The sequence below is a fragment of the Lepidochelys kempii genome, chromosome 8 (assembly GCF_965140265.1).
Source record: "Lepidochelys kempii isolate rLepKem1 chromosome 8, rLepKem1.hap2, whole genome shotgun sequence".
Taxonomy (NCBI): domain Eukaryota; kingdom Metazoa; phylum Chordata; order Testudines; family Cheloniidae; genus Lepidochelys; species Lepidochelys kempii.
The window spans coordinates 19,362,501-19,506,679 of record NC_133263.1 but is presented as its reverse complement, the minus strand read 5'-3'; the positions used below and the strand labels follow the sequence as shown (position 1 = coordinate 19,506,679).

The 144,179-nt window shown below is 40.7% G+C and overlaps 1 long non-coding RNA gene across 1 annotated transcript; it reads right to left on the bottom strand.

The window, feature by feature from the left end:
• Nucleotides 1-30,419: 30,419 nt before the first annotated feature.
• Nucleotides 30,420-128,690, bottom strand: LOC140916499 (uncharacterized). Its single transcript, XR_012160530.1, has 7 exons — nucleotides 128,614-128,690; nucleotides 128,368-128,424; nucleotides 118,260-118,347; nucleotides 114,069-114,178; nucleotides 112,619-112,704; nucleotides 32,888-33,042; nucleotides 30,420-31,689 (listed from the first exon to the last, which is right to left on the bottom strand). It is a non-coding gene; the product is annotated as an uncharacterized lncRNA (long non-coding RNA).
• Between the last annotated feature and the right edge of the window lie 15,489 nt (nucleotides 128,691-144,179).

Sequence of the window (144,179 nt, the reverse complement as noted above, 5' to 3'; positions counted from 1 at the left end):
GTTGGTTTTAAAATCCTTTTTCTCTTATGTTATATTTTGTTCCTACTGGTTACTGTATTCCACCACTGGTCACAGACTCCCTAAGGGAAGAACATCAGGTGCTGAACTCAGACGGACCTGCTGGGGGAAAACAGTTGATACACATGGTACTGTAGCCCAGGGCTTGGCCTAGGAATGGCAGAATCATGTGATTTCACCTTAGGAGAGGTAAAGGCATGTGATCTGACACCTGAGGGGATTCAGTCAGAGAGACCAGGAAGGGGACAGAGGTGCAGCTAGCCCTATCACTGTGACATTCAATGAACTTTTTTTCTCAGTGTTTTATGACTCACTATTAAACTCAGTTAGCTTGACTGTCTGGGTGGCCATAAGAGATTTATTAGGGAAAATCAACAGGGAGTATTTTGATTTAAGGGAGTGATAAGCACTGCGGTCAGCAGATAAATCACAAACAGTGATCAGAGGGACCATCCAATTAATCACAGGCACTTTATGGGATTTTACTAAGACTGGTTGTGGAAAGAACAGTGTGTGCTTAGTTCTACTTTCTGAGTTACTCACACAAGGGCAAAGCTAAGGTGTAGGGGTTTGCTTCTTTTTCTCACAGATCCCAGGGATAGAGAGTGTCTCCTGACTTTCTAAAGAGGCTGTTTCTAGATGACCAAAGGGACTCCAAAGGGTTGAGTTCTCTTTGGTGAGAAATATGAGCCATTCAGTCTAGAGCTGGTCAGGAATTTTTTGATAAAAAGTTTTTTGTCACTGATTCATAGAAACGGACACTATTTGTGAGAAGGGGCCGGTTTCAGTGAATTTTCTGACACAAAATCCAGTTGAAAAAAAAGATTTTAAATTGTTGAAATGTCCTGTTTCAACATTTTTGAAACAAAGTTTCATTTTTTTCATTTCAAATTGACTTTTTGTTTAGAAATGTAATTTACATGAAAAAGGATTTAAAAAGAGAAAAAAGGTCAAAATCAGAACAAAATATTTCAAAATTAAAACAACAATAAAGTTTGATGCAACAATTGATGCAAACAAATTTTTTTTTTTTTTTGGTTCATCAGTTTTCAAAAATTCTCAAAATTTTTGACTTTTTGTCCCAATTTGGGATGGGAAAGTTTTTCAGAAATTTTCACAAAACAGAAAAAACTTTTCCCGTTCAGTCCTAATCCCAATATTGAGCCTTTGGAAAAGGGGCAAATCATCCTTTAGATACTATTCCATTCCTTGTAAATGGCTCCACTAAACAAATTAATTTCTTTAACAAGTTTCCAGAAACTTTCAGAACATTGTCTTTATAAAAGACCCACTGCAGGATTCCATGTTTTTCCTGCGGAATAGATTTTTAGTAACTTACATGTTACAGCACAAACTCTTGAGGAAAAACATACAGTAAATCCAAGCCTGAACAAACCTGGCGTTATCAATATTTTGCCATTCAGTCGCCAGTTTTGTTCAGGGCTGTGGTATTTGCCCAGCTCACATGGTTTCACTTGTGAGTGCTAGTGCGCTGACTTTACGAACAAGAGGGTTCCGTTGTGCAAATGTAATAAGTCTGAGCACAGCAATGGAATGTTAATGACTTTCAGAGAAGATGAGAATATTGAAACCATAGCAACTTACAAAATTCCAAATCTAGGTATATTTAAATGTCCAAGAAGCACTGTGGTACTCACTAAACAGAGGCCTCATGAGTTTTTTAAATTTCAAGAACCTCCACATCTGATAAAAGTGGTTACCTACCTAGGCTCACAGGTATTTACTAGCTATGGTTTGCATCAGTTGAAATGTTGTTGGTTTTTATATAATTTTGAAATATTTTGTTCTGATTTTGACCTTTTTTTCCCCTCTTTTTAAACCCTTTTTTAGTGTAAATTTACATTATATTTCTAAACAAAAAGTCAATTTGAAATGAAAAAAATGAAACCTGGTGCCACAAGTTGATAGGGTTACTTAAACTGCTCACTGAAGTTACTAATCAGAAAAAAGCTCATTGAACTGAAGGGGTCATCCATTTTACTAGACCTAAGAAAGATATAGAAAGAAAGCTTGCTCCCACAACTCCTTTTACACAGCAAAAAACTCCGTGAGGCCAAGGTTTGAAAGGCCTTGTTTGTCATCTCTGTTGTTGCTGAAGTGGGTCCCCATAGTCCCTTGTGTGATGATGCTTAGCCCTACCTGATTGATCAAATGGTGAGTCTAAAGCAGGGATCGGCAACCTTTGGCACGTGGCACGCCAGGGTAAGCCCCCTTGCAGGCCGGGCTGGTTTGTTTACCTGCCGCGTCTGCAGGTTCGGCCGATAGCAGCTCCCACTTGCCACAGTTCGCTGCTCCAGGCCAGTGGGGGCTGCAGGAAGCAGTGGCCAGCACATCCCTCAGCCTGCGCCGCTTCCCACAGCCCCCATTGGCCTGGAGCAGCAAACCGCAGCCAGTGGGAGCTGCGATCGGCTGAACCTGTGGACGTGGCAGATAAACAAACCGGCCCAGCCTGCCAGGGGGCTTACCCTGGCGGGCCATGGGCCAAAGGTTGCTGATCCCTGGTCTAAAGGTACGTGTACACTGCAATTAGACACCTGCAGCTGACCTGTGCCAGTTGACTCAGGCTCGCGGGACTTAGCATAAGGGGCTGTTTGAATGCAGTGTAGACATTTGGGCTTGGGCTTGAGCCCAGGCTTTAGGACACTGCAAGGTGTCCCAGAACTCAGGCTGCAGCACAAGCCTGAATATCTACACTGCATTCAAACAGCCCCTTATGCTAAGTCCCGTGAGCCTGAGTCAACTGGCACAGGTCAGCTGCAGGTGTCTAATTGCAGTGTAGACATACCCTGAGGGTGAGTGGACTGGTTCAGATGATATAAAAACTAGACCACACTTTTGCCTGTCTCCCAAACTGACTCTGAATCATTTCAGATCTAGACACGTTCTCTTCACCTTCACTGCTTCTCTTCCCCACTTCAAACATAGCCATAGCGCCTTTACTTTCTATTAAGCTCCAACAGGTTCTATGTTGGTTCAGGTTTTGGTTAGCTTTGAATTCTGTTCAGAGAACTAATTTTGAGAGAGAAAATATAACTGAGCTGCAAATAGGTTCAGAGCAAATGTGGAATGAAGCCAAGTGATTGAGGTTGGTATTATGTTGCTTATGAGAACATCCATTCAACAAGAGAGAAGTCTGTATCAGAAACCTCAGATTGTAAATATATTTTAAAGTGTTGTATGATTCTAAGATGTTGCATGGACTTCCATTCAGTCTGTCAGAGCAAAGCTGGAGCTTCTTTTCCTCCCCTCAGTGTTAAATGACCCAAAGACATTCTCTGAGCACAGTAAATCACAGCTCACATTGGTGTCAATTCATTGTCAGAGTTAGGCTGGAGGAATAATTGCTACCGAATTAACTGCATTAAACTTTTCACCTCCAGAGATGTATATTGATGGTCTTCTTCACAGCATCAGCAAGAGTTTGGCATTGGCAAGCATACACACAAAATCAGTATGGGATTTATGAAACTTCACCACTGTTTCTCCTGCTTTTATTGGTTTATTTAATCAGCACATTCAAAATTACAAATGTATCTTTGTACGGAATTTATCTGCAAAACTGCTGTTCAGATTCACATAGGAAACAAACCTTGTCTTGAAGTTTATGCACTATGCAGCTGGTAATTTAAAAGGAATGGCTCCTGCAAGATTTTTGCATGCTGGGACTTGACGAAACTTTCATGGGACACTTAATGATAATGTGTCAGATTCCTGGCTCCTCCGATGTCCCCTTTGCACCTATTTTGGACTTATCATTGTCTTCAGGCAGTGAAATGATCCTTAAACGGTACTGGGTGCAACAGCTACTCTTCCTCTCCTCTCCTACCATCCCCTTACATGCATGCAATAGAGGATATTTCCAAGGTGGGCTGGGGATGGGGAAGCAGTGAGTCTGAGGTGGCAGGGCAGGATCATAGTCCCAGCTCTCCAAGATTGGTGGGATGGAAAGGTAGTAGAAAGCCACCTATGGGCCCCCACGAGGTACACGGAGCACTGCTCAGGGGAATTGGCCTAATGTGTTGAATTGTGATGCTGAGGATCGAGTTTTCAGTCGCCATGTATAAAGCTTTATTATACCTATGTATTAAATATTCATTTCAAAATTCTATAAGTGTGTGTGCATATATAGATATAGGAGAGACAAGATGGGTGAGGTGATATCTTTTATTGCACCAACTTCAGGTTGGACCTGAAGAAGAGCTCTATGTAAACTCAAAAGCTTATCTCTCTCACCAGCTTAAATTGGCCCAATAAAATGTATGACCTCATCCACCCTCTCTCTCTAATATCCTGAGACCAACATGGCAACAACAACACTGCATACATAGATATACATGTACACACAGAGATTTGGTGGTTCTGACTTGGTGGATCCTAAGGAACAAGTGCACAATTCTTCAGTTTGACCCATAGGTCTGTCACATAATAACAACACTGTATCTCTGGTTTGGTCAGGTCTACATCAGCTCTGGCAGAAATCAGTTTATCAGGCAGTGGTGTTTACTGGATAGTGCCCCAAAGACAAGTAGGTATTTGTTGAACTGTTGCCAAGTGACATGTCAGGAGGTGTTTTTTGTTGAAAAATGCCTCAATAGCAATTCTGGGTGAATGTTGAACTGGACAGTTCCTCAGCAATAAGCGGCATAGGAGCAAATTATAAGAAATTTGCACCCACACAATGTATATGTGCAGTGTGATACAGCGTGGCCAGAAGGCAGCAGGAGAGTGATATAGGAGAGAAATGTAAGTCCCAGGATGAGGAGAAGCCTTATTCCCTGTAGAGGGAAGAAAGGTTTCTATAGATTAATTAAAAGCATCTGATGCCAATTCGAGTACCTGAAGCTAGTCACCTGATAAAAAACCCCTGCTTCAATCAGCCAGGGGAAGGAGTTGAAGTAGAGGAGAGTTTGGAGAAGTGTCATGGCTGGCTAGAAGACCAAGATCCTAGGTAAAGAGACACCCAGCTTGTGCAGAGAGAGAGAGGGGGCAGGAAGCCCCACAAGCTGAAGAGCAGGAGAGGGAAGTAGCCCGGGGGAAGGAAGCACTAGTTCAAGTGGTTTACCACTATCCCTAGGGCCCCTGGGCTGGGACCCGGCGTAGAGGGCGGGCCTGGGTCCCTCCCTCTCAACTACCCTTCTCTGGGTTACTAGTGGGACAGTAGATACCCTAGTTCAGGGGCAGGAAACTGCACCCTGAAACCCCGCCCCCCCAGAGGAGGAAGCGCGGGACCCATCATAATCGTACCGGCAATTTGCCACAACAGTTTGCACCAATAACTCAACTGTGGTCACAAATGAGTTAATTAAAGGTGCAAGTAATCAAATTTGTGTCCATTATTCATTATTTTCAGGTGCAAATATGGCTAGTGCAGTTGGTGTCTGGAAAGAGCGGCTTAAGGTTAAATTCTGGTTCCATAGAGCCAGTGTCTCACCGTTGGAATCAGTTATAATCTACTCATTCAAGCAGTCCCATTAGCTTCAAAGGGTTCTGCCTGTGAATAAAGGCTACAGGTCTGAGTTCAATGGGATTAGATTTATGAGCAACAATTATTCCTGTGAGTGAGCGTTGCAGAAGAGTAGTAGCATTTTCCTCAATACAGATTTGCTGGAGATGAGTTGATAAACTTTGTTCTAGACTCATTTCAAAGAATTTCTCTCTCTTCACTCTATAGTTGGTTTCATATATTACGTTAATCTGAAAGATAAGAAGAAAGAAACCTCCCCCTTTCTGAATCAGTCACTCAGCTACAAATGTACTTAAAGCACATGGCCTAAATATTCACAGTGGGTAGTGATTTAGAGTGTTTCGAGTTATGAATGCCCAACCTGAGACATTTTAAAGGGGACTGACTTATAAAAAGTGCTTGAGCACCCAACTTCTGAAAATCAAACACCTTCAAGGGGGCCTCCAGCTGAGGAGCCAAACACCAAGGCACCCAAAATCACTAACCATTTGGAAAATGACTGAAAATTTTGGGAATTGCATCTGATTTACTCCCCTAGAATCCATTTCATCCTTGGTGAATTTTCAGTTACTTCAAACAAGTTAAACCAGGGATGAACTTGTCCTTTAGGGCCAGAGTTTCAAAAGAGCTGAAGGCCTGGTTTTCAAAGGCTCAGCAAGAGCAATGGAAACAAAATATCAAGAGTTGCACTCTCATTTAGAAGACAGAAACAGCAAGATGATCAAAAGTGCTCAGCGCCCAGCAGTCTATTGTGACACTTATGGGCAACACATGGTGCTCGTTTCCAGAACTGGCCCCAGCTGTGGGTGCCATCAGCTCTTTTGAGATTCTGATCCATATATCCAGGAACAGTGTTAATGACATTAGATATTACTTTAATTAAAGTTCATTTCTTTTTTTTAGAAGATGCTTGGGAGAAAAATAGGGGGGAATAGTGCTGGAAGAAAGATAACTCAATATTTTAAGCAGTTGCATTGATCTTTATTTATCCCTTCTGTCTTTAGAAAGATTAAATAGATATTATGGGTTGATATATGATTGACCATTATTCATCTTCAATTAATTATTAAACAATGTTATTCAGTGCTCTGTAATTTTTAAAACAACACACAATCTGTATTATCTTTATAAAACATTCATTTCCCAAGACAGGACAGCTAATGTCTCTCTCCATGAAATCAAATAAAATGTAATGTCTACTAGAGTTTAAGCAAAAAGAAAAGGAGTACTTGTACAAGTACTCCTTTTCTTTTTGCGAATACAGACTAACATGGCTGTTACTCTGAAACCTAGAGTTTAAGCAGTAACTTACGTTTAGACAATTCACTTTAAATTTTGCTTGAGGATAAGTTATTTAGTAAATATAATGTTACTATTCACATACAATTGATTCCGTTACAATTGAATATTATGCTGTGACTGACAAATATATTATTTGAATTTTTACCATCATTTGGGCCAAATTCTGATTTCTTTTGCACCAGGATAAATCCACTTAAGTCAATGGAGTTGTTCTGAATTTATTTCAGTGCAAATGAAATCAAAATGTGGCCCTTCATGTTTTGTTTTAATAAAGGAAACCATAAAAGAACTCCAGTGATCTCAATAGTACTGATGCAATCTGGATTTCTTTACTAATGAGCTGAAATGACTTTGTCAGCATGTTCGTGGGCAATGAAACTAAATAACTCATGCAGAGAGAAGTTTACAGAGAAACACCCTTTATATATTACAATTAGTTTTATTGTTTCAGCAAGGTTTGATGAAGCGTTATGAGAGCACCACAGTAAGGAACAAGTAATTTATGTTGCAGTAAAACACTGCCAATAAAACAAAAGAAAATGTAGAGAGCTTATTATGGGGTTCTGAGCTTTGTGATGGAGATTTGGTTGTGGCAAGAACGTATGGTTCATATTCAAATTAGGTAAACGCATTAAAGAATAACGTTAATGTATGGGAAACAAACAGCAAGTAAGTCTATCAACACTTGTCATGGTAGCTTTGAAAACACTTATCTTGTATTTAAATATAAGCTGCCACACATCTAAATAATAGCTTCTGGTGCTAGACAAACATATGATAAGAGAAAATTCCCAGGATCAAATATGAACAGACATACTTAGAGAATCAGTATTGCCAAAAAAATACTGGTTCTTCTATCTAGTTATGCTCTCTGTATATACAAGAGTAGCGAAAAAAAGTGGTCCTATTCTATTTTATGCAAAAGTAAAATAAAAACTGACATTTTTTTAACTGCACTAAATTTTATTAACAGTTCCATATATTTCCCCATGTTGTCTAGGTTTACATAATGTGAATAAAGGAAGCTGTGTGGATAAAGCCCCAGTTCAGCAACGCACGTAAGCACATGTTAACTTTAAGGGGTTTTACTTCCATGGGATGTAGGCATGTGCCTATATGCTTCGCTGAATAGGGATGGACTCAGCCATGCAGTTAAAGTGGAGCATATGCATAAGTACTTTGCTGGGTCCTTACTGATGTAGTTTCTGTTGTTTTAAGGCAACTGTACCATTTTTTTTTCTGGGAAAATGTGTTAGGTTCCCATCTTTAAGGCAACTAAATGAGGTTGTAACAATGGCTAAGAACCATTGGTATCAGCCAATGCCAACCAGCTAGCACCGGTTCTGCTCAGTTTTGCCTGCCATGGATCTTGGGCGGGTTCTGATTGCAAGATAGGTTTGGAGCAGTTCCTGAGGACATGGCCTTGATTACTATCAAACATACAACTAAATGGCAACAGTCTTGTACTGGGGTCAGCACAGAGACTTGTCATTAGAGACAAGGAGCCCAGATTACAAGTCACAGAAACTGCTGAATTGGAATTCATTTGCAAATTGGATACTATTAATTTAGGCTTAAATAGAGACTGGGAGTGGCTAAGTCATTATGCAAGGTAGCCTATTTCCTCTTGTTTCCCCCCCCCCCCCCGATGTTCTGGTTTAACTTGGATTTAAACTTGGAGAGTGGTCAGTTTGGATGAGCTATTACCAGCAGGAGAGTGAGTTTGTGTGTGTATGGGGGTGGGGGGGATGTGAGAAAACCTGGATTTGTGCTGGAAATGACCCACCTTAATTATGCACATTGTAGGGAGAATGGTCACTTCGGATGAGCTATTACCAGCAGGATAGTGAGTTTGTGTGTGTGGTTTTTGTGAGGGGGTGAGAGAACCTGGATTTGTGCAGGAAATGGCCCAACTTTATTATCATGCACATTGTGTAAAGAGTTGTCACTTTGGATGGGCTATCACCAGCAGGAGAGTGAATTTGTGTGGGGGGGTGGAGGGTGAGAAAACCTGGATTTGTGCTGGAAATGGCCCACCTGATGATCACTTTAGATAAGCTATTACCAGCAGGACAGTGGGGTGGGAGGAGGTATTTTTTCATATTCTCTGTGTATAAATAAAGTCTGCTGCAGTTTCCACGGCATGCATCCGATGAAGTGAGCTGTAGCTCACGAAAGCTCATGCTCAAATAAATTGGTTAGTCTCAAAGGTGCCACAAGTACTCCTTTTCTTTTTGCGAGAACCAGCATTGCAATTCACGTCAGTGTGTGTTAACCACTGAGTGAAAGAAGTAGTTGAAGTAAAGCAATGGAGTTATGAGGCCCGTAATCTCTGACTCCAAGCTGACTCACTGCCCTGACTTTGTGCAAATTCTCCTGCTCATAGATCCTCATAGATCATCAGGGTTGGAAGGGACCTCAGGAGATCATCTAGTCCAACCACCTGCTCAAAGCAGGACCAATCCCCAATTTTTGCTCCAGATCCCTAAATGGCCCCCTCAAGGATTGAACTCACAACCCTGGGTTTAGCAGGCCCATGCTCAAACCACTGAGCTATCCCTCCCCCCACTGCTCTTCTCAGCTGTGTCAGACAATCCCACTGCAAAAGTGGATTTAGAAAATCAGAACTGGGGCAAAGAAGAGTCCTGTTTAATAAATGATGGCATAATACGAGTCCAGATGCTGCAACTTAGCTGAGCTTTCCTACGTAAATGAATTACCATAAGTGAAATTGCATTGTAACTGTGGAGCTAAAATATAATACAAAATTATAGTGCAAATTACTATCAGATAATCAAGAATAAATGAATAATAATAAAAAGGAATGAAAGCTGAATATGAGCCTACAGTATCACCAAATGAATTGAGAATAATAAGTAAAAGTGTATTTTCCAGATGATAGTTTCTCTTAACATTTATAACAGTTACTTTGAAATATTTAGTTATTGTAGCAACATGATAGATAGCCTGCTTGTCAGTATACTGCTCTGCCATGACTCTTGTCACTAGTACCAGGTAAGTACCAAAATAAATTAACCACTTAGCTATTCAGCCTACAGTTTACAGGATGTTTATACTTGATGCTGCCACTAAAAAGAAATGTAGCTGAAGTACTCAGCCCTGCAAAATGCAATCAAGCAACTGAACACTGAAAACAATCTGATTAAATATAATGCATGTATGATATTGACAGAACAGCACTAAGTGGATAACATATTAACAAGAGACATAGTAATGGAATGTATTAATCTGTGTAGCATGCATTTAGGGCCTGATCCAAAGCCCATTAAAGGGACTTTAGTGGATTTTAGATCAGGCCCTTAATGATTTTATAATGAATGTAAGAAAATCATTTATTCTAAAACTTAAGGATGATGATCTCCCCCATGCATCATAGGGCCTTCAGAAGGACGAACTGTGACTTTTACCATTTTACTGAATAATTTTAAACAGAGATTTTAGGGCAAATTCAACCCTTATGTGATCAGACATAACTTCCTTGAAATCAATGGACCTGCAACTGAACTGAATACGGATTTGTCAGAAGAGTCAAAACGCAGTTCCATAGGTACGGGCTTTGGAGGACTTGTATAAAGAAATTGTACCCTTCTTCACTATGTAGTGGGGGCTTGTTTTATGCAGTATCTTAACATCAACCCATCCTAGTGAGCATGAATGGTGATTCTACATATAGTATTTGAAAAGCATCTAGCACGCAATTAAGTTATTGCTCTAATCTAAACAGTTCGTGGAATCAGTAAAAATAAATTTTCACACCAGTCAAGATGCACAGACACAGCATCACAAACTACTTCTCACTGAAGTTCTTTCTTAAAAATAGTTTTACTTTATTAAGATTACTGAACACTACAACGAATATATATATAACACTCCTGTTGATAGTAACACAGGCCTTGAGGTATGGAATCAAATAGCGCATCTAAAAATGAAAGATAGTCCTGTAGCAGAAAATACACAGTAGTCACCATTATTAAACCATCATTTGATACCACACAGTTATCACATTTATTTTCTGTTCTAACAGCTGGCTTTTGCCATCTCCTGTATCATTGTGTGGTAATTGTTATTTGATGCAAAATGTTAATGAAGTCCAGTATATAGGCAGCAGTTGCCAAGGAGAGAAAAATAAGCAGTGATAGAGAAATTTCATATACAGTTCTCTCTGTTACTAAGTTGTATTGCTCATCTGAACAAATTCCTTGTGTTAAGTTACAGTGGTAAGTAGGCTGCCTGTCACAGGACCAAAGTGCCATATTATAGTGATCAGTTCCTAGCTATAAATGAAAAAAAGAAAAACAGTAGTTGGGAAGAAAGAGATAAGAAAGACAGGTATTAAAAGTGCCAGCTAAGCAGGGATGTTTGGCCAACTGGGAAAGCCAGTTCCAACAGTGCTCCAGATAGCAGAGTAAGATTCTGAAGCAAGAAAAATGTACCTCATGTAAGTGTTTTCCTTCTTTTTAAAATTCTAAGAAAAAATAATGCCCCATTTCTATTGAAGCTATTTAGTTTGTCATTATTTGTGAGTATCATGGACTGGATGTTGAGATGCAGCCATCTTGAACAGGGCACTTGGTAGGGGCTGGTGTGCAACTGGCTTTTCAGCTCATGGTTGCACTCCCTCCCTTGTAGCGATGCTCTCTCTCTGGATCGCAGTTTCCTCTGCACCGTGTGGACTGCCTGCTCCCATCTATATTTGCATTACCTTAGTGCCCCGGAGCCCCAGTCATGAACCAGGAGCCCATTGTGCTAGTCGTGCAAACACAAAACAAAAAGATGGTCCCTGCCTCAAAGAGCTTATGGGCTAAGTAATGCTGGGTTACAATGGCTGGACAGTACAATGTACTGAGAGAGCATCTGAGGATCAATGTTTTCATAGAGTCTCCCCGGCCATAGTCCCTTCCCCTCAACCACTGCCTCTTTTCTCTGTATCACAGCAGAGAGTGCTTGGATCCTGATATCAGCTGTGTGCCATCAAAGGATCACCCAGACACTGGGATGGTGCTTCCTCAGCCAGTTAAAGCATCTTTATAGTCAGATTACACTAGCAGTACAGGGCAAATTGGTCAAGCATCCCACATGAGAAGATCTGGCCCAAAATATTCAAATCTGGAGACCTCGTGGAATGAATCAATGTCATTGTTTGCAATGGGCTTTATTTTGTATTTCCGTTGTACTAAAATCAGTTTTACAGTTGTTATAATGGCAGTAAATGGTAGACAATTGAGTTAGTTAGTATGTGTTGCCTATGTATGCAGTATTTAACTATGACTGTAGGATGTGATCTGAACTGTCTGGTTGAAAGAATCACTCCAGATTGGAACTCTAACCAAATAGGACCATAACTTATGTATTTAAAGATCATCCCCATTGCTGAATGTTCAGTACCTATCATTATCATCTATGTTTATTCTAAACCTTTTGGAGGGTGTCCACTATATGAGCAACTGTATTATTGTATTCATTATTCTGGTGTGATAGTCCTCGGAGCAGATGCTTCGGAGAACATTTCTCCGTTCCCTGAGGGTTATGGTATATCTTCCTTCCATACTAATTTCAATCCCAGGTTGTGATTCCAGATACTGTTTAGTAACAAGTAAATATTGGAACAGTGATATGGAGAGAATATTATTCTGGAAAGGCACATTCAATTCACTTCTTGTTGAAGGGCAACTTTGTACTTTTAATTATAGCAAAAAACCAATTTTGAATACACTTGCATATATTTCTAGATCTGGTAAGTGATAAAGAGAATCACTGTTGAAATAAACTGAAAAAGGTTTCATTTTCTCCTAATGATGATGTACTGAAGGACGTACATCTCATGTTCCAGCGGAGTACGCTGGAGAAAGAAAAGTTTCTGACTCCTCAAAAGAGGATGTAGACACAGCAAAGAGTTCATTATCCAGTAGGGACTTATTCCTAGTTAGCAAAATATTTTGGTTTCTAGTGAACTGGTGGTTGTCACTGCATTGGAGTCTGGCAAAGAAGAGGAAGAAGGAAGAAAAAAGTTTATTGATTTAGGTATGACTGTGATGTGTGATAAATCAATGCTGTGCCATATTCTGCTCTTGATGGGCTATTCCCATTAAAAGTTTGGTAAAGTGTGAGGCTTAGTGGTATATTCAGATGCTATGATATTCACTGGACCTATGTTTCAAATTACATGCAAAATAATACAAAGGAGAGATTTCCCTAGGTGAGCAGTTATTAAATTCAAGATTATAGATACACACACATACAATTTTTGAAGCTACATACAGTGTTCCCTAATGCCTATATATTATTCATATTCTACCCTTAATACAGGAAATTTGCCAAGAACATCTTTTGTCTCTTTCCATAGCAAGAAATGTAAACAAAGAACATTTATTTTTATTATCTAAAAGAAATATTCTCCATAACAATTAACTGCCATATGGACAATTAATTAAATCAGTTAACTCAAATCACTTTTGTTTGTTTGTTGATTTCAAAATCCGTAATGAACATACATTTTGACAGCTTTGTGAATTTCCACTGAGAAATTCATTATGCAATCTGTTTAGTCCCAAGGCTTGTGTTGCAGGAAGTGCTAGGCGTTTTAGAAATAGTATAAAAAGTGATTTTCATGGTACGACTTTAGGTTTGTTGCAGCGCCCTAAACATCCGGTCTTACAATTGATTTGTGGCATCATGCTATCTTCTATACAACTCCTCTTCCCACAGAGCTGTGCCAATAAGATCAAATGACCTGACAGAAATAGTGGTCATGAAGAATCCATTATCCGTTTGTACAAGTGAATCTGGAAAAGTAACTCATGAAAAATTTACATGGAGGAAAAGAAGCTCCTTCATTCCCTCTGAGTGCCATTGTGTTTTCATATACTGCAGGAATGCTTGATTGAATTCCTACAGGGCCAGAATGGGTCTAAGCCTTTGTGTGGGTGTGCCAGGGAAAGCGATGTCATAAGAAGCCTGTGGAGGGGTTGGCCAGGACTTCAGTCCCTGCATTCCCCTGACAGCAGGGGGTGAGATTGGGAGGAGGCTGGTCCATGAGCCCATACCCTCCACTCCGTTCAGCACAGCTGCCCAGCTGTGTTGGAAAAGCATGTGATGCATCCCCCTCCACTCCCATGAGGCTGTAACAGTGAAAGCGTCCCCCTGAGCACTGTGGCAGACATGCCACTTGTGTGATGCAGCTCCCACGCTCCCTAACACAGGTGGATTTGTTATAAGCCAGAGCAGAACCCTTAGTCCTTAAAACTGTTACAGCTCTCTCCATGTCCCACCTTCTTGTCCAAAGAAGACCACCCTTGTCATACAGAAGCTTTTGGAAGTAACATCATGCTTTCAGTTTTCAAGCACAACTGTTCAGAGTTATTAAGGATATCAGCAGGGACAGCAAAGAAGGCAATTGTACCTGACAGCTACCCACAGAGGGCCAGCTCTTTCAACCCTCATGATTCCCTCCCCAATAACTGAAGTGTGACACTGCATTTGTGAATACCACCAAAGGAGAGTAACCAGGAGAAGATGCATGTGCTGGGTACTGTGATTGTTCATTCTTAAAATCTTGGAGTGATTGTAATGCTATTAAGGAGGGGAGGCCAGTAGCTCTGGTGAGAGCCAGGCACAGTGTGAACAAGCACAATGCAAGCTTCCCCCATAGAGATTTGTGATTGCAAATCAATCATTATAATAGTTCTGGCTCCTACTGCCAGTGCCTCTTCACACACTATACTCCCATCATTCCAGTCCTGTATTTCCCTTGATCCAAGATTAGTGCACAGATTTATATCTTTAATGACTAGATAAGGGTGTAAATGGAAAAAAAAAAACAAAGCGAAAAAGGAGCCTAAATTGTTATCGCAGACGATGGGGCTGATCCTGCCAAACATCTGCCTGGTAGCTCATTCTCTCAATAGGCCAGCTCCTATTCCAGTTGAACCCAATGGGTTTTACCATAGATTTCAGTGGGAGCAGGATTTGGCTCTGTAGCAGGGTGGTTACCTGCTCCTGCCGTTCGGGGCTTAAAACAGCCCTGGAGAGGGCTGTGGCTGGGGCAAGAAGCCTGGGCTGATTGGGGAAGGTAGGCTCAGCTGTGGCCATGCCCCTATCAGGTCCAGCTGGTCCCTATAAGAAGCTGTGAGCCAGGAGCCCAGACAGTCTCTCTCTGCCTGTATAGGGAGAAGGGCACGACACGACACGACACGACACGACACCCAGATTGGAGTAGGTCTGGGAGCTCTGGCCTGGAAAGCCCCAGGCTGTTGGCCTGACTACAGGCTGAATAGGTGTAGGATTGCAGAGGGGCAGCCCATGGGTAGGCAGAGGCAGCAGGTCTGAACCCCCTGGCCTGTGATGAGTGGCTTATACTGCAGTCTGCCCCAGAGTCTGGCAGTAGCCCAGACTGAGGTGAGGTGGGGAGACCCAGAACCTGAGAGTGTGGGGGTACTGCCAGGGCAGGCAGCACCGCAGAGAAAGGGGCACCAGGTCCTGGGAGGGACACGGGGGCTGGCAATAAGGTGTATCACTGGCCTGCAGAGGGTGCTCTGGTGGCTGGATGAGCTAATACCCTATGACTACCAGCAGGAGGTGCCACAGGGGTGAGTCCACCCGCCTATGGGCTCAATTGTTAGCAGCATTTCCATTGGTACGCCTGTACCAAAGGGCTTGTCTTCACTGCAACGGTTAGCTCGAGTTTGTACACCCAAGTTATTCCACTCCAGCTAACCTAGCTCAAGTCAGAGTGGTCAAACTAGTAGAGTGCCTGGATTGGATTAGCAGGTGATGAGTTGTGCTAACTTGACCTGTAGCCTGCTGCTGCATCCTCACTACATTACTTGCTTTAGTGTCGGCAGCACTTGATGTTCAATGTCTCCTCCCCTCACCCGTTCTTCACACCAGCCCAGCCCACACTGCCCCAACCCATCTATCTTGAGTTTACAGCACCACTTAACTTGGGCTAGAGATTTTTGTGTGTGTAGGTGAGTTGAGTGAGGGGCAGCACTTGAGTTACATCTTAAGTTTACAGTAGTGAAGACAAGCCCTCGGAAGTTTCTGCTGCACTTCTGCTTTGCTCTTTGTAAATGCCTCTCACCTGAGAATCTAAAGCTTTTCCCCTATCATAGGCACATATTGGCACCCTATTTAGACAGGCAACACTGAAAGGTTAAAGGTGGGATTTTTCAAAAGCACCTAAGTGATTTAGGACCATATTGAATTTCAATGGAACGGATGTTGATAAGTCACTGAGACACTTTGGGCAAGTCACTCAGTGTGGAATTGTCAAAAGCAGAACTAGAAACAGAGCTCACATTTCCTAATTCTCCATTTGTACCATTTTAACCACAAGACATTGTTCCCCCACCTCAGAAATAAAGGTGGAATCTGCTGATGCATTCTCTATCACAGGTAGATACCAGAAAGAAGGATTCTTTTAAAATGGAAAAACCTTTGGTTCCTAGACTCTGTGTTCTCTGGTTGTTCATATTTGGTTGGCTCAACTCTTTCACTCAGTCCAACTTGTTGTGAGTCAAACAATTAAAAAATGGAAACAAAAAGTAAAGTTTTTCATTTTGTGGGTGTCCAGTGACTAGACGAGTGGGTGTCCAGACCATGATGTTTTGTTGTTTTAGATGTTCCTGGATGGGAGGGGGCTAGCTGATAGATTTCCCATATCTTTCCTTGAGCAACTGATATTTCATAATGCTGCAGACGAGTACATGAGCTGCCAGTCCCTTTTATAGTCAAAGATCCAGGAGCTCCACATCTTACAGCAGAGGCACAATGATGGCCTTTAATTCTTAGGAATTCTTCAGTTCAGTTTTTGAATTATATAATCATTGGACTTCATTATCTATAATAATTTATCTTCTACATTTTGTACCTGAATTTGCTATTACAGGAAGTGTGATCTGTAGCCAGATGTTTTGCAAGCTTCCTCCGGACTACTTTGTCAATACACCTAGTGTCTCACCTCCTGCTAGGGTGACCAGACAGCAAGTGTGAAAAATCAGGACAGGGGATGGGGGGTAATAGGCGCCTATATAAGACAAAGCCCCAAAGATTGGGACTGTCCCTATAAAATAGGGACATCTGGCCACCCTACCTCCTGCACTGCTCACTGGCCCTATGCTAGGTTTCAGAGGAACAGCCGTGTTAGTCTGTATTCGCAAAAAGAAAAGGAGTACTTGTGGCACCTTAGAGACTAACCAATTTATTTGAGCATGAGCTTTCGTGAGCTACAGCTCACTTCATCAGATGTTTACCGTGGAAACTGCAGCAGACTTTATATACACACAGAAATCATGAAACAATACCTCCTCCCACCCCACTGTCCTGCTGGTAATAGCTTATCTAAAGTGATCAACATTCTGCATTGTGTTTTGATGGTTTTGTGATAGGAACCAATTTCCACCAGGAATGAGGATGAAATCACCAAATACAGTTTTATGTCTGACCCAATTCAGCAAGGTACTTGCACATGCCTAACTGTAAGCATATGAGTCGTTCTACTGAGATCAATAGGATTAAACCTATGCTGAGGGAATGGCCTGAATTGAGGGTCTTAAACAGGATTTAAGTCCAGATTTCTAGATCGGATAGGCTAATTTATTAATCTACTGCAACTCTCGGATTAGGTCTCATCACAAAAAAGGATCAGGACCAGAATAGCAAGAAGTGCTACAGACTGTGACCTGGGTGCATTGGAAGATTTCCGAAGATGGGGAGAGCTCAGGAAAAAGATTGTTCTTTGTTTTGTTTTGGAGATGAGAAATCTGAAAATTAATTATAAAACTCAGTCTCTTGACTCATTAGAGAGATTGAGTATTTGAACATATGGTGCCAGGCATTATTGCAGCCAGAAACATAGAAAAAATCTCAAGAGAAGACAACCAAAATATCTGGAGTACTGGGAAAGAGCTCTTCAATTAAGTTTCTAAGATATTATCATCATTGGAATAAGAATCCCTTAGTCAACTCTTTGCCCAAGATGAAGCTACCAGTCTTCTCTGGATGATGCGGGAAATGCCCTGATCTGGATTTATGGAATACATGATTCTGCAGCTGGAAATACTGAAATGTGGGACATAAGCTGACATTATTATTTGAGTGCTTTGAACTATTCTAAATGAGATATCTACAAAAAACTGAGAATATGGAATAGAGAATCCTTCTTTATTCATATCTTCAATAAGGCTAGAACAATCTCGCTTTTAGGTAAAATTTTGTTTTCAGTGGGGATGAAAGGAGAAACTCCTCCTAAAACATAATTTAGTGCTATTAAGTGTTAAGAACTAAGAATATGCTTGGTACTGTACAACTCACAAATATGAAGTCAATCCCTGCCATGGCAATTTTACCATCCAATTATTTTGTCGTCTGTCTGTCTCTGTCTAAGGGGTTTTATAACAGTCACCTCCACAGTATCTTACTGATTTCCAAATAAATTAAATCAAGGTGAGGTACTTTTGCTTCTCTCCCTTTCCTGGTAGAGCAAGCTCTGCTTGGGATGTACATGTCTATTACTACTTAAATGGAAACAAGTCAAATGCACACAATGGGGAACGGGGGAGATTGGAAAATATACATCAGTCCAGTTTCTCTCTCTTTCATGATTATAGTTAAGATGCTGAAGGAGCATAGGCACAGCATATGGCACATTTAGCACCTCCTGAAAACTAGCTTTACTTCCTCGCTCAGGAAAGCATTTGGCTAGGTTGCCTTTATATTCCTCTTGACAGTCTATGGAAGGCAATGATTTTTAATGAGACCGGGCTGCTCAGGAATCACGATTAGCTTGCTAGTCTGGTCACTGCAAAGAATTCCAGTGTTATACTACGTCTGGCTAGCTATGCTGAATTCCTATTAAACATAAGGCACGAAGAGGAGAGATAGGAAAGAGAGAGAAGTATTAAGGCAGAGATGAAAATTGACACACTGTGATGGGTGCAGTGGAGTGGGAGAAGGGAAATAGCAGGAACCTTAGGTCTACACATCAGGAGTTGCTGAGATAAACCAACATGGCAAAACCAAACTTGTGGCAATGTCCTCTGCTAGGCCAAGCAAGTTACCAAGTGGGCTCTAGAAAAGTAAATGTCCCAAAGCATTAGCTGTCTTGTTCCCATCAAAAGTATCCAATCACACCACATTACTATTGGTCCATATATGGACACTTCCGCTGATTTCAAGACATTTCTGGTTTGTTGCTATGGCAACTGTGTAACCTCACTAGAAACCTTGAAAACCCTAATCTTTTAATCCAAACAATCCCAGCCCGCACAGTTTCTTTGATTTCATTCTGTGCTTTCTTTCAGTGACTTTTTTGTTTGTTTGTTTTTTACTTAACATGTTCCTAGGCTAAAATGACATCCTGCTACCTCTCACCCACTCTAGACAAGTTAAGGTTTCAACCATGGGCAGGGTTCAAAACAGCTGGTGACATTTACTAGACGAGGCCTACTGGGTGTCCAGACAATGTGCTTTTTGACTTGTACACATGTACTTACGTTGTTTTCTTTCCAGTGGGTTCGTGCACAGAAACAAACCTGCAGTATCTTCATCTAACCAAGTAGACTTTTCACAAATGATTTTGACAATGCCTTCTTGTAGCTTTTTCTCGTACTGTTTGGATAATTGCATTGTCAGAAATTACTTATCATACATTTAGCACTTAATACCTATTTATTATGAGTTCATGTAACTGCTATTTAAGGAATAATACATGCTAACTCCTTTCTACGCCACTTGATGCCACTTTGATTCTGTAATTGCTGGTTTCCTAGGATATTATGCCACAAAACCTGAAGAAATAATTGGTTGTTTCATTCCAGACAATACGTTCTGGAGATGCATAGAGTTTAACTGGCAGATTTGTAACAGTGCAGTAGAGTCATAAAGGGAAAGAATACTAACCACAGAACAAGATTGCACAATATAACTTGTGTAGCAACTGGTATCAGGCACCAGAAGTTAAGGAATCATTTTTCCTCTGGATTATTTTATGTAAATCCTGTAAATTTTATGCCTTAGAGGACGCAATTTGTAAGAGCATGTCAGCATTGCATACCAAGTCGAAAGATGGAACAAGTATCAAATGCTAGGACTACCTGAAAAACACAAATATTCCAGTGCTCAGCTATAATGATTTTTTGTTTGAAGAGAATACACTACAGAATACAGAAATGACAACAGCTTTTGTGGAGGACTGTTTTTATACATATATATAATAGGAAAATGAATGAATCCCTTGAACATACATTAAAAAAGTACTACCTTAATTGAACTTTTGTCAATCAATACCACTGACATTAGGTGGTATTAAAACGTTAAGATGTGGTCTCAATTTTCCCTAGTACTTTAATTGTCTAAGTGTTAGATTGTAAATTCTGTTTGTAGAAGAAAAGGTGTGTGTGTAAAAGGTGGCTGCTACCTTTTATTAAGGTGCTCAACATGCCCAATGGTAAGACCCTTTTTTCCACTGCTTGTAACTTTACCAAACTTTAATGGGTTGGGCTGAAATTGTCCATGTCTTCCTCAGGCTGAATTTTTCTGGAAAATCTCAATCAAAATAGTACAGGCATTTTCAAGAAAAAGGATGGGGGAAAGATATTGTTAGTCCATTTTAAAAAATTCTGGCAACCTTTGCTTTGAAAATCTCTGTCATCCTCATAGCTTGGAGCAGGATTTTCAAGTCCCTTGTCTTAATCTCTCTCTCTCTCTCTCTGGCCCAATGAATATTTAATGTTTTATACAAAATGAAACAGCTCCAACAGCAGAGACAGAGAGACCAACACTACAGCCTAACTCAGAACAGGGACACAAACCTAAGCTGGATTTTTCACATCCTAGGCAAAGTATCCTAACCACTGGGCTATTGACTATTTTCTGCTGGGGGAAGGTTTCTTTATTTGTTTGTTGTGAAAAATTTCAAAAGGTTTTGCTTTCATACCTATGGTGAATGAAAATAAATTTTGAACCCTCAGAATTTTTCACAAAATAGATTTCTCATTTTCTGCCCAGCCCTAATTATATGTAAATGAAGTAAACAAGAAAGCAGTTATCTTTAGCATAACTACACTATGTTCCTTATTCCTGATGGTTCCACATAACATTGTCCAGAGCTCTGCGGAAAGCAGTACCTCCTGTTGAGGGGAAAGAGAAGAGCAAGAAATGCCCTAGACACTGAAGGCAGGATCAGATATGAAGCCTATAGACACTTCCTGCTAAACATTAATATCAGCCATCAGGCACTGACTTCAAATACCCAAGTTTAGACATATTGTAGTAAATAACATAAAACAAAAGCACAGTCAATTAGGAGAGAATAAAACACTGACATTTCTGAATGAGAAGATGTGTGGTGAAGGGCTGTGCACAATAGCATTATAAAATATTAGAGGAGAAATCAGAAGTTTCAGACCTGCCAAAGCTGTGTTCAGGATTTTGTGTTTTACCTATAACGAGTAGTACCACTGAAATCAAATCAACAAATTCTTCCTCACATGAGCAGTCAAATTAAGACCAATCGGAATACCCACATGTATAAGGATTACCTGGGGTTTTAGGATCTGATTGATCATTATTATCTGAAATAGACAAAGGAGGTATCCTTTCATAAAAGCTGGCATGAGTGGGGAGAAGGGGCATTAGAGACATTCAGACATAGGTATTTTCTTATGTAGCACTGACTAAGCAAAGTATCAGTTATTACAACTGTCTTCAAGGAGTTGGGTCCCAAAAGCAGACAAGTATGGGATAAAATCCAAAAGCAGGCATTACTTGTTCCCATTTCTAACTGGTGTGTCAGAGGTCCATAGCGGGAAGTGGTGTATATAGCACTCTGCGTATTGAATTATTAATAATGTCTCCAGGTGGTCTGACCAAAAACTGACTCATCGGCAAATCAATTTTCAGATGACCGACGAATCAAAACAAGTTATGTGTATTATAATTCAAATTTGAGACCAGGCTATTGGGTTTTTATGGTCACCTAATTAAACACAGCAGGCTGGGCATCTTCTTAATTAAAGGAAATGTTCACACTGCATTGCACAAATAATAAGCTGCACATACAAATAATAAATTAGCTGCTTTAACACCGATAGTGACATGTGCATAATTTGATTACAGAAGAACTTTGCAGTCATGCCCCATTATATTGCACAGATCCCAGAATGTCACTACTAGGGACAGATGAACTAGTTCTGATCAAATAACAACTGCCCCAAATCTTCACTATGAACCCCAAACAATACTTTTGTTGCATTTCTCTGCCTCCTCCCATCCTTTTTACACACACCTCTCTCTCCATTTCCTGGTTTCATCAGGGAACAGAAGCAAAATGATCAAAATATCACAAGGCCATTTTCATGGTATTACTGACCTAGACAAACAAAGCAGTACTGGAAATCTAAGGAGATCTTCAGTTCAATTTCTAGATCTGGGAGGTTTGGATCAATTTCATCTGAGCTTTGTATGTGCATCCAAACTAAATAACTAACTCCTCTGAAATTTACTCCTCTTTAGTTACCCTGTGCATGGGCGGTGCATGAAGCGCTGGCTGGGGGAGGCTAGTCCAGAGCCCCCCGCACTGCAACTGCCGGCTCCCAGCCCAGACAAGCCCGCCCCCCAGCCCAGCCCAGGAGGGCGGGCAGCGTGACCCCAGCCCAAGCCAGGGCCATCGCACAGGGGACTGGAGCCGCACCAAGTAGGAAGCAGGATGAGGGGAGGGGCTGGGGGCAGAGTGTGGGCGGGGCCACACCTGGCTGTTTGGGGATGCACAGCCTATTATACCTGCCACCCATGACTAGGTGACTACATAGAAACAGGGTATCTGGAGAATTTGAAAGATCACTACTGCCACTCACTAGCATCCTTTGACTATAAAAAGATGGACCCAAACAAAACCCTTAATCAAAATCTCTCCCAGAATTTTTGGGATTTCAGCATCTGAACATGGGTCGCAATCTGTATTTCCCAACCAGACCCATCTCAATTACTGACTGAAACAAAAGCCTGGTTCTGTACACCTCCTAACTTTGGGATGTTCAGAATCTGAATCTGGCTCCCAAAATGGTGGGCTGAGTCCATTTCTAATTTATAGCATCTGTTGCTGTTCAGTGCCCACAGTTGAGATTATTGGTCTGTCTATAACTTTTTCAGTAGATGGGTTCTTTGCAAATAAAATATTGCTAATTAGGTTTTTCTCTCCTCTTTTCCCACTTTACTTTTTCTTTTGATCAAACTGTAGGTCTCCTAGATTAAGTCAGAGTGATTCCAAAGTCTTTCTCAGAAATAAACTAAAACAGAGGAAGATACCATCTATCACAAATTAACTCAGTCCATTAACCTGCAGTCCCCAGGCCCAGGCAATATAACCACAAGGATTTGGTTTCAGATCTTAAATTCTGCTCTGGCCCCTTTACAAAAAGCCAGAGTGTGACATAAAGGAGTCTTTAAAGTGTTGTGTCCAGCTGGAGGGAAAATCCCCTGGTGCAGGCATTGTGGAAGAATGCTGTAAAACTGATTCCCAAGGACTCCTTTGCAAGCCCTGGGGTAGAGAGCATGCTGGGGGGTGGGTGTGTTAGGGGCAGAACCATAGCATGCTGCATTGCAGCAATTCAAGGCAGTGCTGTGTATGTAGGGTAGCCCCAAGGCCAGCCATAATTTAGACAGGGGCTTCTCCCCACCCTCAAGCAGCCAAGGACAGGGAGGATACAGAGGTGGAGTAAAGCCACTTTAGTCCCCTTCCCCTGGGCTGAGTGTCCTGTACTGCTTCTCTTAGAAGGCCGATAGAATCTGAGCACAGCTATCCATTATGACAAGGCTCTGTGGAGGAGGGTTCAACTGGAGCCAGAGCCAGCACTATTTCCAGGTTTTAAAAGAACAGCGGTGCCAGCTTAAAACCAATCTGCTACTTCATGGCAGCCAAGGTAAAGAACTCAGAGCAGATGCAACATGATCACACCCCTGTCAGACAGCGGGCAAACAGGATGCTGTGTTTTGCATGAGCTTTCTGCTTATGAAGAATTTATCTCCAGGTTGTTAGAACTCACCTGCTGCCATGGTGAATGTTCCAGGCATGCCCCAATTATAAGCCATTGATTTTGATGGAATGTTAATGGATAACAGACCAATCAGGTCCAAGGGAGGATGATCAGGGAGAAGAATTCAGTTCTTGTAAGCATTTCCATTCAGCAGTGGACAAGGGGTAATAAAGGAAAACCAAGAGCCTGCTATTGTAAGTTGCTGAGGCCTGATGGGCCGTGAGTGTGCTCACCACCTCACTGGATTGGGTTCAGATATTTTAGGAACATGTTTCTGAACAGACTGAACACTCTGCGTATATTGAGGGGCCTCCGTAACCCGTTAAAATTGATGCAAACAAAGTGGAAAGCTGTGCTAGCACTTCAGGTGACTGAAGTGGACCTACGCAGCCTTCTTGCCGTCTGAATTTTAAAAGCATACGCTTGACCTGGCATCAGCTCATTTTCTGGAAGGCAGTTTGCTATATATATATATATATAAAACTTAGCAAAAAATATAGCTGATTCCCCCCCTTTTATAGCATGTATTGAGCAATTTGCTTTCAGATAAACTGCTGATGGTGGTAAGACTGCCTTTGCTGGCTGTCTGAGGTTTCAAATTGCAAGTGTGAAATTGGATCATTAGTGAATGTTCTTTCCACAGTAGCTTTTCCCTTTTTTTCTACAGGAGGCAGCAGACCATAAGAATCCAATAGGCTAGTGGTTTTAAAATTCAGTTATTTTTCTTCACCCCTGTGAGGGGATCTGTCATGGATCATAGGAAGGAATTGGCCTCTGAAGCAGTGGTGCTGGAACAATTTTTACAGTAGGGGGTGCTGAAGGGGGAAACCATGTATTTGGATTGTTCTTACTACTCCAAGCCAGGGGGTGCAGTAGCACCCCAGCACCTCTCATTCCAGCATCAATGCAGTCTGGAGAATAAAAACCTGGAGGATTGGGAAGAAGGAGAAGGGAAATGGATGTATTTGGGTTGGCTTGGGAAGAGGCGGGGACACAGCAAAGCTCAGAAGCTTTTACATGAGGATTCAGGCTTCTCCAGGTTTATTATAGCTCAGCCTCTGCAACTTTTTCACTTTGATTATCACAATCTTAAACACAAGAACTGAACCTTCAGAGTGAAAATATTGGTTACCAGTTAATTCTTTTATTCAAATGTATTAATTATAAATGTGAGACAAAAGGAGAGAACAAGCCACTGAACTTAGAGATAAAAAGCAATAGAAAATTGTCTCCCTGCAAGCAGCCTGATTTTTGTGTATGTTTTTAAAAATTGATAACATTTATTAGCTTGTTGAGGGTACAAACGGATCTGTAAGGGAGATTAAATTCTCCCTGTTCACAGCCTGTTTCCTCTCTTTTCACAGCCTGGCCTCCCGACAGTTTTCACTCCTGTGCAAATGAAATTAGAACTGGATTGGAAACTGCCAGTTTTTATGCATTTGTTTATTTATTTTGGACTGTGTAGTAAATCAGGGCCAGGTTTTCAAGAATAGGTATGCACAACTGTAGAGGTGTATTTGCACACACATAAAATTATGCATACAAATACCCAGTGTGCAAATTAGGGTACATACATGATTTGTACATACATGATTTGTGTATGTCAGGTAACAGGTCACTTCTGCTCAATCAGTGTGTGCATATCACATATCTGCAGCATGAATCAGGTGCAAATACATGCATACAATTGAATTTTTCTAACTTCAAATATCTAGGTCTTAATCTGTATGCTCATTTTTCAAGATGTGGTTAGAGCAAGCTGTACATCTATCCCAAACTACCATAGCCTATACTGTAGAATACAGTGTTGAGAGACAGCATGCTCCTTCAGTCACACTAAATTAAACATTAGGAGTTTCATAAGTAAAAGTTCTCCAAAAATACATCCACAGCATTTGTGGAAACTCTATTTTCATGCACAGAACCTTATATCTGGCATTTAACGTGTGTAGTTGAGCACATAAGCCTTCATTTTCCATGAGCAAATCTGGATATATACATTTACAACAGGTGCACCCACCGATATTTCCCAATTGCCCTAAAATAGAAAGATTGTCTGACTGTAGTCACAAAATGCTTAGCTAGAACTGTTTAATTTGCAATGGTTCCAAAACAGCAGCGCATGGGGACTGTGCTTTCTTGCCTCTAAAGCCCATATTTAAAATTAAAAGCATCTTGTTGTGGGAAATCAGCCCTTGCATAGTATTGTAATTTCACTGCTCTCTTCTTGAGAACCCATTATTAATGGCACTTTATCATTAGGCTAGCTGTGTAAGTAATAGTTATCTTAATAACAGGGGAAAAGGGGGTATTCAAAATCTTTTCAGTCTGGCCAGGCAACACTCATCCCACCTGCCTTCCCATTGTTAAAGATACTATGGTAACCACAACATATTCTTCACAACCATTTTTCCTTTGCGGAGAGATGTTCATGAATCTGCCAGTTACAGATGTTTGCATTGATGCTCCTCTTTGTCATGTTATGATGATTTCCACTGATTATATACACTGGGTATATTGACACTGGAAAAAAAATAACCCCATGGTAGCAAATCTCAGAGCCTGGGTCTACAGACTTGGGCCCTCCATGGTGCTAAAAATAGCAATGTAGACATTCCCGCTCAGGATCTGAAACCCACTCTCCCTCCCCAGGCTCCAGAACTTGAAGTCCAGCCTGGGCAGGTATGTGTACATGACTATTCTTTTAGCACCATAGCGCAAGCCCAAGTCTGTAGACCCAGGCTCTGAGACTCACTGCCAAAGCTGGGTTTTTTGTTTTGTTTTGTAGTGAAGACATATTCACTGAAACTTTATGGACATTGTGAATTCAGATGGATCCTGTTTTCATGCCCATCCTCTTAGAAATAAAGAACAGAAATAAAAAAGAAACCTTTGCCAATATACTATTCTTCTATGTTTTCTAGGTGGCATCGGCTGCCCTTTCAAACAAAAATTCTCAAGGCAGATGCACTGTCCCACCTCATTTTTCAGCAGAAAATTTTCCCTATTACATGTGAAAATGATTCATTTATGATTTTTTTTACTGTTGTTTATAATTAAATCCTTAGATGGATGCAACTGAAATTTCTCATCTCACCTAAAACTAAGGTTTCTAACCATCAGAGGAGTGAAGTTCTGGAACAGCCTTCCAAGGGAAGCAGTGGGGGCAAAAGACCTATCTGCCTTCAAGACTAAGCTTGATAAGTTTATGGAAGGGATGATATGATGGGATAGCCTAATATTGGCAATTAATTGATCTTCAACTATTAGCGGTAGATATGCCCAATGGCCTGTGATGGGATGTTAGATGGGGTGGGATCTCAGTTACAACAGAGAATTCTTTCCTGGGTGTCTGGCTGGTGAGTCTTGCCCACATGCTCAGGGTTTCGTGGATCGCCATATTTGGGGTCGGGAAGGAATTTTCCTCCAAGGCAGATTGGCAGAGGCCCTGGGGGTTTTTCACCTTCCTCTGCAGCGTGGGACACGGGTCACTTGCTGGAGGATTCTCTGCACCTCGAAGTCTTTAAACCATGATTTGAGGACTTCAATAGCTCAGACATAGGTTAGAGGTTTGTTACAGACATGGGTGGTTGAGATTCTGTGGCCTGCATTGTGCAGGAGGTCAGACTAGACGATCATAATGGTCCCTTCTGACCTTAAAGTCTATGATTCTATGCTAAAAATTGCCCTCAATGGGCCCTCTGCCAGGGAGGGTTTGATGTAATGCAGTAGAGCTCTTCCACATCCCTTCCTGGAGTTACAGGGACAGAGGTCCAGGGCCCATCTGTGGTACAGGGCCACCAGCAGGGAGTTCCTATGCACAAGGAATATTGTGCTGGTGATTTTGTTGATGCATTATACCCCTTTATGCCTCCTGAATGGTGCAAAGGTGCTGTAACCAAGATACAGAATCTGGCTCAAACTGTGATCCATTGTTTAATACATATATATATATATTCATTAGAGACGTTCCAGATTGTAGAATTGGTTCAAGTTGTCTTTGATGGTTTCAGTAAAATAATAATGATATCTGGCATTTGTATAATGGTTCACATTTTCAAATCACTTTACTAAGTCACTGGTGTTGCATTACAGGTAACAGATAAGCTTTTACTACAATAACCGAAAAAATTTAAACAAAAAGGGATATGGATGCTGCAGTTTGGTAAAGCATCCGAAGATAGGGATGAGTCATACACAGTAGTATGCAGCCAGAATGCACATTTATGTCATGGGAATAACAATACTGAAACATTCCTTTTTCTCCCTCGCTCTAGCTGAGTCAACAAGCGATGTACACAAGAAAAATGCAACAAGTGACAGTGGAAAGAGGAGTTTCTATTTTCTGTTTGCTTTTATCTGCTAGCTGATGCTATGCCGCTTTTTTTACCGTGGTGGCTGCCACCAGCTCTGGGCTCAGCAATGCCAAGTGTAATTCAAAGCTTTCTTTTCAAGCACATTGCATGGCTTTTCTGTCATACTGAAAAGAGCTCCTCATTCCATCAATTTCTCCACTCTCGGGGTGAACCAGAAAATGGTGGAATTACCTTTTGACAATAACAAGTGTTCTGAAGCACTATGCCTAAAAAATCTTTAACACTCAGGACATTTTACTGGCTCTCTCGTTCTATGTATATAGAACCTGTATGGTAATGAGTAATTAGATAATGCATTGAATTCAGAGTTGATATTCATACTTTAATTGGGTTTTTAACTTTTCTCTCTTTTTTTAAACAAGCTTTTTTCTTTTAGTTCTTTTGTGCTCTGGCAAAGGAGCCAATTAGTAAAAACTACCCTCTTAACATCATTATACCATGCTGTTAATTATAAGGATAAGAAATGCCCTTTTTTTGCTTCCAGTATGAAGACTGTGGGCAGGTGAAAAGTTCTGGAAATCAAAGACGTGCTGGGCAGCCATTATTTAAATAAGAAAAGTGCATACCTTTAGGGATTGAAATCAGAAAGGATCAGCAGGATCCTCCCACTTTGCACTTCTTAAGCACAATAAAATGGGAGGTGAGTTTAATTCAGAAGGCATTTGGAATGAAGAAAAAGTCCTTGGTGTTCAATCATTCTTAAAGCATCAATTTTATTTAACAGTTCGAAGAGTTAAATGCCATTTTCTGGCACATGGCAGAGTTGGATAATTTTGTTTGTTTTTTGTTTGTTTGTTGGTTTGTCGTGGCTAATAGCATCACTTGGCTGAGAATGAAGATGGGGAGAATGAACATGAAGAGTTGTTGTTGTTTTTGATCCCTCCTCCAATATGAGGGTGTGACTGGTCATCAGAAATGTGAGGAATTGCTATTTATTTACCCATTTAGCTCTCTAGATTATATTTGAGTTACAGATTTTTAAAATGAGCCCATCCATGGTGATGCAGTAGTATACTGCAGCCAATTCCTTGCCTTTCCACACTCTTCTCAGAGGCATCTACTGATCTTGTCAGATTCCTCCGTACTGTGTGATTTTGTGTTGAGCCTGAGAGGGACAAGGATGAAACCTTCCAAATTCAGTTTTACTTGTGACCTGACCTAGGACTTGACCCTACGCCTCCAGTGGTAAGAGATCAGTGTGAGGCCAGTCTCCCGTGCTCTGCTTCCTAAAACAATCATGATGCCAAGCTAGTAAAGAAAAAGTCTAATATTTGGTGTGAGAACTCAAGACTTCATTTTGGCAGATGTGGGTTTGACTCCCCTTTCTACTGAGGTCTCTTTCACCTGGTGGGCAGTACATTTAATTTAAACAAACATTTGAAGGCCCCTAGACAGTGCCAGAGCAATGTAAAGGAAATTTGATTTAACTGAGACACCAGGGCTCTGTGTCATTCATCCCATGGGCCCTGTTTTGGCCTCAGAGGCAAAGAAATGTGGTATTCAGACTTTTTAAAGAGAACAAATGCAGTGTCAGCTGATGAGTGTAAGCATGCAGTGGGAAAATCAATACATGTTGCGTAACAGTGTTTACAGGCTCTAAAATCTCTCGGTGGGATTCACTTACACAAGTATACAGAAAAGTGCTTCAGAGCACAATAAAACCTTTTTATTTTATTTTATGTTTTGCCCTTGTTGCTATGCCAGACTTTCAAGGACACATCAAAGACCGAATTGAAATGTCAGCGTCAAACGTGTTGGTGCTGACCCAGTTGTAAATATGGTGCACTATTGTACGGATATATTGAAGATGCTGCAATCTTGTACTTCCGTAAATTGTTTGAGATAGATGCAGAAGCTCTTTGATTTTGAGGCTAAAACCATCTCAGCTGAGATGGAGCTCGTCTGATAAAGTAGGACAAAAGACATATAATACAAAGGAGACATTACAGAAGACACAAAGCTCAGACTTTCAGGATTGGGCCAGGGGGAGAAGGAAAAATGTTATTTGGGAATTGAAATCACTGAATGAGGTAATCAGAGGTGGACAAGAAATAGTATTCCTATCCTTTAACTATTTTCAAGAGGTTCAAAATTTTTCTGATCTCAAAAAGTTGAAATCTCCAAACTTTTTGTGAACCATAAAACCGAAACAATTTTCAGTTTGGGTCCATCAAAACCTCTCATTTAAATTTTTTTGAAACATTTTGTTTTGATTTTTGACCTTGTTTATTTTTAACCCACTTTCTTTTCTTTTCTTATTTTGATCAGATTAGAATAAAATAAATGTAGGGCTGGAAGGGACCTCAAGAGGGCATGTAATTCAGCCCCCTGCACTGAGGCAGGACCAAGTAAACCACCAGACTATCCTTTACAGGTGTTTGTCTAATCTGTTCTTAAAACCCTCGAAAAATGGGGATTCCACAATCTCCCTTGGAAAACTATTGCAGAACTTAACTATCCTTATAGTTAGAAAGCTTTTCCTAATTCCTAACCGGAATTGCCCTTGCTGCAGATTAAGCCCATTACTTGTTGTCTGACCCATTGTGGACCTGGAGCCCCTAACGTATTTGGAGACTGTTATCAGGTCCCCCCTCCATTTTCTTTTCTCAAGACTAAAATTGCCCAGTTTTTTTTAATATTTCTTCACAGGTCAGATTTTTAATATGCTATCATTTTTGTAGCTTTCTTCTGTACTTTCTCCAATTTGTCCACATCTTTCTTAAAGTATGGTGCCCCAAACTGGACACACTACTACAGCTGGGGCCTCGCCAGGGCTTCCATACAACACCCCTGTTAGTTTGACCCCAGAATGATATCAGTTTTTTTCAAAACTGCATCATATTGTGGGCTCACATTCAATTCATGTAAATTTCAGAACGTTTCAACAAATGTGAAACTTTTTTCAACTTTTTTTTATTTAGGGCATTTGTCGAAACTGACGCTGATTCATGAACAGTTTTGGTTTTAACAAATCAGCATTTTCTTTGGTGAAAAAATATTTTGTCCAAAAATTCCTGACCTGCTCTAGCTGTAATCACGAGGGACTTTAAGTCCTGTTTTTCAAAGCTTTTTGTGTATCTTTGTGCAGATAGCATTCGTACAGATATTTTCATATGCAAATGGCCATCTGTGTTTCTAACTGGCTGCTAGTACACCCAAATACCCTTTTGATGTGTAATTGTGGTACTTGCCCTAGGAGTCAGGAAGCATAATGATAGTTTAATCCACCTTTCCTGTGCTCTGTAGCATGTGGCACAGAAGAGGATTTAGCCCCAAGCTTTTTCCTTGGTAAGGTTTACTCTTTCTTTATCAATTTTCTCTAATCTCTCAGTGTCTCCTTAATTTGGGCTGAATCAGGAGTTATTTTTTGTTCCATGACATTTGCATTTTCTATCATTGCTTCCTTAATGCATTCTCGATCTTTTCTGCTCAACGAACTTATCCAATCACATTTGATCTAGAAGAAGAAAAGACACAAATTACAAAATACCTACACAGAAATTGCTCATAGAAGGCATGTTATATGTCAGGAACTCAGTGCTGTCTAAATACAAAGTAAGATGGCACTCTGAAGGAGATCAGCTTCACTGTACATTTGATGAAAGAGGTTTATTTGATTAGGCTGTTAGACAGCCTTGTACAGCAATTTCTATGAGAATACATATATAATATTATGAGAGGTACAGGATTTGTTTCCTGTTCCAGTACTCTCCAATCAACATCATGCAGCTCTGGTGGGTGAATTAGCAATGCTTAATTAGTTCATGCATATACTTGGCAATTATTGATACAATGTGGAATTTTCAAACCAAATAGGTTTTTGTGTGTGCAAACTGATACTTGTGTGCACAATTACTAGCACAAGCTCATATTTTGCAGGCACAACTGTGATGCTAATTATTTGAAAATATCAACTGAAGTGTTAGAGTCAAGATGGGTGAGGGAATATCTTTTATTGGACCAACTTCTGTTGGTGAGAGAGACAAGCTTCCGAGCTACACCGAGTTCTTCCTCAGGTCTGTGTCGCTTGAAAGCTCGTTTCTCCCACCAACAGAGGTTGGTCCAATAAAAGATGTTGCCTGACCCACCTTATCTCTCTCATATCTTGGGACTGGCACAGCTACCACAACACTGCATGCAACTAAAGTGTTTAGTTTCGCACTGTGGGGAAAAATACAGCCGCATTCTCATCTTGTTCATGCAATTAGGAATACTCAGAATGTGCCTGAGAGGGCTCCCTAGGCAGAATGAACCACCCGGGTAGGAACTTGAAAACATGATGATTTTCTTAATATGGTTGAATAATAACCCCAGAGTGGCAATCTCTACATTTGTTTCTCTTAAAGTCTTCCCAGCAATTTATGGTGCAGCTAAGTCTGTGGGAGTGAAATTAATTCCAATAAGTTTAATGGAGTTACTCTGGTTCCACACTGATATTACTGAAATATGAGTCTGGCTCAGTGACTCAGCAGCAGAGCAAGGGCTTGATCTCAGGGGTTCCTGGCTCACAAATATGTGCTCATTCCATTAGATAGCTCTGCCAAAATCGGATCTCAATTCCAGCAGTGTAAATCTGGAGTGAGTGTCACTCCTTTAATACAGTGATTCTGAATTTCACAGATAAAACTGAGCAGAATTTGGCACGGCATCCATACCTTATCTGAACCATCCAAACCACTGGGGCTTTCCAGAGATAGCTTGAAAACTTTCAAGAATTGACCTCTTGTAGTTCCTGCTTCTGAAGAAGCCAGAAATCCTGCATGAACAGTCGCTCTCAAGATATTCCATCATTTCCAGTCCCAGGCAGATCCTGGAAGTGCAAAAACAATGAAAAACAATGGTTTAATTAATGTCCACAAACTATTTTCAGATTCACTATAGAAATGCAAATAATTAGAAGCAGTGCCAAGTTTGCTAAATCAGAAAACCTTGTTCTCTTGAAAGTATGTATATCTCTTAGTATTATTCACATTTAGGTATTTAAGGGGAGAAGTATCTTTTTGCTCTTTGTGCATAGCACAATACTGTCCTGATCTCTGTTTCTTAGCCATTAATGCAATATACTACTTCTACTATTAATTTCCCTTCCTCTGCTGTCCTAGTGACATCTGCTAAATAACATTTATGAATATAGTTCTCATATACCTGCCTTACCCTAGTTATATCATTCCTTTCTTTAGTGGGACAGAAAACTATACAATGGTTAGCCAAATTAGTAGTCCTGCATTTAAATCTAAACTATGAAGTTCAGCAGCAAACACATTTGGCATTTATTTTGGTTCTGCTTTCAGATCTTTGACATGCATTTCTAGAGCTATTGGTCTCAGCACTTCTCTGTAATTCAGTAGAAGCCTGAAGATCATCAGTCATTGCTATTTGCTTGTACTTTCTGAAAAATCCTCACTGTCAAGATGTCATTCTGTGCTATTGCTGTCTAGTTCATCATCATTTGCGTCTCGTAAATGACTTTTCTATCTGTATTGTAGGGAGAACAGCAACAACCACAGTGTAGCAGGATGAGCTCCAGCCCTGAAGGGGTTGGAAAAGGCCTGCTGGGGCAGGGAGCAAAACCCTGGCTGATTGGGGGAAGTGGCGGCAGCTGACGGCCACGCCCCAGTCAGGGCCTAGTTGGCTCTATAAAGGCTTTGAGCCAGAAGCTCTAGCAGAGACTCTTTTTAGCTTGGAGAAAGAGTGACCTGGCTGTAAGGGCTGAGAAAGTGCCCAGATTGGGAGCAGGGCTGGTAAAGGCCAAGGGAGCCAGGGCTTAGGAAAGCTCCAGGCTGTAGGCCTGGGAAGGCCTATTAGGTACAGGGGTTGCAGGGGCAGCCATGGATAGGCAGAGGCAGCAGGTCTAAACCCCCTTGCCTATGATGAGTGGCACTTATACTGTGGTTTTCCCCAGGGAGTGGAGGCTAGCTGGTGACTTGCAGTAGCCTAAGACTGAGGTGAGGTGGGGATAGTGGGAGGGGGAGACCAAGAACTGTGGGGGTACTGCCAGGGGACAGCACCCAAGATGAGGGACATGGAGGCCAGGGGTGGTGAGACATTGGCCTGGAGGAGGTATTCTGGAGGCTGGACACTAATTCCCCAAGATGACCAGCAGGAGGTACTGCCAGGTGAGTCTGTGCTCCATGACACACAGTCTTGTTGCCCCCTCTCATTTTTTCAGTTACTCTGAACCTTTTCAAACAAATTCCTTTTAGGTTGAAATTGTCCTTGCTTTAAGGCCTTGTGCAAATCCACTGAAGTAAATGTGAGTCTGTCTTATGATTTCAACAGGCTTTGGATCAGCTCCTTAGCCTTTGACAAAAGGCAATTTGTGGGTGTTTGTGTATATGAGAGAGAAATTTTAGCCAAATCTGTTGGGCCACTTTTTAATTCTGCCCATGTTTTAAAAAAATAACCCAACACACTAAAATAATCCCTCCTCAACACAGTAAAATAACCTGACTTGTCCTATATATTCCAAAAAGAAAATGTGTGCAGCATGCTTAACTCAGTTAAGTTCAACAGGGTTTTGGTCAAATGTAGCTTTCAATGAATTTTTTATTGGAATCTAAGAAACAAGCCAAGTTTGAATAAAATTAGTGAAGAGTAAATTTTTTTTTTCATGCACCCTGGGATTTTTGCTGGATTTCTTTCCTTTATTTATAGTTTAGAATGTTGTCAACTTTCACGATACCTCCCCATCTTCATACTGCACACATATAAACTGAATCCCTCAGTCAGATCCATGTCCATAATTGTTACTGTTGTTCACTGTCAGTTTGGTTTTTAAACCAGACTTTACAGTTGTAGATCTGGGAGGGAGAGGAAAGCAAACTATATATTGATTCTTCTCTTACTTGCACTGGTTTCAATTTGGAATAATTCCATTCAACTTAATAGTCACACTAGGGTAACGCTGGCATGAATATGAGGGGGAAACATCAAGCCCATAGTTTTTAGTCCCAATCATCTTTAGGAAATACCATTTTATCTAAAGACAAGCTGAAGAAAATAACAGCAGGGTGCAAGGAATTAAAGATTATGGTAAATGTCTGGAGTGGTCTTGATTAGTTAGAACATTGATCTTTGAAGATCATGGTGACACCCAAAAAACTCTGCTTTTGAGTTCTCCCTTCCTTGAAGCCTTTTCACACAGACAAAGATGTCATTTTGTAATGGTTGCTTATATAATAAATTGCACAACAACCAGTATAAATTTGCTCAGATATATCCTAAATACAATTGCATTCAAGGATTGTTTTTATTTTGTATCACTGAAATCAAAGGGCAACAAAAAACCCATTAGAAAAACAAGGTAATTTTTATGCCAGTTCTTCCATTATTTTGTAATTGTCATGTAACCTCCCCTCACGCATGGTGGGGGAGTTCCTAATATGGCCCTGGAAATAATGAAAAGATATAAGAATGGCCATAGTGGGTCAGACCAAAGGTTCATCAAGCCCAGTATCCTGTCCTCTGACAGTGGCCATTGGCAGGTGCCCCAAAGGGAATGAACAGACAGGTTATCATCAAGTGATTCATGCTCTGTCACCCAATCTCAGCTTCTGGCAAACAAAGGCTAGGGACACCATTCCTACGCATCCTGGCTAATAGCCATTGATGGACCTATCTAGCTCCCTTTTGAACCCTGTTATAGTACAGCCTTCACAACACCCTCTGGCAAAGAGTTCCACAGGTTGACAGGGCGTTGCATGAAAAAATACTTTCTCTTGTTTGTTTAAACCTGCTACCTAATAATTTCATTTGGTGGCCCCTTGCTCTTGTATTATGAAAAGGCATCAATAACACTTCCTTATTTACTTTCTCTATACCACTCATGATTTTATAAATCTTGATCATATCCCCCCCCTCGTCGCCTCTCTTCCAAGCTGAAAAGTCCCAGTCTTAGTAATCTCTCCTCATATGGAAGCCGTTCCATACCCCTAATAATTTTGTTGCCCTTTTCTGAACCTTTTCCAATTCAATATTTTTTTTTTGAGATGGGGTGACCACATCTGCACGCAGTATTCAAGGTGTGGGCATACCACGGATTTATATAGAGACAATATATTTTCAGTCTTATTATCTATCCCTTCCTTGGTGATTCCTAGCATTCTGGTTGCTTTTTGGACTGCCACTGCACATGGAATGGATGTTTTCAGAGAACTGTCCACAATGACTCCAAGATCTTTCTTGAGTGGTAACAGCTAATTTAGATCTTATCATTGTATATGTATAGTTTGTTTTCTAATGTACATTACTTTGCATTTATCAACATTACATTTCATCTACCATTTTGTTGCCCAGTCACCCAGTTTTGTGAGATCCTTTGGTAGCTCTTCGCAGTCACCTGGGACTTAACTATCTTGAGTAGTTTTGTATCATGTAAGTAACTTTTTTAAATGCCACCAGTTACTACCACCTATGTTATACTGTAGCAAAGCTTCTCAGATGGATAGTAAAAATGAATCCCAATGATCCTGCCAACAGGGGGTCCGGAAACTTCATCTAGTCTTCTGAGGAAGACAGTCCCACATACTTAATACACAGCTCTCATATTTTCAGAGAGGTATAATAGCACTTGCCTGGGAGAGAATGGGGAGAAGTGTTAGGGGGCTTATTCCTTTACCCACTTACTTCCCTGGTCCTTCTCGCATGAACAGAGAGCAACAATACCCGAAGTCCAAAGGTGCAAACAATTCGATGTTTATTGGGGTGAACTTCCAGCAAGCATGATTCCAGTTTCCTTCCTTAGTGTCCTCCTTCCCAGCTCTGACACCACAGAGCCTTAGACCTGTGTCCCTGTTCCCATTCCTACCCTTAGCCAAACATGATTCCAATTTTCTTACCCCCATTCCCTGCTCCCATTTCCCATGCCCACCCCACCCACACCCTTCCTCATTGACTACAGATTATGTAGTAAAACTTGTTCTGCTTAGCTATACCTTAACCAATCATTTTCCTGAAATTTAACTAACCAATCCTAACATTGTAACATGATTATGTAACCAATTATATCCCACCACCTTAATTAGTTTACACCCAGCAAAATTAATTATACAGCAGACAGGAACAATCACAGAACCAGACAGAGATTATACAGACAAACAATAGCAAAGTGGGAACTATAATGACAAAACAATACAGAAGTGAGGATTTCACATCCCAGCTATTGAGAAGTGAGTTCTTGCCAGACAGGATGCTATCAAACTAAGTTTCCTTTTACATTTTCTAGGCACTTCCCTTTCTCTGGAGGTGATAGGAATACAATCCTGTCCTGATAGTGCCTAACAGCCCAATAGCACCTTATTTCAATGTGACTAGTTTGGAATGTGAGGATGTGACTGTTCGCTTCCTAGCTTATGGCTGCCTCTGCTGCTTAGCCAAAGGCCTTAGCCTAAGAACAGGGCCTCAATCTGTCACAGTAAGAGAAGGCCCTTACACCGGCAGACAGTGATTTCTTTCTTTTATACCTCTAGAACTAGCCAAGCGATGATAATACACCTAAATTCTTAAAGTACAGGCCTTTGCAGACAGGCCTGAATATCTATATCCTAACAAGAAGTAGGCCAGTAATGTTCCTTATCCAAATACTCTCAAACTAGACTATTTGTAAAACAGGGTCCACTCCTGCTCTATTTCTTGAACAGAATGATGGTCCTGAATCCACATACAAGACACGTCCTGCCCATGTATCTGAATAACCCTCCCCTCTTTCAGTACAATTTCCTTTTTTTTAAAAAAAAGTCACAATTTACTAGCCATTTAAATGGCAACAAACTAGACCAGAAAAAAGAAAGCTATTAAGAGGATTTAGTTATGAGATGTTGGGGGGGCCTTTCAGCTCACCTGCCTCAGATGAAGTCCTCCTATGGTTGATAGACCACTAAATAGCCATTAAAGGGTAAAAGGGATTTTCATTTACTATGTGGGTGAAAAGATTTGGTAGTCTCAGCCCAGGTTATGGGTCAGGGGTCTACATGCAAAGCCTCATCACAGTTGGTAATAACTAGCACACTCTCACTGACAACCAGGACAGAAAGGCCCAGAATCAAGCAGGGACAGAGAATAAGCTCCCCAGTAGATGCGCTCCCTTCAGCGGAATGTTGAGGCACATTGGTGAGGCTGCAGCAGGATCTTCCACAGCCAGTGCTCCTTCTGCCTTCAAATAGAGGAGTTCAATCATGGCGTTATCGTAGTGTGGCACCTTTCAGCACTGAATTCATTTTTACATATAAAAACAGATGCCCTGTGTTTCAGAGCCATGTGTAGAGCCTTCACTTTTTTGATTATATAATTTGCTTCCAAGGAAAAGTCATTAAAATCTGAGGAAAAATGTTTGTGAATTATGAAACTTCCACTCTGAACATTAGGTAAACTATAAAACTTTGTGACGTGTGTCAGTTATTGGGTGAAATAAATCTCTGGCCTCTCTTGGTCTCTTTGAATATAGCCTTCTTGGTCCTCCAACCAGCACCTGTCTTGGGGTGGAAACGTGAAATTCTCCCACTTCCAGATCATGTCTTAGGTTACAGTGCCTTGCTACTAACTGTCATTACCTCAGCAGGTCTGACTTAGGCTCAGACCTGGCAGTTCTCTTCCCTTTGGGGGGTTGCTAGAGTAAACAAAAAGCCTTCTTAAAACAAAATATTATTTAGTTACAGAAAACAGATCTGAGAAACAAACCTAGGAATGCCTGCCTCTCCCTACAGCACATAATTCCCTGGATCTAGAACAACCAACTTCTTTAGACTCCCTCTGCAAAGTCTTTCTCTGTCAGCCTGTCTTCCTAAAGAGCTTCTGACAACTGACCCCTCCAGAGGGGGCTTTTTAACCATTTTGCGTTTTTATCTCTATGGTCCCAGCCTGGCAAAATAAGGCTTGCCTCACCCTGGAGGCTCCTTGAAGCTGATAGTATTTCCCATTGTCTTTGAAGTGTGTGCTGAAGGTTGGTATCTAGATATTCTGTTTGTTCTTCCAACAGTCCCCTGTTAAGTTAGATCAATACAGTAATAAGACATTTTAATAAACCACCATAGTTGTAGGTAACTTTACCTCTCTGACCAAGTCACTTAACGGTGTTCATACCATAGTTACATGTCAGTATTTGATTATTACATAGCCGCTCATCTGTCACAACATGTAATTATTGTGCATGCATGTTATGTCTAGGTGTTATTTACAGCATATAATAGTTTATTTATCACTAAAGGGAAGTGCAAATAATTGTAAACCATGTAGCAGCAATGGAGAGAATATAAATTGGCCATGATTCTTGGAAGCGTTAACTTATATACAGAATTCACCTTTGCAGAACTGAATCTTAATTTGTTGTTCTTTGTGTGTTTTCTGAGAATGGCAATTTCTGCATGTAAAAAGGAAAGACCTTTTTCTCCCCCTGTAGGAGATTTACAAGTGCATCATGTTGAGTTGGTTTATTGTATGCAAGTGGGAAATGGGTTTAATGAATATTTAAAGTATGCAGTTAAGTCAAAAATAGCAAGCCTCCAATGCTTTTTCTTATTGAACTCCACAGAAAACCCACATAGGTGATACAGAATTCTTCTAATCTCTCCCTAGTTTATGGATAATTCAGCTAACACAGCTAAGTAAAGGTCTTTTCAATGTACTGGCCTGGACATGGGTTTGATTCTGATCTCACACTGGTGTTAATCAGGAGTAACTCCACAGAAATCAGTGAAGTCAAACTGAAGATGTGGGATCAGAATCAGACTACCAATAAAATTCCAACCCAGTGGTGCTGGAAAGAATAATGGTACTCTATTCTGATAATTGAGGTACCAAATTATATTATGGGAATGTCTATCTGACCTGCAAGTACAGCAGATGGTTTTGAAATTTGCTGTGATTCTGATCAAAATGGTGTGATAGAACCTAAAATATCAAGAAATAAGGCAGAGTAAACAATTAATTGCCATAATAAATGGGGACCTAGAGGTACTGTATTAGGTTGCAAGGACTCTTCAAGACATCCTCAATTTTTTAAAAAGAAAAACAATATATGGCAGTGTCAAGGTTCCTCCCCCACTCTGAACTCTAGGGTACAGATGTGGGGACCTGCATGAAAAACCTCCTAAGCTTATCTTTACCAGCTTAGGTCAAAACTTCCCCAAGGTACAAAATATTCCACCCGTTGTCCTTGGACTGGCCGCTACCACCACCAAACTAATACTGGTTACTGGGGAAGAGCTGTTTGGACGCGTCCTTCCCCCCAAAATACTTCCCAAAACCTTGCACCCCACTTCCTGGACAAGGTTTGGTAAAAAGCCTCACCAATTTGCCTAGGTGACTACAGACCCAGACCCTTGGATCTTAAGAACAATGAACAATCCTCCCAACACTTGTACCCCCCCTTTCCTGGGAAATGTTGGATAAAAAGCCTCACCAATTTGCATAGGTGACCACAGACCCAAACCCTTGGATCTGAGAACAATGAAAAAGCATTCAGTTTTTACAAGAAGACTTTTAATAAAAAATAGAAGTAAATAGAAATAAAGAAATCCCCCCTGTAAAATCAGGATGGTAGATATCTTACAGGGTAATTAGATTCAAAAACCTAGAGAACCCCTCTAGGCAAAACCTTAAGTTACAAAAAAATACACAGACAGAAATAGTTATTCTATTCAGCACAATTCTTTTCTCAGCCATTTAAAGAAATCATAATCTAACATGTACCTAGCTAGATTACTTACTAAAAGTTCTAAGACTCCATTCCTGGTCTGTCCCTGGCAAGAGCAGCATACAGACAGACACAGACCCTTTGTTTCTCTCCCTCCTCCCAGCTTTTGAAAGTATCTTGTCTCCTCATTGGTCATTTTGGTCAGGTGCCAGCGAGGTTACCTTTAGCTTCTTAACCCTTTACAGGTGAGAGGAGCTTTCCCCTGGCCAGGAGGGATTTCAAAGGGGTTTACCCTTCCCTTTATATTACTGTTGTTGGTCTTGCTTTTCATTGGTTCTAATGAGTGGCATATGGCTATTTGACTTACTGAAGCAGAAATTGCCCTATGATTTAAATACCTCAGGAGATTTCTATTTGGATAAGACTCTTTCTACTTAGTATTTTGAATACAGCTCAGATTTGCAGTAACCAACTAAACTCTTTAGTTGCTTATGTGGAATAAGTTAGTGGTCTTAGATACAGTGTTTGGCTAAGAAGGTACCATAGACTATCTGTGGCTTTAATGTGGCCCCTATTGCTATAGTAACTAAACACCTCCCAATCTTTAATGTATGTATCTTCAAAACTTCCCATTTTGCAGAGGGGGAAGTGAGAGGGTAAGTGACTTTCCCAGGGTCAGATAGGAAAGTAGGGAATCAAACCCTAATCTCTCAAATATTAGGCTAGTTCCCTAATCACCAGACCATGTGATGAGTTCAGGAACTGAATGGCCTTCTCACCCCTGTGTGGGAGACCTTCAGACTTGAATGCTCTCTATCTGGCTTCTTTCTTGCACATAAAACGTGCTAAAATAAAATAGCCCTCAGTCTTAGAGACATTTTGCCTTTGTCAGTATATCCACCTCCCAATGGCCTTTGAAAGCCACGTAATAGTTAGTCCGTGGTGGTGGTGGTTAGTGTATTATGTTGCATAAGTAATCAAGCTGTTAACATTTTTCTCTGTTATTGCCTGATGATGATATTCTGATATTAAGGGCTAGATTGTCACAGACTTTATTTGTCCTTGAAGAGAAGTAGGGGTAAATGATGCCTCTGCTCCCTCCTGACCTGTTATGCCCAGATTCTAATTGTAGCCTTGGAGAGGACAGCAGGTGTTACTTGTTACAATCTAGCTCTAAATTTGCAATAAAATAATAAGTGCTGTACTGCAGGGTAAGCAGAACTCCTGATAGATCCTAAATTCATAATTTGATCCATCTCTCTAGCTATTTCCTTTCCCTTTCTCCTTCAAAATCAAGGAAAATTTCTTCTAAAATAGATAGATTCGTAAATCCAGTGAGTCAGTGCTGTTATGAAGTTAATCATTTGAGAAAACTTCAGAAGACAGATACTTGAGAAGAAAATCCTTCAGACTGCATTCGAAAAGCTAAAAATCACATGGCGGGGGGAGGAAGCTCTGCAGCTGTTATGAGCAACAGCGCCTTGACACATGCAGCAAAGGAGGTTTTTATTTGTCTGGAGATTGAAACAGGATACAGCAAGGATTAAGTTCTATTAATGCAGCCAATGAGGGAGACCCTCTTATACTGTTTGGGTGGCAGAAATAAGTGGTTTATAGATCCCTATCCTTTAAAATAAGATAAAGGGGATTGTTTATAGAAGAGAACCTTGACTATTGGATTTTGCAACATTAATCTGATAAATCAGTGGGTGGTTATCTTAGTTCCTGCATCCAACATGATGAATCCTGGACCTCTGAATAATGTTAAAGCAATATAATTTGACAGAATGCAAAGGGCTTCAAAAGAATAAGAGAAAACCCATGACTTTCTTCCAACATTTCATAATCTTCATTTTAATCCATTTTGAATATCCCAAAATAATGATTCAGTTTAGTAACAAGGATATTAAGAAAACAATGGTTATAGGGCTGGCCTGGTTATTTACAGTGTGTTGTCTGTGAGGTGCTTGAGATTTAGTAGTAGTAGCAGAATTATAATAGTACCTAGAAGCTAGATTGGAGCCCCATTGTGCTGGCTCCTGCCCTCCATTTCTTGAGCTGAACATGGGCAAAGTTGAGGGTAGCTAGAAGGGAATGCATCACATCACTCTACAGTGCTTCCTTAATACGTTAAAAAGAAACACCGATGCAATCTAAAGAGTCCTGTCTAGTTCTTATCACCCAAAAGATGGTATCTAACAGAAGGCTTACAATGGTATATCAGAAGGAAATACCACTGTGAACATCAGGATTGTAACCGAATGAAAAAATGGAAATTGTATTCTTCCTATTTTAGATATGTTAGCAATGAATAAACATACAGAATCTTTTGGATCATGTCTCTGTCATGCACCAAGTTACTGACAGAGATTTTTCTATCATGTTGTTGGGGGATTATTTAAATATATCCTTGTAATGTTAATTAATAATAACAAGCATTGATTAATATTTCAGTACCTCTACTTGATATGCAATTAACTGAAATTACACAAGCAATTGGATGGGGAGCCAAATTACTTTGTAATTTTAAAGCTCTTTACACTAATGCAAGACATCCCTCTAAATAATTATGCCACATTACTCTATTGTAATTGACTGATATTTCATTAACAAGCAAATATTAATCCAAAGGCAATTAATTCAAGGCACTACCAGCCCTGAGTATTCAAACATGCACATGTTGTACTAGATACATTTAGATCTTGGTGACCCTTATTCATCCCATATGTAGCTATAATGGGTTTACTCCAGGGAAGAATTCTGGAAAAAGCATCCATTAAAGTTGTAACTTCATCTGATCTAAACTTTTGTCATGTTACATATGATATGTGTTTTGGTTATTACTTTTTGTTTCTGTTTGACTTGATTATTTAGGCTCTGATTCTATAAAAGCTTGTGCACATGCCATGAATATTCCCAGTGAAGTCCACTCACAGGGCCAGAATCCCAACTGGTGTAAATTGTAACAGCTTGAAATCATAGTGCATAATGTTAAGGATGCATATGCCTTTACAGGATTGGTGTCTTAGAATGTAATCTCTTTGGATTCAGGAACTGTCTTTTACTTTGCATTTGGTAAAGCCACTAACACAATGGGGCTCCAGTTCTGGTATGGGCTCGGATTTAGGAAAGCACTTAAGTATGATGGACTTAAGCACATGCATAAGTGCTTTCCTGAAGAGGGATGCTTTTCTAAACAGGGGCCTAGAAGAATAGTTAATAAATAAGGCAGTGGCGGGGAAAGGCAAGCAATGGAGGGTTGGTTATTTGTAGGGGGTTTTTTCTTTGTACATGACTTGACTTAGGCCTCTTTATTTCATGTAGAATATGGGGCTTTCAGCATTGCCTTCATCTTTGGTTGTCTCTTGCTGCAGTCTTAGCTTTCAGTTGTACTTCTGTTTGTTTCCAAGAGGTCCTTGGTTTACCTCATCACCTTCTGCTCTGGGGATTCCAATCCAGTGCCTGTCTTCTTACGTTGTTTGATTCTTTCCTCCATATGTGTCCTACTCATGTCTATTTTCTTTCCATAATTTCCTGTCCTATCAGTTTCTCTTTCATCCTTCTCCAAAGTTCTTCAGCATCAGCAGGCCAGAAAAAAAATTAATGATTTGTCCAAGGCAGCTGTTGTTAAAACTTGGAGCGTAGATAATAAGGTCTTGATAAGTCTCCATGTTTTAGTGCCATATAGTAAGAAAGGCTTTACAATGGGGTTAAATATCTGAAGTTTAGTCTGGAGGGCAAGGTTTCTGTTCCTCCAGATCTCTTTAGCATTGCAAAGGCATGTCTGGCTTTTGCTCTTCTGGTTTTAATGTCTTCATCTGTTCCACCTGTTTAGCTTACAATGCTGCCAAGATATATGAAATGTTGGACCTCTTCAACGTCAGTCCCAGAAAGTGTTGTTGGTGTTTCCTGTTGTGTTGATTTTCATGGTTTCAGCCCTACTAACTCGGCATAGATCTGGAGATGATATATTTTAGTTCGCATATCTGGATGGGTATAGGACAGCAGGTTGATGTCATCTGTAAAGTCAAGATCTTCTTCTAGCCTCTATGTGGAAGTCTACTGTATACATCTTGGTTGTTCTGTGGTCTCGCTCATTACCCAATCTATTACTACTAGCAAGATCATAGGTGATCTAAGACATCCTTGTCCGATGTCAGTAGTTACCTGGAATGGCTTAGTCAGTTTGCTATTCTGTATTACTGGGCATGCCACTTTCTTAGAAGCTCTGAAAATATTCACAAATTTCTGGGACATGCCACAGCGGCACAGCAAGTACCATAACACCTTTCTATCCACTGTGTCAAAGGCTTTTTAGAAATCTTTGAAATTCATGTAGCGCAGTGGCTGCCACTTCTATGATGTTACATTGTGTTACTATTTGATCTATGCATGATTTCTCCTGTCTGAACCCTCCCTGTTCTTGTTGTAACCTTGAATCTACTGCTTTCTTTAGTCTGTCTAGGACCCTGCATGTAAGAATTCTACTGGGGATGGGTAGCAATTCTTTGTCCCTCCAATTTTTGCACTAACTGAGGTCTCCTTTCTTTGGCAGCTTCACTATATGACCACATTTCTGCTTGACTGGTGTTTTGTCTGTCTTCCCATATCTTTTGTAAGGGCCTGCCAAAATGTCTACTGTGTTCTTCATGTCTGCCTTACGGACATCCATGGGGATGTTGTACAGACCTAGTGCATTTCCACTTTTTTTAACCAATTTGACTGCCTTCTTTACTTCTACTCTAGTTATAGGCCCTAATTCGATGTCCAGATCTTCTCCTTCCTCATTCAGTAGTTGACTAAAATACTGCCTCCATATATTTAATTGCTCTGATGTCTTTGTTAAATTATCCTCATCTTGGACTGGTTGGCTGGTGTTTATTCTGTATCACAACTATCTAGTGATACTGAACAGTATCTGTGCATCTGTTGCCATTTTGTCTATAAAATCTTTCCTGGCACTCTTTTTTTTTTTTTTTAACCTCTTTGTTCATGGGGACATGTAATTTTTTTTGACCCAGCGATAGGCCCATTGAACGTATATCATATATAAAAACTTAAGACAAATGTAACAAAAAGAATCCAGACTTCAACATCTCAAATGTGTAGATTCCAGTGACTTCTAAATGTTTCTGTTCAGCTAGTATTTTATTTTGTATTAGCATCCTGAATATTTCTTTCCCCATGTGCCAGAATTGTTTGAAGAAATTTTTTTTCTGTATATCAGCTAGAATCTTTCATCAGGCACCCACACTCTTAGTTGAGACTTAACATCTTAGAATGTCCTACTTACTGGATGTATTCTATGGTAGCTTTACCATAAGGGCACTAGGTTTGTTTCAGTTTCCTTAGGGGTTGTCCTTTGAAGGTCCCATTTAAGGACACCTTCTCTTTGTTTAAAGGCATTTTTCAACTACATATTTTTTACTATAAATATTTTTGCCATCAGGCTGCTTCTTTCTTCTCCTTCCTATAGAGTAACCATTACAAAGTCTGGATCTTGGAATATTTTGCTAAGCAAATTTCCCCATTTGTTCTCGATCTTTGGAGTCAATCTTTCTCCCATTGAGGTGCACAGCAAAACTCACCTTGATTTCAATGACAGTTGGATCAAGTCTGGAGTGAAGAACTCCACACTTGGTAGCTGATATCAGTATCACAACTCCTAAATAATGCTAGTTCTTAGATCTCCATGCATCTTACAAAGGAGGGTAAGCTTACTTATAGCCATTTTACAGATGAAGAAACTGAGTCATAGAGGAAAGAAGTTACTTGTCAAAGCAGTTAGGGGTTCTATTTCTAGTCCTGCCACTTATCTTCTGACTCCCAATCCAGTGCCCTACCCATAGTACCAAAGCTAAACTTCTCTATGAATGATGGAAACAGAGGTCCAGCCAAACCATGACATTTGTATTATATATGGAATGTTGTGGGCAATGGTCACATGAGACACACCTTGTTTTAGGATTTGTTAGAAACCTGAAATTTGGACAATTCTGTGAGCAGTTTTGCTGAAGTTCAGGAACTTTTTTTAATGAGTATGGAACCAGTTTAGAGCACTCTTGGACCTAATGTCCAATGATGCTGGATTCATTTTAAAGCACGTGTGGTCTGAATAATGGATTTACATCAAAATCATGCACAACGAGCACTTCCACTGAAAAGCCAAAGGAAAGTAGCAGTGTCAGATCTATTCTCCCCAGGCATGAAAGCCCCTATGGTCCATATAGTTCTAATGACAGAACACATCTTCCAGCATCGCTACTTTCAAAACTGATGCCCAGCCACAGTGGATCCTGATAGGCAGGACTTAAGTGTGGGTAGTATTTTGATATTTTATATCAGCTCATATTCCTGGGAATTAAGACCCTTTCTGTGTGTAACCAAAGGCACCTTCAATCTAAAGATGGGTAAGGTACTAAAACGCTCCAGTCAAGTGCTGGGTAATAACATTTATAAGAAAAACCCCATCACCATCCTTTCTTGCACTATTTAAAAGCAAAACACTCTCACTGTAAAATATTGAAAACATCCTTGGCTGCATTTGTTCCAGAGACATGTTGAAGCTAAGTAAAGACTCGATGAGCAGTACCAAAATGCAGCTATATTTAGGACTCAGCATGTTATGTTTCTATTTGTTGCCACAGCCCTAAGGATTTCTTTAGATAGCTTTTATGGTATTTCTGTTACCATGGAAACTGCCTGCCGTCCGTCCATGTGTGCGTATAGAATGTCTGCATTATTTCCATCTCAACTCGCAGACGCAGAAATTCATGTTGTGTTAAACTAGACAAATAAGCTACAAAGAAATATCTCTTGGTGCAGTGCTCTGTATATAGACAAGCACAAAGGCAGGTATTATGCTTATTACATCTTGGCTATGATTCACATTTGTTCCCTTAGTTTTGCTGCACCTGCCATTAAGTGCACTTGTCAGGTTGCACTGCTTTCTATGTGAACTGGGAAAACGTATAGATCAGCTGAGTAAGATTTTTAGCGCATCTTATTCATTTTTTTCCTTGTCTTCTAACCTCACTCACAGCCAAAGAATTAAGGAATCCTATGGGGAGAATAATTTTGTTTTTCAAGCAATGACCAGGGTATTAATAATATCAATGCTTTTTAAGCATTTGCTGTAGTGAAGAGTCACAAGTCTCTGAAGTGACTGTTATATGAAGTGACAATTGGTTGGCAGATTGAAGCATCTGTCTTTCCTGGTCTATGCCCCCTCATGCCAGGAGAAAACTGACATGACATGATCAGAACAGAAGTCTGGACTAAATCTTTCACAGTCTGTTAGGGCAGGCAGAGATGGCTGCTGGATAATTTCCCCTAGTAGGATGCCAAACAGTTAGCTTTGGAGGAAAACAAAAATGAATATTTGCATTTTTAAAAGCCTTTCCTAGCAGTGTGTTCTGAGTGAATGCAGGTCTCCCTCCCCACAAGGCCAATGGGAAAGCATTTTGTGCCCCCCCCCTTGCCTGATTTACAATCTGCATTTTTCAAAAGGACATCTGCTTTCTCACTGAATGGTGAGAAGACTGCTACCAAAGTCCTCCTTATCCTTCTAGAATTGGGGAAATGGAGATAATCCATAATGGTTCAACTAATTTCACCTTTACCTCTGAATCTAGGATTTAACAGTGGCTGGCCACAATACTGTAAACTCAGCAGTTTGTAGTTTCTGCACCATTTACCTCAATCCAAGGAAGTAGTCTATGGACAAATTGCTGATTCAGATACAAACCTCTCCCATGAAAATCCTTGAGCCATTGATTTTGGTAATCTTTAAAATGTTGTTCATTGGATTATTTGTCCCATACATTCTTCACCATTGCTCCATTGCACCATTGCTCAAGTTGCAGTGGGGGAGGTTTAGATTGGATATTAGGAAAAACTTTTTCACTAAGAGGGTGGTGAAACACTGGAATGCGTTACCTAGGGAGGTGGTGGAATCTCCTTCCTTAGAGGTTTTTAAGGTCAGGCTTGACAAAGCCCTGGCTGGGATGATTTAACTGGGAATTGGTCCTGCTTTGAGCAGGGGGTTGGACTAGATGACCTTCTGGGGTCCCTTCCAACCCTGATATTCTATGATTCTATGATTCCTCCCAATGACAACTCCCCCCCTCATAAATTCATTTTAGTAATACTTGCTTAAATATCTCTTAAATAATTTATTGAAATCCTGTTAATCCTTTCAGCCATTATAATGATCAAAGATGAAATAAACATAATAGTAATCACTTAATAACTTATAGGGAGTTACTTAAACATACCCAGTCACATTTCTAAAAGATATAAGCCTAGATCCATCTATTAAAATGCATCCATAATAGCACCACTACATGTACAAAGAGCAGCTGTACTTTTGTGCCTCCATATTGGGGACTTGGGCCTCTTATTTTTACAAAGTTTTGCCTGAATTGTGAAGACTTTCTCAACTCCAGTAGGCAATTCTTTCACCCCTAAAACATTTACATCTTACATTTGTGTTTTTCTTGTAAGAACTCTTGTATTTGGAATATATGAGGGATTAACTCATTCTTTACCCACTGTGGTAAACTAGGTCTGATCTCCACCTTTACATGTCAGTTTTGCTACTCACTTTCAGATATAACAACTTAACTTCAGTGGAGAGTGATCATTGCAGTTGTTAAGCTTATATTAAAATGAGTGGGGAAACTGGTTTAGAATGTCTAAACACGATGTCCTACAAATTATGTTCTGCAGTATGGTCAGTTTTTAAATAAAATCTTTTTAGTTTTAAATACCACCAAATTCAAATGCCTTTAAGTCCCCTTTGAGTACCCCCAAACCTGGGCTCATCCAGGGAGTGATCCAATTAATGGCATAATTTAGAGCAGCCTCAGGGACATCTGTTACACCATGCTGCTACATGGTAGCCCTGTAGCAAGAGACACTGCAATATATCCCCTTTTTCCTACGCATGCTGATGAAGACAAGAAGGAGAGGAAGTTGTTATGATGTCCCAAGCCACCAAAACATTTCTCCCACTGCAGGAGAATCAGCAGGAGCTATATCTGCTTAGTTTAAGAGTGCTTTGCATGGGGGGCAAGTAGCAGAAAGTGGACTTCTGACTCTGAAAATCAGGCCCTACAAATCCAATCCAGTCCGACCCGACTCCCACTGAAGTTTGCCTTTGACTTCCATGGAAACAGACTTGAGCTCTAATATAGGGTTTATTTTGCCCATGGTTTTATGTGTCTGAAAAAGAGATGACAAGAATCTTCCCTATAGCAACTGTAGCAAAGCAAGCTTAGCAATTACTGCAAGCCTCATCTTGTTATGGTGCACAGTACCTCAGCCATCTAAAATAATTATCACAGGAGCAGTAAAGCTGCAATTGTCAAGTTGCAAATGTACAATTGTCACCACTGCATGTGACCCTAGATACAGTTTTGCAATAGAAAGTTCTTGTAATGCAGGTGATTTAGAGATTGTTACTGGAAATTAGCAAGAGTTAATTTAAATTTTAGTCATTTTTTGTAAATTGAGCTGGAATAAAAATCTCCTTCATTTGAAGGAGAAACCTTTGTAGTTTGTCCAATTTAGTGGCATTAATTGGACAGATGTCTACTGCTATAACTAATGAATTTTAATCCACAAGGGGCCAGGCATTCATTGGTTTGCCTATTATTCACTTCCTACAATTACTCAGAAAATCTGAAAGAAGCTAAACTAATAGTTCATGAAAGATGCTAAAAGGCACAAAATGATAGTTTATTTATTATTTTTACCACTGCTGCCATTGTTTAGGAAAGCTGAGGCTGAAGAGAATTCAAAGAATCCCTTCTAGAGATTTCAAAACAGCTGTTAAAGATTAATTTTCACTAAAAATCCTGATAAACAGTGAAGGAGTTCAGAGGAAGAGTAGGTATGCAGTGAAGTGGATAAAACTGAGAATATTATTCACTTCCATGCCATTCAATGTTACCTAGAGCTGACAAAACTGATGTATCAGGATGGTGTAGCATCTGTATGGCCACATCATCATGTGGTAATATTACACTGCCTTGAAACAGCATTGAGACATTTCAATAGCCCTTTCTCAAAATCAGGAAAATATTGAGATGGATTTCAGAGTTCTGTTGTTCAGGGAGAACTGCAACAAGTCTGTGTCCAGTTGAGACCCAACAACTAAATATTTAAAGGAATGCAGATGTGGTCCAAGCATGTTAAATGGTCCTTACTGCTGTGGGATGTCAAGGATCCTGTTATCAGTTCATTTAGCATCCAAAAGCCACTTAGAACTGGAATAGATTTGGCTAATTCCCTTGTGATGGGCTGTGTGATCCACTGGAGTCTGGTGATTCTCTTGCAAAACTGTGACATGTTCCCCAGGAAGTGACAAGGCCCAAACTTTTTCAGGTCTGGAATTAGATGGGGAAATGCTAAATGGTTATGGAGCAGATGCTTCTGGAAGCCATCAGCCTACAGTACTCAGCTGCCATGTATAAAAAGGAGGAAGAAAGCTGTGGCTAATCTGGGAAGGGAGAGAGAGAGGACTCAACTCAAGAAGAATCTTTTCTATCCTATTTAGCTCTCAATATATATTGGATAGAAAACTTCTGTGTGAAATGTACTTCTACCCCAACAAGGAGAGGAACTGGAGCTTTATTTTCTCTGTTAGAAGTGTACTGATCATGCCCCTGAAGGCCACTGATAACCCTGAATATTAGAACGCTCACTGAGTTTCAGCAGATGCTTGTTACACAAAGGCAGGCAAACACAAAGCGGGGTACTTTAAACTAAATCAATATGAAGATCATTTGTAGGCAACTTTCCTTCTTGATTTAGTTGGAAATTGGCCCTGCTTTGAGCAGGGGGTTGGACTAGATGACCTCCTGAGGTCCCTTCCAACCCTGAGATTCTATGATTCTATGCATGTTGTTCACAGCCAGGTACTCTACTAATTATTGAAGCCAACCAGAGGGGGAAAAGGACCTTCCTCTCCACTAAAGTTAGTAAAACCAAATGATGAATACAAACATTACAATCTCTTCCTTCCTGCAATAAAACAGGCATGCTTTCCTACACTTTTGTTCTGCTTTTGGCTATGAACTAAAACAAAAAAAATTCCATCCAGGTTTCCAAAATGCCTGTAAAAATCCCCAGGATCTGAGCATGAGAGGCAATTACATATTTCAAATTCAATAGATGCTATAAAGTACCACTGGAGCAATTAGAAAGTTATAAACCACTCAGACATAGAAGGTGGGATCAACAGAGGATTGGGTTAGAACATTATGCAATGGCTTCTTAATATTCTGCAGTGATAGTGTTTTGATTCTTCACTCCACAATCTCCAAGTTTACTGTGTAAATTCATTTCACATTCTCCTACTGGTTTTCAAAACTCCACATGGACTTGTTTTACTCTCCATATCTCTCTGATCTCATAGCCACTACCTCCCTTGTAGTTTAGACTCCTCTTTACCCCCAACAGTGTGTCTCCACAGCTGATCTTTCTTTTGTTCTTGTTACCTCTACCCCTTCTTTTTCTTCCAGGCCACTGAGTCACTTCTCTCAAATTTCCCCCATTGCCTCTTTTCTCCCTGTGACTGACTTTCTGTAATGTCATTCAGTGATGTAATACAGAGGTGAACTGCGACACAGTACCTTTAAAACTGCATTCACTCAGTATCCGGTACTGACAAGGTGGAAGGGTATATACAATGAGTGTACAGCTTAGATAAGTTTTCAGGTACACTTTTCTGATGATGTAAACTATCATGCAAGGCAAACACAGCCATTTTAACCCATGCAAGTACAGTAATTGGAAAGTGCATCACAGTCAAAGTTCTGTGCTAATAATTCAAACCATGCCAAGGAAGCTGCTTTCCACTAAAAGGCTCAGAAGGCAAAAGATTTGAAGCTGAATGCAGGTATAGAAGAAGCACTTTTCTAGCTTGATTTTCTTTGTTTCCTGCAGCTGAGAATCAGCCTGTCTTTTCAGCTATCAGAGAAGAACCTGCTTTTGAAGGGCATCCTTTAAAAAGCTCAGTAAAGAAGAATTAATAGCTAGAACAGCTGCCAAATTGATAGATTTATACAGTGCCAAAGACTGGTGGGACAAAGCTGACAATTGAACTGGAGTTTTCATTTAAATGTTTGGTCTGACTCAGGTATACGTTCTCTTATTAGAGGTTAAAAATCTTATTTTGAGAACATATCAACAAGACACTAAAGTCACACTGGAGGGGAACCCCTGCTACATGTTCCTTGGTCATTTTATATGTTGATTTCCCAGTAGCTCAGAATGGATACACATTTAAAATTGAATTATTTTGCTATGAAGAAAACAATTATAAGGCTCCAGCAGGTAGTCTTGCAATATTTTCTTCTTTATCTTATTTTCATTCCTATGTTGAAAGGTTAAGCATCATAGTATCATTGAAAAGAACTGTAGGATGTCTTTAATGGAGACATCCTAAAACATCACAGAAGCAAGTGGAATAATTATATATTTCCCCTTTTGTCTCTAATAAAGGCCACAGTTAAGGTTATGGGAACATAATTTTCAAGAAAGAAAATATCAGTCTTAAGGCGTGGGAGAGCAGTCTCTCTACATATATAGTAACCGTACTTGTCTAGTTCCCATGAACAACTAGCCTTTAAATAGGATATTGGAGAGAGCTTAGTTACGTATCTTCCCAGGGCTTTCATTCTTTTTCTCCATTTATAAAGATATTGAAAGGGGAGTGATTTCTCACCAGGCTTCCTGTCCCTCTTAATGGGGAAAATCTAAAGGTCTCATTACTCAAACACAATATTGTTAACAGTATGAGTTGTGGCTTCCAGCCCCAAACTTTTATTTTCATATGAAAAGGATAGGCAAATGTGGTATCAGCAGACAATGGAACTTAAAAGTAAAGCAGTTGTACTATATGGGTTTTTTATAAAAAGGATGTAGCTAAAGTTTAGCCCATTTAATAACATGTAACAATAAAATGTATAAGTTGCTATTTAGAGACTGCTTCCTTATGTCACTTTTTTCAAAGGGAGTTTTCAAGAACATGTAACATAAATCATTCCAAAGGTGAACTTTCAGGAACTGTTCTAGTTAAGCAAAATAAATATCAAAGCTTTCAGATTTGCCCAACACTAATTATGATGCTGAAGTTATTTCTTCTTGTCTGGCCCTCAGTACATCTGTAATTTTCTGCAAAACTTCTATTTTTCTGAAAAGGAAAAAATTATGGATAAGGGAAGCTATTTGGAGCTGTGCAGAATTCAATTTCTGATTCCCAGAATTTCAGTGGAAAACATTCATTGATTCATTTTTTGCACTAGAAGGGACAGATTTGTAAAAGGAAAGTGGAATCCTAGAAGGGACTCATTTATTTGCTTCCTTTCTCCTTTTTTGCCTTTCCAGTAGAATACTAAACAGGTCTGTGTTTGTTGTATGTTTCTGGTGTCTGGCTACTTCTATAGTTCTTTCTCTCGCTCTGTTTCTTGTTACATTAGTTAATAATGGATTAATAAATGTTTCACAAAATAGTCTTCCCTTGCTCGTATAATGTGTTCATCCCAAAATGCACCTGTGCTGTGGTGGAAGGAATCTAGTGAGGAATGCTCATCACATGTGAAAGGAAGTGAATGCTTTACAAGTGATGTGATGCATTGTGGAAATCCATACAAAACCAGGCACATACTTTCCTTTGGAAATAAACCAAAAAGAAATGGTTGGGATTTTAATTTTTTTAAACCTCTAAATTTATTATTCCCACCCCTCCTCTGAACATTAACAACCGTATTGAAATGCTGTTATTACTCAGCCTGAAATCCTGTTAGGGCAGAAGAAACAAGCTTGTACATTTTGGAATGATTATAACAACATGTGAAAAATACAGATGGCTCAAGCTGCAAAATTCAGATGAGCATCCTGATTCCAATTAGAATGAAGTTAGAGGGTGTTTGTTCACACCCAGAGTTTCATTCAGCTGATTATTAAGATGGGGGGGCATTTGCAAAATTCCATTCCAGACATGAGCTACCCCCAAAAACCTAAACAAACCTCCAATGCATCAAAATTTCTAGGGTCATATCTAATTAAAATGCACTAGCTCAATGCAATTCTAGCTGCTTTGGGCTAGTAAATGACCTACCTACCACAACTTAAGTTATGGACTTAAATCACTAACCAGTATAAATAAAAATGAGTTTTATCAACTCATAAGTTTTGTTGTTGGTCTGACATCTATTGACTTTTCCCTCAAGATCAGAGAGAGATTATTGGGTTGACAGCAAACAAAGTTGTAACGGCTATTGGGTGCAGTTTGAATGGGCCAGAAACAATAAAAGAGACAATACTTGAGGCTTCTGGTTTGGTTCCAATGTTGCTGGATTTTTATTATGCTAAGCAAAGCCACAAGAAATTTGAAACACTCAACAGTCATCTCTAATGCTGACTTTGCTTCTCTTCTGTGATGCTGAAAAACCCACCAGTTTGATGAAAGCATTAGGTGGAGGCCCAGTGATCTGCATAAATCTGTAGCTGAACTACACACCCAGTAAGAAAATTGGGAGGAAAACAAAACACATGGAAGCAAAACCGGAAAATGTCCTACAGAAGAATGTTTGGACCTACGGACAGCTCCAGAGGAGGTTTTCTGGCTCAGAGGCATTTTAATGCCAACTTATTGGGTATGGAATTAAAACTGTAAAATTGGAGTGAGGGTGAACAGAGCCAATCTATATTTTTCATCAGAACTACTGAACCTTCTATTTGCCTCCACTATTACAGTCCCTTCTCCTCCTACTGCAATCACTGCACCCTGTGACCACTCTTCCTCAGAGGTTGTCACGGTTCCTCCCCCACTCTGAACTCTAGGGTACAGATGTGGGGACCTGCATGAAAAACCTCCTAAGCTTATCTTTACCAGCTTAGGTCAAAACTTCCCCAAGGTACAAATATTACACCTTGGACTGGCCGCTACCACCACCAAACTAATACTGGTTACTGGGGAAGAGCTGTTTGGACGCGTCCTTCCCCCCAAAATACTTCCCAAAACCTTGCACCCCACTTCCTGGACAAGGTTTGGTAAAAAGCCTCACCAATTTGCCTAGGTGACTACAGACCCAGACCCTTGGATCTTAAGAACACTGAACAATCCTCCCAACACTTGCACCCCCCCTTTCCTGGGAAATGTTGGATAAAAAGCCTCACCAATTTGCATAGGTGACCACAGACCCAAACCCTTGGATCTGAGAACAATGAAAAAGCATTCAGTGTTTTACAAGAAGACTTTTAATAAAAAATAGAAGTAAATAGAAATAAAGAAATCCCCCCTGTAAAATCAGGATGGTAAATATCTTACAGGGTAATTAGATTCAAAAACATAGAGAACCCCTCTAGGCAAAACCTTAAGTTACAAAAAAGATATTCTATTCAGCACAATTCTTTTCTCAGCCATTTAAAGAAATCATAATCTAACACATACCTAGCTAGATTACTTACTAAAAGTTCTAAGACTCCATTCCTGTTCTGTCCCTGGCCAAGACGACTACAGACAGAGACAGACCCTTTGTTTCTCTCCCTCCTCCCAGCTTTTGAAAGTATCTTGTCTCCTCATTGGTCATTTTGGTCAGGTGCCAGCGAGGTTACCTTTAGCTTCTTAACCCTTTACAGGTGAGAGGAGCTTTCCCCTGGCCAGGAGGGATTTCAAAGGGGTTTACCCTTCCCTTTATATTTATGACAGAGGTAGTGCAAATAAGTGTCTTGAAAATATGGCCTAGTTTAGCAGTTGTGTGGCTAAATTTGTCATGCTCCCATCTAAGACACAGGCAGGCATTACACCCACATTTTAAAATCTATAGCATTTCAACCACAAGAGTTCATTTTGGGGAATTTCACCTTTGTTACAGGAACACCATTATTTGAAACTTTCCTTAAGATCTTCCTTTTCTTCTTTGCTTCATGTACAAGTTGAAACAAAGCAGATATTTAATCTGATAAAAATCTGTTTTGAGGGAAGATGAGATGCCTGGCATCTCCTCGTTCATTCAGTAGGGCTCTTCTACATATCACAATGGCAACATGCTGACTGTGCAATTTGAGTACACACTGAATGGCAGGCAATTCAGGTTTTTTTAAAAAAAAAACAGCAGTTTTCAACAGGCCTGTCCATACACATCTTTTCAATTTCCACCACATTAAATCTCTCTGGATGATATGCCATGAGGTTGTCTGTCACAAAGCCAGAGATGAGCCCAAATGGCAATGCTCTGACAATGTAATCATGGAGCAGGGGTGGGAGGTGCTGCTGCTCAAGAAGATGTGAAGGTAGAGAAAGAGACAGTCCTCTACCCATGTTGTCTAGCATGTATATCCATTTAATCCATGTCCCCAAGAAACTACAATTTGTGGACATACTGAAGCATGGGATTCCTGGCATTAACATTATATTGCATCTCAGGATCTGGCATCGCTTTTCTGTGAGCAGATGGTGATGCAAGTAGCAAAATATCTACCGCTGCACCTGTAAGTGTGCAGCCTCTCTGCTTCTCTCTTTAGAGAGGCAGTGAATGTGCTATTCCTGGGGGAATTCTGCACCACTGTGTGTGTAGAATTCATGTCCCCCACAGATTTCTTTGCTTCCCTGCAGAAAAATGACTTTCTGACTGGGGAGCAAAGGGAAGTCGCAAGAGCGGTCATGCACCCCCTCTGTAGCAGTGCAGGTACATCGTTTCAGGCACCCGGAGCAGTCGGTGGAAGGGTAAATCACTGCAGCTGGAGACATCCCAGCCAATGGCTCCTACCCTGCACCAGGATCAGTTGCTAGTCCTGGCTGAGCTGGAGGTGGAAGAGGATGGGGCTTCCTCTTCCCCTGCAAGGAGTGGCTGGGGCTGTGTTAGACCCATGCCCAGAAACCACCCCCGGCTGAAGGAAACTCAGTATCCTCCTTTGCTTCCTGCCCCTATCATTCCTCGGCCAAGGGGGGAGAGGTCACTCTATGGGGAGATGCTCCCCCATCCACCCAACACCCATGCATCTGGACCTTCACTCCCCCACCAAACCTCACCCTGTACACCTATCTTTCCCCATCCTCAATACCTGAACTCCACCCCACTGAACCTCAACCCCTGCATCTGCAGACCCCTTGCTTCCAGACGCCCACCTCTGCACCCAGACCACCCCCACTGAGCTCCCTGCATGCAATCCCCACACCTCTTCACCACCATGAGCCCCCACATCCAGACCCCCCTGCCAATGACCCCCAAATACCTGTACTCAGATCCCCACTCCCTCAGCACCCAGACCCCCTGCTGAACCCCAGCTACCTTTACCTGGAAGCTTCTGTAGAAACCCATTGCCCCTGCACCTGGACCCCCCTCCCTAACAAGACTCTGTGCATTCAGATCCCATCATACCTAAACCTCCTACTGAGCTGACTGCACCCAGATTGTCTCACACAGAACCCTCTCACCCTACACCTGGATCCCCCCACAATGACCCCCTTCACATTTGGATCCTGCCTGGTTGAGCCTGACTGCCCCACACTGGGTGCACCTAGCACAGAGGGGCAGAGCTCCAGGGTACTTCTGGGGCAGGCCCAGCCCTTGTGTTGGGTCGGGGTCAGGTACAGCCTCACCCCTGAGTCCATGGCCTGAGGGAGGGGCGGGGTTGCAGGGTGATCTCCCACCTTCAGGCAGTTAGTGGCCTCACTGTCATGCTGGAGCCTCCTCAAAGTTTGACAAATAAAACTTGCAAAATTTTACAATATTGTGCACAGAATTTTTAGTCACAGCATTCCCCCAGGAGTAATATGCTTCTACAGAGTAAGATACACACATTGTGCTCTAGCTTGAGGAGTCTTCACTTTCACTCTTTTCTTCTTGTTTTCCTTAATCTAAACTAAAAGTAATTTGGAGCAAAAGTTTATGCTGTTCTTTGTACATGGAAAATATAATATATCTGAGTTTCCCGAGGCTGTGAAATTTGGCTGGGAATATCATGACAACAGGTTTTCTTTTGAAATCTTTGATAATTACTATTTCTGGTCATGCTAGAAACAGAAAACCGCAAAGGGCCAGGATGGGATTTTATTTTCTTCAGATCAATTAACAATGTAGTCTGAACTAACCAGCCAAAAAGGACTACATGTGCTGTGGTCTGTTATTGCTTAAAGCAACACTCATCCTTGGTGGTGGTGACTTAGGGGGTGAGTTATGCATGTTGTGAGATTTCACCCTTGTACATGAGGCCTATGCACCACTTAAAGTCCTACTTAAACCCAGGGGTGAGTTTTACCCACTGGGCCAAATACCAGAATTCTTAATAAGATTTTGTTCATTTCTTATTCAAGCAAAACTCCTGTGGAAATCACCACGATTTTTCCTGAGTAAGGGTTTGACCCAGGATAACTTCTTCTCTTTCTGCTGCACCATATGGGGGCTAGTTTCAATAGCTGCTGAACCCAGCTGCACTCTCAAGTTATGCAACATTTTCTTCTAGCAGTAGCATCATCTGGTTCTGTGGCTGGATTGCCGGCTGGCTTTGCTGGTAGCTGCACTGGCATGTTGCTGCTCAAATTACCCCCCAATCATTATGATGTAATTGACTGGGCATGGTTTAACTGAGGTTGCTCGTTAATAACACTTCAAACAAAGCCCTGTCTAGCTCTAGACCCATAAAAAAAATGTTAGGAAAGCCGCAGAGTTGGAGGAGGAAGGGAGACTATCATTGCCTTTTTTTATGCATCCTTCCATAATAGTGGACTCAGCCCCAGAAGCTAGGGGGATTCCTCTTTGAAAATGAAGCTAAGTAGCTGTAGAAGAGCGAAATTTTTGAGGTACACTCATTTCTGGAAGCTGTTCTTCCATATCCACACACTCTGCATTTTTCTGTGAAACTCAGTAGTGGATTTGTATAGGATTGATCTTCTTTATAACCCAGGTGTCTAACCTTGCACTTTGGATTTGGATAATTGGATAAGAAGCAGTGCAGTGTAGTCTATATGATTCTCTAATGTACAATTTTTTTTCTGAGCTTCCTACATCTCAGTGTTTTGTGTCTCTTACTCACAAATGGCTGCTCAGACTTCCTAGTGCATTGTGTGTTTAGGTCTCCAGTTGGGTATCTTCCCTTTCTTTGCTGCTTTTCCCACATCTCTTTATAAGAAGAATTCTGCTTTTCCCAGATTCTCCCAAGAAAAAAATATTTTTTTCTGTGATTGAAAATTTTTCCCAGTTTTACACTAGAACCAATCCAGGGAAGTCTAATAACTGTATCTCTCACAGATAAACTGTTATGAGCTAGATCCTTATCTCTGTTATCCAAAGGTAAATCCAGAGTAACTCCTAATAACTCCATTGATTTCAATGGGGTTATTCTGGATTTATGCAGGTATAACTGACAGCTGATCCAGCCATATACTGAGAAGAATGGTCCAATGGCTAGGGCCCTAGCCTGGAGTTTGTGTCGAGAATCCAATTCACTGCTCTGCTACAGACTTTCTGTGTGACTTCAGCGAAGTCACTTAGGGACAGATTTTTTAAAGGTATTTAGGTGCCTAAAGATGCATATAGCTGCCTACTAGATTTTCAAAAGCACCAAACTCCCACTGAAGTCAACAAGTGTATATACCACTATTTACAGTACATTACCTGTGAATTTTAGTTTTCATTTTTTTTCATATCTACCCCCTTCTTATGTGCCTCTGGGCCAAAACCTGAGGTCCTCACTCAATGGTAACTCAGTTCTTACTCAGGCATAACTCCTGTTGACGTCTCAGAAGTCAAGACAGTACGAAATAAGTAAATATTTCAGGATTTGGATGATAGTTCTACACTCATATAATCTATTTGCATTATATATCAACTGCTCTTTAAGGAAGCCAAAGAACAAAATGTATGCACAGGATTAAAATGAATAGTGCTATGTTGTGCACCTAGTTATTTTGGAACAAGTACAGCAAAGTCAGCAGTTATTGCAGCCCAATTGTCTTAATTGTCACAGCCCTGGGCATAAGACATGTGCCAGTACAGTGGGCCTCCCAGTCAGAGTCTCATAAATATAAATTGTGCTGGGAGGTCACCGTGATTCTTGCATGAATCACTTTTATAAATCAGCTTGGTGCAAAATAATGAACAAAGCAAAAACCCCACCTCACTGCGTTAGGGTCAAGCCAAAACAAAGTGCAGGAAATAATATGGTGTATGGAAAGGGCTGCACAGAGGGAAGTTAATGCTCGAGAACATCAATTTACATCGGCTAGGTGTGACTAGCCTGCAGGCCACATGAGGCAAGGCGGTTTTCTTTCACAACCAAGCAGGTCATTAAAGTGTGGACTACTTGTACCTTTTTAATCCATCATTTGGCTTCATTGAAATGCAATGCCCTAGATCAGTTCCCTGGTAGTGCTCTCAATGAAGCAAGTGTGTCACGCTTCTGTAAGCTGTTTTGGTGGCTTTCTTTGTATCCCTAGTGTGCATAAGAGACAACAGTTAAAACCACAGGAAATTTGTAGTTTTTCACTGAGCTAAGAACAGACAGGAAACCCATTTAACTGCTGTGCTGCTGTCACCCACACAGAAGTCAGCCTCTCCCACCAAACGGGGCACTTGCAGCAGATGAGTTGGACTCTCCTCCCTCTCCACCTAGTTCACTGCTAAACTCTTAATAAGGAGAGCATAAAAGTGACAGCCCTCCCGTGGCTGCAAAAAGTGAACTCTTTAAAGAATCCCCAACAGTCTGAAAAGTTACTTTTCTCTGTCTGGGTATTGATTTTTTTCTGGGTGCTGAGAACATTCATTAGTAGCCTGTGAGAGGTTGCTCTGTCATTTGTTGTCTCAAGAGGAAGGTTTTAGTTGTGATGAAGGCAGACAGGAAACGTCTTTGTTGCGGCTAGAACGAACAAAGGGGTCAGTGCTCCTCTCCTTCCATTTCTTGTACTGAAGATCAGTCTTCCTATGTGACAGAGAATCTGACCTGATTTCAGACCTGGGTCTCCCCTCATTCATTTATACCAGCAAGATTAATTGAATTCAGTGGAGTGGAGTTAAGCCTGGTTTGCAAAAGTGTGAGGAAGAGCAGAATCAGGCCAAGCATTTCCTCTGTGTGCCTATGAGGAATTGGGTACTAATCACAAATGCAGAGAAGAAAGGGGCGATCCATTAATACAGTGTGGGATATTTATACTCACAGACTCCCCCTCCAGGGCTTGAAGCGGTTTGAGAGAAATGCCTGCTTTCTGTGCTAGACCATGGCATTTCGTTCCTCTGTTAGAGCTCACATGATATTTAATTACATTTCTAATGCTGTAGCTTCCTTTGTGCAGACCAGGGAAGTATTTTAATTTTAAATCAAATTGCAGGAATGGAGTGGATACCAAGGTAAAATGGTCTTGCATTTGCCAGTCAAGATTCAAGATATATTGTGTTTGTTTTGCTGAAAAAAAAAAAAACTAGGGATGGCTCTGGCATGACAACGCAGCAGAGACTGAGTCTTCCTGACTGGAATGAGGTACCATTGTCAACCAAGGAGATTTAAAAAAAAATTAAAAGCAGATCATAAACTCCTGGGATAAAGCTCAAAGTGCCCACAAAGCAGCACATCTTAGGGACCACGAAGAATGGAGTCTTGATGTGTTTGAACAGCACAAAGGGATCTTGATCCATGATGGGGGCTTCTAGTCACTAATGATAGGTAGATTAGATATTATTAATATCTAATTAATAAATATATATTGGAATTATTGACCTGATGACCTCATTCCCTTAAGCAGCACCTTCCATTGGTGCTTCTAGGGGATGGCGGTGGAGGTGGGCAATGAATCTGGTTTGTACTTCTGCATGGGATGTATTATGGGGCAGCCTTTTAAAAACAGCCTCTAATTTTATTCCCACAATTTGGTTCCTGTAATCAATTGAAGGTGCAATTACGGTAGGTGGAAAAGACACTGGGTGATCCTGGCCCCATTGAGTGCAGCACAGCCAGGATTTCATCCCATTTACAGTACATTTATAACTACCTGATTCAGCCCTAAAATTAGGTAGTTAGGTATCTAAGTGCTGTCCTTTCTACCTTCGTTTAATAACATCTTACTGATTAAGGGAATAATATTCTGGTTATAAACTTAGAAGCTGAAATGAGTTCTCTTAAATATTTGGCCCTAAATTTTGTCTAGCCCTAATGGTGAGCCAGCCTGTGCTTTAATACTCATTTATTTCTAGATCAAAATTCTGATTAGCATCTGCAGTCTAATTTGATGCAGCATAATTAATGAGCCAGTTTGTGTTTTAGCAGAGCCAAGAAGTGGCTTGTGTCCTGCAATTTAGATGAGTTCAGTTTTACTATGAGAAAAGCAGACATTCTTTCTTGATGACTGGTATGAATGGTGCTTCTCACTGACACAAAATGAAATCAAAGCAACCTGAGTGGGCTGAATGAAAAGCAATTGGCATAGCTTGGAATATGAGATGGGGCAGAAGCCATGTGGTCCAGGGAGTTACAATGCTGCAGAATCAGTTCTTTTTAATTACTAACATGTGAGTTCCTTCTGCCTTCTCAGAACATGGTTTTGAGTAAGTTTCGTGTTGATGAAATGTTGGAGAAACTTTTATGTCCTCTGTTTATGTACAGAATAAGTACAATCTATGGAAGCTGTCCATAGACACTGTCTCACCAGGTGACTCAACCCTAACTTGTAGGCACCACCTCTGGAAAGGTTCTGTCTCTGTGTAATACTGACAGACCCCGGTCGTTGTTAGGCAGGATTGAACCTGGGGACCTCTGGAGCTTAATGCATGAGCCTCTACTGCATGAGCTAAAAGCCACATGGCTATTAGCCAAGGCTGTAGCAGACTCATTAATCTCTCTCTCAGTGATCTTGGTGCCACTAGATGGGACAAAGCACCACCCCCAGGAGGTGTATGGTTTACATATGCAGTCCTTGGCCTCTCTGCTGACACTGTCAAACAAGGTTCCAAGCACTGCCATTGGGGATAAAGCCACCCATCCACTACAAACTGATCAGATTCTACCAGCTCACTCATTATGCATGATAGCCATCAAACAATCAACAGATGCTAATGAGTTTGGTCCATTAAACTAGTGACCTAGCAGTGAATAAATATCCTTTTACCAATTCCCTGAACCATTCAGCCTTTTGGTTCTATTACCATTTTACCAAACTACTTCCTTTTTCATCTCCAGGTATTTTCTAACTCCATATTAAAGAGGAGAAGAAAGAGAATGTGTAAAGGAAAAAACATGCAGGCCAAACATACAAACAGCTACTGTACTATAAAATAGAGGCGATAAGAAAAAAAGAAACAAACAGCTTCATTGCTATCTCGATCCCGGCCTGTCTACCCAGGCTGGGAGGCTCACTCCCAGATGCAGTGTAGACGTATCCCAGGGGTATGTCTTCCCTGCAGAGTGAAGGTGTCTTTGTAGCATGGGTGGGCATGTACTCGGGCATGTGCTGTCACATCTGCACTACTATTTTTACCTGTGCTAGCTAGACTAAAGCTAGTGTGGCATGCTACGATCACACACGCACTTGCAGCGTTAACATACACTAAAGGACTTGTCTTAGTGTTAGCTCGAGGCATAACTTGAGTGAAGTGGTACTTTAAACTCAAACTCGCTGGCCCCTCAGGGTCTGGGTTGAAGCACAAGCATTGCCGCCCCGTGAGCTAGTAATGCAGTGGGGATGCTGCTCCAAATTAGGGCTCGAGTTAGCACAACTCCTCACCTGCTAAGCTAGTCACTCTGGTAGCCCCACCACACCGTGTAGCTCAAGCGTTGTTTTGCAGTGTGGCTATTCTCATGCAAGCGAGGCTAGCTCAAGTGGAATACTTTCAGAAATATGAATAAGCACAGATTCTATCCATCACTTGTTGTCAAAGTGTCACTTCTCATCCAGAATACTCTATGGCCATCAATAGTAGAACAATATGATATAGTCACTAGCACTGGGGTTATAGGAAGTAACGCACCCAACTCAAACTGAAAATTAATGTCATTTGGGCAACTAACTCCCTTCAGCCCCTTTGAAAATCTCAGCCTACCTAATTTTACCAAATTGATACCAGTTAGTACTGCCCCAAATCCTCCTACCTCTGCGTGTACTGCAAAACATGATTAATTAGCTTCAAAACACTTTTTTTCATTTGAATGGGAGGGAAGGTAGGTTGGTGACTGTAGAAGGGAAATGTACAGAGGGGACAAATAAATCTTAGAAACAGAGGAAAGGAAATGGAGAAGCAAAAAAGAAAAGAATGTACTCGATAAAAGGAGAGAAAATAAACGGTATCAAAGCCTCTGAAGTTATTGCTCTTTTCCTTTCATAAATTCAGTATTGCAAAGGCCTTTCATAATTTTACTATGCAGCCATCTCTTTCTCTTGGGATCTATGCTCTCTTACCTTCTCTTTGAGCCAGATGCAACTCCTGCTCTGCATAGTTACATAGAAGCATATAAAGAGGTGAATAAGCAACAGTGAGGTGAACTCTGGCAGCAGAACATAAAAACAGAAACTAATAATGTCAGTGTGTAACAAGAAAGGATATTTTATCTAGTTCTTGCCAGAGAGGACTGGGAATCAGGATTGTGTTACTGGCTCTGCCACTGACTCCCTGCTTGGCCTTGTACAAATCACTTAATCCATTTTATCCTTCAGGGCAAAAACTAACCACCATCTAAAACAGGTGCAAGATGGAGGTCCTACACCTTCTTATGAATTATCCAACACTGGTCTCTCTTGGAAATAGGATTCTTGACCAAAGTGGTCTAGTCCTGTATGACATCTTACCTCCTTTATGTGAAGGTCATCATCTTGTCTGACATCAGAGACTGAACTGGAGATATCCACAGCTAGAAGCATAAGTCTCTACTGGTGGAGCCGAAGAGTCAGGCACTCAAGCTGACAGCAGTAAAAAGACTCCCATCCTCTATGGATCAGGTAAAGTGGGGGAGGGGAGGGTAAAATGCACCAATCAGCAAGTTCCTTACATTTATTCTATACTGGGCCTCCCCCAGAGCCAGATTCTGCTACCCTTATTTATGTTGAATAGTACCCCACTCCTTGCACGTTCCCACTGAAATCAATAAGACTACTCGCTCAATAGAGTACTGTTCGGTGTGAGTAAGTGTGGCAGAATCTGTCCCTTTATTGAGTTATTTATTTTTCATTAGTGGAGGTTCATTTAGGTACTGAGTAATTGAGATACTGGGCCATATAACTGCACTTACAAAACTATGAATTATGGACACTTCCTCCTCCAAAGCTGGTTGTATGAGAGTTTTCTGCTTCCTTTCCTTTATGAGAAACATCTTATAAAAATGGAGTGCAGGGAGGGAAATCCGTTTTAATCCCAATATTACCAATAGGGATGTGGTCTTTAATTTGATTTTCTTTGTGGTGCCTCAGAGAATTATGAACAATCACCTCATGTAACAAGATGTGTGGCTAAGCAAAAACAAATGCCATGGCAGCTCCTTGTCACAAAGTGTAAAGTAAGACACCTTTTAAAGGGGGAAAACCAAAATCAATTCATTAAACGGCCCATCCAACGGAAATGAGTAGCAGACAGCTAAATGATCACAGCAGGCAGCAAGAACCATACAGAGTGCAACCCAGCTTGGCATATTATCCTAATAGCACAAAACCTCTGAACTGAGTTCAAGAGAGTCCAGTAGTGATTTAATTATTTATATTATTTTTAAAATGTTGCTCTTTAATGGTACATTTTATTACATAAAAGTGAACAATATTGAGCATACATGCTGGATTGACAGTCCTGGAGACAGGTCTTTGGGTGTTATCCTGAGAAGTGTTGGGTATGTTCTTCAAGGGGCTGAGCACCGCCTAAGAGCTACTGCTCAACATTGAAATCAATAGGCACTGAGGGTGATAACCACCTTGCAAGAGGTACTCAGCATCTCAGAGTACTGGGCCTGTTATCCAAAATGGAAGTACAGTATGGGCAGTAGTGATACAAACATCTCCATACCATTCTTCCCTTGTGCAATTGCCCCCCCACACCTGGAGGAAACATCTCTAGAGGAGAGTTTGGTCTCCATGGCCATTTAGTCCTTTGGCCACTCAGCTTTACTTAAATCAAGCAGCAGTATAGACAGATGAGATCTGTACTCTCAGCAAGTTGAGAATTAAAGAGGAGGGCAGCTATATAGGTGGGAGCATATTTGCTGTCTAAACAATCTTAGCAAATGTGGTATAGGTAACTGTGCAAATTTGCCACCGTGTAGAAATTAAGATTCTGTTTCCATCCATCTATCTGTAATACCCATCACTGTAGGGTAAAAGGGTCTGACCAAAAGTTTCTTGAAGCCGACTGAAATGTGTCTATTGACTTCAGTAGCTTTAGATCTAGCTCTAAATGTTTTCGCCTACATCTTTAGCTGGTGTAGACTGGTATTGCTACAGTGATTTTTAAGAAACTTCACTAATTTATACTATCTGAAGATCTGGCCTCTTAAAAATAACTTGGCAAGGTCCTCATCTGGTGTAACTCAAGTGTTAACTTACACCAGCTCAGAATCTGGCCCCAAAAGCTGTTGTCCTGCTTAGCTGAGAAGAGCAGTGCTGGGATGCAATTTTGAGATCTTATAGAATAAGAGACTTAATTTAAAACATAAAAGTAATCCAGACTGAAAATACGTAAGAATAATGTCCTTTTAATCAAGGTATCTATAATAATTAAAGATATAGCACTTTAATACATATGCTTTTAAGTCTAAGCCTACAATCTCATTCCAAGTAAATAGCCAATTAAAAGCTGACAAATACAACTCTGACACCAATGTATTAATCAGAATTCTTCATACCAATTCTATACTGTTCCAACTTTTTGTGGATGAGTAAACTGAAGCAAGAAGTGCTTACACGGCTGTCTCAAGGTCAGCAAGTCAGGGGCAGCCTTGGGAACAAACCCCAAGTGTCCTGGCTCTGATTTCATTGCATTAACGAATAGAAAACAGTGCCACATTCTGATAGCATCATACTTAATCATTAGTATATGCCATACTGCGAGAGTTAGCAACATTAATTCTGTAAAGTATATAATAAGTAAGAGCAAAAATAACTTTAACAAAAATGGAGGAAATAGGGATTTTTTTGTCCAGATTTCTAATATACTGAACTACTTAATGATTCACTGAACTCTGTTTGATTTGAAAGACAGAAAGTCTAAGAGATTTAAAGTACTGTTCTTTTTGAGCAGCAATTACTTGTGATTTAATCAGCTATGCATTTACCAAAAAAAAAGTAGAAGCTATTTTACGTAGGAGAACAAAATGACTCACTAAATGAACCTTCACCACAGGGGAAAAAATCCATATTACCATCAAAGTAGTGAACGTGATTCAAAGAAATATGCAATGAGACTTGACAGTGAAGATTTGTGGCTGGAAAGTCACCGAAGTTCATTCTGCAGCCTTCAGCCAAAGGAGATCTAATGCTTGATTGTCCTGTCAGATATGAAGGTTGTAATGCAGTTGCTGGAGATATGGAGATGTGTGGAGCATGGGGATGCTGACCTTTATATTAACCTTTTTATGTCTTGTCCACTTGTAATTCTAGTACCAGCTTTTAACTCAGAGTGTTGGAATTTACCAATTACAATAGCCTCTGCTGTAGTTGCTAGTTGGGATAAAATTACATTGGCTATTATGTCTCATGGGTGGGGAAGAAATCTGACCCAATAAAGCTGGGTAAATGAAAAAGTGCATCTAATACCTACAGATATTATACTGAAAATCTCTTTTACTGGCACATCTGCCTGCAGCACATTAGGACACAGGTCACCGTAAAGGTATCACTTGACCTACAGAAGTAATTGCTAGCAACTACTCATTTCAGCCACTAAAGAACAACTTGATGCACACTTTCCCAGTAGGCGATGCACCTGTCTGCAGGGACAGCAAAGGTATACCAGAGATTAGGAATTCTGGATTGCATCTGGGAGAAGAGTGTGGTTTAGTGGTTAGAGATAGGATAATGAAAGTACATTCATTGTGGAAGGTGGTGTGATTGAAGGTGGTATGGCTGAATAGCTAAGATTTGGATCTACCATGTGAGAGTCCTGGATTCTATTCCTGATTCTACCTGCAGTGACCATTCCTCCATCTTCTCTTCCACCCCCAAGCACCTTGAGGAAGTATTCCATATTATTTACATATACCATTCCATTTACATATTCCATCATATGTAAAGCACTATACATAGCATCACACTAAAGTGATGGAAGAAGTGTTCTTTGGTACACCCTCCATTTTGTCACTCAGTGTGGTCATATAGTCTAAAGTAATCCCATTGGGTGAAAATGTATGAATGGCCAGATGGACAATATAGACATCATCCTTCTACCTCATGATCCAGAAATTAGCTGGAGGGAGGCTAGAAAAACCTAAAACGGGACATATGATATGTACATTTGTGTTGGCTTCAAGATTTATTTTCAATTGGTGAACACAGGGCACTGTCTGTAGACAGACATAGTCTTAAAATTAGCATAATCTGTTTTGAAAAAGCTTTTTGAAAATAGTGCAGTTATTGGATATCACAAAGCAAAGGCACATTTATGAAAAATATAAATTGACAATTACTTGCCTTACTCAACGGGCAGCTATATACTTTTGTAGCTCGATGACAATGTGGAAAATGTTCACTCTCCAATGGACATGTTGTATGTTGATATTGTGTACTATGTCTTGACAAATACAAATGTTTACTTTTTAAAATACCTTGAGGTTAAAACATCAAAGATGGGATATGTGCTCTACTTTAATGGCATAGAGGAAGCGGGTTCTCTAAGTGGAAATTTTAGATCATAGAACTGGAAGAAACCTTGAGAGGACATGTAGTCCAGTCCCCTGCACTCAAGGCAGGACTAAGTATTATCTATACCATCCCTGACAGGTGTTTGTGCAACCTGCTCTTAAAAATCCCCAATGATGGAGATTCCACAACCTCCCTAGGCAATTTATTCCAGTGCTTAACCACTCTGACAGTTAGGAAGTTTTTCCTAATGTCCAACCTAAATTGCCTTTGCTGCAATTTAAACCCATTGCTGCTTCTCCTATCCTCAGAGGTTAAGAAGAACAATTTTTCTCCTTCCTCCTTGTAACAACCTTTTATGTACTTGAAAACTGTAATCACGTCCCCTCTCAGTCTTCTCTTCTCCAGAGTAAACAAATCCATTTTTTTCAATCTTCCCTCATAGGTCATGTCTCTAGACCTTTAATCATTTTTGTTGCTTTTCTCTGGGCTTTCTCCAATTTGTCCACAACTTTCCTGAAATGTGGCGCCCAGAACTGGACACATACTTCAGTTGAGGCCTAATCAGCGCAGAGTAGAGCAGAAGAATTACTTCTCATGTCTTGCTTACAACCCAGACAACAACTTCATGCTTCAACCTCAGCCTGTGTGGTATTCATTTACAGTACCAGATAGATAGGAGTACTGCTATCTATTTAGTAGAATTTTCCCACCATTTTATCTCCCTTTTCAAGCAAGCTCTGTAACACAAGAATGGTCCAATATATAATGAGCAGAAATGGACTGAGACACAGGTCCAGATTATCTACTGAAACCTGGCCTCTTTGCACCATTCAGGTGGTACAAAGGGGCTGGAATCTGGCTGAAAGAGGCTACTAGGATAAAACTGGAGGAGGCAACTTCTTTGCTGGTTTCTTCCCCCACCCTCCGTGTAAAGGTGTTGGGGCAGAAGGATGCAGGGAAAGGCAAAGAGTGGTTGTGGAAGAGCAGAGCTATCCTCCCTTGACCTACCTTGGCTACTCTGACTCTTTCCAGGGCTAGGGCTGGGTCCTGTGCAATCTCATCCCCAGGACAGCCTGGCTGCTGGAGGAAATCTGGCCCACAGAGTTTGGATTGGAATCCTGGTCTCTCTTGATCAAAATGAGAGGATGTTAGGGGAATGAGAAATCATTTTATTGAGAAATTAGGGTGCATCAAAACAGTGTTACATTTTCAACACTAGAGATGGGCCCAAGATTCAAAGCTAGGATCCAAATCCAAACTATCACAAAGTCCAGGGGCAGCTGTTCATCCCTTCGTAGGGGCCAGTCTAAAGTTTGGATTCAAGCCAAATTTACACAAATCGAAGTATATTGAGATTCAGGGTTTTGGTTGAGCCCAAACTTTCTTAAAAGATTTTCACTGACAGAGCCTAAACTATGCCTTGCACATTTGGTCACATGTCTGGTCTGCTAGCCTGCTACTGTAACTATTGAAACTCTGCCTGATCCAGCTATTAAATTGTATAAACTTGTGATGGAACAAACCAACACGTCACTAGATAGGAACAACTTGCAGGGCAATGACTGAGAGGTTTGTTTTGTGAGGGGGGGGTGTGTGGAATTAGGTTTCTCATTTTTTATTACCACGTTTAATTTATTTTACAGTGTTTTTTGATGCATTCTATTTTGGGTCTTCTATTTTCTGACATTAGGGGAATTTTCTTCCATCAAAGGCAGCCTCCCCTACACCCAAACTTTTAGATTTTTCTGAACTTGATTCTGACACTTTGCCAACAAGTGCATTAGAACATATTGGTGATGTGCGCAGTACCCAAGGGTGCTTTACTGTTTTGCTGCCTACTTTGGACTTCCTAAATTATGAACTAGAGATGAAAGACTGATGTGCTAACTTTCAGAAAGGCACTCAATCCATTTACTGTATGTACCGCTGATAATTCTGAAGAAAGCTAAAGATGACATGTCCCATTAGTAAACAAACCTGTGATATTTTCAGTGATGAATGTACCTGCTGTGAATATCATAACCTCTTCCTGTCACTCAGGTCTTCTCGACACACTTGTCCAAAAATGTTCAGAGTCCCTATATTAGCTTTTCCCATTTTATTGATTTCAAGTATTGATGCTCACCTCGTTAGATATTTCTAAGGCTGTACTACTAAAGCAACAACTGTATCTGGACCAATGGCCTCATGGTAGTGATAGACCTTGTAACGTGGGAGACTGCGGATCAATTTCTGCTTCCAGTGTCCTGCCCACTAGTGGATGAGAATTCTGCAGAGGGAACACACTGGAGAGGGAAGGGAAATGTGTTGCTCAATAGTGACTTACTTTGGCTCACTGAAGATCAGTGTTGGCCAGAGGAGAGCCCAGACAACTTTTCCTTAGAAAGGAAATTGGAGGTTTTTAAAACCAGATTGGACACTTGTCAGGGATGGTCGAGGTCTACTTGACCCTGCCTCAGATCAAGGGGCTGGACTTGATAACTTCTTGAGGCCCCTTGGAGCCCTATGAGTCTATGAAGTAACGTTCTGGAACATTCTGCTCTCTAGATGCAATGCTGTAGTTCTCCCAGCAATTCCCTAGCAAAAAAACCCTCAGTGTCCACAGATTCACAAACATCCCTTTCTATTTAATAGGATTTATATAGTATTATGGATAAACGTCAGAATATCTTTCTCTGATTTTCAGTGGAACATCTGTGCCAGTTGTTTTTCCATCAATACAATATTTCTATTGCCACTGTTAGTGCAAGAGCCCTTTTCTCTTAAAGCTGTCTGGATCAGTCATCCAGTGTCTCATCTCATCTTACTACAGGTTTAAACCCAAAACATCTTTGTTCTTTTGCTTGCATTTCATAATTTCTCCAGTCCTCTCTTATTTAATTACGCAAGTGGATTACTCAACTCCGTGAAAGCTTTTGGGTTGCAGTTTGTATGAAAGATGCTAAACCTAAAGTAAGTACAATTTTACTGCAGTGAAGACAAGATGTGCACATTCTTAAGTACTAGGTGAACATGACTGTCTCAAATTTGAAACCACCCTAATTTGGCCTGTGTCAGATCCAAAACTAAAGGGAGCCTCTTGTATGGATCCAGTTTGGATGTTACCCAGGATGGCAGAAATCTTATGAATATCACTACTCTTGAGAGATTTCTTCCATTTACAGTGGAGGAAATTTCACAAGTTCAGTTACTATCCCTACATTTCTTCTATTTTAGGCCAAAACCTCAGGAGAATAAGTCCTAAGTGCTTGGCACACATACTATGGAATTTTACTCTATAGACCTTGTTTGTTACTGATACCAAACTAACCCTCGTCTAAAATGGATCTGATTTGACTCTAGTTCTGAGTACTTATCGTGTCTCTCTAGGCCAATGGTTCCCAAACTAGGGGTACTGCTTGTTCAGGGAAAGCCCCTGATGGGCCAGGCCGGTTTGTTTACCTGCCACATGTGCAGGTTCAGCTGATCGCGGCTCCTGCTGGCTGCGGTTCGCCGCTCCAGGCCAATGGAGGCTGCGGGAAGGGCAGCCAGCACGTCCCTTGGCCCGCGCTGCTTCCCGCAGCCCCCGTTGGCCAAGAACGGCAAACCGCAGCCAGTGGGAGCTGCGATCGGCCGAATCTGCGGACACAGCAGGTAAACAAACCAGCCCGGCCCACCAGGGGCTTTCCCTGAACAAGCAGTGCCCCTAGTTTGGGAACCACTGCTCTAGGCGTTTAGAGTTGGATCTTGCAACTGAGGGTTCCTGTGAGGTGCTGTGTGCACTCAGCTCCCAATAGCTTCAAAAGGAGATCTTATATATGTATATTATGATTGTATCTATGCAGCCAGTCAAGTCAAGTGTATTTATTTTAAGTGTCTTAACCATTCAATAGCTGAGGGAAAGTCAATGTGCAAGTTCTTGAGGGAACCAAGTAATCCTTGCTTATGGGTGCAGCCTGGAAGCGTGTAGCATACATCTTCTAACTGGCCACAGCAGCAAAGGGGGGAATCACAAGACCTCTTAGTCATTAGCAGCACATCTCATCAGTCCACATCCAAAGCAGTTGAGCTTCACTCAAAGATAGCAGGGAAGGTCAAAACCAGGAGGCTGGACTGTCGGATTTGTCAGGAGATAGGCATTGGCTATGTTTGAAGCTTGTTTTTTCCATCTAATACACTACCCAGAGGTGATACTGAAGAGTTAAGGGCACTTGCAGATTGATCTTTGGCTCATCTTCAAAACTCACCAGGATATGAATAATTGAGTAAATTTTGGATGGATTTACTAGCTAGCCAACAGTGGAGGGGAATGGGATATGGAGGTTGCAGACATGAAAAAACAATTTATATCTTTAGGTTAGAATTAAAAGATGTGGTTTCACTTTTGTTTGACTATGGGAAAATCCATTACTCTTTCCATTAATTAGATCAGGGATCTCAAACTCAAATCACCAAGAGGGCCACATGAGGACTAGTACATTGGCTCGAGGGCCACATCACTGAAACCTTTTCATACAAAGATACAAAAGTATGGTCAAAAATGAAGAGTAATATAGTATGCTATTAAAAGTCAATGTATTAACTTTTTAAAAACTGTAATGTGAAAAGTCAGTGCTAATTTTGACAGTCATTTCATTTTTGGCCAGTTAGCTGGCAGCGTTAATTTGTTAATTGTATGAGAGAGAGGTTTTTTTTGTCAGCCTGTGATGGAGTGTCCATCCCACACAAGCCCTGAGTGAGTAAATGTGGGCCAGAAAGGGCCAATTAACCTTATATGTTGCACCTGGAGGGAAGCCAGGGATTGATAAGAACTAATGGAAGATGAAGCCCAGCAGGGGGAAGACCTGGGCTAGGATGATAAAGCCAGGAAGTGACCGCAGGAAGGATGCTGCAGGGTGGAGGTCTACAACCAGTCCCTAGAGGGAAAGGGAGCTGGCTAGAGACAAAGAGGAGTTCAGGAGGAGAGTAAACCCTGTAGTTCTGTCCTGGATCAGGGATTCTTACAAGAGGCCTAAAAGGGTGCAGTATCCACAAGGAGGTGCTTCTGTGGTGAGTGGACCCCTTTACACAGGTCTGCAAATGTACCTTGTAATTCTATCCAGCAGTGTTCTTTCTCACTTATGCTTCTTCATCAGTACTGTGTTCTGCAACTGGAATTTAGGGTCTGGTCTAATTCCCATTGAAATCAATGGAAAGATTGGATTAGACTCCTAGTCAAAAGTTCTGTTGATGATGCATAAACCAGAATAGAATACAGCTCATGCTCCCCCCTCCCTGACCCTATTCCAACAACTTCCCCAAATCCCTGCCCTGACCCCGCCTCCTCCCCTGAGCGCACCCCATCCCTGCTCCTCCCTGCTCCCTCCTGGAAAGTCCTAAGCACCACCAAACAGCTGTTTGGTAGCAGGAAGCGCTGGGAGGTAGGCGGAGGAACGGGGACGCGGTGCGCTGCAGGGTTGTGGGAGGGCGGAAGGGGCGGAGTCGGCACCTATGGTGGGCCGCAGGAAATAGTTTGTGTGTTTGAGACCCATGAATTCGATATTAACCATTTTTCCTAACTGTCATAGTAAAGACAACAGAGCAGAGAAATAAAATCCATCCTATTCATTCCAGATTAGAATGCAGCATGTATACTATCCTTTCACCCAGTAACAAACCCCTTCACCAGACAACTGAACTTCCATACTTTCTATCTCTGTTCACAGCCTAATTAGCTCTCTGTTAAGCTGCATATCCACAGTAGCTTCATCTTCATATCACTGTGCTATATCTCTTCTGAACCCCCAGTTCCACCTATGCTGTTACTGTTGAATTGTTAAAATTTATCCGAGTTGCTTGAGCGTTCACAGCAACCAAACCACTCTGCTGCGTTTCGTCCTTCCATGGAGGAGAACAGGGAATTTATAGACTGGCTCCGAACTCTATTTTTAGAGCCCGTTTTTTTCTGAGAAACAAGTTTGTGCATGGTAGACAAATCCTTGAAGGAAAAGTCACTTCCACCTGATTTGTTAATCTAAAACATCTTTGCTTTTGGCTTCCTTCTACAGAGCACAAAACTGCTACATCAAGTTAATTTAGCAGTCTCTTTAAATTGCACTGAGGTTTATTTAGAGAGAAACCAAATTTAGACCCATTAGATCATACCAAACAGTACACTGTACTGAAGAGAGAAACTATTCTGCTGGTAAACAAACTTGGTCTCTGAAACTGTTGATTTATATATGTGGAAGCTAAAATGTGCTCCCTAAGATGCATTTAAAAAAAAAAGGTCAATTACAGGGAAATTCCTAAAATGTGTGGCTTTAAAAAAAAAACTGCAGCTGTTGCAAAGATGAAATGTTTTATCCAATTTACACCCAGAAAATCAGGGTAAAAGGAAAGCAGGTAGTTACTGTAGATTCTAGAGACTATAATACGGTGTTAAGACTGTCAGCCCTGGCTTTGCTGCAAAAAGACTTATCTAACTAAACTGAAACCTGATAAAAATGTAGGTCAGTTCACCTCTGCTATCAGCTGCCCTTGCACTCCTCCTCCAAGCCTTGCATGCTGGTGCGGTGGGGTCAGGCCGCCTATGTCCGGAGCAGCTGCTTAACCCCTTTCTTACTGGTGCGGGGCTGGTATACCCCATCAGTGTCCAATATTATGAATATCCTCTTTGTGTTCACTACACCTGATTCCCATCTTTTCCATATAATGAGGGGCACTACTGCTTGATTGCACACTAGTCATTTGTGTTCACATGCACCAGTACCTGATTGGTGCGCACTACCATTATTGTGAATGCAATGGCACACCTACCCCTATTTCACAATAAAGAGCCAGACTGTGCCTGGTCTTAACATATGCATGCAGGGAAGCAAGACCCTTCTCAGTCCCTGTGGGTCTCCACATTCGGATTCCCTTGACGATAAGTCTTAGGGGCAGGGGGAGAGAGAGTCTGCACCTAGTACTCCCCTCTCTTCATTAGTAGAGAGAGTAGGGATAAAAAACACCATGTCAAGTGCTGAAGTAAATTACTCCTCACTGAGAGCAAAGGAGGCCAGGGGAGAAATTTGGCTCTATGTATTGTCATCCCCCGTCCAGCACTCTCCTCAGATTGGGACAGCTGTGTGCTCCACCACCACTCAGAACGTTGAGCAAAGGCTCAATTTAGCTCCAAGTCCTCATTTTCTCAAGTTATATTCTGATTGGATGGTCAGGATTCTGCAGTGACATCATCACTATTTAAATCACAGTGTAGAGCAATGGACTGGGAGTTTAGTCCAGTCTCGGACAGCTTAGGTTCTATTCTGAGTGGCGCTGCTTGGCATATTATCGACACAGCCTTTTTTTGTCAAAAGTGCTGTTTCATTGAAGCCAAAACATTGAGCAGAAGTGCACTGATTTCAACTAAGTTTTCGATGGGATGGTTTCTGAGGCTCAGGGTGATTTTTCAGTCACTTCCAGAAAGAGAGGCAGACCAAGACTCAAAACACCTGGCCTTTTTGATATGGTACCAAAATATTTTGCAAAAGCATTCAAAAAGTTTTAATTTTTCTCTAATGTGCAACAAAAACAAAATTTGAAATCCTTGATAGTTATTGTGAAATGGCATTGTTGTTCTCAGAAAAGCTCTAATTCGGAGCTCTGTCGCAGGCCCACTATGTGGTCTAAATTTTCAGCACTGCCCACCCATTTTGCTGCTTCCTTTTTTGTGTGTCTAATTTGAGAGATCCAGGATCTAATGTCCCAAAATGGCTGAGCACCCCACTACCCACATTAACCCCACTGCACCTTGATTCCCCATCTATAGAAAATGGAGATAATGCTGATTACCCTCCTTTGTTAGGTGCTCGGAGATCTACCAATGAAAAGCTTTATAAATCATTTATCATTGTTATTGCCCCATTCCGTTCATCCCCACAAAGCAGAGCTTTGACATTAACAGGTTTTTTATGGGAATAGCGATGCACGTTCTCGGTATTGATATGCCTATTATATTAATGAGCTCTTTGGAAAATAGCAAAGAAAGATGTTGTCCCATTATTTTAACTGAATTTTTGATGTAATAACAGAGGCAGGCAGCAACCTGGAGTGGTTTAGTTTGTTTGGATTTTGATTTGTGCTTTCCTATCCAGCCAGCTCTGCCTCTCTTCCATGTCTGATATTGCTTTTGTCAGTTTAAGTAATTTTGTATTTAATGGTTCATATTTGCTGTCCCTGCATGAATTCCTTCTCAGAGTCAAATGTATGTAATTATTATACAGTGCATAAGATTGTCGGGGACTGAGAAAATGAAGCGTTCAGCTAAAAACACATTGAAGGACTGGAGATCTGAGGGGGATTGCTAGTGAACCATGGAACTTTTCACTTCTAGTTTATGGGTTCAAAATCAGCCCAGGTCAGTAGTGACCCAAAGCTTGTTACTCTCTGGTGGCCTACACTAATTGAATTGGCTGTCTCGGCCAAGTTAATAGTGTTGTTTGTATTGTGACAGCACCTAGGAGCCCAGATATGGCCCATGACCCGACTGTGTTAAGTGCTGTACAAACACAGAACACAAAGATGTTCTCTGCCCACAAGACCTTACAAACTAAGTAAGATAGGTGTCCATAGCACAAAATCCACTACTTCTGCTGGAGCTCTTTTTAAAAGTCTCAGCCACATAGGCAAGGAAACTCTGGCCTTCTTCTCACACACTTACAGAGGGTCCATCCACAGGACGCACAATGTCTGTAAAGTGGGCATTGCCACACCCCTTTGGTGGATAAATAGTCTAGGTCCACACACACTGTCAGTACAGCACTTCTCACAAGTACTGCATTTGAATGGAAAAATCAAAAGTGCTATTGTACAAATGTTGTAATTTACTGTCTAGGGCAGCGGTTCTCAAAGCTGGTCCGCCACTGGTTCAGGGAAAGCCCCTGCCGGGCGGGGTCAGTTTGTTTACCTGCCGCATCCGCGGGTTCGGCCGAGCCTGGCTCTCACGGGCCGCGGTTCACTGCCAGGCCAATGGGGGCTGCAGGAAGGGCGGCCAGCATGTCCCTCGGCCCATGCCACTTCCCGCAGCCCCCATTGGCCTGGAGCGGTGAACCGCGGCCACTGGGAGCTGTGATCGGCCGAACCTGTGGACGCGGCAGGTAAACAGGCCCGGCCCGCCAGGGGCTTTCCCTGAAGAAGCAGTAACCGGCTTTGAGAACCACTGGTCTAGAGATTGTTTCCACAGACAAGGAGCCATATTCACTCCTATTGGTGCAAGGAGGGATAATTTACCCTAGCCTGGCCTGCTGTACCCCAGAGGGCATTCACCCAAAGAGGGAGATGCTTCTGACCATCCCTTGACACTGCAACCAGAAGAGGGGACCTTTAATCTCTCCAGAGGTTCTACTTTTTTGGGCTGCCCTGCCTGCCTGCCTGCAGGAGCCCTGCTATATTGTCACTACCGAGGCTTTTCACTGCTAGACACTCTACGCCTGCAGTCATGCCAACTTCTACTGAGTCAGACCCTGAGTCTGCAATGTTTATGCCCTAATAATAAGGAATTAGCTACAAAGAGTGTCATTTTGGCTACACATAATGCAGATTTTAACTAATTTCAACCACTTGGGGACATAACTGAGCAATGAGCATGCTCACTAAGAGAACTCTCCAATATATCCCAAGTAGAGATACACCCCAATAATATTCTACTATCACCTTGAATAGAGACATCCCATACAGATGTATGTTATCATACATTAATAATGTACATTGCCATACTGGTCAGACTGTTCTACAAAAGCTATGAGATTGCAAGTTGAATGGCATGACCACTCCAATAAAGCAGTTGGATTGTGATACTGCTTTCCCCTGTGATACTGGGGAGATACAGGTGAGTGAAAGTGGTTGTGTCCCTACTATCAGCTGTTGACACAACTGCACACATTTTGAAAATCCTGTTTAGAAGGCAACTGCTGCTTTATTAGTTAGGACCAGTGACAGGATGCCAGACCAAACCATGGAAAATGAGCTGACTAAGAACTTGTGAAAGAAAATTGGCTGTCCTTAAAAAACATGCCAGCTCCAGAAGCTGTTCCACACCGATACCTATTCATGTAGCCATGCCACCAGCATGAGAGCTTCAAATGCTCTTCTTGGAAGTTACCATGATATGGAGACCTATTTCATATGAAGCAACATGGAAGAAACCTGGAATGCCGGTGGAAGACTCATTCTTTATCAGAGCACTTACTTCCTCAAGACATTTTGCAGTTCTAATGGAAGGGAGTGGAATGATAGATAGACCAGCAGTGTTGCCAACTCTCTTATTTTACTTCATGTTTCATGATATTTCGTGTCTTTTTTTTAATGTCCCAACTGCTGGTATCAAGAGTGAATGAGAATCTCGGCTTTTTTTTTTTTTTTTTTAAATGTAAGTTTCTTGCCCTCATGGTTGCGGAGATAAGCTTGAAAACATGAACCAAGTGCACCCTGATGGCTTGGAAATCAGAAGGCAAATAAAGAGGACCCAACATTTTGTAATTTTGTTTTTTAATATTTGATCATTTTTAAGCCAATCTCATGATTTTGTAGGGCCTCACCCATGATTTTGGAATGATTAAGGTTAGCTAGAGGAAGAGAGAGAACATGAGCTGGCCCAGAAACATTTTCCTGTCCCACAAACCTTTTCAAGTTTTTGAAAAATTATCCTGCCCTGAATTGGCACAAATAGTTAATCTCTCTCAAATTTTCAGGAACAAACAAATTGGGTTCTAGTCAATCAAAACCTTTTATTTTGATAATTTTGAAACATTTCAGTTGATTTCAACTTTTAATAATTTTTTTAATTATAAGTAACTAAAATTTCAAAAAAGTCGTTTCAAACCAGAAAAACAAAATTTTTTCAAGTCAAGAAATTTGTGGAAGCCAACCCTTTTCCGTGAGTTTTGGTTTTGACAATTTAACATTTTTCAATGAAAAAATGTTTGGTTGAAAATGTCCCAGCCTGATTTAGTAGATAAATAAGATTTCCAGTAGTGTCATGCTGGAACATATTTGCCTGCATAATCTAGACACATGCTGTTCCATTGTCAATTTCTTCAGTATGTAACTTGTAAAAACTTTTTTCTACTCAGAAGCAGCTGTGCTCAGCCATGAAACTGGTCTTGAACAAACTCTCCAAATAGCACAGATTCTTCATCTTTCAAATTCAATACTTATGAAAAAGCCATCAAGTGAAGTGAGTACATAAATACTGCAGTGGGAGATAAATACTATGACAAAAAAGACTGTCATGAATTATACTTCACAGTATTTGCTTTCTTCCTTTCATTCCCACTCACTTTGTAGTCCCATAATTCTCTCTATCCCCATCAGATTCTTCCACTTCCGTATTTCTTTGTTAAACCAGCCATGTGTAAAGGTTTGAGCCTGTAATCTTCTAGCTTCCACCACTTATGCCCAGCTCGCTTTATGCAATTGTACAGTTTGGAGACCTTTGTCAGCACTACAACCTGCCGTTCTCCCTACACCACACCTCTGTCCTGTTAGTTTGTGTGTCCTCCTGCAGGTTCTGTAGCCACAAAAGAAACTTATTTTCCATGTCCCTTTAATGGTAAATGTGTATATATACACTAGCATTATGTAAATAATATACAATATAATGGTAGTTTTATGAAAACATATGTTTGAAAGAGAGAAAAGGGGCATACAGATTTCGCCATTCTTGTTTTGTTGTGACTTACGTATAGTTTCTCTATGGCCCACTGAATGCTCTGCAATCTCTTGCTCACTACATCCAGTGCAGTCTTGCATAGACTTAACATCATGTCTGTTTGCTGAACTCAACATCCGTACTTTAGGCTTTGGGGGGTTGTCAAATTTTATTTATTAATTGGCATTAGGTGGAGCTGGACTGAAACATCTTTAGTATTGACCAAAAGTTAATCCATCACTGAATACCACTTAGTAATTTAATTAATTTGAATGCACATAACACAGACATTAGAGATGGAGATGGCCAGTTAGCTCATCCAGCCCCTTCCCCAACTCCCCTTCCCCTGCAGCTAACAGATATAGACCTTGATTCTTCTCATACTTGGATCAGTGTTAGAATGGTGTGAGTCCAGTGACATCAGTGCAGTTAATCTTGATTTTCACCAGTTGGACAGAAGAATATGATCCATGAGCTAGGCCTATATATAATGTCATGTATTAAACTGATATTACTGTGACAGAATATACACTTGTGTTCATACCTTACCGGCTATTGTAATAAAGTTTGTACAAGGTATGCCTTGTAAGGTATCATTTAAAAATTCATAACTTGCTGATCAATAATGTCATGGCAAAATGTACATAGCAACATTATATGTACAGTTATGAACATAAGCTGAAATCATGGCTGAAGTATGTTGTCCAGATAAATCTGGGGCGTAGCTAAACCAGTTCCTCAGAGACAAAGGGCAAGCTCATGCCTCAGCCAGGTGTCAGCAAGGCTGATGAACCATTACCTGCTAAGTGGCCATTCTTCAGCAAGGAAGAAGGCAGGGACAAAAATCTACATCTTAGCACAGAAAGAAAATGGAGTTTCCTTTCTTCACTAGACTGCCTGTCACCTTGTTCCCAGCTGGAAATGCTTCTCAGAGCAAGGACAGAACTATTAAAAAAAAAAAAAAAAAAAAAGAAGGGGCAGACACACCAAGACCCCTCTCGCTCTTTGCCCTCCTCATTTTCCACACCTGAGAAGACAAAAGGCAATATCCTTTGGACCCTGTGGGTGGGATCCTGACCTGAGACTTTGGTCAGTAATCTGCTGGAGCATATGGCGAGAAAGTTTGCTTTGCACCTAAGGTAGTTTCTTAAGTAGATACTTGTAAGTGCTTTATTTTTATTTTTCTTGTAACCATTTCTGACTTTTATGCCTCATTATTTATACTCAAAATCTATCTCTTTGTAATTAATAAACTTGATTTACTGTTTTTTTTTCTACTCCAGTGTGTTTAAGTTGAAGTGTCTGAGTAACTATTTAAGGTAATAAAATGGCAGATTAAAGGAATAATGGATTTAATATAGCTGTACTGTCCAGAAGAGGGCTGGGTAGTACAGGACATACATATCTGGGGGAAGATACAGGACTAGAGGTTGTGCTGGGGTCCCCTTGCACCATAACCAAGGGCTGTGAAAGCCAAGATATAGCTGGTAGTCTGTAGTTGCGTGCGCGCACACACACTCAGGGTGTGGCTTGCATGCTGGAAGGCTGGCTGTGAAAGGCCCAGATGGGAGCTAATACAGCAAGGCATTGTAAGGCACCAAGGTTGCAGGGCAGAGTTGACACAGTCCCCCCCTCCATTAGTCTGGATCGTGCCCTAGTACCTCACAATTTCACCCAAACTTTCCTTTCACTTCCTAACCATATGGGAAGTTCAAATTTTTCAGGATAGCCAACATCAGCTGAAAGAGCAGCCTCAATGCAGCCAGCTCCTGGCACCTCCAGGACCAGAGATAGAATATCAGTCTCTACAGTTGGAGCCAAGAGCCAGGCTCTCAAGCCAGGAGCTGAAACAGATGCATATCTTCTAGGGATTGGGCACAGAGGGGAACACATAGGTTACAGGGTAAAGTGACAGGTTTCAGAGTAACAGCTGTGTTAGTCTGTATTCGCAAAAAGAAAAGGAGTACTTGTGGCACCATAGAGACTAACCAATTTATTTGAGCATGAGCTTTCGTGAGCTACAGCTCACTTCATCGGATGCATGCCGTGGAAACTGTAGCAGACTTTATATATACACAGAGAATATGAAAAAATACCTCCTCCCACCCCACTGTCCAGCTGGTAATAGCTTATCTAAAGTGATCATCAGGTGGGCCATTTCCAGCACAAATCCAGGTTTTCTCACCCTCCACCCCCCCACACAAATTCACTCTCCTGCTGGTGATAGCCCATCCAAAGTGACAACTCTTTACACAATGTGCATGATAATAAAGTTGGGCCATTTCCTGCACAAATCCAGGTTCTCTCACCCCCTCACCCTCCTCCCAAAAACCACACACACAAATTCACTATCCTGCTGGTAATAGCTCATCCAAAGTGACCATTCTCCCTACAATGTGCATAATTAAGGTGGGCCATTTCCAGCACAAATCCAGGTTTTCTCACATCCCCTCCACACCCCATACACACACAAACTCACTCTCCTGCTGGTAATAGCTCATCCAAACTGACCACTCTCCAAGTTTAAATCCAAGTTAAACCAGAACATCGGGGGGGGGGGGTAGGAAAAAACAAGAGGAAATAGGCTACCTTGCATAATGACTTAGCCACTCCCAGTCTCTATTTAAGCCTAAATTAATAGTATCCAATTTGCAAATGAATTCCAATTCAGCAGTTTCTCGCTGGAGTCTGGATTTGAAGTTTTTTTGTTTTAAGATAGCGACCTTCATGTCTGTGATTGCGTGACCAGAGAGATTGAAGTGTTCTCCGACTGGTTTATGAATGTTATAATTCTTGACATCTGATTTGTGTCCATTTATTCTTTTACGTAGAGACTGTCCAGTTTGACCAATGTACATGGCAGAGGGGCATTGCTGGCACATGATGGCATATATCACATTGGTGGATGTGCAGGTATACGAGCCTCTGATAGTGTGGCTGATGTTATTAGGCCCTGTGATGGTGTCCCCTGAATAGATATGTGGGCACAATTGGCAACGGGCTTTGTTGCAAGGATAAGTTCCTGGTTTAGTGGTTCTGTTGTGTGGTATGTGGTTGTTGGTGAGTATTTGCTTCAGGTTGCGGGGTTGTCTGTAGGCAAGGACTGGCCTGTCTCCCAAGATTTGTGAGAGTGTTGGGTCATCCTTTAGGATAGGTTGTAGATCCTTAATAATGCGTTGGAAGGGTTTTAGTTGGGGGCTGAAGGTGACGGCTAGTGGCGTTCTGTTATTTTCTTTGTTAGGCCTGTCCTGTAGTAGGTAACTTCTGGGAACTCTTCTGGCTCTATCAATCTGTTTCTTTACTTCTGCAGGTGGGTATTGTAGTTGTAAGAAAGCTTGACAGAGATCTTGTAGGTGTTTGTCTCTGTCTGAGGGGTTGGAGCAAATGCGGTTGTATCGCAGAGCTTGGCTGTAGATGATGGATCGTGTGGTGTGGTCAGGGTGAAAGCTGGAGGCATGCAGGTAGGAATAGCAGTCAGTAGGTTTCCGGTATAGGGTGGTGTTTATGTGACCATTGTTTATTAGCACTGTAGTGTCCAGGAAGTGGATTTCTTGTGTGGACTGGACCAGGCTGAGGTTGGTGGTGGGATGGAAATTGTTGAAATCATGGTGGAATTCCCCAAGGGCTTCTTTTCCAGGGGTCCAGATGATGAAGATGTCATCAATATAGCGCAAGTAGAGTAGGGGCTTTAGGGGACGAGAGCTGAGGAAGCGTTGTTCTAAATCAGCCATAAAAATGTTGGCATACTGTGGGGCCATGTGAGTACCCATAGCAGTGCCGCTGATCTGAAGGTATACATTGTCCCCAAATGTGAAATAGTTATGGGTAAGGACAAAGTCACAAAGTTCAGCCACCAGGTTAGCCGTGACATTATCGGGGATAGTGTTCCTGACGGCTTGTAGTCCATCTTTGTGTGGAATGTTGGTGTAGAGGGCTTCTACATCCATAGTGGCCAGGATGGTGTTATCAGGAAGATCACCGATGGATTGAAGTTTCCTTAGGAAGTCAGTGGTGTCTCGAAGGTAGCTGGGAGTGCTGGTAGCGTAGGGCCTGAGGAGGGAGTCTACATAGCCAGACAATCCTGCTGTCAGGGTGCCAATGCCTGAGATGATGGGGCGCCCAGGATTTCCAGGTTTATGGATCTTGGGTAGTAGATAGAATATCCCAGGTCGGGGTTCCAGGGGTGTGTCTGTGCAGATTTGATCTTGTGCTTTTTCAGGAAGTTTCTTGAGCAAATGCTGTAGTTGCTTTTGGTAACTCTCAGTGGGATCATAGGGTAATGGCTTGTAGAAACTCGTGTTGGAGAGCTGCCGAGCAGCCTCTTGTTCATATTCCGACCTATTCATGTTGACAACAGCACCTCCTTTGTCAGCCTTTTTGATTATGATGTCAGAGTTGTTTCTGAGGCTGTGGATGGCATTGTGTTCTGCACGGCTGAGGTTATGGGGCAAGTGATGCTGCTTTTCCACAATTTCAGCCCGTGCACGTCGGCGGAAGCACTCTATGTAGAAGTCCAGTCTGCTGTTTCGACCTTCAGGAGGAGTCCACCTAGAATCCCTCTTTCTGTAGTGTTGGTAGGGAGGTCTCTGTGGATTAGTATGTTGTTCAGAGGTATTTTGGAAATATTCCTTGAGTCGGAGACGTCGAAAATAGGATTCTAGGTCACCACAGAACTGTATCATGTTCGTGGGGGTGGAGGGGCAGAAGGAAAGGCGCCGAGATAGAACAGCTGCTTCTGCTGGGCTGAGAGTATAGTTGGATAGGTTAACAATATTGCTAGGTGGGTTGAGGGAACCATTGCTGTGGCCCCTTGTAGCATGTAGTAGTTTAGAAAGTTTACTGTCCTTTTTCTTTTGTAGAGAAGCAAAGTGTGCGTTGTAAATGGCTTGTCTAGTTTTAGTAAAATCCAGCCACGAGGAAGTTTGTGTGGAAGGTTGGTTTTTTATGAGAGTATCCAGTTCTGAGAGCTCATTCTTAATCTTTCCCTGTTTGCTGTAGAGGATGTTGATTAGGTGATTCCGCAGTTTCTTTGAGAGCGTGTCAAGGAATCTTCTTGTGGCTTGTACAAGATCAAACTTCACCAATTAAGGGACACTTCCAGCTGGAAGGAATGTTGAACAGCACATATCCCGAATATAAATGCAACCAGAATTCACACCAGGACCTTCTAATCTATATGCATCAGCTAGGCTGACAGGGATCCTCCCTTTCGATGAACAGTGATAAACCTGTCTCAGCTGGAAATTGTTTTCTACCAAGCTTACCAGATTTCATTTAATGATAATAAAGGCCCATACAGCAGTTCTGAAATGTGAGAGAATTGACTTTATTCAGCTTCACAGATTGTTGTTTCCTTGCTGCGGTGCCTCAGGGCTGTAATGTAATCATTACAGCTATACTCAATTTCAGGCTAGCTATTATATCATCAAAAGACAAGGGTATCATGCAGAAAAACATCAAGCTAAATTTAGTGTAAATCATAGGCATAGTTTGACTTCTATGGGTGGGGGGCAGCTCTAGTCAGGTCAATGTGGCCACATATGTGCAGGAGGGACAAATTCCATGCCTGCCTGAAGCTTGCAGTTTGGGGGTCAATGCCCTCTTGCCCCCTACTCTCCCCCTAAGCTATGCCCATGGTGTGAATCCATTTTTCCCTAAAATGCACAGCAACCCCTTTTTACTTTCCTTTTCATGTTGTAGCAAATCTGCGAGGTGCAGATAATATCAAGATAAATAAAAGGGGAAAGGAGAGAAGGCAAAGCTTGGTGGCTATGCAGAAGCCAATATGCTGGCTTCTAGCTTGGACTGAAGCAGTAATCGGCTCAAATCTACATAATAATTTGGGTCACCTTTATCTAGTTCGGAGATGACTATAACAAAGCTCTGAAAATGCCACAAAACAGATATAAAGGCAACTGCATTGGGGGTGGAGGAGCGGATGGATTCTGCAAGAGCATTCCATATAAGCATCAGTGCAAAAGTTCATCTGAAGCATTGGAATGATGGGCCAGAGTTTCATCAATCCAATCCTAGCTCCCTATAGAACTCACTTTGCCAGGCCTCTACAATAAGAAGCAAAGAAGGGTTTTCTAAAGCAGAGTATAGAGGTCAAGGGGTGTGAGTCTCATAATTATGGACATTCACCTTACAATACTGCAACATCCCCAAGGCTATCCACCCATGAAGTTTATATACGGTCATGCAAGGAACAGTCTCAGTGGGAGCCTATTGGCAGTTAGAATGTGGTTGCACAATAAGAATATAAGAAGACTGCTGCATACTGTGGAGGAGCATTTACATGTTGGACTAGAAATGTGTTCCAAAGATTTCTTTTTTTCCCCCTGGCATGGGCATTTTTGCAACCCAAGATAGCAGCCATGCAATAGAAGACATCAGCCTCCATCTCTAGTGTTAGATGTGGCAGGCCATGATGAATGGGATGGCTTGATTGTAAATTGTCAGCAAAAGATTAACACAACATTAAATAACTGAGATGCAAAATAGGATCAACTGAATGTACGAGTACAAAAAAGTTAGAGTAACTTGGACGGCCTGCAATGTGCAAGCAAGTTTTCAGCACTGGGCACAGCAAGTTTATATGCAAAAATAGACGCCTATTCCATTTGTGCATGCAATTCAGGTAATTGTGTGCCTAACAATTGTGATGTATTGAAAACTGTGTTAAAATTTTATGTTATCACTCTAAATTATATGGGATTTTCCTGGTCCTGCTTGTAAGCTAGGGGTCTCTACAGGGAAGCATGTGATCTGCATCTTTCAGCAGCCAGTCTGCAAAAAAATAAGCTATCCTAGAGCAAGATGGGTTCAGTTGTGTGTCTCTGCCTCAGGGTGCAGCCTGCTTTCTCTCTCTCTGTTTTTGATTCTCATGTGTTATGGTTCTGGATTTTAAGAAATACAGTAGTGTTATGCTGCAACCTTCCGGATAGTGTATTTTATGTTTTCATCTAAACTCTCTGTTTGCATGGTGTGAACATAACATTCACAGCTGAAAATTTAGACTAAGCTATTTTGCTGCTCTCCTTTTTTATTTATTTATTACTGAATGCCTTTTTGTTCTTACTGAAATTACAGCAGAGAAAATTGAGTTATTCTGTCCACTCATATGCAATTCTGATTTAATTTATATCTGTCCATCAGCATTAAAAGAGAATCTTTTCAAATGCGAAAATCCATCTACTTTTGTTAGTTAAGTGAGCAGCGAGTATTATTTTCTAAACATAGATATCTATCTATAGATAAATATCCAATTATATTTAGTCCTGTGCAAATTTTCCCTTATTGTATGATCATTGTCTTATGGCAGAAACAGGGGAAATGGTTTTAGAAAAAACTCACACACAAAAATCCCAACAACTTGCAAGTTCATTTCAGAACAATCTCTGCAACCCCATAAAAATAAACACAATGCTCTGGACTCCTGCGATTATGTCTTTCTCCTAACCAGAGATAGTTAAGAAAAAAATAGAATTTCAAAAAATGTTGAAAAATTGTTTGGGTGATGTCTTTTACCTTAAAAAAAAAAAACTAGCTAAAGTTTTGACTCTGAGCTACTTTGTCTCAATCACTTAACCTCTCTGTGTCATAACTTCCCAACAAAGGCTTCTGTAAAATAAAGATAATAAGGTGGAAATGTTACACAAGACCCAGCTATATCATCTAATCCATCTCCCTGCCCATCGTAAGATTGTTCTCTCCAGTATCTTTACTGATTTTTACCACTATCTAATTTTAAAGGTTAAATCCTTAGTAGAAATAGGATTTAAAGGAGCTATGCCAATTTACACCAGCTCAGGATCTGGCCCTAAATATCACAGGAGAACTGTTATGTTTAAATACTTGAGTCTTAAATACTTGATCTCTTTGTGTGGATAGTAAAAAAGTTCTAAATTGTGATGGTGCTCATGAAAGCATTAAATTAATATTTACAAAATACAAGCTCTCTGGATGAAAGGTGCTATGGAGATTTAAAGAATTATTATTACTAAAATGATACCCTCCTACTTTTGATGCTGGCCTGGCAGTCTCTTTCCCACTCCACCTTTAGCTCTTAAATGAGTCATCCTTTATTTTCATGGTGGGGTGTTTTTTTTCAGTGACTTCTTCATTCTCTTCTGCACTGATTGTTGCTTAACTTTACCTAGTCAACCAAACCAAATTTAACAGTGTGGCTTCTTACTAAAATAAATGTTATCCTGTAGCAAAAATCTGTCCACTTCCATTCTGTCACAGTATTTATCAGTGGTGCTAGCTGATTAATTAAAACCAGCAATTGGAAAGAAAAATCATCAAACCACACAACCCTCAATGAGCGCACTACAGAGGGAGAGGACTCAGAAAGCCCTATTTCTGCTCCTCCCCACCCAGTCACACGTGGTACAGGCTAATCTGGCTCCCATTGCTATGTAGCACAAACCAGGGTTTGTAGCACTACCCAGATTGCCTGTGGTCTGAGAGGTGTCTTGTCTCTGCCTGAATGTTGCACTGGGAGAATATGGGCAACACCTCTGTGACTGCATTACAAGAGAGCGTCCCAGCATGCTCTAAGGAGTATCACTACTCCCACTCACCAGCATGGCACAGTTGCAAGAGGACTACCTGAGTCTTTGATTGAATGTATAATGTCTTTATGTTCAGTAATTTAATTTATTGAAAAAGGATGACAAATCTGCCTTTCCTGGCTAATTGGTTTTTGTTTTGTTTTTTAAAGGGGAAAGGTTCCTCTCTCGACATAATCAAGAGGAAACAACTTCACATTTCACAGTAGTCAGGTCTGCAAAATCACCCCACAGCCACCAGTTTTGCTGGTGCACCCTCCTTAACTAAACAGAGAACATAAATCTGTAGCGACTTTGCAGCTTTCATTAGCCTGGGACCAACAAACTTTTTTTAACATTGGATTGAAGCAAGGATTTGAACCCAGGACTCCATAAATGAAAAGATCAGTGGTTTCTAATCTAATGGGCAAGCACTGTTCAGTCCCCAAGGGATTCATATTTAAACAATTAATGACATGGCAAACCCCTATTTAAAAATTCCCTTATGGCAACTATGCCAAAACAACAATATTATCTGAAAAGATTTAGCAATTTGAAACATTAAACACAACTCTGAAAGGTGTTACTATCACATGCTAATAGTCATACCTGATTTCCTTTCCAGTTTTTCCTCTTCATTAATTGATCTTGACTTCTATTATGCACCTTCACATTGTTTCGAACTGCTCTGCTATAGAATTTATACAGTGTGGATTATTGGGTGATTCAGTGCAGCTAAAAAGAATAAAAGCTAATATTTTTCCAAGATAATAGTGAGCAAAAAAAAAAAACAGCTATATTAACATGAAATATTACCAGGCAGAGGGGATATGTACCTTTGTATTCTAGCTGTCTGCAAGCTTCATTTAGTTTGATGCATGTATTGTCTTCCTTAAAAAAATGCTTTCAACCCTATTATAGCAAAACTTTATGCACAGCCCAAAATCCAAGAGCAACCCCATAATCAATCATCATCATCACAAAAACACCTTGCATTTACATAGCATTATTTATGTCCAAAGTTCTTTACTGATGTTATCTAAATAATCCTCAAAACAAGCCTGTGAGTAAATAAGAAATTATCTTCATCTGCCAGGTGCATAAACTGAAGCAGAAAGGTTAAGTGATAGGCTCAAGGGCCTCTGAGTCAGTATCAGAGCTTGGATTAAAACTCAGGGTTTAAGGATAAGGCCTTTGTCTGCAGCCATATTGTAAGGCCTAAAGCCTAAGGCCTTCGTCTGCAGCCAGATTAAAAGAGCAGCCAAGCAGCAGCTATTAGCTGAGAAGCAGGAAGTCACATCCTGTGAGGGCAAAAGGAAAGGTGTTTTTAAATGATGAAACAGACCTTCACAATCTCTTGAAGTTTATTTTCTGCTGTGCAGGGCACCATTGTACTGAATCCAGTGTTTGAATGACTGATCTCATCTGATTATAATCCTGACAGGGACTGAACAGCCTCAATTCCTGGTGACTTTCAGTATTAGATGAGAGCTCTCAGCACCAGGCAGGAATTCCCTCCTAATTTGTCATTTTCACTGTATCTCTCAAATTCAGTGCTTTTGATTTTCTTAGGTTCTTTCCTTCTTTGGCTCTACCAGTAAGAAAAGGTGAAAGGTGTGGAATGGAAATACACATGAAATATCAGTGCTGGGTTCTGATTCTTGTGGTTAACCACGATGAAAGATCTGCTATACAGAATGATCTCTCTATATATACAGCAGAGACAAAATGTAGGTAGCTGTTTTGGCCTCAGATGGAAAGGGACATGATTCTCAGCTGAACTTAATGGGTTGAGGTCTACAGGAAAATCTTTAAACTGTGATCCTTGATTTTGTATGAAATTTAACCTCGCTGCACTCCCATCTCATCTGCTTACAGACTAGCAGCATATTCACTTTTTCTATAAGAAGTGTCTACTTATTTCAAAACTTAGACAGCATGCTTTATTAGTTCAGGGATATGCTCTTCTGTACAAGATCTTCCTTCCTGCTATGCTTAATTTCTGAATCCAGGGCTATTATTAAAGAGGAGGGGGAAATGCTTTCATCTATGTACTCAGAAGTCTCCAATTTTCATTAGAAAAGGAGCAAACATTTTCTAGAGGCTCATTCTTTCTCCCTCCCCCAAAATTTTTGATCATAGGCTACCGAAGTAAATTGATTCTGTGCACATCCATCTGTTTGACGTGCAAATTGTGCAAATTCTTTTTAAAAAAATGATTTTAAGCTTTAAACTTGTCATCTCAACATAACACTTCTTCTTAATCCACTTGAAAGAGCCTTGAATTTGACGCAACCCATTTGAATTTACTTGAAGTATAAATTCAGTTGGCACAGTAGCACAGTAGGTTAGTGACATCTCAACTAATGAAACGCACTTTACAGTTCCGTAGCTAAGCAATTAATTGGTTTCTAATTCTTTGCTATATTTAATTAAATGACTGTATTTCTGAACAGTTCCCTTATTTGTTCAGACACATTATAAAATGTGGTTATGAGCACATTCGGATTTTATTTTTGTCATGTCTTTTAACTTTCTAACATATCAATATCTCCATGCTAGTAATTATTATCTATTTGCCTATTTTTAAAAAATATGAACAGGTAGAAAAATGCCATTTATTTGTTAAAATACAAAAGATGAAACAAATCACCCGTGTATCCCTCTGGGGAGCCTTGGTGAGCAAAAGAACCAGATGGATCCGGTCATTAGTCATGTACATCAATAAGACTGACAGCTAATACTATGGGTCCTACATGCCTTTCTTTTCCCTCCTGCCACAAACACATAAAGTTGCAGGAAGGGGCTTTTAGCAAAGGTGTCTCAAAAGGATTTTCTCTCCAAGTTTTCCTGCATAAGTCCATCAGGGTTGCAGGAAGACAGTGGGACCTTTCCCCCATGGCAGAAACCCTAGAATCCACACAGAGGCCTTGTATCCCTGCAGCTGCTCTGGCCCCAGGTGCCTGGTAGCTCTGTGGGAGCTGCTCTACAGAGACTCCCACCCCGCCCCCCCAGCCAAGGTGGCTCTTGTTAACTCCATTGAGGGATCCACAAGAAAAGCAAATTCAGCTAGAACGTTTTGCTCACGCCTCCCCAGCCATGTCCTTGGTCTGTCCCTCACAAAGCTCCCACCTCTTCCCTTTGGATGGACTCTAGGCCTCAGAGACAACCTCTGGTGGAGGTCAGCCTGCTGCCCCCAACTCTGCACCTGGGGAGTAGTCATCATACTTATAGTCTTCCATTGCCTGCAGTGCCACGAGACCAGCCAGCCAGCTGGAAAGCTTGAGAGCTTAGATATCAGGGATCCTTCATTCCCTCCTTTTCCAAAGAAGACAAAGAAAGGCGGGTGGGAGATAGCTATTTCCTACTGTGGGGGAAAGACCTCAGGACTGCAGGTCCTGGAAAGCAGCAGAACAAATAACGTGTCCTTCTCTCCACTTACATTTTGTTAAGCTTCAACTTTTGACCTAAAACTGGTACCATACGTCTTGTCTTGACAAAAAGCAATTTCACTCCATATCAGTCACCCAGGCACATGCTACCCGCTCTTTAAACCTACGCCCCTGCCCGATAAACAGCATGGAACATACTGGGAGGTGCTCTGTTCTGCTCGTGTGTGTCCTAGGCTCACAAGCTGCCCATCTGTCATTGGCACCCCTAAGCAGGTGCTGTCTGAACGCTGTCTGTTCACAGGAGAAGGAACTGTGGACATGTATGAATCCAGAACTCTAATGGGAAAGCACCTGCTTTCCCTTTAGGCTTGAACTCAAGTTTCATTTTTCTCTTCCCCCTCTAAGTGTGATAAACCAAGCTACCTCATTCTAACATACCCAGAGATGTGTTCAGTTCTTTGGTTTCCTACTGTACTAGGACCATCTTCTTGTCTTGACAAGGCTTTTAAACATCAGTCTGATCAATAGAAGAGGTACCAAATGACAGATTATAGAATGAGAGAATGGCTTGGTCTAGTGATCTGAGCACAGCTCTGGGACCTTCCTTTATCTTACCAGTTCTAATGCTTTAATGTCCTCTGAATCTGTGTCTCTTCCCTCTTTGCCTCAGTTGCCTTATCTGTCTCAGAGGGTTATTGTGATTGTTAATTTATGTTTGGAAAGGGATTTGAAGATAAAGAGTATGGACAGATGCTAATGGAGCATTTGGGCTTGGAGCATAACCCTCCCCCTCCTTCACAGTCTCTTCACCTCAGCTTCACCTGCCCTTCTTACCTTCTTCTCCCCTGTCTGGTCCCCCTCACCTTTGCCTTTTCAAATAAAATCATGGAACTAACTTAGCTGCCATCCCAGTGTTCATTCTGCCTGTGTCTTACACCTCTTCCTCTACCCCGGGTCTGACTTGTCTATTTAGATTGTAAGCTCTTTGGGGCAAGGACTGTCTACTACTGTGTGTTTGTACAGTGCCTTGCACACTGGCCCCATTCTTGGTTGGACCTTAGGCACTAACCTAATAAACCTCATTATTAATAATAATAATTTAATAATAACCTAATTAACAAACAATAAAGGGCTTTGTTTAAGTTAACGTGGCAGTAATTCTGTATTAGCAAAGCTCTCCATTATAGTTTTTCAGCATTGTGCAACTATCTTTGAGACTCAGTTTACGAGCATAGAAATACATCATTCTCAAGGCTATACTTGAAACATTTGAAACCAATTCTCAGAATTACTTCCTTACAGGATTTCTCATTATGATGTCTTAGGAATCTTGTGTTCACATTGTCTGGATTAAACCACAAAGTGGTTTTAAAATGTTCATAATAGACTAATAACAATCCATAACATTCATATTGACAAGTTAAACCCAAACCCATTCACTCATCATTCATTTTTGTTTCTTCAATTTTCCCTTTTAGAAAGGCAGCTCTCAAGCAGAATCTATCAGAAGAGATTTATACACTTAGATCTGATTATCTTCATAGATTCCAAGACCAGAAGGGACCATTGTGATCATCTAGTCTGACCTCCTGTGTAGCACTGGCCGTGGAACATCCCAGGAAAATATTCCTAGAGCATATATTTTAGACAAACATCCCATCTTGATTTACAAACAGCTAGTGATGGAGAATCCACCACGACCCTTGGTAAATTGTTCCAATGGTTAATTACCCTCACTGTTAAAAAATTATGTCTTATTTCCAGTCTGAATTTGTCTAGCTTCATCTTCCAGCCATTGGATCATGTTACACTTTTCTTTGCTAGACTGAAAAGTCCATTATCAAATATTTGTTCTTGAAGGGGAAACTAACAGATCCAATACCTAGAGGTATTAAGAACATTAACATCATCACCATGGGCTTGGTTTCTTCCAACTAAGGAAAGCCTGACTGTGAAAAGAAAAGTGAAGGCTAGCAAAAACTATTATGCCTAGCAGGAAATGGATATAGATATGACTGACAGCTAATCAACTTTTTGTTGAAAAGTGTTACTATAAATATCTCATAACAAAGGAGCATTTCACAAGATCAAAATATTATGTCTAGCTATTATTTTAGCAAAAAGACAAATAGCAGACATGCCAACTCTCGCAAATTTATCATGAGAGATGCAATTTCTAAGTAAAATTAAGCCTCGGTCATGATCTCACAATAGAACACTCAAATTGCAGGATTGTTTTTTTCAGCCCCAAGTGGTGGAGTTCCCTCTGTCAGCCTCTGGCAGTGGGGCTCCCACTGTCAGCCCTGGGTGGCCGGCTCGGGCTGTCAGGTAAGCTTCTCTTCCCTTTCCCAGCTCACCTCAGTTCCATGGCTCAACTCTCCATTCTCCACCTCTTCCCACTGCCCTGGGGAGCACATATTTTTGGGGAGCCACTTCAATACAACTTCTATGCCATGGCTGTACATTGCCTCCCCTGACAGCTGCTTGGAGCAGTGCTGCCCAGGTTGCTCAGCTTCCACCAGCACCTTCTTCTCATTTCCACAGGGTTTTCCTCCCTGATCTGGGCACTGCTGCTGCTTCTGACCAGGAGCAAGACAGAGTCAAGATTCCATCATCTTCCTCTGCATCCCCCAGTCCTGAGTGAGGGCTTCCTGCCAGAGAGCAGCAGGATATGAAACAATAGTAGGGCCACAAAAAGTATGGAGCATTCATTGACTATTTGGGGTGGAGGGAGTAAAGTTTTGTGCAGCTCCACGTGTGATGTTCCTCATCAGTGAGTGAGTCTTTAATGTTCCTCATGTGGTTTGTCCCCACCACAAACAGTGAGGGGGAACATTTAGGAGAGACTCATGACTTTTTCACACACTGGTGCAAAATGTCCTGCATGGAGATGCACACACTGTCGGTTCTGGGAACAGGTGACTACCATGGCCTGGGAGGGCAAGCGATAGGGAGTAGGACACGCAGGCTGTTCTCCATAATTGCATAAAGGTAAGAGCTCTTTGCATTATTGGAAAAACAACCAGGAGTCCGGTGGCACCTTAAAGCTAACAGATTTATTTGGGCATGCCCAAATAATCTGGGGAAGCCACCGGACTCCTTATGTTTTTGTGGTTTCAGACTAACACAACGACCCCTCTAAGCCTTGAATTATTGCGAAAGCTCCTGCAGCAGGAGCCAAAATCCTCTTCCCTTCAATAAATATGCACGAGTAGGTAGTACTGTGCTAGTCACACAGATACTGGGAGAAGGCAGGGGGAGAAGGTGGACTAAAAATCATGATTTAAACTTTTATAAGGTTCTCATGATTTTTAAACCAATCTTGTTATTTTTGGAGGTCTGCCTCATGATTTTTGAACGGTTGGGGTTGGCAATACTGAAATAGCGGGAAGGAGGGGAGCAAATATATGGACACGATGCCTTCTTTATTCTCCGGAGCTTTTTCTGAAATGCGCTACTTCATACAGTACATTGGCACATTCTTTAGAATTTGGCCTTTGCAGGCATTCTCTGCAAAGGAACCAATAATACTGCAGAATTGTTCCATATTATATCAGAGCACATGTAATGCTCTAAGGCCATGCATAATGAGGCTGATAACAAAACTAATGTTGCTTTCAGGAGCATTCATAATGAAGTTTAATATTTGCATTGCATAAGGGAGGGACTAGTAATTGTTTATGCCCATTTTCCAAAGCTACCTCCATGAGGATGGGTTTCTGCGTCCACACACACTTTGCCACAGGAGTGGGGGCTTAGTTCTCATGGTCAAGATTTTCAGAAGTGACTAGTGAATTTGGGGACCTCCAGGTTTTGGTGCCCAACTTGAGACTTTAGCACCCAACCTCTGAAAATCAGGCCCTTGAAGGTGTCTTGAGTTGGGCATCCAAAAATGTAAGGTGCCCAAATTCACTTTTGAAAATCTTAGCCTAGGGTCCCCACTGGGATTCCGTAATTAATGGGCAGGGAAGAAGAAAGGAGGTGTAGATGTTTAGAACTGAATAGGTCCGATAGAAGTATGTGTTGTGACTCTGAAAAGAGAATAGCTTTATAATGCTAAAATACATAGGCCCAGGTTTCTAAAGGGGCTCAGCTTTAGTTCTGACATTGTACCTGCATTGTCACCCCAGCCATTATTTGTAAATGCCATTTGGTGGGTGAGAGTTGTAGTTTTAGTACTTGGGTATCTGCGTGATCTATAACCACAGTCTGGTCATTAAGGCACCTAAATGCTGTAAAATTAAACTGCACTTATTTGTGAGTGCAAAAAATGTGGCAGTATGTCGGTGCTACGAAAAATCAAGTGCTCTGTGAGCCAAAGAGCTCTCTGACACTTCCGGTAGAAACAGAATAAAGCGAGCATGTTGGTCCCAGCATTCTAAAGGCAGCCAGTGTTGAATGATGAGATACGTTTGCAGAAAGCTAAAGTTTGTAAGCATGAGTATTCGCTCCAAAAATCTCCTTCTAAATTTTATTCTCATCCAATCCGAGGACAGAAATATACAATGTGAATTATATATATCTAGTCAAATAAGCTCGAATTTTGTATCTTTAATGCTCATACTATAAAGCCAATTTTTTGTTTGCTGAAATTCTAATAATTTTAAATAACAAAAACAGTTGGGACAAAGTCCCATTTCCTTCCTCATGAATAATTCCAAATAATAAATCAAAGCAAAAATCATGGAATAAGTTACCCATTATTAATTATACACCCAACAGGTCTTGGTTTGCCCTGGGAAAATTCAGATTCTATTCTGTATGCTCCAGTCTTCCAGCTGGACTTGGCCAAGGGAAAAGGGTGTATAATATTCCATGGTACTTGAACTTGCTTGAGTCAAATAGGGAGAGAGACTCCATTCTATTCAAGTAACATTTTCGAGAAGATGATAAAGCAATACTTCCTTGGGGTGATTTTGAGATGCTTGGTATGATTCTGATTGAAACCTATTTTAATTGCAGTAACAGAATTCCCCCCAACCTTTGTTTTTTTGGTAGAGGGGAACTGAATTGTACATAATGGCCCTAGACACATAATCAGAAGCATACAGTTCACAAAACAAACCACAAACAGTTCAACATCATTCATTTTGTCTGCAACACAGCTATTAAAAAGGGATTTAGATGGACAGAGTTTTGTGATGAGAACGTATGTAGAAACAGATATCTCTCTGTCTCCTTTAAAATTATATTTGGTTATTCTGCACTTATTTCCTTGAACAGCAAAAATGCTTGACCTTAATTCTGTTTCATCCATGGAAATTATAGGGCATTTCCTACTTCAGATTCCAGCAAGAAATTTGTTATTTACAAGCGCTGTGTAAAACAGGCACTGATGTTTTGGGTTTTTTAAAACATTTACTTAGGTGTTATAGTTAGAAAATAAATGCCCAGGCGAGAATCACTGACCTCCCAAAACAAAATATATTCTTAAAAATATTGCAGTGTCCTTGCTAGCAAAGCAAGCGATCCAGGGCGAATTTGTTCCAAAGCCTGTATATTTGGAGATCTCTGCTTATCAGGGCAGAAAGATAACCAGTGGTGGCTTTGAGCTACTGCTGACTGATTTAATCACGATGATCTGTACTATAACTGGAGTGGAATACTACAAAACTGAGTGCAAATACAGAATAAAAGTTAGCATCTTCAGTTCCTTTGTGCTAGTTGATTTCTTAGCCAGAGTACAGGAATCATACTCTTCTTAAATAGTAAACAACACAGTTGCAATGTTCAGTTGCTAAAGACCCAGTCATGCTATCACAGAGTTCATTGGGTCCTTAAACGTAATTGCACATTGTGGAAAGACATTGATTTCAATGGGGAAAGATTGGGGAAGAGAGACTACTTTTATTGGGGTAGTTACATTTGCAGTTTCTGCATGTGGCAAACTTGATCTCGCTTGTTCTATGACTATTATACCACTTAGGATCACTCTTTTTTATAAATCAAATTCTTCTGGTTAATTCAGTGACGTGTCATCATTCTGTAGCTATTAGACTTCAGTAGATCTTTCTATACAGTAGTTGGAGGAGGTAATGCTTCTGGTTATCATTTTGACTCTGCATAAGAACTGAGAATTAAATGGAGAATTTATTAAAATAATATAGTGGTAATGAATAGGGATTTCACTTCCCGTTAAATGTTTGTATGTGGAAGTCTTACATTGTTATAATGTGGGCACCCTTCACTTACTACTATTATAAGGGGTGTGTGAGTGCACATTTGTATGTTGTTTCCGTTGTTTCATGTACTTAGTTTTCAATTTAAATGCTTGGTTTTCTCTGTATGGCAGACAGACTGACATATCAAACATGCTGTTTATTTCTAGGCTGTTGTGAATTGTGTCAAATGATTGTCCTGCGCACCTCTTCTTTCTGGAAAATAGTCTTAGAACAATTCCCTTGACTAGCTGCACATCCCAAGTAACCCTTTCTGATAACTAATGCTGGTTGGGAATTTTTTGAGAGAATGTTTTTTCTATCAAAAAATGCCAATTTGTTGAAAATGAAACTACTCATGAAACAGAGTCAAGTTCCGACAAATCTCCCGATTCAATTTTTTTTTGAAAAAACATTCAAAATTGTAAAAACATTTAGTTTAAACTTCTTTGAAATGAAAAATTTCATGCTTGAAGTTTAAATGATTTTTTGTTCAAATGCAAGCTAATTAGACTGAAATAAAGGGTTAACACATGGGGAGAAAGGTCCATTCAAACAAAAATGGTTCAAAATTATCTAAATTAAACATTTTGATTGACCCAAACCAATGGGTTTTTTCAGTTTTTTGATTCACTATATTTTGACTTTTTGTCCCAATTCAGGGTGGTAAAATTTTTAGAACTTTTGAAAATATTTGTGGGACAGGAAAACTATTTCCCACCCAGATCTAGTGATAATCCTTATATCTTCAATTCCTACTTGGGTCAACAGTTACTTCAAATCTTGTCAACTCCAAGGTCAAAGACATCAAAGAATATATTGCCTGCCAGAAAATCTGTGTCAAGCCCCATGGACCAAGATTATACTGGCACCTTCTTCTAGAAGGACGGCACCCTTGAATCTCTGAAAAGACCACAACACTTAGTGCTGGCTATACATAGGAAAGAAGTTTATGCTCTTAGGGAGAGAGGAGTGTCGTATGCTGGATTATATCCTATATATATATAGGCTAGTATTTGGGTAGGGAGAGCACTACAGTTTATCTCCATAAGCAAGATGAGCTCACAGATCATATCTGGTTTGATTACCTTTTACCCATGTCTTCAGTAGGAGTTGACTGAGGCATAAGAAGATTAAGCTACTTAGTTCAGGCCACAAGACAAGTCAGTGGTTCATCTTGGAACAGAATCCAGGTACTCCCTGATACCAGTTATCTGTTCTGATCTGTTCTCTTATAGCTTTTTTCATAGTAAAGATATAAGATTAAAATAAGGGATGGATGGCCATTTTGCATAGAGAAAACATTAAAGGAAATTACCTGTTTTCAGATTAGATATATTATTTCTTTCTATTCGTTATTATCTGTATTGTGGGAGAGCTTCGAGGCCCCAGCGAATGGTCCGGGTACCACTGTGTTAAACACGGTACAAACCGTAAGGTTATGTCTGCACTTAAACTGTGAATGTGTCACTGCTGCAGCACTGCAGAAACTTTACAATCTCTGTGCCTCAGAAAGTTTACAATCTCTGTGAATCACTGATTTCCAGATTTAAAAAATGGGTATTCCTCACAGGGAAACTGTAAGAATTAATCATTGTAAGATGCTTTGAAACTTAGCACAAAAGGCACTGTTTAAGTGAAAATTGTTATTATCAATTAGCAATAGTTTCTAGCTGCCATATTTACATTTATAGTGAATGGAACAGTGATAGTTTTTGCATGAAGAATTGTATAGATTGGAAAAAGCAGATCCATGTTTTATTTGTACATCTGGGTGGAATCCTTAATTAGGCAGAGCAGCACCCACAAAAAATGATAGCACTTGAGTAACCTATATCCTTTGAAACAAGGTAACTTATTCTCTGCCTCCTCTGATTTTAATTCACTCAGTTGCAATTTCTGCATATACTATTTCATCCTGTTTTATTGTCTCGGTATCAGTATTCATTGTACGAGGAGGTTCTTTCATTCTAAAGTCCTTTGGAAAAAAGAGATGGATTCTAAGAGAAAGAAAGTGATTGTCTTGAATTAAGCATAAACCATATCACAGATGATTCTGGATTTTCTCACACATCATTGATCAAATAAATGTGTTACATATTGATTGTATAAGCCCTGCTAAGAATTTTTGTTGTACAATGGCAGTGTGTAACAAAAGTGACATACTTGATACATGCTACAGAGTCACCGGCTTCCCCTAGAGGCAAAAACTGTGGAAGGATGTTTTTGGCAGTGGTCAGGAAGAAGTGAGTGCCTGAACCAATATATTGGACAAGGAGACAGTGCTGTGATGATGGGGAAACCAGAGGAAGAGTGGGGGCCCTAAGGGAAAGAGAGATGAGGTTGCCAATGTAAGCCCTAAAGTGAGGAGGCTTAAAGGGAAAATAAGCATTCTGCTCTCCCTGTAGCAGGAAGTAGTACTGGCAGGCCTAATTTACATAAACTATCATTTTGCCCTAGCATAGTTCTGTACAGCATTTTGTGTTATATTGTTTCTGTGCTAGTTTTGGAAATGGTATTAAATGGTGTATTTAAATAAGGGAGGAGAAATTAAGAAAGGTAGAGCCTGGAAGACGTGGGTCACCCTAACCTGACAAGTTATGGATTCTGATTTGGTAGTGAGCCCAAATTCAACAAGAAGGATGAGAGACTGTCTGAGAGAAGAAACTGTTAGATCAAGCAGGGCTTTGTACAGGGGTGTTGCTTTACTCTGCGTTTCCATCCCAGGGATCCTGGATCATCTGTGTAGCTGACTTTGTGAGGCTGAGCCTGGCAGAAGATGAGCTGGTCTATCTGACTTTGCAGAACAGGACTAGCTAGTAGCAAAGCTGTGGGAGCTGACTTTTCTGATGGCAGATGATTGGCAATGGTAGAGGACTTTATAGGATAAGGGTAGACAGGCTGAGGAGAGCCATCTCCTGGTGAGTGCCTGACCACCCTGAGTCTAATGGGATTTGTCAACAAACCAAACAATCAATAACTGGGACTGTGGGGCCAGCCATTTGCCAATATACTGCTTGGGATTGCTAATTTCATTGTTATGTAAATAGATGTTTATCTTTTTTTTCTACATAAAAAGCATTTCTGGTTCCATGTTCCCCAGGACTCCTGAGTGCTTGTCAGTGGGGAACTGACCCAGGATGTTAAATGTTAAGTGCTGGAAGAGGGTAAGGCTTTCAGTGGGGAGGCAAGCCCGTCATTTTGTTGCAAATGGATTCCCCAGCCATCATCTGATCCTGGCCCTTACTATCATTAATAACACATGACAGAAGGCCCACTCCCACAGACAGAATCAGGGGAAAGAATTGTTGGAAAAAGGAATACAACATTATGTAATGAGGTGTTTCAGAAGCATATTGCATTCACACAGACAGTAGCTCACAGAGTAAGTAGAGGGGAGTCAAAGCAGTCCAGGATGGCACTCTGGGCCTCTTTTTCCCCACAGAATGAAGCATGGCTTTAGTTCAAACCTCCTTCGGCTTATCTGCTGTTACCCCACCTGCAGCACAAATCAGTGTTTCAGTCCCTTGTGTTGTAGTTCTGCTTTCGGGGGGGGGGGTGTGTGTGTGTGTAAAAATTGGCTAGGATACAGACCTAGGCGTCAGGGAGTACGGGTTCTAGTCCCAATTCTGCTCTTTTCCTGGTGTGTGACCTTGGACAAGTCAGTTAACCTTTCCATGCCCCATTTTCCTCCCCTATAATATGACAATATTGACAATGACCTATTGACAATGACTTTGTGAAGTGCTTTAAAGCTGAAGGCTGGAAAAGCAATATATAAGGACAAAGATGTATAGATACTAGTATGAGGCAGATATTCAAAATGTTGTAACCAGTGTAAAGTCCATATGCTATTCCTGATGCATGTTAAATACTACTACTTCCTACCTAGGATGGAGAAGGGGAGATTCCCCTGTTCCCCACACAGAGCATAAAGCACCCAGTTGTTTTGCTTCCGTAACATGAAAATCCCTTCTCCACATTTTCATATCCATCATGACCCAATTTTAATTTGACTAATGCTCACATAAACATTGCTTCATCATTTTGGCTCATCTGTTAGCTTTCCTTTTCAATGTTTATGGGAAAAGGTCAACAATATTCCCCCAGTAACCGAAACAAAGATGAAACTGGCAAACATTTATTTCACAATGCCCAAAAGAAAACTTCTGTTCCACAAGGATTTTTTGTTATTACCTGAAAAACAAAAAACAAACAAAAACCCACCAACCCCAAACCCCACAAAACAGTCTTCATAGTTGTACTTCAAGTCTTTTTGAAAATGGCAAATTTTGGGACTGAGTAACGAGATGTAAAACCCCTTAATTCCCTGCACTACTCCTAGCAGTGTACCTTCTTTCCCAAGAGGTGGGGAAGGCCCCAACCCTTCTGAGTCACAATCTGGTTCCCAGACTGCTCCTGGAGCAATGCAGTTGCATGCCGCTCCAAACACGAGGCTTGTGGTAAAGCCACAATTGATCCTTCAGTGATTTGTTCCAGAGTGGCTGAGAAAGGGAGCAGCAGAGAAAGGATTAACATGTCTGTGATTTGAGTTTGTTTTGTGCCTTCACACACTATAAAAAAATGTCCTTATCTTAAAGAATCCTGATCTATTTTGCTTTTTCAAGAGATAGTTAAGAGGTGACTTGATCACAGTCTAGAATTACCTACATAGAGAGAACATTTCTGATATTAGAGGACTCTTTAATCTAGCACACAAACGCATAACAAGATCTCGTGGCTGGAAGCTGAAGGTAGATAAATTTAGACTTGAAATAAGGTGCAAATTTTAGCCATGGAACAAGTTACCTAGAGATGTGATAGACACTCCACCACTTGAAGTCTTTCTGAAGGGTATGCTCTAGCTCAGCCAGAACTTATGGGCTTGATGCAGGAATTAATTCTGTTGTCAATGTATGCAGGAAGTCAGACTAGATTATCAGAATGGTCCCTTCTGACCTTAAAATCTATGACTCTTCCTTCAGTCTTCACCAAATAACCCTCAAAGAGCATCCAGCTTGATAGGTGCTGACTTTGGGAAAAAATGGTGGGTGCTGAGTACCCACTAGCAGTCACAATATCAGCTCTCCCCTCCCCCCAGCACCTCCTGCCCACCGGCGTACACCACCAATCAGTGACTCCCCCTCCCTCTCCCTCCCTGCACTTCCTGCCTGCTGCAATCAGCTGTTTTGCGGCATGCAGGAGGCTCTGGGGGGAAGGGGGAGGAGCAGGGATGGGGCTTATTCAGGGAGGGGCAGAGGTAGGGTAGGGTGGGGTGGGGATGGGAAGAGGCGGGGTGGGGGTGAGGTCTTGGGGGAAGGGTTGGAGTGGGGGCAGGGCCTGGGGCAGAGCCGGGGGTCGAGCACCCCCTGGGCGCATTGGAAAGTCAGCGCCTGTGTCCAGCTTCTAGACTTGAGGTCCTTTAGCACTACCTGCCGTGGTTCCACTCATGCTATTGGGGTCTTTATTTGTAAATCCTCTTTGTGTTCAAACACCTTGTGTGTCCAATTCCCCACAAATACTTTAGTGAAGGAATTTTCTGGTAACAATATTCTTGAATTAGAACCTGATTCCAGGAGCAATGCTTAGCTAATCATGGAACAGAAGCATATCATGGAGCATACGTGTCCAATAAAATGAAGTATTACAGCTCAAATTTTCAGTATTCACAGTACACTATATGCAAACCAGCTAGAGAGCCAGAATTAGCCCTCAAAATTGGACAGCCAATGATTTAAAATAAAATAAATTTGTGGAAATCAAAAGCTATTAAAAAAAAGAGGGAACAGTAATTAAATAAATTATTCACACAGCTCTATTTAGCATCAAGTGTCCAGGGACTATTCTTTATTTTGTTTTAATGAGTTTTGTCCCTTATTTGCATGCAATAAAACTCAGAAGCTTGCAGGGAAAAATATCTGATTCAATAGGTGTCTGGCTTGACAGATTTGATTAATGATTCGGTATAGCTTATGCTATGAATATGTATTTTAGTGAAAGACGAATCTACTTTTATATGCTGCACCTATTTCGCCTTGTGCTGTTGCGTATCAGCAGACAGACCATCTATTTATTTCACTTTGTGATACAGGACTTTCTCCAGTAATGCATGTTTCAATAGTTAATATGGTTATTACAGCTCCATCTGCATTGCAATGCAATGTGGAATATGCAATGTGCTTTAAACATACTCATAGGAAATATGAAACCCACATCTAGCCAAGAGCAGTGCTGTAAGCTGAATATGCCTTAGAGGTGAGATCTGCCCGAGCATGTGACAATTTGGATGGGTGACAATGTTTAGAATGTAATGCACTGTAACTACACCAAGGATTAGAAAGCACTTTGATTGTTTTACTGTGTGATATTCAGTCTGGCCACTTAGTGTCTGTATCGAGGCTTAATACTGCTAGAGACTTAGCATTTTCAGTAGGTGCTGAGTGGTGTTGGTTTTCACTGACTTAAACGTGAGTTGGAGGCTCAACATATTTCAGGATCAGACCCTGTGTGTGAATTCCAAAAGGAATTCAAAAGGGGAGCATGTGCATTGTGGTAATCAGCCACAGGCAGTTGTTGTATCTTGGCCATTTCAGAACACCTACTGTGTTTTTCAAATCATAATCAATTTACTTTTAAAGGGATGCTTTGCTGGCACTTAACGGTGGACAAAACTATCATGTGGGGAGGACTATAGCATTAAGTAATTAAGACAAAGGTCTTTTAAAAGACCTGATAATGCTCTGAAAATGTAATTACAATAAATAACCTCACCGAGTTCCATATTTATTCTCTTTCAGTGGCTTCCAAGCAGTAGTTGCTCAGTTTACCATTTAAAAGATGGTCTGTGTAACTGGTTACAGCTATGCAAACTCATCTTCGGATGTGAAAAACAAGCTGTGTTCTTCTGCATTTTGCATCAGCACCAGGAATATTCAGTAATCAGAGCCTTAACCGACAATTTGACTGATGAAATACACTGGCAGTTCAGCAACGGGCTTTGTTAAGTGAAGTAGAAGGCTCACAGAGAGCAAGGAGGTTGAACAGGTTCGGAGGTTTCATTTTACATAAAAAGAAAAGGAGTACTTGTGGCACCTTAGAGACTAACCAATTTATTTGAGCATAAGCTTTTGTGAGCTACAGCTCACTTCACATGAAAGCTTATGCTTTCATTTCAAAATTTTGCAGAATTTTGCAGTTCTGTCCTCTCTCTAGAATGTTTAATCTGCCAGGATTCTAGATTAAGAGCATCCTAAAAACCCAGGAAATATCCTACCATAGAAAACTCCACTTTTAGCTTTAATTTTATGGCCAGAGGACAAAACATACAGTTGTCTTTTTACAAAGTTAATGCTCCTTTGCATCTGAAGAGTTTACAATGGCGGAATGTCAAAGGGCCAATTTATAAATCATCACTCATTAATTCTATTTTAACAGCAAAGTCAGGACATGCAAATCAAAGCTATTTATTAAGTATCTAGAGGCAGGATTTTAAAATATATTTCTACAATTTATAAATTCATTTTAGGATATGTTAATTTCTTATTAGGATATGCAAATTTGCATTCAGGTTATGCAAATCTATTTCTGGATATGCAAATTACTTTTAGATATGTAAATTCAGTTCTTGACATAAATCATTTGAATCTCTTAACTAAATCCAGTGTTTAAAAAAATAATTTCAAAACTGTGTGGTTAAAGGTAATGACAATTTTTACAAATCAAAGGTGAGATTTATGTCATTCAAACTCCAATCTAGGTTTAGATTTATAAAACAGACATATAGAAATTAGAGGACATACATGATATTATATTTACAGAAGTCAGTCACAAAAGTGTGTGTTCTGAATATTTTATCCATTCTGTATTGGTTTTTAAAATGTAACTTCAATCTACTGAATTACCTTTTATATAGAAATTAAAGAAAACCCTGGGTTCAAACACCTCCCATCCCCTACTGTACTTTGAATCCAGGTTTGCACTTTATAACTAGACCTTAAACTGGCTGCATAGGAACCCCGGATAAAAACAACTCAGAACTTTGGAAAAGGTTAGACCTTTGGAAAAGGTCTAAACTCCTGAGATGGCTCTAGTTTTGGTAATGAACTGCTTTTCTAATGAACTCAGGTGGCATGCATACATAGTTATAAAACTGTAATACCTTTGTTTTCTGTGTATTGCACCTTTATATTTTTAATAGCTTCCTGCTTGCAAAGACAGCAGTTTGTTTGTTTTTCTCGGAGTTGCTGCTTCCTGTTACAGAGGATACATACATACTGTGCTCTCCCATGGAAACCTTATTTTTGTTCTTTCTTCAGTATTAACACCCCTATGCATTAAAAAATCATGAATTGGGTCCTCTACACTCATAAGACGGTCTTAAAGATCATAAGATTAAAAAAATACATTTTGGATTCTGGTACTCTTCTTGTTTCTGAACCTTTAGGGTACATTTTTTAAGCTTTTCTCTGCAACCATAAGGGCTAGAAACTTATTTTAAAAACAATTAAACCTGGGAGTCTCAAGTATGCACATGACCCCAAGAGTGGTCTTTAAGAAAAATATCAAATATTGCAAGTCTCTCAATAAAATTGCTAGAGTTGACAATAGTTGACCTATCCAGTCATTTTAGGATGAAAATGTATGGTTGCTTTTTGTGTATGGAAATACCATTCACAAAACCCTGGATCCAAACACTGGATCTGGAATCTAAACTTTGCACTTTGGATCCATCCTCTACTTTTCTGTTACTTCATCTTATGAGAGACATGAGCAAAAGTGCTGCCCAATCCAATTCAGCATTTATACCACAAATCAGATTCCACCAATTGTGAGTGAAACTCTGAATTTGCGAGATTATGTTAATTTGGTATTTATACAACACTCTCCAAAGCCTTCACGCCTCTTGGGCCTGCAAAATTGTTTTGGAAAACTCACAAGAGATTTCCAGTGCCTCTTGGTTCCAATCCAAGCAGAAATGTCTCAATAATCGCTTTACTCACAGTGTTCCAGCACTTCCACTCCCAGTTAGAAGCAGGAATTGCAGAGGAGCACCAACATGGACAAATAATGTAATCAAACTTTTCTGAATCTCCAGAAAGTCTTAACTAGTGTTGTTTGGAGATTTTGGTAAAACATGATTGCTTTCTCTTTTACCAGAACTGGTTCACCTAGCACGAGCTTGTGCCTTTATTCTGCAAGAGTAGCCCCGATGACATCAATTTACAGTAAATATTTTCTTCCCCCAGGGTAGAATTCTATACAGTTTTCCACCCCTATAGTATTCCCTAAGGAGCAAAACAAACCTACTCTAGAGACAAACAAGTGCTATCCACTTCCCAAGAACTGCAATTTACAACATTCAGCAAAATAAAGTCCTTTGTATAGATGAAGGATCGTTAATTCTGAGAGACTGGTGAGGAAGTAATGATTTATTCATGATCAAGAAGTAGGGTGGAGCTCCCCTGAGAAATCATCAGGCACAAATGGCAAAGAATACTTGCAAGTGGCTGATGTTGCACTCATCAAGCCTGCTAACTACAGACTAAGAACTGAGATCCTCTCTCTGAGCTAGAACCTCAGCATAACTCAGACCTGGATGCATTTATGTGATTTACACCAATTAAGAGTCTGGATCTCTAATTTTTAGCTTGGGGCTTTAGTCCTTACTCAGAAAAACTCCCATAGCTTTCAGTTATGCCATTCTTGCCAACAATTCTTTCTGTTTAGGGGGTCGCCATTAAAATGCCAGTATGTTATATTTGTTACTGTATAGAGCTATTTGACATCTCTCTTTTCCCCTGTACTTAGGATAGGAAACAGCTGTGATATCTCTGATATCACTCGCATGTCAGGTACCTCAGACTCCTGCTGGCCAACTGCAGAAGCATAGAGTTAGAACTCAGGAAAGGGAATGGCTCTGAAGATGAAGCCAAAGTAGAAGGACCACCATTCAGATTATCCGTTTGCTGTCACTCTTCCTTCTAATGCAACACAGTATCACAATCGCCTCACGTTAGCCACTTTCACATCAAATTGTGTCCGCATAAGTTACTTTAGTTTGTTGCCAAAGACACGGAAAGAGCGACAACTTCCTAATACAATAAAACTCAGGTTTGCTCTGACAGAAAAATTGGATCCCTCACTTGTGACTTTCCCATCTTATTAGCCTCCCTCCAAAGGGCTGAGCTAAAATGAATCCCGCAAATATGATCAAAACTGAATAGCGACTTTGTGTCTGGTAGAAAACAAGCTTGTTTGACAGTCACTTCACTGGTGGGCATAGAGACTCTGAAGCTTATAGTGCCTTTCAGAGTCGTTGTATATAACTTTGTGGAGATGCTACTTGTGAAAGGAATCACTGCCTGATAGTGCAGAGTTTGCCCTAGGAATAGGCTATTGGGCTGCTTTGTTCTGGAAGCCACTTTGTTCTCATATAAATTATAGTTGTTTGAAGATAAAGACCAGTACTGATCTCTCATCTTCAAGGCTCTTTTAGAGAAGCTGGGCATGGTTTCAAATAGTAAAAGTGCACAGTTTGATGAAATAGGAATCTGCTAACTGATCTGAAGAGCTATCAACGCTCAACAAGAACTCAACAAGAGAGGTTGATGTTTATTTGTGCTCAAATTGATTAAACACTATTAAAAGTTTGCTAATTTAACTTTCTGAGCAAAACCTTTGATAGACACCTAGTGAATATTTGACCTTGAAGAGCAGAATGTTTTGACTTGAGGCAGGAGTTTCAAATCAATAGCAATGTTTTTTTAAAAGCTATTGGTGTTAGGTTTTCTGGCCAACAGGGAGCAGAATATAATAAAGCAACTGCAACTCAGCAGCTAGTCATAGAGACTAATCAGAATGGGTACAGTGATGTAGCCATCTCTGGAGATGCCGGGACAAAGTCGTCATGTGCATAGCACATGCCACTCCATGGGATCTGAACACATTGTGCCAGTGGTGGACTGGGCCCTAGGATTCAGCATTGACTTGGGCCATATGTACATGAGAAATTTAAATCAAACTGGTGCAACTAAGTTTTTAATCCAATTTAGTGACCAGTGGAAACACCCGTGTGGACACTCTTATTGAAGTTTAATAGTGGCTTATTTCAATTTAGCTTAAACCAATTTCTAATCAATTTGCACTAAGCCAAAACAGGCCTGGTTTAAACTGACATAGAAGTGTCCAGTTGGGGCTTACACATTAAACAAAATACTTTTAGAGGAACAAAAGTTTCTGAAGACTAAAAAGCTGTGTTTTAACTTGGTTTAAAATACAGGTGCTGTGGGCTGCTTCTGCCCTAGAAGAAAATATCTGTCATGACTTAGATTTAAACAAAGTTTCTTGAACTCTAAATTTGAAACTGCACATTTAAAGGAAGGTGGGCGGATGGGTGTGGAGGTGGGAAAGCGAAAAGACAAAGGGAAGAGAGTAGGGGAGAGCTCTTGGGAATCTGTGCACGGAAAGCTCTCAAAGATTTTTGAAGTTGAGGAGTTATATTATGTTAATATAAGTTCTAATTGCTAGGCAATAAACAACACCCACAAGCCGAATAAATGTCAGGACCAAACTTATTTCTAAATCTGCTTTGAAACAATGTCAGTCATTGCTATTATCACAAACAGATGGAACCTTTTTTGTTAACATTAAAATAAAATAATAATAAAAAATAAGCTAGGGTTATTAGTTACCTGAGGTAATAGACCTGGGAGTGGGAGGATAAACATGTAGTTAGTTGTTACTGTTTGTGAGTCAACTATTAATAAAAAGCTAGGATTGCATTGTTGAAACAGATATATCTGTTGTATATTAATGCTGATTATGGGTGAGGTCAGGAAAATTTTGAATGGCTGGCAGTAACATTGCAAAGTAAACCTATTCAGTGCTAAGTTTTCAAAACACCACGCAAGGGATTTTTCATGCAAAGTGCCCATGCACCCGTTATGTGGGCAATACCCCGCATTTCTGCATTCAGACAAAGTGGACATTTACACATGCCTGCTTGTATGGAGAAATGGGGGGTTATGACCATACTCTGGCTGGAGGAATGTTTTGTGTAACTCACCCATTGTGAAAAACTTTGAAAATTTTGGTCCTTCAAATTCATAGAGCTATTTGAGGTAATGGTCAGTGTTGGCACCCAAACAAATGGGCATAAACTAGCCATGAACAAATTCAGGTTGTAAATTAGAAGGTTTCTAACCATTTGGGAGGTGAGGTTCTGGAACAGCCTCCCAATAGGAGTTGTGGGGGCAAACAACCTAACTACTTTTAAGAGAGAACTGCACAAATTTATGAGTGGGATTATATGATAAGGTTGCTTGTGATGGTCGGGGGCAAGGATCAGTCAGATGTTGCTATAATCTTGTCATTCAGGGCTTCAGCTTGTCACCAACAGGATCCAGGAAGGTTTTTCCCCGATGTATTCTAGGTATTTTTGTCTACTTCCTTCAAAACATCACAGGAGGGCCAGTGCTTTGAGATATCACCAAGCATTATCTCTCACACCTGCTTGACTGGCTGGTTCTTGCTCACATGCTCAGGGTCCAACTGACTATCATATCTGGGGTCGGGAATGAATTTTCCTCCAGGTTACATCGGCAGTGATCTGGGGGAGGTTTTCACTTCCTTTGCAGCGTGGGGTTCAAGTCATTTCCCAGAATCATCTGGGTATTTGTCACTTAACCTTTCTCTACCATTGCAAGGACCTAGGACATTGGTGCACCTTCTATTCTCTGCCTGTTGCGCACAATAATCTAGTCTCCTCTGGGCTGTGACACTTTGATCTCATTCTGGTTGTTGGGTTTAGTGTGCAGATACTAGACGGTGTTGGTGGCCTGTGATCTACAGGAAGTCAGCATAGCCCTGGTGGTCCCTTCTGCCTTAAACTCTATGACATATATGTCAAGAAAAAGCAAATGCCAGTGTTAACATTGGAAATAAGTAGCCATTCCAGTTTAGCTTTTCATATGAGGCTGAAAAGTTTTTACAGAGTTAAAACAGAAGAGTCAGCAAAGAATAGTCCATGTTTAAGAACATTTCTAAGCAGAGTACACAGTGTAACTTTGGGGTGCAGGAGAAGCCTCCTAATGTGTTTAAAACTCACCTTCCCTTCAAGCAGGCCACCCACACATTCCATTTCAATATACATTAGGGACCCCAAAACAGGGTGTTATAAATCACAATTAATGCAGTTAAGTAATTTGAGCAGAAATTGAGTAGAGCAATCTCACCCTCAGTGATGAGAATATGCTTCAGATTAAACCTTTCATTGCATTTGGACCATAAAAAGGAAGACATGGGAGCAGAATCCTGGTACCTAAAGAGAAAGAGAGACATTCAGCTGACATATTTTGGAAAAGGAGACAATTAAGAGCAAAGAGGTGGAGTCCACACATCTAGTGGGGGTAGGGTTACAGAGAAAAGGGTTCTGGAGGGTCTGTGCTCCTTGCCCAAAGGAATATCATAGAGGGGGTCTGAGAGTGCGTGCTAATATAGAAGGAGCCCCAGTACCACAGCACTGTGAAGTGTTGTTATAATATATACGATTTCTTTGGTTTCACAGATTGACAGCCTTCTTCTAGATGCAGTGAAACAATCTTTAAAAAAGTCCCATTTGCTTTAGAAAGCAGCATTTAGATAACAAGATGATATGAGCTTTGTGAGCATGGTAGAAACAGTAGCTGGATGGATGGATAGGTGAATCAATAATTAAAATACCTTCATTCATTGTTAACCAATGCTGGTAAAGTGTTTGAAGACTTAACACTATGCAAGTGACAAGTATAGTCATTATTGATGTATCAGGAAACTTTCCACATTCAGGAGTGAACAGCTTCCCCTGTCTTGCAACAAGTTCCCCAAAAGCATCACGCTAGACAGAACAGCTGTTGAGAGCATATGGATTAGGACATACATGGCTTACCTGATATCACACTCTTTGTTTTACAGACCACTGCTCTTCAATTAAATAACAAACGCTGTGTTAGAAGATGACAAATGCTGCCTCAGAGATTACAATTTGGTAATTAATGAGCCACTGACACCTTATGGAAAACTTTTGGAAAGTGGAAAAAGCTTTGGAAATGATGTTGCTTGTGTATAACTTCTTTTCTGTATTTTTATTTCACTTGCTCTTCATTTCTAGAGTCCCAGTGAAAACATGAGCTTTGCTTCTTTAGGGTTAGATTTTGCTGTAAGACACAGCCCTGAGCAGGGGCACTTCAGAAATTGCACTGTCCCAGAAGTAGTCCCAAAAGGTATTATACATCGGGGACACCTCTCTGAGGCATGTCTCCTCCTGTGTTCCCTAACACGGTTCAGAGCAACTGAACCTGTATTCCCTCTCTGAGGTCCAGTAATGACACCCAGTCTAGGCTCCTAGTTCCTTAACCACCACCTCTCTTGAGTGAAGACTTACGTCACTCTCCCTCCTGAATGGGGTTTTCCGAGGCTACACAGTTCCCATCTACACTGTCAGTTCCCTAGCATGCCAGGCTACCTGCACAGGCCTGAGTCTGTGCTTTGCTTTCTCCTCAGAGGCTACGCACAGTTGTAATTGCCCACAGCTATAAGTTACCACACAGCTCTTTATAATCAAGCACATTTATTCTTAAGGTGAAAGCATTACGGAGAAAACATATAAAATCAATAGAAGTTCCAATACACATGCTAAAACCTTACCAGAAGTTACCCGTCAGTCTGATTGAGCCTCAGAAGGTCAAAGTCTGTCCAACCCTTCCCAGGAAGGATTTGGACCCCACCTCCCCAGGAGAGTGGGTCGTGTCCATTTGCTGAATCAAAAAGAAGGCCCTGAGTCAGTTTAACCTTAAGCTATTTAACCAAAAGTCTTCTTTGGCGGCTGATGTCTTGAGAATCCAGTTTGAACCAATATAGGGGAGGCTCCCCACGTGGGGATACTTCTCTGGAGGTGTTACAACCTGATTTAGATGAGTAACTCATTTGTGTGTATATGTTTGCTTGCTTTAACCTGTAAATAACTCTCATATTTTTTCCTAGTTATTAAATCTTTAGATAGTTTATAACAGGATTGGCTACTGGGTTTGTCTTTGGTGTAAGATCTAGGGTACCAATTGATCTGGGGTAAGTGACTGGTTTCTTGGGACTGGAAGCAACCAGAATGTGGTGTGATTTTTGGTGTTAAAGACCATTTATCACTAAGTCCAGTTTGACTGAGTGACAAGATAGACAGGAGAATCTAAAGCAGTGGTGGGCCACCTGCGGCCCGTGGGCCACACGCAGCCAGTCAGAGTAGTCCACTGGTGGGCTGCCAGACAGTTTGTTTACATTTGCACAGCCGCCCACAGCTCCCAATGGCCACGGTTCGCTGTTCTCCCATCCAATGGCCAGCATGTCCACCACTGGTCTAGGAGGACTGTCTGTGACTCCATGGTAAGACTGTTAATACAGTGATCCAGGAGTTCACATTTGTTACTAGCTTGGTGAAATCTAACTATAGAACATACCACCAGTCTGGGGTGGCTCACGGTCGTAAGCCACTCCAGACTGTGTGATATAGGGTTACTGTGCTGGATCGTCTGGAAAGGGAGGATGCAGTGGTGGAAACTGGCTGCAACCTTCCCTTTGCTGAGCCCTAGGATGGGAAGGTTAAGGGAGCATAGAGGGCCAGGAAGACCAGGGCAGCTGAGGAATGCCTGAATCAAGACCTCCCTCCAAACAGCTTCTGTCACTACAGCTTCTAGGAAGCCTGGCCCACAAAAATAAAGATTCTCCCCTTCCTCTCACCTCTTGTCCCCAAAACCTACCAAGGAATGGGTTCAATGGTAGCACTGCCTGCTCACTATCCAGATGAATCCTCCCTGGGGATCAGAAGGCCCTGAAAGTCCAGGAAGGTGATTCACATGGATAATAAGCAGTCAGAACTAATGACGTGTTAAGAACAAAAGTGGGCTTCAGCCACCAAATTCAGATCCGGTTCCGGATTTGAAACACTCCAAAGCTTAGGAGGCAAAGCATTTAGATCTGGAGTTTTGGTTCAATCCATTATAATCTGGAACACTTGATCCCCTTGCGGGTTTAAGGTTTTGAACATCACCTGGCATTCAGATTCAGGACTTTGACTGGAATTAATCTCTAAAATGATACTACTAATAAAAATCCATTTCCATGCAAATGTCCTCACCCTGCGTAAAATGAGAGAGTACATACAGACAACATAACTGGTAGTGCATTGTTCTCAAATGCATCCGCGGTTCTTCAAAGACAAAGTTCCTAATAATCATGTAACTTAGCTCTTGTTGACCCTCAGAACACCCTTTGTTTAGTAGACATGAATAGTTATGTACTTAAAGTACTCTATTAGCATGCAGTGACACATAGCACGTAAATATATGGCCAGTCATTGTCAGGAAATTGCAGCTTTGTTTTATTGAGTATATACTCAATATATGTGCGCACTGTGCAGCTGAGTCATATCTGTCCATTGGACAAATGTATTCATAAAATATGATATAACAGATGAAGTTTGGGACTAAGAAATGTTCAGGAAAAAGAAGGGGCGCCCAGTGGTTTGGGTAGTACCCTGGGACTGGGGACCCTGCGTTTTGATTCCCTGCTCTGCTTCCTGTGTGACCTTGGACAAGTCCCTTAAAATGGGATCCAGGAAGGGACGTAGGTGTTGCAACACAGTGTGCCACAGCACTTAGAAAAGCACAGGGACGGACATTCTGATCCGCAAAGCTGAGTTAGGTGGCTGGGTTCCCGCTTCAGTGAGATGGGCACCACAAAAGGCAGCGTGTGAGGTGGGGAGATTGCAATGATGGGGGTGAGTGCTAAGCTCTGTCCCTCTCTGAGATAGGAACCTATATCTGGGTTGCAGGGAGGCACTTAGCTCTGCTTAGCGATCCTCAAACAGTAGCCAGCCACTTGGAGTTAGGCACCTTAAGTGTTTCTTGTGGGAATGAGTTAGCCACACTGACTTGCTCCACACAAACAGCTGAAGGAGATAGTGCCACCACCTACCTTATAACTTTTAGCCCAGTGATTAGAATATTCACCTGAGCTGTGGGAAACCCAAGTCTGATTCCTCCCTCTCTGCTGAGGGGGGGGACACGATTAAACAGGGATCTCTCAGGAGAGTGCTCTAACCACTGACCTATGGGATATTCTGATGTGGGGTGCCCTCAGCGGGTCTCTCCTGTGGAAGTTGTTCCACTGTGGATAAATAATGAAAGAGTGATTGAGCCAGTGACAATGAGAATGACTCTGTAGCCCAGGGTCTGGAAGGTGGGAGACCCAGGATCCAGTCCTCCTGCTCTAATCACTCTTTCATTATTTCTCTACGGTGGAATAGCTGCAGCAGGAGAAACTGAAGCCCCATGTCAACATATCCCATAGCTAAGTGGTTCCAGCATGCTCCTGAAAGGTGGAAGAGCCCTGTTTGAATCCTTTCTCCAACTCTCACAGAGCAGGAGTTGGAAATTGAACCTAACTCTTCCACATTCCAGGTGAGTGCTCTACCCACTGGGAAAAGAGTTACAATACAGATTGTCAAGGTTCCTTCCCCACTCTGAACTCTAGGGTACAGATGTGGGGACCTGCATGAAAAACCCCCTAAGCTTATTTTTATCAGCTTAGGTTAAAACTTCCCCAAGGTACAAACTATTTTACCTTCTGCCCTTGGACTTTATTGCTGCCACCACCAAGCGTCTAACAAATATATAACAGAGAAAGAGCCTGCTTGGCAACGTCTTTCCCCCCAAAATCCTCCCAAACCCTACACCCCCTTTCCTGGGGAAGGCTTGATAAAAATCCTCACCAATCTGCATAGGTGAGCACAGACCGAAACCCTTGGATCTTAAGAACAATGAAAAAGCAATCAGGTTCTTAAAAGAAGAATTTTAATTGAAGAAAAAGTAAAAGAATCACCTCTGTAAAATCAGGATGGTAAATACCTTACAGGGTAATCAGATTCAAAACATAGAGAATCCCTCTAGGCAAAACCTTAAGTTACAAAGAGACACAAAAACAGGAATATGCATTCCATTCAGCACAACTTATTTTATCAGACATTTAAACAAAACAGAATCCAACGCATATTTAACTAGATTGCTTATTAGCCCTTCACAGGAGTTCTAACCTGCATTCCTGCCCTGGTCTGGGTGAAAACAACACACAGACAGAGAGAACCCTTTGTTCCCCCCCGCCTCCCCAGCTTTGAAAGTATCTTGTCTCCTCATTGGTCATTTTGGTCAGGTGCCAGCGAGGTTATCCTAGCTTCTTAACCCTTTACAGGTGAAAGGGTTTTTTCCTCTGGCCAGGAGGGATTTAAAGCTGGTTAGCCTTCCCTTTATATTTATGACACAGATGCTGCCACCTCTTTCAATGGCCAGATTTTGAATGGACCCGATGCAGTAGGCAGCCTCTGAGCACCCTCCAGATCAGGCCCTGTACGTGACTTTGGCATTCAGCTGCCTATCATCCCTGGTTTGTGAATCGCTCTGGAGCTTAGGCAGGAGGTAGGCATCTGGATGCCTAGAGGGAGGAAGCAGTGTGCATGCCCCAAGGCAGGAACACAGGCATCGAGGGAACTTTTATCCTGCTAACTTTGGCGCCAAGAGAATTTAGGTGCTTACTGGGATTGATGGGAGTTTTGTGGATTACAAGTGGAGCCAAAACTGGGACTTAGGCACCAATGTCTGAGATTTAGGCACCTACGTTCCTTTGTGAATCTGGGCCTTAGTCTCTCTGTGCCTCAGTTCCTCATCTGTAAAATGGGGACTTTCCTACCTTGCATGGCTGTTGTGAGGATAAGATTATGAGGTGCTCAGATACTACGGTAATGTAATGAGGGCCAGGTAAGTATCAAAGATAGCTGTGAAGGGCAGTACTTACCAGGTTTGTTTGAAATGATTTATATATTCAATTGATTGTCAATTCCTCTGATTTGAATCAGGAGTCCACTTTAAACGCTTTCATCCCACTAGAGTAAAGGGAGAGAAGCTGTAAAAATAAAATTCACCATAAAAGACGTTCACTTAATAGAGAGGCAAAAAACGCCTTTGAAAGGAAAATGTTTGAGAGGGATTGTAGAAATGCATTCCCACGTCTCCTTTAGGGTACTTAATCATCATCTGTTATGACTCCCACAGGACTTTTAAGCATCATCTAACACAAGGGCTAAACGAGAGTTTGTGAAGAAAAATGTAGGTAGTGAGAGAAAATAGACATCTTGCTGAGATCGAGACTAATGTGAGACATATCAATACATTAAAAAAAATTTAAAAGCAATGACAGTTATATGCCTCCAGGAAAAGAAGAAGAGAAAAATACAAAGGTAACTTATTTTCAGTATTGCAAGTTGTAAGTGTGAGTAAAGGATGTTAGAGACCTGTATGGTTATTTTGTCATTTAATTTCAGTCCCATCTAAAGTTATTTCTCTCTATGTAAATGATATCCTCCAGGTTCTCTGGTTCTTTTTAGAATGACATTGCTGTATTTCTAGATATCGAACTAAAAGCTGGGAAGTAGCTATAAGTGCACCCCAACCCCTGTAGCTCCACACTACTTCAGTGCCACTGATGGCTATTTGGTGATTTACAGCCTGTAAAATAAAGTGATGGTCTTAGAACAATTCCCAGAGGACGCTGTCACCATTGTCCCCTTGATGGCAATCTCATCAGGGAGTCTAGGGACTGAATGACTATGCAGAGGTAGGGTAATTATATCTTTAATGTACTATCTTGCAGTGAGGCAGTGTCAACCTGCAGTGGGAGCTCAAAGTGGGGACTTAGGGCAGATTTTCAAAGGCACTTAAAGGTACCTAAAGATGCAGATAGGCCCTAAGTGGGAATTTCAAAAGTGCCTCAGCAGGTTTGGTGGCTAACACTCATTGAAATAATTTCCTTGCACCCTACCATCCCCACCACATATTTGCATATGCAGGGAGCTAGCCACAACCTGACCCCTGAATTATACTGTCACCTTACAGGGGGTCCCAACTAGTCAGGTCTGTAAGTATTATGTGGATAAGTCCAGGAGTCCATGTTTCTGTGCTGTCATTCTGGCACCTTTCATGATCACTAAACTCAACTTAAAAAATGATTGGAGAGAAAGGAAAAGCTTGTCTTTGCTACATCCATCAATCAGATGGCAGAGAAGTAATAAATCATCCTGCTACCCATTTTCTCTTTATGCATGTGTTACTATAGGACCTCAGCTACTCCAATCCGTACTGTACTGAGATAAACAGATGGCACAGTGTCGCATCACATCCAACTCAGGAGCCAGCAGTTCCCCAAATAGAATTCTTTTCTCTTTTTAAAGTGTTTATTAGTGTTTTCTCCTCCTCCTTCATCTGTATGGTCTCATTTGACTTTACTGCCCATAGTCACGTTGGCAGAGAATTAGATAAAATTTGCTGGAACTGAAAATACAATCTATCCTTCTTCCGCCCAACTGCCATATCATGAATTGTGATGAATGACCTTGAAGCCATCTGAGTAGAGTTATGGGTGGCCCATGGAAAGAATCATAGAAATGTAGGACTGGAAGGAACCTTGAGATCATCTAATCCAATCCCCTGCACTGAGGCAGGAATAAATATTATCTGGATCATCCCTGACAGGTGTTTGTCCAGCCTGTTCTTAAAAATCTGCACAGCCTCCCTAGGTAATTTGTTCCTGTATTTAACTACCCTTACCATTAAGAAGTTTTTCCTATTGTCTAACCTAAATCTCTCTCTTGCTACAATTTAGGCCCATTTCTTCTTGTCCTGTCCTCAGTGGATAAGGAGAACAATTTATCACCCTTCTCTTTATAACAACTTTTTATGTACATGAAAACTGCTATCATGTTTATCATGTCCCCCTCCCCCCCACCCAGTCTTCTCTTCTCCAAACCCAGTTTTTTCAGTCTTTCCTCATAGGTCATGTTTTCTAGACCTTTGATCATTTTTATTGCTCTTCTCTGGACTTTCACCAATTTATCCACATCTTTCCTGAAGTGTGGTGCCCAGAACTAGACACAATTCTCCAAATGAGGCCTTATCAGTGCTGAGTAGAATAGAAGATTGACGTCCCGTGTCTTGCTAACCACACTCCTGCTAATACAGCAGGATCCTATGGAATCAGTCTGACATCCTTGCTTTCAGTGTGGATAAAATCCATGTAACAAGGCAGCCAACAAGGAACCTGTGCTCCTGCAAGTGGGTTTGTGTGGAGAAGGATATGGTGCTGTAGATACCATCTCTACTGTTGCTCCATCTAGGCCTCTCTGAACTACATGTAAGGCTATTGTCCTCTCCTTCAAGTCCCTTCTCAGAACCCCCTTCTCTTCAAAAGAAAAGCAAGCTAGTATGTGTTAATAACTAGGGTGAGGGATGTGGGTTGAATGGCAATAGGGGGAAAGTCAATATTTACGTCATCACAAATCTGAATACGAACATATGTACATTTGCTATTATATAACAATTGTATATATCTGATTGGTCTGTCCCCTGCCCTTTCTATGCTTCCCACCTTCATGAATTGTGAGCTGTTTGTGGCAATCACAGCATCTACTTTTCTGACTCTGTTTTTGCAAGGTGCTGCAAATGAGCAGAGTCACACGCTCAGGGAGCTCCATTGCCTTCAGTGGGGAATGGATCTGCCTGCAGAGTTCTTTTCAGTTTTGGAGCCTGTGTTTGTGCCATGGCTTGCACAATCTAAGGTATTTATATGGTCCGCATCACCACAGTATCCAAGTGCCTCACAGTCTTTAATAGGTTTATCCTCACAACACCCAAATGAGAGTTAGGCAGCTAAATATCTGTGAGGATCTGGGCCTAAGTGACTTGCCTATGATCCCAGAAAACATCTGTGGTGCAACAGGGAATTAAACATGGGTCTCCTAAGTCCTAGGCTAGTGCCCTAATCACTGGCCATCATTCCTCTCAAGGAAGCCCTGCTTCTGATTGTGGCACTGGGTGTTGTTACTGTACAACTATAAAATAATACTACAATCACAGTGTTCGTAGTGGTGAATTCGAGAAGACCAATCACTGAAGTATTGTGGAGGCATATAGCTTGCCTTGGTTTAAAATACGATGAGACACTTATAGTGCTAAGAATAGCATCATCAGTCATAGTAGCTAGGGTAAAAGTATAAAGTCTATTAATGCTGACAGGCCAGGTCATAAACTAATCGCTGGCTAGGGTAAAGGAGAAATTTTCTTTCATAGGATAGTAGTCTCAAAATTATGTGCCTAATGGGAGGCTTCTGGATTCCTCTGAACATAGATAATTCCAGAGTTCAAAATACACATCATGAAGGGTAGCTTAACATCAGTGCTCATTGCCAGCTCATGTTCTTGTCTGTTCCTGTGTTAAAAAAGATCAAGACATTTTGTAAAGGGCATGAACAGCTAGCCAATCTAGAGGCAAACCAACCTCCCACCCAAGGGCACTGAACAATAAAGAATCCTATGGTGAGTCAGATTTAAGAGAGGAGGGAAGGAGATTAATGCCCTGGGGGAGTTGGAAGCACTGAGCCTGTAAAGAAAAATAAGGGGGAATGTTTTAAAATTGAGCAATTAGAAGCTTAGAGCCATATTCTGCTCTCAGTTAAACCGGGTTAAGTTAACTGGGGTGGTTCAATAGAAATTGTTTTCAGTGTAGTTGTAGCTGTGTTGGTCCCAGGATATTAGAGAGACAAAGTGGGTGAGGTAATATTTTTTATTGGACCAGCTACTGCGGGTGAAAGAGACAAGCTTTCAAGCTCACACAGAGCTTTTCTTCAGGTCTTGAAAGCTTGTCTCTTTCACCAACAGAAGTTGGTCCAATAAAAGATATTACCTCACCCAACTTTTCTCTCCACAGAAATCAGTAGAGACGCTCTAGACTGGTGGAATGGAACAGAGAGAAAGATTTGATGGTTAGTGTCTGTGCATCAAGGCTAAAGCTACCAAAGTTATCTGGCTCTATATGTAGTAAGTACTTTGAATAAATGCATTCTTTCCCACATCTCATATTAGCTTTGGGGTGATTCATCCATACTCATGTAGTTGTGTCCAGAATCTATTTTTCCTTTGTTGTGATTATTTCTCTCCCATTAGCCTTTGTTGTATGCATTAAGCAGTCGTGGTTCTAAGCTGATGATTTTTTTAAATTAAGGCTTGGCATGGAGTTTGTGTTAATTTAGTTGATGACAGGCTTTCATGTATGGATAATCTAGACCTAATAGCATAGTGATGATCACAGGTTGGAGAGTTCCAGAGATAGCCTTTTGTAGGTTTAAAGGCCTGGGGTTGGGGAGAAAGCTTTGCATTCTCCTAGTGGTACAATAACATGCTTGTTACTTTTTCAAAAAGCAGTTGCCTGCAGCTTCTGCTGCAGGGTTGTAATTACTCCCTTTCTGAAACACACTGTGAAGGGTATAGTCTGCTCAGGACAAACAGATTCACTCTAAGTCCTCATTATCCCAATTATGCGGGGTTTATCCTTACAGATACACAATAGAAAAACTATGGGAGAAAATAGCCAAACAAAATCAGATTCAAACTCTCAAAAGACTCGGCCTGCTTAATACATTTTATTTTCCTCTCCTCTTTTACAATCCCAAAGCAGTCAGAAGAGGTCAGCCTTTGGCCCTCAAATTAGATTTCCTAAAATGCCTAGTTTTTAAAAGGCCATTTTCACATCTCCACATTATTCCTAGCCTTTCTCTCACTCAGGCAAACCTTTAAATCCGGGCTTTAACTGTTAACATGTGTTGCTCATTAGCACTGCCTCCAGAATACCTATGCCCCACTTCTTTAAAAGGCCTGCAATCAAGCCTAGAGGAGGGAGTGGTATTTCACAAACACTAGTAGGGTCAAAACTCTGTTTATTATTTATCTGGGCATTACAGTCCTCTTAAAATCCTGGTCTGCAGAGGAAAAAAAGAAAGGTGGGAATCTAAAGGAGAGTAGAGAACGTTAGCTGGCTAGCTAGAAAGCAAAACTGTGTGCCACAAATATATATTTACCATTCTCACTAGTGCTGCTTCCTCATATCAAATACCCTCTTTCCCAGCAAATACTAGAGGCTTATGGGCTAGTTGCTTATGCATATGGCTAAAGAAAATTGCATTTTTTTATCTCTTAGAGGAAGGGATGTAAATAGAAAACAATTATGAAGAATTGATAACATTAGAGGGAGCACCACACAATTTCAATTCTCTGAACAAGTGTTGCATCCCACTAAGCTAATTCACAAAATCTTGCAGACTTGCTATACTGTTAGGTTGGGAATAAAAAGTAACAAGTGTGCAAGTTGCTGTTGTTTCTAGTGGCAATTCACACCCAAAAGTATAAAAACTACTCGGAGCACAGCGTGGGAGACATCCTTTGCTCACAACTGAAATAGCTGAAACCTGTTTTGTTTTTGTTTTCCCACTCTTCCCCCCCCCAAGATTAATCCAATGAAATTAAGTAAATTGGGGGTTCGAGCGAACCAAAATACATAAAGCCAGAGAAAGATTGGCTGTTCACTGTGTTCATGAAACAAAACACACATGGTATATTGGGCCGAATCTGATTTATGCTTGAGTAAATCCAAGCTCTAACTACTGATGTTAATGGAGTGGCTGAGATTCATACTAGAGTAGGTAAGAACAGAACCTGGCCCGTGTCTGATAGTTTCTCCTTAGTGTTGATCTAGTGCTCAGTGCTTGATTACCTTGGATTTCCCTAATGGGCAAGTTTGTTGTTAAATATTAGCTAATGCAGAAATCACCTTTAGACCATTCAAAAACAGAATCTGCTGGAAGGGTTATCACCTTTACACCTTCTCTAGACCTTCTCCTGCTTGCAGACACAGGTACACTTCCAGGCAGTGTCAGACTATTTTTAAGTATTAGAGGGGGGGAAGAAAAACATAAACACTGCTGTATTTTTCAGATTTCCTAATGCATTCAGATCAATATTTGTGACACATTGTGAAAAATTTAACTACATAGTCTTGAAGTTTTTGATTAGGTTTTGGGGCTGAAAGTGGGGCCTATTAACTTCAAAGAGTCTTTGAGAAATAATGGAGGTGATCTCAGTGGGCATGCTCTGAAAATGTCTATAGTTCATTGTGGTTGGAAAAACACAAACTGTATGCATGTAGAAAGAAAAGGAGTACTTGTGGCACCTTAGAGACTAACAAATTTACTCACAAAAGCTTTTGCTCAAATAAATTGGTTAGTCTCTAAGGTGCCACAAGTCCTCCTTTTCTTTTTGCAAATACAGACTAACACGGCTGCTACTCTGAAACCTGTTTGTATACATGTAGTTGCTTTAGGGTTTATTTACAAGTTCACACATATATATTGAAATTCATGTCATTTACATGGATATGAATCTGGGGTAACTCCACTGAAGTCAGAACTTGACGGTAATTTGGCCCATTATGACTTGCTTTGATACCATTAATGTAATTATTTATAACTCATTTGTATGTAGCTGGGGCCAAAGACATGTGGGAAGAGTGTGTCCATAGAAATCTTGTTCTGTGGTTAATTTCTCAAACAGCATTTTTATTCTTTTATCCTTACTGCTCTTCTCAGAACACAGATGTCAGTTCTCCACACCCTGTTTACATCTACAATAAAACCCAGGAGAAAACACTATAATGTGTCTCTCTTATCTGCATTTTGTATGCCTTTGTACACTAATAATCTCTCTCTTTTGCAAATGAAGACATCATCTGAAGAGGGGTAATTTGATAGCACAATTCTACTCCCATCCCAACCTCCCTTTTAAAGAAAATGAGTTGCACAGTAGGGTCCTAATGGTTCATTTACTTGTGTATATATATTTACAAACTCTTGCTAAACTGCAGCGGGTGGCGGTAAATTTTTGCTGTGCTTATGACATGGTCCTAACCAGCTCGATGAATTCTTCATGTAGCCTCAATGTTGAATCAAACAGTATTGACCTGCTTATGTCACAGGCATTTCAATCCTATCTAGGCCAACATATTATTTAGCATAATCAATCGTATCCAGTCGATTCCAGGCTTTGTGTAAGACCACTGCAATTGTGGTTTGAAAAGGGGACATTCCTCATGTCAACAGATGTTACATAAAGTCAATAGAAATAAAGTGAATCTCCTTTCTTAATTATCACTAAGACTTACAAAGAGGATTAATATGAAATCACTTTAAAATATTATACCAAGAGCTGATACTGTGCACATGCTGTAAGGGTGAGATGTGACCAAAAGCCATGCCTGCATGGGCTTTGATCTGGTCACATCTTAAAAAGTAAACGGAGTTTGGCTTCCTCTGTATTTGAATGGGCATCCTCCCATTCATGAAAAACTCAGAATGCTGTAGAAAGTGGTGATGATTACCCAGCAGGGTTACATGTACAATGACAAAATTTAGACCCAGAGTCTGGCACAGGTGCAACTTCTGCCAGGGGAAGCTGCCCTGTAAACTGGACTCACTGAAATGTCAAGTGGTAAAAATGACTGATTCCTATCTGCACTACAGCTTTCAACATGGTTACTAGTTGAGAAGGAAGAGTCTGATTTTTTTTCTTAATCTAGAACAGGCATCATAGCACTCACACTCATTTCTGCAAGGGTGTCTCAGCCAATACCTTGCTAAGTGTTAATGCACTGGAGGATAAGCATTGACGTGGGAGTCAGGAGAGATGGGGTCTCATTCTGGTTCTTCCACTGGCTTGCTTCATGTCCTTCAGTGAGTTACTTCACCAATCTGTGCACTGGTTTCCCCATCCATAAAACCAGAGATAACACTTCCCTACCTTCTGTAACAGACTTTGAGATCTGTACATGAAAAGTGCTAATTAAGAACTAAGTATAATTATGTATAATTAGGGTGACCAGATGTCCCATTTTTAAAGGGACGGTCCCTTTTTTGGGACTTTTTCTTATATAGGCACCTATTACCCCCAACTCCTTGTCCCGTTTTTTCTCAGTTGCTATCTGGTCACCCTATTTATAATCGTATAATGCCGGACCCTTTTGTTGTCCTTTTCTTTTTAAAGTTTGCTCAGTGTGAATTCACCTCTTTAATGCTGACACATTTCGAAATGAAACACAAAAACCAGACTCTTGTGAAGCATCAGGGTTGTTACAAAATTAGATGCTCTAAAATTGCAAACCAGCTTCTGCACTGATGCTTTCCTGGGAAATCCAAGCTATACTAAGTTCAAATGAGTCTTTGGTTTGTTTCAGAAAGCTTAAAAACCTTCGGAGAAACAACTTTCCACGTGTATTCATGGAAAAAATAAAAACTAGCTTAAAGTAGCTTTCTGGTAAAAGAAAATAACTGGGGGGAAAGCAGCCCTAGTAACAAAACAGCTGGATGGAAAACCTTAGAGAGAAATTGCACAATGGAGCATATACAGTGAATTCCCACTCTCTGAAAGTCAAGCTCTTTTTAGGTGTCTCACACTGGGCAGCCAAACATGGGGACACTAGCCTCACTTCTGATCACTTCAGCCAGACCCACCAACAGCAATTCCAGGCCCCAGGGCAGAACAATCAATGGGCCCTTCTCGCACACACAAGCTGCGCCCATGCAGACACGGTCCGCCTGACATTTGGGCAGTGCAGGGTTGGGCTCTGGGAGGGAGTTTGGGTGCGGAAGGAGGTGTAGGGTGCAGGCTCCGGGATGGAGTTTGGGTGTCGGATGCGGGCTCTAGGCTAGGGCAGGAGTTGGGTGCTGGAGGAAGCCAGGGATTCGGCGCTTACCTCGACCGGCTCCCGAAAGAGATCAGCACGCCTCTCTGGCAGTGGCTCCTAGGTGGAGGGCCCAGGGGGTCTCTGTGCGCCACTGCTGCTCCAATAGGAGCTGCAGAGTCGGCGCTTGGGGAAGGGCATCTTGCGGAGACCCCCTCCCCAGGGGCCGCAGGGATGTGCCGGCCACTTCCGGGAGCAGTGCGGAGCAAGGGCAAGCAGGAAGCCTGCCTTAGCCCCACTGTGCTGCTGGCAGCGGCAGCCAGGGGCCCCCGGGACCTTTTAAATCGCTCGCACCCCTGGGCAATTGCCCCTTTTGCCCCCCACCTCCTGTCGGTGGGCCTGATTTCAGCCCAAATCTATTGTGGAGGCTACCCCAATAATTTAGTCACCCAGTTTAGAATAAACAACTATTTCCAAGGGTGGAGTTTTTCTCTGCAGAAAAGTGAAAATTGTGTTAACTTTCTAGTTCTTTCCCCTACAGCAGATTGAAGATGACCTTACATTTTTGTGAATAACACCACCTTCAGACTTTTTGTCAATTTAAAAAACAAATCACTAGAGCGCAGGGAACAATTCACAATGAATAATTAATTTCACACATTTCAACTTGTTTTCTGCTTTAAGAATATACACATTTTATTAATAAATCTCTTCAAATATTCAGCCTGTGGATTGATCATTATTTATTATTATTTATTTCAGTCGCACTTGGAGGCCCTGGCTGAGATCAGGACCACTGTGGCAGGTATTTCTACACATACATAATACGACCCTACCATGGCCCTGAAGAGTTTGCAATCTAAATATTCCAGTAGTACAGAAGGAGGAAGTATTAGCTCAGTTTCACAGATGGAGAATTGAGGTGCAGAGAGATGGAAGCCAAGATTTTCAAAAGCACCTAGTGATTTAGGGTGCTTCAATGTTTCCGTCCCCAAAGTGATCTTCTTTGAAAACCGTGATCTGAATAACTTGCCCAAGGTCACACAGGAAGTCAGTGGCAGAATCAGGAACAAAATCCAGTTCTAAGTCCCAGTCTAGTGCTTTAACCTTAAAACTAGCCTTCTTCAGAGGCAGTTGCTAATATTCTGAATTGAAACCATACTTTTTATTAACTACAAGCACTCCAGCCTGATTCCGCTCATGCTTTTGGAAACATCTAGTCCACATGAGGCATGCTCAGGGAGTTGATCAAGGTTTTGCTATCTAAGAAGTCCCCAAAATGCTTTGCCTACAGATTGGCTTCTCTCTCATTTTAATAAAACAAGGTTCCATTTCAAATCATGCTCACCCTTATTCTCCTCCGCTTAGATTTGTTCTCACATATGCCCATGTTGCTTGAAGGCACCTGTTTAGATAGATGTCCCATGTAAATAAACAAGTTCAATATCGCTTCCTTTTTTACTCAGTGACAAAATTCCCATTAATTTCTAGGGTCAAGGTAATACTAATCATGAGAAGTCAAAACCAGAACTGAAAGCCACCTTGAAATTTGGGGATATGGGATCTGAACTTCCTGTGTCAATCCATCACCTACCTCTACAATACTGAAAAGACAGTGAAAGTATTTTCAGTTTTAAGAGCAGAGTCCATATGGCCAAAACTAGTTCTCCTTTTGGTTCTTTTTGTTGGCTCAGCTGGTGAGCTGGAGCCTGAGCAGGATTGTACAACTCTGAGATATATGTTTTATCTGGGAGATGGAGATAAAAGTAATAGTAACAGACACTTTCAAGATACATAGCAATATAACATAAGAGAATAGAACATATCAGTTTCTCTCTGCCATCACAAGTTAACTCAGAAATTCTGCAGTGCAAGCGATTATTTAGTGTAATTTTTATATTCTAAATGTACACATATATTTTAAAGCCTAATCATGACACCCCAGAAAATAAACAGGAGAAAATGCACTATATACATTTCCTACAGATGCTCAGTCCCTTGGTTAGTATCCTAGAACCTCAGAGTTATGAACACCTCAGGAATGGAGGTTGTTTGTAACACTGAAATGTTCATAACTCTGAACAAAGCATTTTGGTCGTTCTTTCAAAAGTTTACAACTGAACATTGACTTAATACAGCTTTGAAACTTTACTATGCAGAAGAAAAATTCTTTTAGTATACATTTAACACAGTACTGTACTCTAATTGCTTTTTTTGGGGGGGGGAGGGGGCTCTGCTGCTGCCTGATTGCATCCTCCTGGTTCCAAATGAGATGCTTGGTTGACTGCTCAGTTCGAAACTCTGGTGTTTGGGACTCTGAGGTTCTACTTTTCGTAGTGCTATCTTTTAGCGTGTTTTTTACCATAAGAGACTCTGTACCTAGAGAACGCTCATTCCAAACAAAGAATGCAGGATGTGTGACTACTCTGTGCACCAACCAGAGACAGCTGCAGAGGGATAAATGTTCCCCCAAAGCTTCCTTCACTGCCACCTATGTCATTGGAGAGAATTATCTGCTGCTTCCTTGAGACAATCTCTTTTGTTTTATGATTAAAAAAAAAGTGTGTCGTCTTTGTTTCTTTTGTATTGTGGTATTTTTCTAGGATAGCAGGTCAGATTCAGCATATATCTTCTTCATAATGATGCAAACTTTTTTATTATGCAACATTGTGCCAAATGTATCATATCAGAAAGTCCTGTCAGGGTGTTCCATCTCTATGATAGATGGTTTGGGGAGTGTGAAATAATAATAGTTTTTATTGGGTGATATAGGAAGGAACTTTAAATCACAAACCTGCATCCACTTAAGTTGTATATACCTGCTGTTTCAAGCTTTTCTCTTGTGCACCATTACCACGGAAATGTCATTTGTGAGGGTGTTATGGAACAGGAGCTATAAAAATGGAGAAGACGGCAGCCTGCATTAATCAACCCTTTGGAAGTCTGCGGGTGCAAGCTGAGATTGCTGAGCAGTTTAGAAAGCTAACATCGTTGCTCAGTGTAAAACTGAAAACAAAAGAGAAAATATGATGAGAGACTAAGGGAGAAGTAAAGTAGGCAGCTGGGAAATGGGGAGAAGGCACATAAATTTGATTTGCCTGGCTATAAATGTAACCAAAAATGAATAACTTTTGTTTTTTTTAATTCATCTTCAAGGTTAAGCAGAACCCAAATAATGGAATCACAGATGCTGCAATCTTTTATCAGAAATAAATCCCAGGTTTGCACCAGAATAGAAATCTTCCTACCCCACGAAGCAAGTTGCTCTCCTAAGACATAACCACCGTGCAATGAGAATGCAGTCAAGTAAATGATTCCAGTCTTGGTATGTCTATTATCACACCTCTAGTAATTATTAAAGTTCAGTAAGCTTTGAAGGGATATGCAGTTAACTTGTCTGGTAACTTTGGTAACAGGAGTCAATTTAGATCTTTATCCCAATACTTAACTTGTTGCTATCATATTACAAGGAGTCCAACTCTCTCTATATGACTTCATTAAAAGTAAAATCCCAAACAAGAAAAATATTAGGAACACCTAAAACTAACACCCTCAAAAATACAGGCTACTTATCAGCACAGATTACCATTAATCTTATAGGATACAAATCTATATACAAGTACTTACATGCTATCTCTTATGGAACGCCTTTCTTGAACTCTTTCTATCCTCTCCTCCTTTATATTCTTTTCAAGAGCAATTTCTGCTGTGATGCCTTCAAGAAATCAGACAATGCTTAATGGCTAGGCTAAGAGGCAGCTGGCTGTGGACAGTTGGGGAAAGCTGATATTTATGTATCATTACAAAGCTAAAAAAATCCCCAAATAAAAATTTTAAATTAACAAATATATATAAAATGGACTCTCCCTTCTTATGTTGCTTGTCTACTTAGGCTTGATTTTTCAAAGGCGTGCACATGAAGCTAATGTGACTACTCACAGTGCATAACGTTAAGCATAGGTATAAATCTTTGTAGGATCAGGGCTTTAGACTGTAAGCTCTTTGGGATAGGGACCATATCTTCATATGGAGACTTGGAAGGATTTGATTTTTATTGGTTAATGTAGGTAAACATTGATTTTTACCTTACACACACAAACCGACAAAAATATTTTCATAAATAATAATCAAAAATATTGGATAGGCAAAAAAAGAAAAATGCTGCTTGCGAAATTAGTAGAGTTTGATTAAAGTACATTTACTTTGTATATTTTGCATGTGTTGTGGACAATTTGTTCCTGTAACTGTGAACATTTAGATTGATAAAAGTGCTTAAAAATAAACATCAATACCCATCAAAATTAATCAGAAATAAATATTGAATTCTGCCATGCCTTGTCATATGTATTTGTATGGTGCCTGGTACAATGGTGCCCAGATCCTGATTGGGGAACTGAGTTTGATTAAAGTACATTTACTTTGTATATTTTGCATGTGTTGTTGACAATTTGTGTTTCAACAGTTATAAAACTTAAACTTTTTGAATCTCAATCTCTATTGTCATAAAATAATTGTTGTCTGACCCCATGAGTTCCTGTAACTCTGAAAATTTAGATCAATAAAAGTGCTTAAAAATAAACATCAATATGCATCAAAATTAATAAAAAATAAATATTGAATTCTGCAGTGCCTTGTCATATGTATTTGTACAGTGCCAGGTACAATGGTGCCCAGATCCTGATTGGGGAATCTGGGCATGACAATCCTATAAATATTTAATAATGATAATTACTAACTGGATTCACCAGCCTTCTATGGGTGAAATTCATCCCTAAGCATGAGCCCACACAAAGCCTGTGAACCACTTAAGTTGTATGTCTGTTTAATATATATGTACATATAGCTTTCCTTATAGAAAATAGCAAAATCCAGATGCCTAGCTCTGCAGCTCTATGATAGTCAGCCACTTCCAACTACAATAATACCCTCCCCCCCCGGTTCTTTGAAATCTAGTACATGCTCAATATACAAATTTCCAAGAGTTCTTTAAAGGCAGAATGATTTGTTTAAGTAAAGATATTAATTTAGTTAATTGCAAGCTTGGAACATCTGTTTCGAGTCCACAATTAAAACCAGGCAGCCACCTGACAAATGGCTGGGAGGTTCCACCTCTCTTCAGAGAGATAATGTTAACAGGCAAGCTGCATCTTAAACCAAATCTCTGACAGAAGGAAGTCCTTGCTTGGGTCCGTTGCTAATTCAAGTCCTTTTGATTTAAATGGAGGTAAATTCCCTGCTGTTGTTTGACATTAGATTTAGCACCAAGGAATCCTACTTGGAGAATATTTAATGATTTGAAAGTGGGTCATGGTAGAAATCTGTTCGTCTATCGTTTCAATGTGAGTGCTACACTTGGAGCCCTGCACAAGTGTGCTGTTATGATGGGAAAAGCAAAGGATACCAGGAATTTATTTTATACACTTGTTATAAGATGATATTGCTTACTGCCTTTACTGTCTTTTGTGCTTGATCTTCTCTGCTTGATGTATGGCCATCAAACGGGTGCATCTGAGAGCCTATGTTTATATGCCATATGTCTCCAGTATTTATTTATTTGTTTATTTATTTACTTTAAAGAATTTCATGTAGTGCAGCAAGAGACATCTGAAAATTGTGCACATCAGCTGTGGAACTGAAGAGTTTAATTGTATTAGAATGTAAATTGCCCCAGTTAGGTGTGTGATGTTATCGCTGAGGGGAGTGGGATGTCGGCGAATATACTTCACGTACCTTTGTTGCGGCTGTGTAGATAAAGGGAATTGCCCGCAAAGCTGCATTATAGCAGCATATCGTCAGTATTAGAATTCTTTAACCACTAGACATCACATTTCTCAGTTCCATGCATACATTGTAGTTTCCTAACACATTTTGCTATTAATACTTCTGTTGCACATATTAATTTCAGCAGGTCTCTATGTATAGAATTACTATGGTCAACCAGGCAAGACAACTCTCAGTGTTTCAGGAGGATGAGGGAGGGGGAATCAGAGTTATGGAGCTGTCAGGATGAAAAACTAGTCTAGAGTTCAGAGTACTGTTGAGTGGACTAAAGTTATGTGAATTTGCAATGAATGGTACAAAACTGGAGTGTTTCTTGCCATTCACGCTCCAGCTGTTCATTCTCCATTAAATAAGTTCAAAATAAAACAGTCATGAGATATTGACAGGCTGATATTAGATTAATTAGCCTGGCGCTATTACTTTAGTGTTGGTTTTCCTCATGAAGATTGAAAGGCACCAAATTGGATTCCGTTAATAATAAATCCACTTCCCCATGGCTGGAGTCATCTCTTGGGCATTTCTATTCATGTGTTAGTATCTGTGTGCCATACAGTGGGCTTAAGGGTGTGATATAAGGATGTGATGTTGAGTTCTTTGGTCTCTAATGCTACTTGCAAAGGTAACTTTTCTGGAAGGGGTATTTCCAAGGAATAAAGCATCAGTGGAATGAATGGTATCTCTCACTATGTACATAGGAAATGAGATATACTGAAAAACATCATCCCATCTGTGAGGACAAGTCAGAACGTAATGTCCATATTCAAAGGTACCTCTTAAACCTGGGCAGTGAGATCTGAAAAGGCCCTGTTACTGTATTTGCATTCTGTTTACTACACAATACAAGCTGGAAACATCCAGAGCAGCCTTCAACTAATAAACACCATTTTTGCTTGAGAAAAGGCTGAAAGTGCTGAGATGACATTTACAAGAAATTATTGCAGTTGTGCTTAATGGCCTGTTGGCCCCTCCCATACATCCCAGGCCAGCACTGTTTAATGCTCTCCATTCTATTTCTTGTGAGAAGCCCTGGAAAAGGATGACAAGAGTCTTTTCCAGATTTTGCTAGTTGTCTTCTCCAGGATTCCCAGCAGGGGAAACCTCAGGTCTCTGCCATGTTTTACCAACTGGTGCTCTGCCAATAAAAGAGTGCTGAATCAGTTCCTGTATTTATTTCCCAGAAGACAATACAGCAACCCTCTCTGCTACTTTCCTATGTGTTAATCAACCTGTCCCTCTCTGTTTCTTTACTTGGTTGAAGACCAAACACTACAGAAAGGAACTCAAACTGGATTTGAAAGGGACAGGCTGCAAGTTCAAAGGGTTACTTGAAGTTTCTGCATGCCCCCAATGCACAGTGGAGTTCCCCGCCATGACATCGTTATAGAGGGTCATTTGGGGAGCAGTGGATTCGAGCAGTGGGTCAAATTGGCCAGGATCAATGCCACATTAACACTGAGTGTGTGGATCACAAGAAGGTTCGTGATGAGCCATGGAGCCTTCACTACTGAAATAATGAGAGCTGGGAATTTTTGACACATAAAACACTTCCTGCTTTTTAGCATGAGCTGCTGTATCAGCCACATAACGTCTCTTATGCTCACTTTCATAGGTGATAATAACAGACTAAACCATATAATTGACTCAAGAAAGTCTTTCAAACAATAGTGTTAAATGCTGTGCAAATCATCTTGTCAGGGAAGTCATTAGAGCAGGGTTAATGAGTAACAGCATTAGTTTGGAACATGTAACCTTCTTATCTGCCTATATCATTGATTGTAGTGTACATAGAATCATAGAATATCAGAGTTGGAAGGGACCTCAAGAGGTCATCTAGTCCAACCCCCTGCTCAAAGCAGGACTAACCCCCAACTAAATCATCCCAGCCAGGGCTTTGTCAAGCCTGACCTTAAAAACTTCTAAGAAAGGAGTTTCCATCACCTTCCCAGGTAATGCATTCCAGTGTACATGAACTCCAAGAAAGGCAAATAGCTGTCTCTGGGTCATTGCTGTCTCACTATGGAAGGCACAGAAGAGAAGCTCTACTGTCATGTATTTGTATAGTGCATTCCTTGATGCACAGCTTTTACCTTGCAAGATTCCTTCTTTCTTTTTCTCTGGGCCTAGTTGTGAAGTAGTTTTAACTGTATGTCACACATACAAATTAAAAGCAAGACAGTTAGTTTCCTGGCAAAATAAAATGGCTGCCATTTTGCTCCCTACAAAGAGCAGCAGAAGCTGGCAGCAGCAGGAAGAAACATCCCCACCTCTTATTTTCTCCCCTTCTCCTCTCCTAGTGTCTCCTATAGAGCAAAACAGCTGGCAAGACTAACCTTGACAAGACGTATTCCAAAGTGTGATATTTGTTTTGATTTTCTTTTATCTTAAAGGCACAGTAGTTGTGAGGAGATTTATTTCTCTGGCTAGATGCTGGCCTTAAAACAATATTCTGCCTTATCAGTGTGTTATACCGTTCCATTTGTACTAGACAAAAATGTGCACCACAAAAATGCTTCAGACCAGAATGCTTCACATTTTGCAGAATCAAGTCCTTCGCAAGAAGATAAGTCATTCTTGGTGTGACAGTTCAGGGCAACTGCACTGGTATTTCCCCCTCTAGGTCCAGCAAGAGCACCCACTTTTAGGCTTCTGGCTCCCCAGTAAAACCCTCTCTTGGATGGAAAAATACATCTCACTCCCTCCTGACAAGGGAATTTCCAGGCTGCAGTTTTATGCTTACACTCAAAGTTCCTCAGCAAGCTTTGCTTTCTCTTCAGAGGCTATAAACAGCAGAATTGCCCACAGTTAAAAGTTACTACACAGCCCTTTCTGAGCAAGCACAGTTATTTTGAAGATGAAAGCATTACAGAGAAAATGTACTATAAATTATAAAAGAACGTACACACATGCTAATAGATTTACCAGAGATCACCCTGGACTCCAACAAGAGCTGTGGTAAGAGTCAATCCTTCAAACCCCACCAAGGGGGGCTTTCTGTGGTCACAAGTTCATCACAGCTTTTGCTCAGAACAAGAACACACCTGAATCGAGAGTCACTGCTTTATATAGTTTGGGTGTTTGATTTTGGGACCCTGGGAACAGGTAATCAACAAACAAAGATCCCCTCCTCGAGTTGAAGCTTCAAAAGGCTGACTTCTCGCATCACCAGAGGAGATATATTTGCATACACCTCCCCCTAGGGCTTCCTTGGGAAACCCACTTAACTTTGTTTGTGCCATAAGGTCATTCTTGCCTGGCACTGTTATAAATAATCCTTTGAAGCTCATAACACTTTCCAGGGTTTACAGTGATCACGTCTCTGCCCTAGAGAAGTTACATACAATTCCACAGTAACTGTATTTTTAATACAATGGACTCCAAAGCTACTTAAACTTAATTAATTAAGGCTTTTCAAGGATATTGCAGGAAATGGCCATATCTGTCACACTTGGTGCTAAAATATTTTAAGGAACAAAACTGACTTTTACTCTACCCTTTCTTACTGAAGATGAATATGATCTGATCTTGTCCTGTATTCAAACAAATCCCGTGTAAGAGATGAAAGCAGTAATATATGTGCTTATCATCCCTGGGTGTCAAAAATGCTAAACCTTTTGGTTTCAGTTTGTATAGTTTTATCTGCAACTGAGCTGATAAATGAAAATGCCAGTTTCCATTCTTAGAATAAGGCACAAGGCTGCCTGCTGTGTAATGACTGGGAGAACATCCATATAAAGGGTTATTCAAAATAATACTTTGAATTTGCTGTATGAGAATTTCAAAATGCATTAATGATTTAAGATACAAGACACCTGACTATAATGGTCCTTTCTCACAGATGGGGAAACTGAGCTACAGAGAAGTGGTGTCTTGCCCAGAAGAGACTGGGCAAAGAATATGACCCTTTTGCAGTGTTTAAAAGTCTGTTTGCAATAATCTAACATAAACACATGTGAGTTTGAAAGCAGGCTATGAAGCACTAGAGTCTTTTCTGTATTTATGAACAGTGCTTGTGATAAAACATTCCTAAAGGGTGGGTGTTTTAATTTTGCAATGCCTATAACTCTGCCTTTGCATTGGGAACATACTTTCCAGCTTCTACAGTATGTAGATTTCAAGCTAGATACGAACTGCCAGTCACTGAGACAGCTACTCTGCTAACACCTCCCAAATCCTGTCACTATGTATAATTTTCTCCACATATTTTATTGTCATCCTGTATTATTTTTTAATGAAAACACCTAATGTACATAGTTATTACAGTGGCAGTATATAGCACATTAGCTATTGAGGCAGACGTTCTACTCCATTATACCAGCTGTACTTTAGAAGAGAGAATTGTGAAAGGCTTTACATATGTCTTTACAGTCTAGGGGCCTGATTCTCCTCTTCCCTTTTCTGGTTTTATATCAGTGTAACTCCACGGAAGTCGGTGGAGTTATTCCTGATCTACACAAGTGTAAAGCGGATCAGAATCAGGCCAAATGACTTCACTGCATGTAGGCTCAGACAAAAATAAAATAGAACTTTTTTTTCCCCTGCATTGATTGTGCAGAATAAAAGGATTGCTGCGTCTTGTCATCACAGTGCTCCCTATGGAGAGGAAAATGGACAAACATAGCCAACCTCCTTAATATTAAGAATTACTTTACTGCTTTGCATTTCCTGTGATGGCAGTTTTGTGTCTCAAATGGTTTGATTTCAAATATATTTGTGTTAGGCTCCATGGACTATGTGCCCTTTCAAACAAGGGATTGGATGAGAGCCTCGGGACTGAGTGGGTATTTTTCAGTGAGGATTCATACCTTTTGAGGGGCTAAATTATTGACTTTCCATGGATAGCTCCCTCAACCACCTTTTGAAAATCCATGCTTTTAATATTTAAAAACATTTCCCAGCTCATTGAAATTCTCTTGGGCAAATAAAAATTTCCATAGAAAATTTGCAAGGCAAAGGTGAGAGCTGGGTGCAAATATCCAGCCAGAAATTACCTAGAAGAAATAGCAGGAGAAACCAAGTTTCTTGTGCTTTTTAGGCAACTTCTCTAAATACGTAAGACGCACAATAGCTTTCTGACTGGGTATGATGCCAAGCTAACAGATGGGCTTTAACTGTACAAATGCAAAAAACTCATCAAGTTTGAGTTCTTGGTGAATTTATTGACATTTCTTATTCATTTCTGGCAGTCCCCACAGTGTGCTAGGTGCTGAAAGAGGCAAAGCACCTAGGGAGTCAGAGGGTACAGGAGAGGGACAAAATATACCAGTGGCCAGGTGGTGATTGGCCATGTGATGACTGTTCAGTGTATTAATAGGAGGAAGGTTTTATTTTCTTCTTCTTTGTTATTCTGTAAGAGAGTTCCCTTTAACCCCACCACACAAGCAGATAGGTTCATGTAGACATCATGGTGGAAGTGGGTAATTTATATATTCTCCGTAGTGTATTATAGGTGAGTTATGATTACTAACTAAAGTTAATAGGGAATGTAAGGGGCCATTTCTACTGGAGCTCATTGCTGGAATTACTTTGAAAAATCCCCCACCTCATTTCATACATTTTGGAGATTGGTAAATCTGGATTTGTTTCTCTCAACAGTGTGTTTCTAAGAGACAAATGGCACAATAGAGAAGTTTCCACACTTCTTTGTTTTGTGGGGATGGCCCTTGCAGAAGTCAGCACAAAAAAAAAAAGACTTTACATTGTCCGCCTGAAATTTTGCAAGACAGAATACTGCTTCTGCTGCATATGGCATTAGTACTTGGGCTGAAACCGGTGCTACAGAAAAGAATGGAGCTTATTTTGGTTTTGCAATTCAGGTGTGTAATACTAATGTATTCTGAGATATCATCTTCTTGCATTTTAGCTCCTAAAGATAAAATCCACTTGAGAAGAGGTGGATGTAGGAAAGCCCACACATAGTATATAAAGGCTTAGTCCTCAGTTTTAGAAAGAACTTTATTATATTATAATGTAATATAATATAATATAATAAATGATAAGTAATGAATAAATGCGATATAAAAGAAAGTCAGAATCATCTCATTTTTGTCAAAATGAAACATTTTGACCCAAAATAATTCTTTTTCCCATTCATGGAGAGTTTCAAAATGTTCCACTTTCACTCCAATTGAGAATGAAGCCAAATTTCAAAATCTCAAAATTCTTCATAAAACGGAACTCCCATCTTCCCCACAGTTCTCTCACTCTGGCTCTACGGTAGTTTAATTTCTTGATGCTACTGGCTAAACTAACAGAGTTCTCTTGAATCAAATGCTGCAACACTGCAAGTCACATCCACTGGTTGAAACTAAAATAGGGGTCTTGATGGGAGGGTCAGAGGGTCACATAGGAGTATAGCAAAAATTAATGGCAATAGGTTAAAATCACTGTTACATACAGTAACAGTGTTCTGACACCATTTTTAAAAGGCTGCTTTGGAAATGTTTTTTCTTGACAGTAACTCCCTCTAGGGTTGTACTTTGAATCTATTTCCAATCACAAGGGAAACAAATCACCATCTGATAAATCTCTGACTTTTATATGTGTATTTGTTAATAATGTCTGATTGCAATAATGCCTGCTAGTTCCCTTTGACTGAGGAAGAGAATAACCAAGAATGGAACTTCCTGCATTAGATCAGCTGAGGATGATTTGAACCTCAGTGACTATAGCTTTCAACAGCAATTTCTTATTTCTTTATAATGTTCATCTGCAAAAGACTAAGTGACTTCAAGCCAGGAAACTTGGGAGCAAGGATTTTACAGCCTGATCCATTTAATATATGATGGTCAAAAGGGGATAATTATCGGCAAACACACTGAGGGTACAACTCCCATTAGCGAGTTCCACACATCAATGGATGAACACGACAGTGGAATGAAAGCAGATAATGGTACAGTGCATGCCTGAGGGCTCTCCAACAAAACAAAACAAAGTTCTCCAACTGCAATGTTAGGGTAGAGTTCTATGTGTTGAAACAACTGATAATTGCATTGCCATTGTGAACACTCTATTTTTAGATGAGTAGTGAGATCTTCCAGCCCTTAAAATATCATCATTGGTAATGATTGAGGGAGAAAGGTCAGAGGGTAGCATGTAATCATATTCTAAAGGTTTCTGATCTTAATGTTCTCATGTTTACTTTTAGTGCTATGATTTGAAAGTTTTTAACCTTTCAGGCAGGTTCTGATCAAAATACTGCTGAGAAAACACAGCTGAAAACTGAATGTATATGTGAATAAATAAATCATGTGTTTTTCACACCATTAGTCTACTTCTGTGCAGTAGAGCCATTGAAAATGGCAACTAACTATCATTTTAGTACACATCTTATCACACTTCAAACAGCCCTTGCTGACCAGTGTATGTTTAGTAAAGTGTTACTGGTATGGCTTTTAGAAAATTTGCTCATACAGTAGAACCTCAGAGTTCCTAACACCTCGGGAATGGAGGTTATTCGTGACTCTGAAATGTCCGTAACTCTGAACAAAGCATTTTGGTTGTTCTTTCAGAAGTTTACAACTGAAAATTGACTTAATACAGCTTTGAAACGTTACTATGCAGAAGAAAATGCTGTTTTTAACCATCTTAATTTAAATGAAACTAGCACAGAAACAGTTTGCTTACTTTGTCATATCTTTGTTAAACATAAACTACTAAAAAAAGAAAGGGAAAGTTTTAAAAAGAGTGCTGTACTGTATTTGCCTTTTTTTTTCCTTTTTGGTCTCTGCTGCTGCCTGATTGCGTACTTCAGATTCAAAATGAGGCGTGTGGTTCTACTGCATTCTGTCCAAGAATTTAATGCAAATGGTAGGTTTGGTCTAAATGACATAGCCCTTAACCCATCAACACAATGTGTCAGGGTTCATTAGGGTTTAAGAAATGTACTATTCTATAGAGTACTGTTTGTCTGATGTCAGATTATATCATAACTAACTAAATACAGTAGGCCAAATTCTTCCCCGTGTAACTACATTGACTCTGATTTTGCTCATTATCCGTGTGATGATTGCGCATGATCTGATTAGTAATATATTTCATTGTCTGAAAGTAACTAATATGGGACACAGAAAGGAATATTAGACATTTCACAGTTCTCAATTTGTCATGACCTAAATATGTTATACTGACCTCACACATGTGTGACAAAGATCAAAAATGAGGGGCACATCCAAAAATAGCTGAGAAGGAAGTTTGAAAAGACGTGGACTAATTTGTTAACATGTATTAGATTTCCATTAGCTGCAGTCTCATGAGTCAGTATTTCAAATGTCAATTAGTTAACATTAATAAAGAATGACATTTATCCACAAAATGACCACACAGTTCTTCAGGATTGGCATTGTCTATTCCGTAAAGCCCTGGCACTCAAACATTAAGGGATGTTGCAGAGCAGGCTGCAGTGTGTTTGCAGAGCTCTGTGTGTGAGAACAGGAGCTTCATGAAAGTGACAATTCCCCCTCCCCCCCACCCTTGTAATTTTGTGAAAGAATTGTCATCATTTTGTTCCAGGCCATTTTTATGATCCAGAAACTTCATGTTACATGGAATTTCCAGTATAAGGCAACAAGAAGCATGTGAAATGACAAAATGTTGCCTGTTTTAGTGTGAATTGATTTTCATGTTTAAGAAATCTGTAATGACATTATCCAGAATTTTTAAAAGTACTGTTTTACTCAAAATAACCATTTTTCAGTGACAAATGGCACATTTCCACATAACAAGTAAAGAAAATGTTCACTGAAAAATAAAATGTTACAGGATTTATTTGAGAAATACGAAAAAAACACACGGAACTTCAATGTCCAAGGTTTTCTATTTTCTTTTCACATTTTTTCCCACACCTCTGGTAGGAAGTTTATCCCAGGCTCTAGCCAGAGTGAATTTGTCCTTCATTTGCATGACCAATATAAGGGGACAAAATTAAGAAAGAATTATCCAGTAAAACAGGAAACTATTATGTTTCAGATAAACATTCTGCAGAATAATGCACATCTCAAATTACAAGAATAACAATTCCCTATTGGACAGAAAGTTACATAATATAAGTGTAGGGCTTGCACCAAAATCTGTTGAGGTCTGTGTAAAGATCGCCACTGGTCAGGTCCTTGGTGCACATTGGTGCATAGATACCATGGCAATGGGTGCTTGAAAGATAAATGAATTTGCTCAAAACCTTCCACCACGTACTGAATTCTCCAGTTCTGACCTCTGGCACAGGTGTTGCTTTCTAGAACACTCCTTCCTAAATTCTATGCCACTTCACATCAAGGGAATGGGCAGTAGCACAGTTAGCTACTGTCTGTGGGAATCTCTTTAAAGAAAGTCAAAACTACTAATTCTATGCCCTCTAACACTGCACTGCAGGGGTCATCATCAGGCATCAGCCCAAGTCATAATGCTGGATCTGAACTTAGATTATTTGAACCGGAGACAAGTGATTGTAAATTCCACTATTCCCTCTCTACCTTTTTATACACACACCACATTTTCTCTCTCTCTCTCTCTCTCTCTCAGTGGACATGCCATATGTGCTACATGAGCAAATCTCTGTGCTGTCTCTCTGCATGCTTAAGGAATGATTTTATTATTACCCAGTTCTCTACATCCTGCCAAATTATTGTGCCAACTAGTTAAATGAATCTACCACCAAGAATCACACCAGATAAGGAAGCTGCCTGCCAAGAGACAGGAATTAGAAAGCAGGAAATTAATCACTTCTCTACATTTCACCTTGTTACAGTTTTTGACCTTTACTGTATTTTAAAAAATGGCCTATAACTAGTGTTAATATTTCTAAGTAAAAAGATTTCAAATTCTATAAGTCTTCCCAAGGAACTTTTATTAAATGAATCCTGCTATCTCTCCTGCTACAGACTAGGCACAAGTTTCCATTTAAAAGCTCTAAGGAGATAGTGTGTGCTTTGGGACTTAATGAGGAAATAAGAAATTAAATTGTAGTACCTGGATGGCTATAATACTGAGAGAGATTTTTGTCCCTCTCTGTCTTCCTCCTTTTCCCTCCCCAGCTCTGCTTTTCTCTGTCTCACCCTCTGTCACACACAGAGCTATATTTAAAAGAAAATCCTGAAAAGAATAGTTCATTCTGCATTTATTGGGAATGGCTGAAAATTCATTGCAGAGATTCCCTGGGAGGTTCCTTATTGATACTATATCATATCATCATAATTTATATGCAACACACAAAACAAAAGTCTAAGTACAGTTCCCACTGGTATAAATATACCAGTGAACTCCTACACAATCTTTTTATAGAACTAAATCCAAAAGTAATATACCTGGGATGTACTGATGTCAAAGTATGATGAGCCCTATTGTAAATAAAACCTAAAGATAGATGCTTAGCAGGCTCTAGCTGTCTAGAGAGCTATGTGTGATGATTTGGAGGACCTGTCTATGTATAATGTATTAATTCTTTTTTGTATATTTCTGTATCATTGAATGTCCAGATATGTGGAATCAGCCATCTAGTGTCAGGGCTGGTGTCATGTCTTTCCCATACTAGGGACAATGAAGAGTCATCAACATGAATTATTTCCATTCAAATTAGATGACTGTAGAACAAGAGAATGGCTGAAACGTATGGGAACCAGTTTGACTCAGCTGGAGGGAGGGGAACAGGGAATTTCCACAGAAGGAAGAATGAAGTGTTAGTAAAGTCCTTAAAAAAGACTGAGGGATTGAAAGAAGAACAACAAATACAGGCTGTAGGAAGGAGAGGGGACCTGTGGACTACGGGACCAGTCAAAGCTGAAACTCTGACTGCAGGAATTAAAGGGAGTGATTCCATGTTTCGGAGGAGAAGCCATAAGCTGGGGAAGTGTGGCCCATCAGAGAGGGCCTAGAATTCTGAAAGGACACTGATCAAATCCCAAAGAATGATCTAGAATGGTGAGGAAACTGAGGCAGGGAATGCTATGTAGGCATTTATTATTTTACTGAGATTGGTCTGTATACCTCATGTGCTGCCTAAAGTGTGATCATTTTAGAAATCCTACAAAGTCCGTGTTTACTGGTTTTCACTAACACGTTTTCACTGAAAGGTTAAATTGTAAACCAGAGTAAGCACGAAGTGGAGCTCTGGGAAAGTGTGTAGTTAAGTTACTGGGCAGATTGGGGGGTCAGCTCTGGTCCTAGCAGCCTAACTTCTGCTGGGCTGTGGCATCACACTACCAAAAGGAGATTTAGACAGAGAGTCTGTGCCAGGAAGGCTGCCAGAGAGAACAAAGAAAGAGACTGTGACTGAATCCTGCCAAGTCAAACAGAAGCTTAAAAGTACATGGGCCCAGTGCGTGGGTCCAAACACAGCAGCTTGGTGAGTGCCAAGCAAGGGGAGATGGCACAGGGCTGTGGACACCATGA